We start from the raw sequence: 144179 nt of genomic DNA on the forward strand, positions 1-144179 counted from the left end.
AGAATACTATTCTGGTTTTTTGAATTTTTGGACAGAACACTCTGCTCTTATACATGCCGATGTTCCCAAGACTTCTCTCGCGGCTATTCAAGAAGTCTACAACACATGTAGTCGAGATCAATTTCCCATGAAACTTCGCCCAGAATTTGAAGTTGTCATAGGTGCTTTGCTGAATAGGAACCCCGTTCCTTCTTTAGATACATGTGTTGGAGAACTTATAAGGGGGGAACAACGTCTTATTACTCAACGAGCCATGTCTCATGCAGCTGTTATTTCCGAGCCTATGACGATTGCATGTGCTGCACAAAGTAAAGGTAAAAGTCATGATATGAGACAGGTTCAATGTTTCTCTTGCAAACAATTTGGACATATTATCCGTAGCTGCAATAACAAGTTTTGTAATTATTGCAAGCAGCAGGGACATATTATCTCTGTGTGTCCCGCACGTCCTCCACGACCAACACAACATTTGGTGCAGGCATTCCATGCAAATACAAATTCTACAGTTGGTCCTTCTAATAGTAGTTCATCAAACAGTGGTACTATACATCCTGAATTGATTCAACAAATGGTACTTTCTGCTCTTTCGGCCTTGGGAATTCAAGGTACGTCTTCTAATGTTTCTCAACCATGGTTTCTTGATTCTGGTGCATCGAATCACATGACGGGTTCCTCTGAATACTTGCACAATTTGCATTCTTATAATGGTAATCAGCAAATTCAAATTGCTGATGGTAATAAACTCTCTATCACTGATGTTGGTGACATAAACTCTAACTTTTGTGACGTGCTTGTATCACCCAGACTTGATTCTAATTTATTGTCGGTTGGTCAATTGGTGGATAACAATTGTAATGTTAATTTTTCTCGTGTTGGTTGTCTTGTGCAAGATCAAGTGCCGGGGAAGGTGACCGCAAAGGGGCCTAAAGTAGGAAGATTGTTTTCGCTCCAGTTTACTTCTAGTCATTTATCTTTTGCTTGTAATACTGTTTTGAACTCTTACGAGAATTGGCATAGAAAATTGGGCCATTCAAATTGTGTTGTTTTGTCTCATTTATTTAAAACTGGTTTATTGGGAAATAAACATGTTTGCACTGCGTCTACTTCCTTTTCCGTCAGGTGCTCATCGTGCCTCTACTTGTTTTGAGATGATTCATAGTGATGTGTGGGGAATGTCTCCTGCAGCATCTCATGCTCACTATAAATATTTTGTCACATTTATTTATGAATATAGTCGTTTTACTTGGATATATTTTCTCCGATCTAAGTCTGAAGTGTTTTCTATGTTTCAAAAGTTTTTGACATATGTTGAAATTCAATTTCAAGCAAGTATTAAAAATTCTCGATATGACTCTAGAGGTGAGTATATGTCTCATGAGTTTCATGAGTACATTCAACAAAAAGGGATCTTGTCTCAACGATCTTGTCCCATTACCCCCCAACAAAACGGGATGGCAGAGCGGAAGAATCATCATTTACTTGATGTAACACGCACCTTACTTCTTCAAGCTTTTGTGCCATCCCGATTTTGGGTAAAGGATTTTTCCACAGCCGTGTTCTTGATCAATTGTCTTCCTTCTATGGTTATTGATTTTGATTCTCCCTTCTTTCGTCTTTTTAAAATTCAGCCTAATTATAGTGATTTACATACTTTTGGGTGTGTGTGTTTAGTTCACTTACCTCCGTTCGAACGACATAAGCTTGGAGCATAGTCTATTCAATATGCATTTATGGGGTATAGCAACTTTCATAAGGGTTTTGTGTGTTATGATGTTTCTAATCACCGCTTTTGAGTTTCTCGGAATGTTACATTTTTTGATAATCAATATATGTTTCATTCTCTTTCTCCTGCCATAAATGATATTGTTGTTCTTCCTAACTTTTCTTCTATGCCTCAATCTATAGAACATTACAAACCAGGAATCACATATGTCAGACAACGCATCAAACAGGTTCTTACTGCCCCTCCTGACACAGATCCGCCACCTGATCCTGAACCGGTTGAACCACGACGTTCTGGTCGAATATTTAAAGCACCAGATAGATATTCACCATACAGGTATGATTTCTCACATACTTTTCTGACTGCCTCATTGTCTAGCATATCTATTCATACTTGTTATGCACGGGCTGTTACAGACGTGCGCTGGATAAAAGCAATGAATGAGGAACTTCAGGCTCTTCAAGATAATTTTACATGGGATATTGTATCTTGTCCCCTGATATTAAACCCATAGGCTGCAAATGGGTGTATTCGGTGAAACTGAATTCTGATGGGTCTATTAATCGTTTCAAGGCTCGATTGGTTTCCTTATGGAATAAGCATGAATATGGAATTGATTTTGATGAGACATTTGAACCGGTTGCCAAAATGACATATGTTCGTACGATACTCTCTATAGCCGCTTCTACAAGGTGGTCTCTTCATCAAATGGATGTGAAAAATGTTTTTCTTCATGGTGACCTGACGGAAGATATTTATATGACTCCTCCCCAAGGTTTATTCTTGTCATCTAAGGGTGTGTGCAAGCTCAAACGCTCCTTATAGGGTTTGAAACAAGCTCCTAGAGCATGGAATGAAAAATCCCGCTCCACTCTACTTGGGTTCTCCTTTACTCAGAGTCAGTATGATTCTTCTCTATTTATTCATATAACGTATACTGGTATTGTTCTACGTCTTCTGTATGTTGATGATATGATTATTATTGGTTCTGATCATGCTTCGATTCAAAGACTTAAACAGCAGTTACAAGCATCGTTTCATATGAAATATCTTGGTAATTTGCATTATTTTCTTGGTCTCGAGGTTCATTCTATATCCAAGGGCATGTTCCTCCATCGACACAAGTATTCCACAGATGTAATTTTTATGGCTGGTTTCCAATCGGCTAATCTAGTGGATACTCCTCTTGAGGTTAATATTAAATATCATCGTGGTGATGGTGATCTCTTGCTTGATCCCTTATTGTATCGTCAACTCGTGGGTAGCCTTAATTACTTGACTATTACTCGTCCTGACATATCTTTTGCTGTTCAACAAGTAAGTCAATTCATACACTCTCCTCGCCATCTTCACTTGGCAGCAGTCTGTCGTATAATTCGTTACTTGAAGGGAAGCTCTCATCATGGTTTATTCTTTCCCACTGGAATTGCTCCTAAATTGAGTGCTTATAATGATGTCGATTGGGCAGGGTGTCCTGATACTCAGAGATCTGTCGCTGGTTGGTGCATGTTTCTTGGCTCTTCATTGATCTCATGGAAAAGTAAGAAACAAGCAAGAGTCTCTAAATCTTCTACTGAATCTGCGTATCGTGCCATGTCTGCTGCTTGTTCTGAAATAATTTGGCTTCGTGGTCTTTTGGCTGAACTTGGATTTCCTAAAATAGAGCCAACTTCACTTTATGCTGACAATACCAGTGCCATCCAAATCGTTGTGAATCATGTTTTTCATGAACGCACCAAACATATTGAAGTTGATTGTCACTCAATACGTGACGCGTATGATGACCGAATAATATCACTTCCTCATGTCAATACTCAGTTGCAGCTTGTTGATATTCTTACCAAGACTGTTCCGCGTCCACGTCATCAGCTTCTTGTTAGCAAATTGATGCTCATTGACCAGCATCATCAATTTGAGGGGGGGTGAATAAGAGTTAGTTTGTTCCTAGAATAAGGGTTTGTTCCTTGAATTAGGGAAACAAATTAGAAATTGATTTGTTCTCATTTAATGTAATTATTTTGTGTAATTACCTGTATAGCCCTGTAACCTCTATATATACTAGAAATAACAATGAAAAAGACATCAAGCCAAAATTTATTGACAGAAGCATATCGACTTCTATGTACGTTATCTAAGTGAGATTTGTGTATCCTTCCAAAACTGAAGGATAATCTTTTAGTATAAAGTATAGTTAATTGTCCCTTTTAATTATTTCAATACTATATTAATTTAAAGATTGCAAATGAGCATGTCTGTCTAGAAAAAGTGTTCTTGAAAAAATACATAAGTTAACTTCCTAACACCAACCATACACACCAAAACACTTTATAAGTGAGTCACCTCCATTTTGGCAAAAAAAAAATGGTACGAAATGTTATGTATTTTATGTGTGTCATAACAAAGATTTATGTTAATTTATATTGTTTCATCCCATTTATGCAATTGTTTTTGGTGTGAGATTGGGATAAAAAGGAGAATTCCAAAAATTAACTTCCATAGAAAAATAGAGATTAACCTCAAGCTTCTTTCAACTATAGTTCGGATCTGAAACTTGAATTTAGTTTATTTTTGATGCATTTAGAGATGAGGAGTGTTAGTAACACTCTTTTTTTAACATTATCTCAAACATTCATTTATTTATTTGTTGAAATATGTGTGAGTCTCTTATTTTAAAAATAAATCTTATTTAAAATGATAGGATCTACACATATTTTAGCTAATAAAAAAGTGAATATTTAAGTAAGTGTTAAAAAGTGAGGATTCTTACCATTTCTCTTGAAAGATTAAATTCTAAATTTAAAAAACATTTTTTATTTTTCACAATAACTTATATCTAGTCGAATACCAACTTAACCTACCAATAACATATATCTAGTCTAGCACATCTTATGTCATACATCAAACATCCTATTTCTTTTGAGCATTTAAGTTGTGCTATGGGAAACCTTTATGTAGTTGTAAAATAACATTCTGATCAAATAAGATAAAAATGTTTTGCAATTTAAATAACAAACTTTTTTTAATATTTTCTTCATTAAAAAAAGATAGACACAAGTAATAAACAAGTCTCACTAATTTAATAAAAGGTAGTACTAGTATATCAATAGAACAAAGCCAAGCTTGATTATCTATAAATTTCTACTTTTGAAATTATTTTAAAGTATTAGTGGCATACATTACATAGAATTCACCCTCAATGAGAGTTGAAACTTGAAAATCTATCTGTCATCTGATGAGCAAAATCTGGCTCCAAATCTCAAAGTTCTGTATAGAAGTAATAGAAACACAACACCAGCAGCAGCAACAGCACCCAATGAAAATGGCTTTTACTCGGTAAGCACTTATGTCATACAAGTATCAAGTATGGTAGCTGAAAACAAGCTTTGGTGCAGAAATGAAGATAAGGTTTTGGATTTAGCGAGGTACCTTTAAGCCAATAGTCTCTCACCACCTCTCCAAATCAACATGCAGCTTTTGAAAAAGATATTGAAAGTTAGTAAAAACAAAAAAGAGAGAAAACTTTTGTGCTTCTGTTTCTTCTTCTTAATTGGAAACTCTATCATACTATGCTCTATCCTATGCTATGATGGGACTTGCTCAATGCCATTGTGTTGTGTTGTGCCCACTTCCTTCTTCTCTGTGCCTTTTTTGGACTCTTGTGTTTCATTGTTTACAGGTAGTAGTAGTAATCATGTTATTAAATACTATGTGAACTGAGATTCATACTCAGACCCATCATTTTCTTTACTATAATTTCATGTACTTTCTGGTCCAAACAATAATACATGCTTATCCAATTTGCATAATTACTTACTATACTTTTGCTACTTCTCTTGGCTTTTTCTAACTCTCTACCACCATAAAACCTAGTAATTAATGACATGTCGACATCGATAGTAGTTTAAAAAAATTGTTAATTGATGGTAACATATTGAAAATGACTCGTAATTGTTATTGAGTTTTTGGGCTTGATTTAAATGTTTGTTGTTGGGTGGACTAATTGATGTGGGAGACTTTGCTCATCTGAGTGACAAATAAATATGTCTGTTTAATTTAAATTCTTTTGCAAAAATTCATATAATATAAAGTGGAAGGAACATAGTTGAGGGTGTAGATTTAAAATTTTGACTCGTCTCGTAAAAAATGAGGCCGCTGTTAGACGGGTCCGTGGACACTTTACATTTTAAAATTAAAAAAAGTTATGTTAGTGTATGCGTCTACAAAAACCCAAAAAAAATACGGAACGGGACGGACAAGTTAGAGGTTGTGAGGCTAAAATTTTAATCTTCTCTATAAAAATGTGCGGACACAATAGACATATCCGATGGATCAGATTTGATTTACAACCCTAACTTGTGATAATAGAGTTTAAATGTAATGCTATAAGCATTCGTATATGATTCAACTTTAAGTTTTTTTTTATAATGTGAGATTTTTAATTTACACTTAAATTATTTTTTTTTAATTGTTAGTTCATTCACTTACATATTTCTCTTAAATGGAAGTTTTTTCATCCACATATAATTGTATCGCGGTTGACCCCCTAACCATGTTGAAGGACCTTCAACAAGACATGTCATGAGACCATCACTTTGTCATGAAGATTTTTTATATAAGGAGTCGGTTTGTTAGTTGGACCATGGAATTTGATATCACTGATGAATCATAAGAGAAACATCTATATTGAATCAAGAACAATCACACAAATATAAAAGATATTACATATCCACTAAAATATTAAAACATCTTAGGGTGTGTTTGGATTGGCGGTGGACAAAATTGATTCTGGAAGAATTGAGTTTAGTAGAATTGATTTCAACAGAATTGAGTTTAGAATAATTGATTTATGTTTGGATACAATGATATAGAAGTGATTGTCATCCATTAATGTTGTTTGGATAGTTTTAATAAAAGTGATTTTGAATTAGATAATTACCAAAATAGTAATAAATTCTAATACAAATAAAAAAAAAAAGTAATTGATAAAAATTAAAGAGGGTAAAGAAGGAAAATTTAAAAGAGTTGTAATAAATAATATATAATATATGTAGAATTGATTCTACTAAAGTCAAAAGCTAGGAATTGTAGCTTCTACTAGAATTGCTTTTGGAGTAGGAGAATTGATTTTGAAAAAGTATCCAAACAAGAAAAAAAAATCAATTTTCAAGTTGAAGTGCATTAGAAGTGCTTTTGGAGCTTGTAGAAGTCAATCCAAACATGCACTTAATCAATTCTAGACGTTTAAAATCAATTCTAAATCAATTCTAGATTTATTGATCTTGTTACTTGTATATTGCAAAATCTCTCGTATTCTAAACAATGTACAACTCTAACTCATATTTGTATCCTAACACCATAATGTTGAAAAGTACACACATTTTTACTATGAAGTGATAAGCCACTATCTCAAAAATTTGTCTTTTCTCAAAACTAGTCAGGTCTCAGAAGCCTAAGGCAGTAGTAGTTGGCATTTCATTAAGGAAATTCATATTTAGAAAAAATAAAAAATTTCCATTTATAGGGGCATTGTAAGAAAAGGTAGGGAGATTCCTGATATTATTCTCTTGAACCTCTTACCTCTCTGCTTTTTGATTCCCAATGCCAATGGAAAAGATGTGTATTTTATCTCATTACAAAACCACAGTGTCATTAGGTGGAAAAAGTTTCAGTTCTCTCTATCTATATATGCTCAAATAGGAAAAACACTTTCATCACTCATTACTCTCTTCTGTCTTTTCACAACCACCCTCTTTCATTGCAATGGCAGATAATTGGGTTGGTTTCAAGAACAAAAACACTAGCTCTTGTGTGAGAGAGGATCATGATTTTGATGAACAAGATGTTTGGGGTGAATGTGATTATACCTCAAATATCAATAGGGTCTCTAAGGATAAGGATTCTTCTTCTTCTTCTGCATGGAAAAATATTCCAAAGGGTAATGCACATGCACTAGTTTCTGATGAGTCTTTTGTTAAAGGATCATCATCAGCACCTATGAATATTCCTGATTGGTCTAAAGTTTATGGTAAGAAAAATTGCAAGAATGGTGGTTTGCATGGTTATGATAATGAAGATGATGAAGATGATGAAGAGGGTGATATGGTTCCTCCACATGAATGGATTGCTAGGAAGCTTGCAAGGAGTCAGATTTCATCTTTCTCTGTGTGTGAAGGGATGGGAAGGACACTCAAAGGAAGAGATCTTAGCAAAGTGAGGAATGCTATTTTGTCCAAAACTGGCTTCATTGAGTAGTTGAGTTAAGTTAAGTTAAGTTAAGTGCTTTTTTTTTAAGTTGAGTACTTAGTGGCTTCATTAATATTTATGTTTCAAATTTTGGTGTTACCATTATCATATCATCCATCATTTTGTATGACTTAGATTCCATGCAATGAAGCTATGTAGAACTTTGGATGTTCTTGAATAGATGTATGTGCTTTTGGTTTTAGAATCAATTTTCAATAATCGATTTTTTTTGTAATTTTGTCACGTTTATTATGTATTGTTTTTGTGAATATGGTCTCAAGATTGTGCAAAGTAGAATCACAAAGGTTATTTCTTTTTGAAAAGGAAGAATCTGACATCCTTTTTTATTAGAATCAGGGGCCACCACCCAATATGGTATAGAATATAAAAGTTAAAAAGAGAATAGTGCCAAACAGTCCTTATTTTGGATACACATTTTTGCTTCCCTATAATTGACATTCCAGTAAGTAAATTTCAGCTTTTTTAATCACAGAATTATTAATTTTAGAGAAGCTATTTTTTGGCCTGTTGTGAAGATTGGATCCAGAGAAATGCACTTCTCTTAATTACTCAAATTTAAATTCTGCTGCATAACAATTTCTTGTTGGAAGAGCTTTGTTCTAACTTTAAATGGATTATTTATTAGTGGACGGTGAATCTGATCCATTATAAAGTCAAATATCAAACTTTGAAAATAAGTTTTATTTAACTACATCAACTAATTTCTTAGTTGATGAAAAGTAGGATTATGTGTTGGGTATATGGTTGATTTACTTTTAGAGTAAAATAAGGTATGCAGAGAGAAAAAAAATACCATGTACATTCTTATGTAGATGCCAGAATCATTCTGTTTTATATCACTTTAGGATTTTTTTTGTCCTTAGACAGAAAAGCATAGATAAATTAACAAAAATTGCAGATTAATTATTTAGGCAACGGTTTGTTAGCCGTTAAATAACAAAAATGGTAGATTAATAATCAAGGAACTCTTAGAGGTGGCATAACCGATTACGCATTCGGTATAACTAGTTACACCTTAGTGTATTTTTAGAATATTTGTCAACGGTAACTGGCTACAAATTTTGTGTAACTGGTTATAGGTGTGATTTTTTTGCTTTTTCTTGCTTTTGGATTGTGTGTTTTGTGTCTCAATGACTTTGTAATATTTGTATAAATGTCTTAGGGTCTGTTTGGTTCAAATGAGGGGGAGGGGAGGGGAGGGATTTTAATGGAGGGAGGGGAAGGGGAGGGGAGGGGAGGGATTTTTTTTAATTATATATATGTTTGGTTCAAACGAGGGGAGGGGAGGGAAGGGGGGGATTTTGGTTAAAAATATGTTTGGTTCACGAGAGGAGGGGAGGGATTTTATTAATAATTTACTTTTCTATCCTTATAATTTTATATACATGATATGATATTCAAAGGTGGAGATTTCATAAATGTTTTTTTAAAAATAATATTTGTAATATTAAGTGATTAAAAATTCATAACTTACCACATAACGTTAAAAATTCAGTACACTTGATTCATATTATAATTTTTTACATAAATTAAACTATGTTTGATAACAATTTTTAATTACATAAAATAACTTGTTACTAAAATATTGCAATGATTATAACTTTTATTAAATAAAAATTTAATTTGAAGTTGAAAAATAATTATAATAAATTGATAAAAACAATAGAGAAAAATCACAAAAAAGAAAAGCAGAAACACAAAAGAAAACAATAGTTTTAAAATAATAAAATATAATTGAGGATATTTTAGTAAATATATCAATTTATTAAATATTAAAAGTGACATTCCCTCCCCTCCCCTCCCCTCCGATTCCCCCCAATTCGGGGGAACGCAAAAAGTGTGATTTGGAGGGATTTTGCTCCCCTCCCCTCCCCTCCTCTCCCCTCCTGAAAATTGAACCAAACACATTTTGTTATAAATATCCCCTCCCCTCCCCTCCATCTACCTCCAACCAAACACACCCTTAGAGACATCCTCATCAAAAATATCTCTTATTATCTCTTTCTCCATGTACTCCATTGTTTACCAATTTTATAATTGAATGTTCCAACATTTGTTATCAAGAGTCTGGTTTTGATCCACAAACACCTAATGTGCAACATAAATTTTGTCTCCAATTGTAGAGTCCCTGCGAACCTACCAATCAGTTCTCGCCCAGTAAAAATATGAAGGTCTCTACCAGGAGCCTTTTCAATGTTCACCAAGGTCATTCTTAGTCGTTAAAGGAATATTTGGCTCGTTTCGGCAAAGAAACCATTAAGGTCGTCCATCTAAATCAAGAGATGTTCATATGGGCTTTTCAGAATGGCCTCAAGACAGGACACTTCAATGAATTCTTAGGAAAAAAGTATGAGTCTTTGATGGAATATATCATAGATAGCGATGAATTCTACATCAAATGAGAGAAAAGTAATGCAGAGAAAAGAACGAGGGATGCGAAGGAGCAATGTGATAAGCCGAAGGCAACTAGACATTGAAGAAATCATAAGTAATACAACTACGCGAGAAAACTACTTTCAAACCTACACGAAAATACTTAGAGCGCTTCACTCGACTAAATACACAAGGGAAACGGGTCCTTTAAGATGTCTACCATGTCAAACTCATTCCCAAGCCCCACACCCTAAAGGAAATTCTGGGGAAATGATTCAGATAAATGGTTCAAGTATCACAAGATACGGAGCCATCATACTGACTTCTCTGTCATCATCTAAAACGTGAAATTAAAATGCTAATTCAAAGAGGTCTACTACATAAGTATGTTTAGGGAAATGCTCAAAATTCAGAAAGAATAACCTTGCCACAAAGAGAAGCCAGACGAAGAAATCCCTAACCTTAAAGGGATCGGAGTATTGAGGAGGGTCACGAGCCCGGCCGAATATACCACACTTTGAATACAATTGCTAAAGGCTTACTAGGAGGTGGAGATTCCAGTTCGTCTAGAAAAAAGTATGTCCAACAAGTAATATACACCATCAGTGCACCGCCTTTAGAGAAAGAAATTCTAACACCATAAATTCGTTTCTCCAACATGGACGCATAAGGAATCATTCCCCATGAAGGTTATCCCATGGCAATCAACCTTCGAATTCATTATTGGGATGTCAAAAGAGTCTTGATAGACCCTAGTAGCTCGGCTGACGTCCTCTATTATGATGCTTTTGAAGGTTTGAAGATAAATCTAGAGCTCTTCCAACATTTTAAGGGCTCATTAGTCGATTTTTTGAGGGGGCATATGTAGGTACGAGGATATGTCACCATTCTAACTATTTTTGAAAAATGGGGATATGACATGGTCATTAAGACCTCGAATGAATGACAATATTACAAAGACTTGAAAGAGACTTTGGCGTCCGTGATATACATACAACATGTGTTTTAACCCGAACAAGTGCTCGTTTGGAGTTCAAGTCAGGTAGTTTCTGGGCTTTATGCTAACAAGCTGAGTAATTGAAGCAAACCTAGATAAATGTTACGCGATCATAGACATGAATAGTCCGACTTCAGTAAAGGAAGTTTAGTAATTGACAGAAAGAATTGCAGCAATATCTTGATTCCTATCTTATGCAAACACTAGCTTTCATAAAAGTGTTGAAATGTTTATGTACCTTATCCTAGACCTCATAGGTGTGTTTGCAAGAAATAACACTAGTTAGAATCGATTATGAGCTTGTTGATATGAAATTGTTGATAGCAGCCAAGTGAAAAGTTTTTTTATCTTTCACGATCTAGGATTCATAATTTGTAGATTTTATTTGGTGACACGATCTTCCTCACACTTACATTGGCGGAATTTGAGAGTTCCACACTTGTGAAGCTTGTGAGTTAGAATTACACCTTCATTGATTCCAAAGTAAAAAATTGCTATCTTAGAATTTGTTTGAAAATTTTGGCCCAAAAATTTGACGAATTTGAGAAGTGTGATGCTTAAGTATGCGGCATCCGGTTTCCCGTTTGTAATTCTTGTAGTGATTCAATGAAATCTACCATTTGATACTCTCTTCATTGATGATTGCAAATCAGTGAAATCTGCACTCAACTTGCCTCTTTGAAGCTTGATTGATGATGAATAGATGATGAAAACTTCTCTATAGCTTTGATACTATCAGGGAAAATACTAATAAAGGTGTGAGCTCGGAGCCGGAGGAGATGTGGTTTTGATAGATGTAGGCGAGTGAACATACTAGAATAAAAAGCTTATCTTGTAAAATCTTTTCACTATTAGTAAATAAAAACAAATGTATACAATTGACTCTTAAATATTTAGCTCAAAGTGAAAAGTCAGTTATTAGATTCTAACAAATTATTTATTCCTTTTGTTCTAACTATGAGTTACAACAAACTTGCCAATATAGTTTATAAGTTGGATACAAGTGATATTGTTTTAATACAAAGACTAATCACTAATATGCGAGGTTTTTTCTTATGCATCCATCATTGCTTTTATTCCTAATCAATATGTTAATGAATTAAAATTTTACGTAACAAAATCATTTTCAGGGATCCCATTTCCACAGCTTATTCAGTCGCCACCATTGTACTTGGCCGCAAACAGAAAATATTTGTCAATAATTACTCTTCTTCGTTCAAAATAATGGCCAACAAATATTGAAGAACTAGAACCAAAACTATTTCATTTGGATAACATGTCCCCAATATTTCCTTTATCACCAAATTTATTCGATCTTTTAATTATTACATCGTAACAAATTTAGTTGTTTCATTTGAAAGTTCTTTTTATCATATGTTTGCTTCTCTACTACTCTCATCAAAAGGGGCACATTTTCATCTCAAGCATTACGGGTAATACTTCCCTACCCTATTGAAGAGCACAATACTTCCCAAAACTATGTAATGCTTACCTACATTATTGCTTTGCTTGTTATCTTTTCACTATGTGCACTAATTATGCTTTAGACTAAAGCTGTACAACGGGGATGAATCCTAATTTTCACGGCTTTCTCATCATAAAAATCTCATTCCAACTTACGTGCTGCATGGTAAAGCTCTAAGTAGTCGAGAGCAGGTCGATTCCAAGACCAGTCTTGTTCCATTACCGTCTTGCATAATGTGTTGAACCACTCACGGCCATCATACCACGCAGATATTGCCCTGAAAAAGTCCATAGTGTTAATTTTGCATTTAGAAACATTATAAAATCATAAACACAGATGGCCATGTGTGGCAACAATGTGAGCAAGCAAGAATACAACAGTTGAAAAACAAAAGATGCAAGTATAATGTTTCTTGTTTCCTTTATCTATGCCATAACCACTCCCAACACTTTATTTCACATGAAAGTTCCAATGCAAGAAATTCAACTTATAACAACTGTTTCAATAGATCATGTATTCCAATTTCCGAATTAACAATTTTGCATTTTCTTAATTTTTGGATGTTATTCGCACATTGAGTTTTTCATGAAATAACGGTGGCTCTTTGTGTGGCACATTACTGACCTATTAAGAGCATACTCAACACCACCTACATCAGCTCCATCAAAACTGAATCCATTTGGTTCAAGATCTTGCGCTTGTGCCCTATCCCTATCGTGATCAACATCAAATACTGTATCGTAAAGTCCTGCAAAATAATAGCAAAATGAAAATCAGCTGAACAAAACTAAATGGATGAACAAAAGAAATTGAAAAGTTGCAATATTCCATATTAAAAAGTATGTGGTTAATGATCAACTCAGAGTTCAAGGTCGGAAAGTCAACAAGATCATTTAAATTTAAATTACATCAGTGGCTACATATAAAGTATGTACAAACCTCCAGTTTTTCGAACAATAGGTATTGAACCATATCTCATAGCTGTGAGCTGAGTGAGTCCACATGGCTCAAAGATTGAAGGAACAAGAATGAAATCAGCGCCAGCATATATCTATAATTTAAAAAAAAAAAAAAAAAACAAACTAAATGAGTCAGTAGCGCCCTCATTGAGTTAAGTAGTACTTGCAGATATAATAGACAAAATGTAATTGAAGTTTTTTAAGTTCCATAAGTTACCAAGTGGGAAAGAGGTTCATCATATGCAAGGCAAAGTCTTGCCAGATCATTATGAGAAGAATGCAATTGATTAGCCAAATGCACAAAATCATTTTGGATGCGGTGATCAGGAGCCGAACCAAGTAATACAACCTGCATTCAAATCTTTTTGCAGTCAAGACACCTGCTTCGATGCAACGTTTACCCTTGGCTTATAATGAATATCAATAGCAACTACATGAAGCATAAAATTTCCCTTTGAAAAGTATATAGGGAGGAGGTGAGTTCCGAGTCTAAGATATCATACACATGCATTCTGGCACTATTCAGTTACTATGGCATGGTATGAGATTTGTCACTGTTTACTATTGAGCCCTAATAGGAGTTGCTAGTGCTAATTGATGTAAAATAGAAAAAAGGAAGACCTGTCCACCACGTTCTAGGGTACGCCATATGGCATGTTTGATGAGATGGATCCCTTTTTGATGAGTCAAACGAGAAATAACTCCTACTAAAGGAAGATCAGCTGTTTTTAAACCAAGCTTTTTTTGCAAGGCTTCCTTGGCAGCTCTTTTTCCTTCGACAACATTTTCTGATGTGTACGGTACCTGGAATAATGTGATATGGGAGCTAGTCATAACCAATTTAATAGAAAATAAAAATGACTTGTATATATGAAACTACAGGTACAATTACTGGGGGTAGCGAGTGGTACTACAGTACTACTGACTCGTTGCATTCATTATAGAACTCAACTGCATGCATGAATCTGTTACATTTGTGAATTGGAGAGGTCTTAAGTTTTTTCATGTTAAACTTAGATGGGAAAAATGTGTGCAGTTGTGCCCCATCACAAAGTTACAGAATAAAGGATGCAAGTATCTTCACGCTAATCAGTTGCTTTATCTTAGGAGCATAGATAAGAACTGATAAAGGATGGAGCCAGTCATGATTCATTACTTAGTCTTGTCCAATGGAAGTAAAAAGTGAAGGCAAATTAGTTTTCCCATTTGAGTTGTACAACTTATGTAGGCATGGGATCTCAAGCAGTTACCAGTGTATAACTTATAAATTTGATAATTACGTACATTCCATTGACATTGTAGTTCAAGAGAAGATAATGAAAGATTTGGGCATATACCAACTTACAGGAATGAAGTTATCATTATATGGGTCCCATATATCTGGGTCGATTCCATTAATTATACCATGAAACTTGTAAAGATGAGGAGCAATTGCAGGATTCCCAGCAACCTCCTTTGAATAAGTGGGGGAGACCTGAAAGCATGTATAACCAAAATGCACAAATATTAAATAATAGAAAATCAGAATATGATAAAGATGCAAAAACCACAATTGCTTCTTCTTTCAAATAGCTGTTTAACATCCAAAACTCTTTGATTTTTCATTTTACAACATCATATTCTAAAGAGGAGATATTTGTTTGAAAATAGATTTTAAGCTTGCAGATGACAGAGGAGGGCGGCAAAAACTGCTATAACTTTGAAGTTTGCAAGAACTGCATTTGGGGTAGATTGTTTATGGCATATTGAACTTTAGCACAAAGTAAGTGGCCGTGCACATTGTCCACAATTTAAGCCTCAAGGGGTTCTTATGAGGGGGGGGCTGCCAGAAACGTGAAGTAAAAAACCATCCATATGCTTTAACCAAACAACTCAAGCTTTAGGGATAGTAAAATACTATTTGAAAGTTTTAAGGAAATTGACAAATTTAGGTCATAAGCAGCACTTACAGTTGTAGCCTTGTCTGCAAATGCCATAGCTTTTCCAATTAAAGGGGCTCCGAATTCAAGGTTATGAATTGTGAAGACTGCTCGAGCCTTACTAAGGCCATAATATGTATATTGTTCTTTAAAGAGCCATGCAACTGGAGCACTTGACCAGTCATGGCAGTGAATGATGTCCTGTCCATTGGTAAGAGCAAATTACAACACATTCTTGGAGACAACTGATTATATTCATATGCTTTTTCTTCCAAAAACGTGTGATCGTATGCATTGTTAAACCTAAGGTCACAAGCAAATTTCTATGAATGTTATGTTAATTAAATCTGAATGAGAAATACACCAAGTAAGAGAGCTGAGACTTGGAAAGGTGGTTTCTGATGCTTCCATATTTATAATGATATGCTGAAAGCAGTTTTTTTCTCGGGTAATGTTATGGATAGGATGTTTTGTCACAATTATTAATTATACATATGTGTGCAGTTATGCAATCAACAATGTAAATATGAATAAAATATAATATCAATCTAGTTAATATGTAAAAAATAGGGACATTGAAAAAGAGAATAATAAGTTAGCACTTTAAGTTTCACGCATGTCAGAGAAAGAAAATGTATTGTGAAATAGCTTAAGAAACTGTATCCCTTACAGGATTAAATCCATTTTGGAGAAGAAATTCAAGGGCGGCATGACAAAAAAAACCAAATCTCTCTCCATCATTCGCACGACCATACACACAGCCAACTGAAAAGAACCTGCAAGAAATAATATTAATTTGTAAAACATTGTTTGATTTATGAAGCATTTAAGTTTTTCAAGTCAGCTTAATGGCATTGTTCCTAAAGAGTAAAAATACAGTTACCCCCAAAAATAACAAAGAAAGAAAATAGGGCACACATGATTTAAAAATATAAACTTCAGGATTTGGAAATAACAGTTGAAAATAATTATAAGAAAATATGCTGTTAAAGAGGTTAAAGAGGTATTTTTTTCAAAAGAAAATATGCTGCTCTGATATAAGAGGAGCACTTATTTTTCAGTTTGTAAGAAAAAGATCGAGAACCAAAGCCCGTACCCATTCTGAGGCTCCAAAAAGTAGACAGAGAGGCCTTCGACCTTTCCGTGCCATACTTTTATTTCAGTCCTACCCCACAAATAGCTTTTGTGAAATTGAAAGTCCTTTACCTGCACCAGAAGCCATTTGTTCAAGAGATAAGAATAACATTAACTAAAACGAAAACAAGAAATATGCATTTTTCCAGCAAAATGTTAAGTGTTCAAAAATAGCCATTTTATGAGCCACTGATGCAGGTGCTCACAACAGCCAAACAATGAGAAATATTCTCAATAAGCCATGCATTTCCTGCAGATGCAAGTCAAACAATACTTGGACTTCCCCCAATTTGATTATCAACAAGTTTCATGTTGAAACTCAAACTATATCACTTTTTATAATCACAACATCATGCTGTATTAAATAGAGTTAGAGAGACCAGAAAACTCTGAAGTCTGAATTAATGAACATACATTAAATATCTAATGCAGAGTAGCTGATGTAATATAAGTATGAAAAAAAAAAACTTACATTGCTAAGATTCATGCAATCATACTTTGGAAGAATGATGTCCACATTGTGATTTAAATCTTGAATAGCTCGGGATAGACTAGTAACAACATCACCAAGGCCTCCAACCTTCCAAATATGAACAACATCAGAATCAGAAAAAATAGGTTAAAATAACTGACAAATGTTCTCTGGCTCTGCATTAATAACAAGTATCAACCAGTTTGTGATAACAAATGATGAGAGGAAACAATTATCCTTTAGAAGCAGCCAAGCTATGTGCAGATACAATTAAACAAGTTTAGTTAGTAGGAATCTCCCGCATTGCTTACATTAAGGTGGGTATATAAAAAATTTCCCTATTGGTTTCCTATAAAGATTAAGATTGACCCATTATTTTTTTACTTAATTTTAGGCATGCATAATTGCATACTAAACATATCCAGGAGACGATGCCATAGTTCATGCTTCAAGCAAATTTAATGCTCCAAGCAAATAGATTAGCTTACCTTTGCAATAGGAGCCATCTCAACAGCAATATGAATGATATGCAAAGGAGGTTCCTTTACAATACCACCAAAAACAGGTATGTGGTAATCCATTCCAAATTTGTTATCAAAAATTCCACCGTTTTCACTCTCAGAGAACACGAAGTCCATCATGTATGCATCCAGTGGAACTTTAACTGCACATACATAAAATCATCAAGCTTCTTCCAGATTTCCTTGTTAGAGCAAAGTTATTACACTGTGTCAAGTTGAATAATGCCAAATTTGCAAAAGCATAGTAAAATTGTCCATCATGAAAATCTATTTCTTATAGATAATGAAAATCTATTTCTAATCCATTATACACAATCCATGAACACGAAATCTAAATGCAAAGATAAGTGATAGAGATGATAAATTCTGCAGCTTTCTTCATAAAATTTGAGACAACGAACTCTCAAATCTTAGGCCGGCCTACAGATAGAATACACAAAGGTTGATTGTATATAAACAAAGAACCATACAAACAATTGCAAAAGTTCAACATCAGCTACTATCTATCCATAATAATCATTAACTAGGAAAAATACATATCTACCCATTCTTCTTTTTTGACACGTCATCAAAATATGGGTTATAACTGCAATTATATTTGCTTCAAATTTTAACACATTTTCCTACATACAGTTAAATTTTCTTAATGAAAAGTAAAAAGCAATGTCTATCCACTTTCTTTTTACCCCGTGCAAAAATGATTGGGAATAACTATATATAGACAACATTTGAAAACTCGGTTGATTTACTTCATTAAAAAAGGAAGGTATAAAAGAAAAATGCGCAAAAATTTAAGCTTAGAGCAAATATTTGTCACTGGTCAATTGTTTAAAAGATGACTGCATAAAAATTATTAGTGTATCTCTGGCAGATATTCTAAATAATATATGCAAGAAAGTTATAATATGTGAACTATAATTTACTGAACAAACCATACATGGAAAAAAAAATGTGTCCTTGATAATTAGTAAGAAGAGAAGTGGGGGATCTAAAGATGGCTTGGTGGTTGGAGTGGGGTTGTTATGGAGCGGAATGGGATAAAACTGTAAGAAAAATTATTAATTATAATTTAGTATACAAATCATACACGGAACACATATTTGTCCTTGATCAATTGGTTCAAAAAGAAATGTGTATTTTATTTTTAGTGTATCTCTTGAATATATTAAATTATAAAATTGCGAGGAAAGTTATAATATATTAATTATAATTTACTGTACAAATCTTACACCGAAAAAATATGTGTCACCGGTAATTAGTTAAAAGAGAAATGTATATTAGTGTCTCTCTTAAATATTTTCTACATTAAATGTAAAAAATGTTATCGTATATTAATTACAATTTACTATACAAATCATACTCGGAACAAATATTGTCATTGATCAATTAGTTCAAAAAAGACTTTGTATTTTATTAGTAGTGTACGTCTTGAATATATTTTAATATGTGAGTAAAGCAGTAATATATTAATTAATTACAATTTACACTAAGAATCGTACACAAGAAGAATGTGTTTTATTAGTAGTGTGTCTCTTGAACATCGTCTAGCTAATATTTTGAAGAAAATTATAATACACTATAATTTTACTATATAAACCATACAATAGACAAATGATTTAACAGGTCAATTATTAAAATAAAATAAATAAAAAAGAGGTCATTCACGAATTGATTAGTTAAAAATAAAATATCAGGATTAGTATTTTGTCTCTTAAATATCTTCTTAAATATATTTATAACAAATTTTTAAATATTTTATTTCTATATTGTCTACCTTAACATAATAAATTAATATTTTAATTCAATTTGAGAAAAAATATCCATTGCTATTGCTTTATTTGAGTACTATAACTAAGAAATAATTACTTTGAAATTCAACAAATGACTTTATTATTTTTATAATGTCGACCTTATATAATATCAACCTTATCTATCAACTATCAAGCAAAAATCTGCTCTCCTGGGCGAATACATGGGTATCTTGATTATCTCAAAAACCATGCAGCCTCACATCAAAGTTTATACACACAATTTCAAATGCAATCTGAAGGCTCTAGAGCCTGGACAGATGCTGTCATTTTTTTACTCTTTTAAAACCATTAATCTGATAACCAGATTAGCACACATACATTGTGATAACATCCAAAGTTATAATGTAATATATCTGAAGACAGGTAATATTTTAGAAATAATACCCTCTAACTAAGATCTGAAACTAGAATTAAAAACATTGAACAACCAAAAGGACATTAAAATCCTCGATACTATGGGACAGTCATTATTCAAGTGTAAACAAAGGAAGAGACTAACCAGAGGCTTTGACGTGTGTGCCATTCTCTGCAGGCAACATTCTCTGAGGTGGCAATGGACCATTACGATGAGACCAGCGATTAAATGAGCCCCTAAACCAAACCTCAGGTTTTCCATTCAGATTTGTGTTTGAGGGGTTATAAAACACTGTCACTGTACTCCCTGCTTGAACATCAAGAGGCTCAGTAAAGACGATATGTTTTTGAGATAGCAAAAATCTTTTCAAAGTTTTTTCCTTTGTTTCGACTTTCATTAGTGCGGTTTTTTCAGCCTGAAATATTAACAGAACCAAATAAACAAGATGAGTATTTAATAACTGGAATATCTTTTGATCTTTTTCCTTTGTAATGAAGTGCGGAAAATTTAGCCAAACAGTTAAAGGGATCAATCTAGAACACACTCTCATCAAATGAATTTCAACTATCAACCAAACCAAAGTAAAATAGGCTCTAATATCATGTTAGGTTTTTCTATTGAATCTAATTCATCCTTACAAAATCAGCTTATAAGTAGAGGGATGTCAATATTTTTAGACTTTATTGCTTTACAATGCCGAACTTGGGTTATGCCCTATAAATACTACCACTTGGAAGTAATCACAGGCAATAACATACCTTTGCACGTATAGCTTCCTTCCTCAGTTTTCTCTCCTCCTGAAGTTTTTGGTATATTAGTTGCTCTTCCTCGACCCAATACTGTGCATCCGGTGTAGCCATAGGAACAATGGCATGGAAATCTAGCTTATGGTTGTTATCATACACAACTGCATTTTGAGGTGGACCATCAGCAAAGACCCAATCGAGGACAAGAGCTTGGTCAGGTACAACAACTGCATAAAACAGATCATTGATAAGAAAAAAGTGTTTTATACTTCAAATTAGTACAAAAGAAAAGATCGATTTTTTATCCGCCTTCTTGATTTGTATGCTTTTGCTGACAATCAAACAGACATTGATCTAGAACTGCTTGAAGAGTTGATGAGATGAGTTTAACCCTAGTCTAAAAGTAAACATTTATTGTTTTGCAAAGGAAATTTGTCTCTCCCTCTCTATGAAATGCCAGACAAACAAATGCACACACAGTATAAATCCATGGTAACATGAAATAAGAATTTATTTATGGTTTTGTAACTTTTGAAGTTCAAAATTTCTCCGAGATACTAAATATAATGTGCAAGTTATTTGCATGTTATATCATGGTGCAGATTTTACCTATTTATACACTTACTACATTCATTAAAAGATTAATTTTGAGGAAATGAAATAAAATCAAAGATTAGTAATAGCTTACCGTCAGCATACCACCAATTACCACCTTTCAAGACAGATTTGACAAGCCTTGCAACAATTGATAATCCGTCCTTCCAGTTGTTGTGCCCACCATGAATCCATATTTCCTTAGCATGTTGGAGAGGACCTGAGCTTCCATTGTAATATAATCTGACCAAGTCCTTGCCTTTAAACTCACTAGGTTCAATATACCAAACATTAACATTAGATTTTACAGCATTTTCCATCAACCGCAGCACCGTTTCTTGCCTTCTACCAACCTCCAACCTTGCCTGCAACCTGTCCTCTTCCTTTTCAGCTATGTCGGCTTCTATCCGCCTTTGCTCTTCCGCGATTCTTTCCCTTTCAGCTTGCTCCTTAGCAAGCTTTTCTAATTCTTTCCGTTTCTCCTCAAGCAAAAATTCTTCGAATGCCAATACATCCATTCCACCCTCAACCGGTATACAGAAATCTTTCTGGTCATTATTGTCATAAACACTTTCTCCATTGAAGAACACAAAGTCTAATTTGTAGGCTTCTAGTGGCACATACAATTGGCAACTCCACCAATCATCCTTAAGATCTGCTTTATTCAATCTGATTGTAAAAGACTTCCACTTCCAATCATTAAATGCCCCCAAAATCAAAATATCTTGTTCATCTCTTAGCGTCGAAAGGTTCTTATTAAGAAACACTTCTATCTCCTGATCAGGTTTAACCACAGGAGGATATACAAACATCTGTGTCCCTCGTAAAAAGTTTTCCTCTGCAATCCTCTCTATTTCTTGCCTTCGCAAATTTTCTTCCAACTTCAACTTCAACATCCGAGAAGCTTCCTCATTTACTATACCATCAATAGCAGCACCTGTACCCTTACCATTCCCATCATCTCCAATATAAGAAGTTCCCCCTTCACGTAGTTCATCAACATCATCGACATCCTTACCAACTACATGACCGTTTTCATTTTCCTCGCCTCGATTACTCTCAACAACACCCAACGTCTCATCTATCAACGACAAATCCCCAAACTCTCTATCAATTTCATTAGCTTTATCGACAATCACAACTTCCCCATCTTTATCATTATCAATACTAACATCAAGCGTCTGATCACCTTTCTTCACTCCAGCATTTTTCTTACTACTTGATCCAATAGATGATTTTGGTACAAAACCCTTACCAGACCCCTTCGACTTCGAAATTGAACCCTTCTTTTGTTGTCTTTTCCTAGAAAAATCTACAAAAATATATAAAATAAACTAAAATAACCTAGCTATAGAAAAATTAAATCATAAATTTAAAGAAACAATCATAACATAATTAAATTTATAAAAAATAAAAAATAAAAACCTGAACGAGCATTAACACAAGAAACTCCTCTACTTGCTTTTCCCCATGAAGACTGAAAAATAAATAAATAATTAGGATTAAGAACAAACCATAATTAGGATTAAGAATTAGTTAAAAGCTACTTACGGAAGCTAAACCAGAAAATGGAGCGAGATTCAAATTCAAACAACCGCCTCTATTAGGAAACGCCATTCTACATCTAAAATGCAACGAAATCTCCATCGTAAATTCGTAATTAGTTACTAACTTTGTTACGAGAGCATTTGATTGATGAATATGATAATTAAAACAACACAAGGTTTATGTGAATCCGTCGCGGCGGCGGAAGAAGTGGTGGTGGTGGTGGCGGTGGTGTTAAAGTGAAGAGTGTGAAGTGTGTTTGGGTGATGTGTTTATAAATGTGTCAACAAGTTGTTGGTTGAAGTTGGGTTTAAGCAGCGAGATAAACATGGTTCATTGGTTAGAGGGAAAAGATAGATAAGCGACGAAAATATTGGGAATTAAATCTGTCGCTTGAAAAAGAGTTGATATTTTTTGAGTGGCTAGTGGGAGGATTGAACGTGGTTTTCTGTTTCTCTGTTTTGTCTTCGTCTAGGCTAGTACGTTTAGAAAATAATAATATTGTTAACAGAACAAAATTTTCCAGCTTTATCATACCTATCATCTTAGTAGTATTAAATTCTTTTTATGACGAGATGGAGGAATATATAACATTAAATTTTGATTGCTTGGAATAACACACATATCAAAGTTTTTATTTAAAAAATTCATTGATGTGTAAGAGATAAAATGATGACATCATTATTATTAAAATAATTGATCTTAGGTGACTTTATATGGTAAGAAGTAGGGGTGTTCGCGGTGAGGTTTGGTTCGGTTTTGAGCATAAAAGTCATCTTAACCGCGAGATAAAAATGCATGTGGTTCGGTTTGGTTCGGTTAATTTTTAAAAAGTCATCCAAACCAAACCAATGCGGTTAGAATCGATTCGGTGGGCTGCGGTTTATACCATAAAATAAAAATGTACTGAAATTAAAAAAAAAAAAAAATAATTCATTCTTTCATACATATATTACATATATTACAGTACCATAAAAAAGAAGTTTTTCATACTAATTACACCAAAATAATTCATTCTTCCATACATATATTTTACACCAAAATTACTACCATATAAATGTATCATGTATTTTACAGTACCATACCATGTATTTTACATATACTACATACTAAATTACTAATATAACTTCAATTTTTCATACTACATACTATATACAATTTTTCATACTAATAAACTACATACTACATATACAAGTATCAGATAACTTCAGTTCTAAATATTAATACAACATTACAACTTTAGGACTAAATATTACCAGTACTACATATACACCAAATGCTTCTCTAGAATGAGTGAGAGAGAAATCAGAGAATGAAGTTGAAATGTTGAATAGAAAGAAATAATGAAGGAATAGTGAGTCACGTGACGTGAGTGTACAATATTGCAATTGGATTGGAAATATAATAAATTAATTATAGAAATTCAAAATTTTAGTTAAATATGCGGTTTAGTTCGGTTTGGTTCGGTTTCGTGAAATGAAAACCGTAAACCGAACCGAACCGTGCGGTTCAGCTCAAAAATCATCCAAAACCATCCAAACCAAACGCGGTTTTTGCAATTTTCAGTTTGCAGTTTTCCTTTTGGATTGGTTCGGATACGATCACCCCTAGTAAGAAGTAAGAACCATTTTCAACCCTCTACGAAATTACTATAAAAGAAAGGCACTCAAAAGATGTACTCCCTCCGTTTTTTATTATAAGTCGTTTTGGAGAAAAAAATTGTATTTAAATATAAGTCGTTTTACAATTACAATGAATAATTAATGTTATTTTTCCTATTATATCCTTAAATATTTATTATTCTCTCTCCTTTTAATTATATAAATTTATCTTCCACATGTCATTAATGAAGGATACTTTTGTAAAAACCTTCATCATTTCTCATTTTCATACAATAACTAGTAAGATACCCGTGCTTCCGCACGGGTAAACTTAATTGATATTGTATAAAATTTAATTAAATACGTATAAATTTAAAATGAATGGTTTAATTATAAATGAAAAATGATTATATAAATTCAAAATTAAATAATCATATAAAAAAAGCATATGTAAGATGAAGATAAAAAAAATGAAATTTTAACATTTAAAAATAAAAATTGTGTCTCAATTTATAGGAATTGTTGATTAAAATAAAAAATATATTGTGTTGATAATGACCCGTGAAATAAAAAATTTATTTGATATTATATAAAATATATTTAAATACAAATGTAAAATGAATAATAATCATATATATTTAATTGTATTAAATAATCATAAAAAAATAAATTATTTAATTATACGTCAACAAAGAAAAACCACCTTACACACAAATCAAAACAAAATAAATTATTAAAAAATAAAATAGTATAAGAGATAAAATAATAGAGTTTAAAAAATGGAGAGGAAATTATTTAAAATTCATTAATGTGTAAGATAAAATGATGACATCATTATTATTATAATAATTGATCTTAGGTGACTTTATATGGTAAGAACCATTTTCAAATCTCGACAAAATTACTAAAAAAAAAAAAGCACTCAAAAGAGGTAGTATTTCTTTTCTTTTTCCTTCGTGTATGTGATCAATACTCCTTTTCTATCTTTTTACATATTGGGTTAAGATTTTAATTATTTATTATTTTATTTAATTAATTCTTCTCTTTACAATAAATAATTAAATACTATATAATTATGTTAAGGAATGGCCTCAAAGCACTTTTTAAGCATACTAAATAAAAAAAACTTTTTTTTAATATTTCAATTTCCAATGCATTTTCAATGCATTGATTACACACATTTTTAAAAAAACTTATTATTTTAATTACTTAAAAAGTGCCCAAAAACACTAGTTAGCATTTCTCTTAAATATATAATTGATAAATCTATTTCTAATAGGAGATTGATTTTAAAAATGATAACTAACTATTTTACTTATGTTGCGATGAAATGGTTCCTCGATGCTCTTGACCCATAGTTAGAAGAGACGTGTTTGCAGGAGTTATAGACTATTTGCTCTGATGAAAATTGTTTGGTGATGATGAAAATGAACAAGAATGTGCACCTATTTATAACCAAAGAACACAATAAAAATATATAAATAAGTTTGACAAGACAAGTGCATGCAATGGTTGAACTTCAAACATTGCCGAATATGTCTCTTCTAACTATGATTAATGTATTTTGTACTTTTTTAAATTTTAATGTACTTTTGTATTATTATGATTAATGATTAATGTATTTGGTACTTGTTTTTTATTTATATTATTTTTCTAATAGTAAAAAATAATAGGTAAAAAAATTATATAAAAAAATTGAAGAAAAAAATATAAGGGAGGTGTTGTCGCCAGGGGATGGCGACAACACCCATTTTTTGTACGGCTTCGCCATTGGGCCTGACGACTACGTTGAAAGGTAGGTGTTGTCGCCACCCCCTGGCGACAACGTGTATTTTTAGTTAAAAAACTGGTTATTTGCGTAATTATTTTGAAATGTTGGTTATTTTTGAAAATTTTTTTAAAAAATTGATTATTTAAAAAAAATCATTTTCAACACTACGAAATTACTATTAAAAAAAAAGACAATCAAAAGAGGTATTTCTTTTCTTTTTCCTTTGTGTATGTGATCAATACTCCTTTTCTATCTTTTTACATATTGGGTTAAGATTTTTAATTATTTATTATTTTATTTAATTAATTTTTCTCTTTACAATAAATAATTAAATTTATTATTATAAATTTATTACAAATAGGAGATTGAGTTTAAAAATGATAACTAAAAACTAACAAATATAGTAATCTGACATTAAAAAAGATCAAGAAGTTTAAGTTTTGAAGATAGTTAAGAAATTTATGCAAACAATTGGGTTACAATTTGAGACATAATGTTTTCTAAATATCATATACTAATATTTGTTACACGAAATAGATTGACACATTATTATGTATTTATCTTATAGATTAGACATCATCACTCAAGTTAAAACTCAGAGTCTCGCACTTATATTTTTATTAGTTTGTTTACAAATATAAAAAAAAAAAATTGAAATTGTTTCTTCCATCTTAAGTGGTGGAGAAGCACCTTAACAAAATTTAAAAATGTTTTTGAGAATTCGGAAATATATTTTTGAACGCATGCATTTCACATTAAATACATGTGTAAATGAGTCATACCTCTATTTTTGCTTTAAAATAGTCTGGAGATGCACTTCTGTATTCACCGTATATGCACCTCATGCATTTTCAACTGAGACACACTCATTTTGTCTTAATTGATTCGGAGATACACTTTTGTATCCACTCTAGACAGTAGACATTAACCTTTTATATGAAATATACCAATTTAATATGCAATGTATTATAACTATATTACTATAATATTGTTTTAATAAATTAAACCATAAATTTAATGCACAAGACAAATACTACATAAAATAAATATTACATTATTGCATACGATAGACCTATATGTTCCTTCGATGCCTCTTGTACTACAGTGTCATTCGTGCCTCAGTAAAAAAGGCATCTACAATGTCCCTCCTAAGAGAGCCTAAGGAAATACTCTTCTATCTATACTCGTTTGTGCAAGATCCATAATATGTTGATATTTAGGCAACACATCAACAACATGATTTATCCTACCTTGCTCCTCTTTAATATCTCTTGATAAGCTGACATAGATGGATCTCTCGGAGCACCCGATGTCATATAAGAATGTGACACTCTGAAATGCCATTAAACGTAGTTGAATACATAACTCCAATCGCTAGGAACTATTGTACCTCGTGCTTCAGTCAGTACCAGATGATTATGGAAATCATCATATATGGTATATACATCTCTGGGGACCATGGGAGAAGCCAAATTAGACGGGTCACTTCAAATAAACTACATAGACCTGAATTGGCAAATGACAGGCTCAAGGAGGTGTTGATGCATTAGAGGTAACCCACAAGCTAACCATCTAGAGCAGAATGCTATGTAATCCAAGGGATGAGTCTAATAATGATCTTCATAGGCCTGGAAATGTATATCATCTGCTATTGTATGGTCAAGAAATACTCTAAAGAGCATTGTTACCTAATTCCCTCTGAGCAGGGTGAATGGACCAGCACTGGTCATATCCTCAATGTAGGTCTCAATATATGACCAGTCGGAGAAGCGTGGAAAGTTCTGGAGTATCCATGCCTGAAAATGATACATATGAATTATTAGTAATGGCGTAGCACAAGTGTTAGGAAAATGGTACAAAAACAATAAATGATATAAATATATTACTATCAATAGTATGTAACTATCTTTAATCTGTTTGGTCTTCCACCTTGAATCTTCAACTAACTTGGAGTACGGGTAGACCAACCAAATAGCCCCCCAATTGTACTCATGAATCCTCTCCAAAAATCAGTAAAGTATTTGAGATAAACCATATTCATGTGATTGGCATTCTTGTCCTTAAAAAAGGGCATGCTAACCAAGTATAACATGCATGCTCTCAATATGTATGTTGTTGCATAATCTATTCATCATCACCATCAGTATGCTCTACCATTATCAGCTCTTGTGCATACACCTCTCTAGGAATCGACACCCTTGGATGTCTCTTATCTCTTTTTGGGAAAGCCCTGGGTTAGCTCCCAGATAGGTCGCCATCAGCTTCAGTGCCTCATCTGTGATAATTCTACTATGGTCTAACAGTCTTCCCTTGATCGAAAGATGTGGTAGGCATAACATGTTATCCAGTGTGATGGACATGTCACCATGTGAAAGATGAAAAGATGACGTCTTAAAATATCATCTCTTAACAAATGCATATAACATACCATGGTTAACAGTAGAGTAACTCATATTGCATAAGTCTCGCAGCCCAGATAGTTGCATCACATCCTAAAACCACTACTCATCAAGTTGCGACAGACTTGCAATTTTTCGACCATGGTTAATGCATTTTAAAGCATCACGGTCCTGCTTGAAAATAAATCATCGTCAAAAATATCGAATATTATAACACATGTGTTTCAAAGAATAAGCATTGATAAAGTTTACCTCTTCGTCCCACACATGCCTGGAAGCATGGTCTGGATATAGAGGCAACAACGATATGTCGTATGAGCCTCCTCCAAACCAGGAACTTGGGGTGCTTGGTGTAACACCCCGAATTCGATTAAATTATTTAATTGAATTTTATTTTAATTAATTACTTAAGTGATTTAAATTATTTTAGATAAATTATGTGATTTATGTAATATTTGTTTGGTTTATGCGAAATTGGGGTAGTTTATTTAATTATAATGATAGAATAATAATTAAATAAATATAAAATAAGGGAAATAGTGATATTGAGGCAGAAATTAGAATTAGTGAAAACTAGGGAATAATGAAGTGAGAAATAGAGTAAGTTTGGGTTAATGTGGAATAATTAAGAATAAGAAAATAATGTTAATATTTATAGTTAAGTAAGGGGGGCAAAATATTCTAATACATAGAACTTGTCATCTCCTCATATAGGCTTTCTTCACCATTGTTGTGCTTTATGAGTTTTTGATTACGATTGTGTAAATCTATTCTAATTTCCATGTTTAATAAATAAATTTGTGTTTTGTTATGTGTTGAATATTATACATGATGTATTGGTATGAAATCTGAATATTGTTGTTTCCATGGATAAGTTTTGGTTTCATGAACATAATCTTGAATTCATAATTAATTGGTGAAGAGTTGGAGGTTAATCAATGCCTATATGATGTTTTATTATAGTATAATAGGTATCTATTAGTTTCTGGTCGATTTGGGTGTCTGGGGGTCGGAATCGAAGCTAGGAATGAGCTCTCATGGTTGAAAATACAGTTTCTACTTTTTGCAACAACGTGATGGTCGTCACTAGGGGTGTTCAAAACCGAACCAGCCTAAAAGAAAAATTCTAACAAAACCAAACTGAAACCGCAAAAAAACCACATTTGGTTCAGATGTGTTTGGGTCATTTTTTTAACAAAACCGTGCGGTTCGATTCGGTTTGCGGCATGTATTTTATAAACCGAACTTAACCTAACCAAACTACATTATGTTACAATCCAAACTTCGCTTAACCCACTTCCAACCCAAACTCAAACCTATTATGCCTTAGCCTAATGTTTACGCTCTTAATGCACTTATTTTTCTCTAATCTCTCATCTTTTTTGCTCTTTCTTTTTCATCTTCTCTAATCTTTATTCTCACCTGTTTTTTCTATTTATTATAATGTTTTTGATATTGTTTTATGGTACTTTTTATTTTTTATTTCACTTTTCTCTAATCTTATTTTTGTATATTAAATGAAAAGTTATTGCCCGTTATGATGAATTTTATTGCAATTTGATAACACATAAATGACTAAATGCAAAGTTATGTTGTCATTTATATGTGTATGTATGATTCAATAATTTTTTTGTACAAAATGAACCAACCACATCAACCCAAACCGCATTGACTTGGTTTGATTTGGTTCGGTTTTATTTCTAAAAGTCTACCAAATTAAACGAAACCGCATTGATTTGGTTTGATTTGTGTCAATACCGCTCAAACCGCACCAGGAACACCCCTAGTCGTCACAAGCATGACAAGTTGGTCGTCATATGTTATAATAAGTTTACGGTCGTCAGCATGGTAACAGATAGACCGTCACGGTCTTTAAAGGGTTACGATTTTCATAACGGGTTGGGTGACCGTCGTCACCCTGGCCACGAGCTGATCGTCACGACAGTCAGGGGTTATTTTAGGCCGTTCAGTCTGATTTTTCGTGTTGTTTTTTAGTGTTGTCCACGTTCGGCTGATGTTTGGATATATTTGGTGAAAATAATTGATTAAGGTGAATTATTATATTTATGAAACAATAATTGAATCAATGGAATGGTTGTGAGTTGTAATGTTGTGATTATAATTATATGATGTATATGTAATTTTAATTGTTCGTGTTGAGGTTAGTCGTTCAAAAGTGAGAACTATTGTTAATGCATTATGACATGTTATTTATGGTTAAAATTGGAACCATAATGTTGTTTTTGTTGCATTATTATTGTATGTCATGCATCATACAGGTAGGTGTTGTGAAAGAGGTATGTCGCAGGTTCAAAAGTAGGGACCCGGTGTTCAGAAGTGGAAACCCGATTCGAATAAGGAACTCTTTTTTAGTTTACAAAATAAGTAATAAACCTCTGATGTCTAATTGGTACCACATGCATTGAGTTGAGTTGTGAGTCACATTGCATACATAAAGGCTATGTGAAATTGATTATACTTTTGTGTTGTTGTGTAAATGAATGTGTGTTTTTGATTATGTGATTTAATCTATCCTTAAATTCTTTTACACCGTTAATATATTAAAGTATATTCTCACCCCTTTCTCGTTTATTTTGTGTGGCTTTGTACAATGTTGTATAATACTCATGAGGATTAAGTATTGGTATGTGTTGAAGATGGCTTTGAAGCTCTCTTCGTTTATTTATTGTTCTTCACTATAAGGTGGATTTTACTCTGATTTGTAACATTGGGGAATGGGGAATTTATTTGTTTTGAGTTAACTTGGATCGCGTTGTTTCGAATTAAGTCATATTGGTGAGGGATTCAAAGTTTATGTTAATTATTTGAATTTTGCTGTGAGTTATTAATTTTAATTGAATAAAGTATGTATGTTGTGTGAGTACCATCCTAAAATAATGATTTTATTCCTTTAAATTAAGAGTTGAGGTTTTAGGGTGTTACACTTGGGGTGCATCAACCTGGACCGATGGGGCTTCCAGGACATCAGGAGGTGACACCTGCCTCCTCCAGGAAGATGAAATTAGAGACGCATGAACCCATAAGTTGACGTATTTGTTTCAAATGAACTGTAATCAACCGGTGGTTGGGAGGGCCGAACTGTTTCCTTCTAAACGGATGCATGTTATGACACTCTATCGTGTCTCAATCATTCTTGGTTATCAACCATAATGTCTATAGTTAAACCACATAAGAATTATCTAGATGAAACACAATGAAAATAGATCCAAATAATAAAGACTGTGTAATCTTAGATTCTTTGGATCACCGAACTCTGTCCCACCATGGCCTTTCAAAGGGATATCTTTATTCCGAATTTCATCCTTTTTATTGGTATCTACCAACTCTACGGTTAAATATAGGTCTGTCTCTAAGAGAACCTCATTTCCACAACCTCCCTGACATCCGCTTTAGGTGGCGTCTCTAACATCACTAACGGCGAATGGATGGCCTTTCCTCCCCTATTTTAGAACACTATCACATCAACAATATTAATTGTATATGTAAGAAAAAACAAATATATCAGAAGACAAGAACAAAATAGGTTGACAAAAAGATAGAACAAGAAAGTTAATAATTTGTTTACTCATTACCAAAAATGTTATTACTTTCCTCTTTGGTACCCACCTTAACCAGTAAGTGAGTTTCAATATATCGATATTTCTTTTTATGTGATTTTACACGATTAGGGTCGATCTCCCCATAGTACACGCAAAATTTCTCTAAAACTTTACAACGACCTTCTTCAATCTTTCTTCCTCATCAGATACGATGGCCTCCTTGTAGATGTATGTTCCAAGGCCATGAATAAAATGATCAAAGACGACAAAGATAAAATCTCGATTCGAGTGAAGATCAAAGATCATATTCAATGACTTAGATGAAAGCTCAAGTCTGTAATTGTGCTTAAGTGCACTTGAGCAGGCCTACCCGTGGAGGATTTTTCCGTGCCAACATTTTATCTGCACAAGACTCATTAAATGCATATATTCACAATAACAACTACCCCTCACTCAAAGTCGTAACTAATCTCTCTCTTCATGTGACATATTCTAAGCGGGCATTTATTCTTGGACTAGTCTCACTAATTTCTACACCAAGATTTCTTGCTTTAAAGCTTATATAGCAAGGACTTGGAGGGAAACCGTCCCGAACTAGCCAAAGACGCATTAAGATCGACCCAATTCACAGGCCTGTTGCACCCCAAAATTTACCCTCTTTATTTGAGCTATAAGTTATGGATGGCGATTATTTCGTCGTTCGAAAATGGAAGAAAAATAATAAAGAGTTTTCGTGAAATAATATGGCGTAAAATTCAGTTTATACAGTGAAATGCAAATAAATTTACAAGTCTTGTCCGGAAGGTTCTATGAGCTTGGTTATCGCACTTCAAGGACTGTTTCGACGTTCTCTACAACTTTCGTGTTTGGCTCAGAGACCAATTCTTTGAGGAAGGACGTCGAATTTGGGGTTTACGTGTAGTCAGTGGTGCTGAACCGTTGTTTTCGGGCATTAAAAAATTCATATCTCATGATCTTCTTGATCGAATTACTCAAAATTTTAACTGCAGCTCTGTGCCATTATCCTCGACATTTCATATGTTTGGACCGTCGACCAATTATGCACCGAAAATGCCCAGCATTTTGAAGAGTGTCATGATCTTTCAATGAAAAACGTGTTTTCGGGTATGTCGCGGCTACTTCGAAAATTCATAACTTCTTCGATTTTTATCTTATGAAGCCCATTCTGGTGGCATTCTCTCTGAAATTTCGTTGGCTTCGCTTCTTCGTCACACGCGCTCATTCAGATTTTGATCCGACGGATGAGTTTAATCGCGTTCTTTGAGCGATACTCACAAAATTCTCCACAGTCGCGCCAGATGAATCGACGTTTCTCGTCATTCAAACGCGCGTAATTTCCTCACCGTTTGTCGGATTGAGACGATTCTCGTAGCTATGATCCACAAATTTAGTCATCTTCGCATTGACGATAGTTTCATTTCCGAATATCAGGGCAATTCGCGTTTCCCCAAAAACGAGCAAAAAAGAGGTAAACACGTTTTTGGTATTTCCCACTCACATTATATAAAAAATTTCTTTTCACAAATCAAAGGGGGCTCCCATAATTTCCAATCTCACAAACACACTCTCTCAATTCTCTCAAATCGAAATCACAAATATCATAAAACTTTCATCAATCTTCATGAATATTCATTGATCTTCATCAAATTCAAGAACAACAACCATCGAAGATCAAGATCTCGAGTTCGCATCTCCTTCCCTTGCTAGAGTATCGCGCGTCTCTCCTCCTATCTCCCTCCGAATTTGCAATTTCAACTTTGTTTCGTGTTCGCGTTCGTGTTCGTGTTTGCACTTCGGTTGAATCTTCATTCGGTAAGCATTTGGATCTTGAATTATGTGTTTAATTGTTAACGATCATGTGAATTTGAATATAGATCCATGTTTTGTTGCCGATAATTGATGCTTGATGATGATTGATCGGTAGATCCGCTTTTGTTAATGCTTAATTGTTGATGATCATGTGAATTTGAATGTAGATCCATTGTTTTGTTGTCAATAATCGACGTTGATGATGATTAAATGTTGATTCAATGTCTTAGATCTAGGATTGGTTTATGATCGCATGCATGTTAATGATTAGGTCTAGCATCAATGCGAGTTGTGTGCCTTAAGTGTTTGTGTTAATGCTTGCATGATCTTTTAGCTTGATAACTGATGTTGATAGTATGTAACGCATGAGAGTTGAGGCTTAATTATGGTTGTTTGATGCTCTTAATGCTGTGCAAATAGAGGCAAATTCGTACTTGACTACATATCTTGATGGATGCATGATTGAAGTGCTTTTGGATGTTAATTTTGCTGTTTGTTTGCCTCTGTTGCTGATGTAACCGGTTTCCTGATTGATGTAATTGGTTACATGACTTGTTTTTTACCTTTTAACGTCACTGCCAGTGATGTAACCGGTTACATCATTTCATGTAACCGGTTACATGACCTATTTTTTCCTTGTTTTCATCAGTATCAGTGATGTAACCGGTTACATCATTTCATGTAACCGGTTACATGCCTTTTTTCCCAAATATTTTCTAACTTCATGTTGTCGTATCTCTCGCACCATTTTGAGTTTTCATGCAAATAAATAGTGCTTTTCGAGAATAACAATAACTCTAGAGCCAATGGCGATGCTTAATTTTGGTTTCGATCGATATTTTATCGGTTTTCTTTACCTTTCCTTTATTGTTCATTTATCATTTGTAATAACGCAATTCCGATTGCGATTTGTTGTTATCTCTAACTTGTGTGCTAATATGCAAGGCATTTCAAAGGCAATTTCCGATTGACGCTTATCTCATTTGTGTTCCGCTTTATTTTACTTTACACTTGTTTGTCTGAATTGTTTGTTTTCCTTGCAGGTGTGTTAGTATGATTGTTTGTTTAACTTAAAACTAATTAAACTAATTTAAATTAAAACTAAATTTATTTAGTTTATAATAATTTAATTTAGTTTAGTTTAGTTTATATTTTATAGTTAAAAACACAAGACGTCCCCCTTATCTTGTAGGCCTTAAAAACAGCCCTAATTATTTATAATTGTGGTAGGGGTGTTCGAAGTGCGATTTGAGCGATTTTGACACTAAAAGTCATTGGAATAGCAAGAAAAAAATCTTGTGGTTTGATTTGATTTGATTGACCTTTAAAAATAAAATCAAACTAAACCAATGCAGATTGAATTGGTTCGATTTTTTACAAAATTTTCAGGAGCCATACATACACACAAAAATAACATAATTATGTCTAGTCATTTATATATTACTATAAAATAAATTTATGATCTCATTCATAAATACAAATTGCATCTTACAATATATCTTATGTTTAAAAGACAATATACATAAAATTGTATTCTTAAATAAATTTTAAATATTATATTATGTAGTTATAAGCAATTGATACCATTAAAAAAATTTATCAATACTTTATATATAAGAGATACAAGAGTAAGGTAAATTAAATTTTTTATTTTAATCTTACAACGTTAACAAATTAAAAATAAAAAGGGTTTAATATACTATGCTCCCTGCCACTAGGGCGAGATTCGGTTTTGCCCCCCTGAAGTTTTTTTTTTAATTCGCCCATTATAAAACCAAAACATCAATTTTACCACACCCTATTACCACATATGCTGACTATGTAGTTGACTAAGGCACAGGTGGCATTTTTTTAATGCTGACTGGGTAATAAATAGAGACATGTGGCATATTTTAATTGGAAACAAATTAAAAGATCAGAATAATTTTTTTTGGCTGATTCTCTAGTTGATCTCCAACACATAAAAACCAAATCTTTTTCATTTTTCAAACCTCACACACACCAAAATGAACCTAAGATTCTCTTCGCTGTTCCACTTCTCTCCTTCCATTTCATAGCCTCAAACAATCCATACAAAATATGAGTACGGGGACGTTCTGTCAAATTTAGTAAGCATGTGTCAATAGCAAGTCCAAGCCAACATGAAAGTCATGACAGTGAGTGAAGCCAAAGTTGTTGCCCAATAGCAAGTCCAAGTCCCTATAATCATCATCAGTAATTACAAGTTAGCACTAATTAAAGACCGTTATGTTATTTACTAGCTAAATTGTAAATTACTACTACAATGCATACCCGAGCTGCCCACAATACATAGAAAAATTGTAAGAATACTCAAGAAAAAGGGTTCTACACCGAGAAAAATAGCAAGTCCATCTCCCTATAATCATCATCAGTAATTACAAGTTAACACTAATTAAAGGTCGTTTATGTTATTTACAAGCTGTATTGTAAATTTCTACTAAAATGCATACCTGAATCTGAAAACCTACAGCGAGTCTTGTCCTTCAAACCATCACAGCCACAACATGTTCAAGCTGAATCTGAAAACCTATCTTCGAACCAGATTTGTGAGGAGGAGAAGAGTAAGGTGGAGATGAAGAAATCGGCGAGCAAGAAAGAGTGTTCGATGACGTCTGAATGGGAGGACGAGGCTGAAGAAACGGTGGAGATAAGGAGGCCAGCGACGACAGCGGCGAGAAGTGAAACGACGACGTGTAAAGAAGATGAAGCGGTGGATGCAAAAGCGGATGATTTTATCAACAGGTTTAAGAAGCAGTTGAGGTTGCAGAGGCTTGATTCATTTATCTGTTACAAAAACACCATGTGAGGAATTTGATGGTGACAGATAAGACACAAAATATAGCAGGAGGACAAGACAACGTTGTCCTCATGGGAAATTGTTAGTGTCTTGGCGTAGTAGTTTAGATAATTATTTTTGTTTTTGAATCAAACAGTAATACTGGAAAAATTGTTGCATGTGTGTTTATATGTTTATCTATGTGATGATGAGATCATTTTATCCAGAAACGTTTTGGGTTTGGATGTGAGTATAGTATTGTACTACATTTGTATTAATACTGTTGCAGTTGCCATTATTTTAATATGTTCGGTAAAAGAGGAAGATCCTCTTTCACCTTATCTCTCTTCATAATTTGTGCTAAATTTTTTCTGACCTCTTATGAAGAGCTCAGAACAATGAAAAAGCTACTGTTAAGTAGTGGTTGCCATATGAGTGTTGTAGAGTGTTACTCGAAATGTTTAGGATTGTTTACTCATTTTAAAATCTAAAAAACAAGTTTTTGATTTTTGTAGGATAAGATTTGGATAATGTTAAAAGGCTAAAAGAAAATAAAATTTGTTGTCCAGAACATCCTAAAGAAATGCAATCAGATAGTTCAAAATTTGGATTCAACATGTTATGGTTCCTAAAGCTGTTTTTTTAATTTGTTTCCAATTAAAATATGCCACATGTCTCTATTTATTACCCAGTCAGCATTCAAAAAATGCCACATGTGCCTTAGTCAACTACACAGTCAGCATATGTGGTAATAGGATGTGGTAAAATTGATGTTTTAGTTTTATAAGGGGCGGATTAAAAAAAAAACTTCAGGGGGGCAAAATCGAATCTCGCCCTAATGGCAGGGGGCATAGTATATTTAACCCAAATAAAAATAAAGTTAAATGTATAATCGTACATTTTAAACATTTTTCTTTTTGTTGTTGTGGATATATAATTTAAAAATTGTTATATATAATAAAATAAATACATATAGTACATATTATTTTTTTAAAGAACTAAAATATATAGTGATTTTTAAAATTTTGTAACAAAACTGTTAGAATAATAATGCAAATATGAGTAAGTGGCGAAATAGTCTCACACTGGATAAAATATAGTGACTTGAGCATTTATAAGTGGGAGAACTCATACACCTATTATCTTAAGGTTTTAGGTGGACAAATAGTATGTCTCTCACAAAGATGTCTAGTATTACACTATGTATCAATGCTCTATTGAATTGTACAGTTGTTCGACTTTTGATAAGGTGCAAAGGGTGAAAAGCAATGAATCATTGACTAGAGAGGGAAAAAATCTCGATGCCATCTTAGAGTGTGTTTGGATTGGCGGTGGACAGAATTGATTATGAGAGAATTGAGTTTGGTAGAATTAACAAAATTGAGTTTAGAAGAATTGATTTATGTTTGGATACAATGATATAGAAGTAATTGTTATCAATTAATGTTGTTTGGATAGCTTTAACAAAATTGATTTTGAATTGTATATTTACCAAAATGGTAATAAATTCTAATGCAAATAAAAAAGAAAAGAAGTAATTGATGAAATTAAAGAGGGTAAAGTAGGAAAATTTAAAAGAGTTGTAATAAATAATATATAATAAATGTAAAATTGATTCTATCAAACTCAAAAGCTAGGAATTGTAGCTTCTACTAGAATTGGTTTTGGAGGAGGAGAATTGATTTTGGAAAAGTATCCAAACATGCCAAAAAAAACCAATTTCCAAGTTGAAGTGGATTAGAAATGCTTTTGGAACTTGAAGAAGCCAATCCAAACATGCACTTAGTCACATACAAAATTTGAACTTTAAATTAATAGTCATTCGAATGTGAGGTGAAATCGCCCCCCGTGTTGATTTCGAAGTCTATAAATATAAGTTGATAAAATTAAAGAGTGAAGGACGTGTGTTCCAAAAATATTTTATAATTAATTAATATTGAGTTTGTTTGTTTTAATTTTTTTAAAATAATTTTTTATAGTGTTTTATATTTTTGTTTTAAAATATTATATTTTTTTAATAAACATTCAAATAAAATTTTATTTTAAATTGTTATTTTAAAATATTATCTTAAAAATTTTATCATTTTATTATAATTTTTTTAATATCAAAATTTTTTAAAAAACTTAATTTTGAAACTATTTCATAAAAGTCATTTTTAAGATATAACTTTTTGAAAAAATTACGATTTCGATAATGTTTTGATTTTCAATTATAAATTATCAAAATTAGTCTTTAAATTTAGGCTTAATGCATCTTTTGGTCCCTTAACTTAATTTAATATTTCAATTTAGTCTTTTATCTAAAAAACTAGTCCTTTAAAAATTGTTCGGTTACTCTAATTGGTCCTTTCTATTAAATTTTGTAAAAAAACGTTAACTTTTACCTACATGATAATATAGTTGGATTTATTTTATCTATGTGCTTTTTTTGGAACTATTATCTACGTGGCTTTATTCTTATATCATCACTTACTTTCCCACATGGTGATTATTTTTGTTGTGGAAAAACCAGTAATTTAAGTGTTGTAATCGGTTATTACATTTTAGTAACCGGTTATCGTAATTGATTGTTGTAACTGGTTAGTAGTGTATTGAATTTAGCTTTAGAAACACTTGTAACTGGTTACAGATTTAGTGTAACCGGTTACAACGGTTATTACATTTTAGTAACCGGTTATCGTAATTGATTGTTGTAACCGGTTAGTAGTGTATTGAATTTAGTTTTAGAAACACTTGTAACTGGTTACAGATTTAGTGTAACCGGTTACAAGTACGCAGTTTCAGTTTTTGGGTTCTTTTTTTGTTGTTGCTTGTGTCTCAATCCACTTGTGTGTGTGTGTGTGTCTATATACACACACACACACACACAGACACACCACACCACACCTTGGAGGTATTATGAATGAAAGCTAATGCAAAATCTCACCCTTAATTCTTTCTTTCTCTAATCCTCCCTCTCCATATTCAATTACTGTATTTTCACCTACCTTGTGATTTCAAATTCTAACATTTAGTATCAAGAGCATGCTTAATCCACCAAATCACTGTGGCGAGTGCACTGAAGTAGCTTTGTTAACAGTGAACTAGGATAAAAATATTGTGTCCTTTATTTTTATTCCTTGTTCTTCCTGTGTTTGTCTTGGTTGAGAAAAAAACTTTAAATCTTGAAACCCAATTCACCTTTAATTGGCATCAGAGCTTCGATTATGGTATTGATTGTTATTAAACACTTCATTGTGTCAGATAAAGATCCAAAAATTCCTTGAAACACAATGGCCGCTAATGTCCCCCCGGTAGCATCCATTGTTAATGAAATAGATCACTATAGTGCTAAACCTCCAGTTTTTTATGGAGAAAAGCTTGATTACTGGAAAAATAGAATTGAAAGTTTCTTTCTTGGCAATGATGTAGATCTATGTGATATGGTAGTTGATGTCTACAAACATCATGTTGATGTTAGTGGCAACAAGATAAAAAGACAATTGATGATTGATCAACAAAAGAAAGATACAAAAATCATCACAATGCTAGAACCATTATGTTGAATTATATTTCATACACTGAGTAAGAAAAGATTACTAACAAAGATTTAGCCAAAACTATATTTGATTCATTAAGAATGACTCGTGAAGGCAACACTCAAGTGAAAGAAACCAAGGCTCTTGCCTTGATACAGAAGTATGAAGCCTTCAAAATGGAGGATAATGAAACGGTTGAGAACATGTTCTCAAGGTTTCAAACTCTTGTTGCAGGGCTGAAGGTTTTGAACAAAGGTTAGTTTATTGCAGATCACGTGAAAATTATTAGAAGTCTACCAAATAGATGGAGACCTATGGTAACTGCACTAAAATTGTCTAAGGATCTGAACAACGCCACTCTTGAAGAACTTGTTATTTCTTTGAGAAGTCATGAGATAGAGCTTGAAGAATATGGGCCTCAAAGAAAAGTTAAATCTGTGGCTCTGAAGTCTTTGGGAAAGTCTGAAAAGACTAAAGCCCTTCAAGCTGAAGAAGAAGAATTTAAAGAGGATTCAGAAGAAAAAGATGAGTTGTCACTTCTTTCCCAAAGGTTAAACTAACTCTAGATGAAAAGACAAAATTTTAGAGGTTCAAGAAGGACAGGTGGTTGCTTCGAATCTACTTCCGGATAGAAGAAGTATGGTTCTGGAAAAGACATCACGTTCTTTGAATACAAAGAGCCAGTTCACTACAAGAATGATTATCCCAAGCTTAAAAAGGACAAGCCCAAGAAGAAAGTCTTCATAGGAAAGAAGAAAGGGCTAATGGCTACATGAGATGATTCTGATTCTTCAAAAGATGAATCTGAAGATGAGCAAGCAAATGTGGCGCTAATGGCAAGCATCAAGGCATCTGATGAAAATGTTGCATTAGATTCTGAATCTGAATTCAACTCTGAAGAGGTATTTTCTAACCTTTTTCGTTCTAAATTAGAACTATGTCTGTCTGAATTTCATGAAAAGTATCAGAAGGTTCATAGTAAATACAAGGGTTTGAAACAAATCCATATATTTGAATCCGAAGCACACTGTAAGCTTAAGAAAAAAATTTCAACTTTAAATTAAGAAAAACTTATTTTGAAAAATGAGAATTCTTCCCTAAAAAGCAATAGCTCAAAACTTGAAGAAATACTTTCAAAAGCTTTTGTGAACACTAATAGTGTCATAAAGAAGTATGACAAATATTTTCATAAATTTGTGGCTAGACGCATAGGCAGAAGCATAATGGCTTCTATGATCTATGGAGTTAGTAGAAAGGGACAAAAGGAATTCATTATGATTCTGATGATGAATCTACTTCAGAAAAAGTTGATAAACCAAAAACTCTTTATTCTTATTTTGTTGCTAAGGGATCACAAAATGATTTGGTGCCTAAAGAAAAATCTATTTTAAAACCCAAGGATAAACCAAAAGACCGTTTCCACTATTCTTATAGATATGATTATCTTGCACCTAAACCCAAGTTCGTTAAGAACTACGGGAGTACTAACAAGAAAGGATCCAAAAGAATGAAGTTACCTAAGGAAAATATAACCTCATGTTGTAGGCATCCTTAGTAGCAACTCAGCTAAAACACCATTCATGGTACTTGGACTCTGGCTGCTCACGACACATGATGGGAAGAATGCATATGTTCCAAAGCCGGGAACTTAAGCCTCGTGGCTCCATAGGTTTCAGAGATGATAAAAAAGGGAAGATCATTGGCTCTAGAACAGTTGGTAACGATTCTCTCCCTTCTATTACTAATGTTTTACTTGTTGATGGATTATAACATAATCTATTCTCCATAAGTCAATTAAGTGACAATGGTAATGATATAATCTTTAATCAAAAGTCTTGTAAAATTGTAAGTCAGAAAAATGGCTCCATTTGTTCAATGGAAAGAGAAACAACAACATTTATAAGATCAGACTTTCTGATTTGAAAGAACAAAATATTAAATGTCTGTAAATGAAGAGCAATGAATCTGGCATGGTCGATTGAGTCACATTAGCATGAGAAGAATTTCTCAGCCAAAGAAGCTTGACTTAGTCTGAGGCCTTCTAAATCTGAACTCCTCTTCAGATGCTCTATGTGAAGCATGTCATAAAGGCAAGTTTTCAAAGACTACTTCCAAAGTTAAGAATGTTGTTTCTACCTCTAGACCTTTGGAACTTTTGCACATTGATCTTTTTGGACCAGTGAAAACTGCTTTTATCAATGGCAAGATGTATGGGTAAATATTCTTAAACACGAGGATGAGTCGCATTATTTGTTCTATACCTTCTTCTCACAAGTGCAAAACTTGTTGGATGCTAAGATTGTGAAAGCCAGAAGTGATCATGGTGGAGAGTTTGCAAATAAGCATTTTGGAAAACTCTTTGATGAGAATGGAATTTCCCATGATTTCTCTTTCCCTAAAACTCCATAGCAAAATGGAGTTGTAGAGAGGAAGAATAGAACTCTACTGGAGATGACCAAAACCATGATCAACGAGATTAACATGGCTAAGCACTTCTGGGTTGAGGCAGTAAACACATCATGCTATATTCATAACATGATCTCTATAAGACCTCTTCTGGGTAACACTCCTTATGAATTATAAAAGAACAGAAAACCCAACATTTCATATTTTCATCCTTTTGGATGTGAGTGTTTTATTCTTAATACTAAAGATAATGTGAACAAGTTTGATTATAAAGTACAAAAGTGTTTAATGTTAAGATATTCTTAACGCTCAATAGGCTACAGAGTGTATAACACTGAAACACAAATTGTTAAAGAATCAAATCATGTTAGATTTGATGATAATCTTGACCCTGAAAAGTCAAAGCTAGTTGAGAAATTTGCAGATCTAGAGATCATCTACTCATGTTCTGAAGATAAAGAAGTAGCTACAAAAGATTTTGAGACCAAAGACTTTAAAGTTGTTCAACCAGAAGCTGTTGAAGTACAAACTCCTATGAGAAAGCACAAACAAAGAGCCTCACACTCTGAAGAATTGATTATAGGAGACAAGATTAAACCAGTCAGAACCAGATCCTTATTCAAACCTTTTGAAGAGACGTTTTTGGGTTTGGTGTCCTTGATAGAGCCTACATCTGTTGATGAAGCGCTTCTGGACATTGAGTGGATTCTGGCTATACAAGAGGAACTAAATCAATTCTCCAGAAATGTTGTTTGAGATATGGTGCCTAGACCCAAAGGAAATCATGTTATTTGAACCAAATGGATCTTCAGAAACAAGCTCAATGAAAAAGAAGAAGTGGTAAGTAACAAGGCTCGATTGGTAGCACAAGGTTACAGTCAGCAAGAAGGGGTTGACTATAGAGAAACCTTTGCACCAGTTTCCAGGTTAGAATATATTCGTCTCTTAATTTCATTTGCAGTTAATCATAACATTATCTTGTATAAGATGGATGTTAAGAGTGCATTTCTGAATGGTTACATAACTGAAGAAGTATATGTACATTAACCCCTTGGTTTTGAAAACATAAGTTTCCAGAAAATGTTTTCAAACTTAAAAAAACATTGTATGATCTGAAACTAGCTCCTAAAGCATGGTAAGAAAGATTGAGTAATTTTCTCTTAGAAAATGATTTCACTAGAGGAAATGTTGATACTAACTTGTTCTGTAAAACATTCTTGTAGTACAAATATATGTTTAAGATATCATATTTGGTTTTCCTAATGCTACTCTGTGCAAGGAATTTGCTAAGTCTATGCAGGATGAATTCGAGATGAGTCTGATGGGAGAACTCATGTTCTTTCTGGGAATCCAGATAGATCAAAATCTAGAAGGGACGTTTATTCATTAGAGCAAGTACACCAGAGAACTTTCGAACAAGTTTGACATGTCAAAATACAAGATGGCGAAGACTCCTATGCATCCTACATGTATTTTGGAGAAGGATGGTGAAAGCAAAAAGGTAGATCAGAAAGTATACAAAGTTATGATAGGTTCTCTCTTATACTTGAATGCTTCTAGGCCTGACATATTATTCAGTGTATGCTTATCTGCTTGCTTCCAATTAGATCCTAGAGAATCTCACTTAACAGATGTTAAGAGGATTTTTAGGTATCTGAGAAGTACTACTAACCTTGATTTGTGTTATAGAAAATCCAATGAATACAAGTTAGTAGGTTATTGTGATGCTGACTACGCTGAAGATAGACTTGAGAGAAAAAGTACTTCTGGAGGTTGTCAATTTCTAGGTAATAATCTTATCTCATGGTCCAGTAAGAGATAGTTAACAATAGCACTATCAATAGCAAAAGTTAAGTATATAGCTGCTTCTGGATGTAGTACTTAAACCCTCTAGATGAAGATCCATCTAAAAGACTTCCAAATATATGTGTTTCTTCAAGAATTCACTCTTTCATAACATCGATGCTCTCTTCAATACCTCTAGACGTGACTCAATCTCAGTAAACCTCTCTAATATTTGGTGATATGAACATAGCTGGTTGGACCAATTGATAGGGAGAACATAATTTGCTAAGCATTATCTAGTCTATTTTGAATTCCATCCTAATGTATGTTTTCTCAAATATCAAGCTTCTAATGAGAATCTTCTTAAAGGATTGCTTGACAATAACAACCTCTACAAATTTCTAGCCTACTTAATCACTATAGTTTTGCAGCTTCATCTACCAATAACAACCTCTACAAATTCCATTGTAAATACAGACAAACAACTAATCATATTATAAGTTGTTTTCATAAACTATCACAAACAAAGTCTTACAAGCGTTTATGCCCGTAAATAATTGCAAATAAGCCTTGAATATGAGAGAGGATACTTCCTCAATCAAATTATTTAGATATATAGACAAAAATAAATTATTTAGATATATGTGAAAATATCAATACACATTTACCACATTGCAGTAGAACAATTTGTGGCACATTCATAGAATACCAAACTACAAGCATGCCCATGGTATATATAATACATATTTTTTTATAAAAAACAACTTTTTAACAAATTTACTTAAAAAATATTACATATATTTATAAATAAATGTATAAAATAAACCATCAAGAATTGCAATTACTAGAATTAACTAAAAAAAGAGTGAATTTTGGAGGAGAAGCAGGTTTTGGCGGGCGGCAGGCTTTGGCAGAGCGGGTATGGCGGGCGGCGGATTTTGGCGGGGCGGACTTTGACGAGCGGCGAGCCTAAAATTCCAATCCAACCCGCCATTTTTTGGCGGGTGCGCGGGCGGCCCGCCGGGCCACGACCCGTTTTGCCACCCCTACATATATACATATATACACACACACACACATATATATATATATATATATATATATATATATATATATATATATATATATATATATATATATATATATATATATATATATATATATATATATATATATATATATATATATATATATATATATATATATATATATATATATATAACGTAAGCTAATACTTCCTCCGATTTCAAATATTAGCAACAAAAAAAAATTTATATGGTCTTTAATATAAGCAAAAAAATATCAATATTTATTACATTCAATGTCACTATTCCAAATATACCCCTACAATTTTTTACATTTTAAATGTTTGCAATAATTTCTAAAGCAAAAAATAGGGGTAGAATTAGAAAGAGAGTAAAAATTAAATGCATTGAGACATTTTCCTTAAAGGGTGAATTTTTTTACAAATTTGCTTATATACTCTATTCACAAAACTAACTAAATGGTTCCCGATGAGTACAACGAATGTGGGGGGTGTTAATACCTTTCCCTTGCATAATCGACTCTCCAACCTTAATTTGGTTGAAACGGTCAATTTTTTTTTGTTCTTTAAAGATTTTATCAATGTTTTGCTTTTCTTTTTTAGAATAAATAAATTTCAGTGGCAACTCCTTTATATTTCTAGTACTTATTAGACTGAGTATTTTTGCGCCACGACAGTAAGATGATGTTACAAAACTGTATATTTTGTAGTAGTGTCAGTTCAAATAGATATCTACATACGACTATACTAACATACATATGCATGTGCAAACAAGCAGGCTCACGTACATAACTACATATGCTAGTTCAAAATCCTGATCAACATACATACGTCATGCCAACATATATATGCCATTTTAATTTGGTAGTACCGTATGTACACCCAACGTCAAGGTATGTACGCCCAAATTTGACAATTTAAAGAAAAATGTGATTTTTCATAAGGGTTTGAAATGTTGACAACTAAGGAAAGCACAATAGAGGCATTGAGAAAGCATTATTCAATGAATTTCTAGGTTGAAGCTTCTCAATTATTTTGTGTAATATTTTTTGTTAAATGTTTTCGTTCTTAGAATCACGAGCAGCTAAACTCATTAGTGGTAGGGATGAACTCTTCTTGTATTTGAATAACCTTATTCTGAATAAATTTTGCAATTAAAATTTTATTATTTATGTATGGTTTATTTTTAATTTGTGTTTAATGTGTTTTACTGCTTGATTGCCTATGTATCGTTTTATGATTATTCATTAGAACAGAAGTTCAACATTTAGTGTTTGATACAAATATCTTTGTTGTTTACCACCTAAGACTAGGAATGAACCTGTTAACGTCCGTACGCTCAAATTCGACTATTTAAAGGAAATGTGATTTGTCATAAGGGCTGGGAACTACGACGACTAAGGGGACTTTTGGAGGCTGAAAAATATATTAGAGACTTTGAGAAGGAACTGTTCAGCGAATTTCTGAGTTGAAACTTCACAATTACTTCTTTAAGTGTTACTTTGTCAAATTTCCATTCTTAGACTAATGAGTAGATAAACTCATTAATCTTAGGGAAGAGCTCTTGTATTCTGAATTAATATTTCAATTAGAATTTTATTATTCATATATGATTTATTTTTAATTTGTGTTTAATTCTTTTTAATGCTTGATCACATGTAAAACGTTATATGATTATTCGTTAGAACATATGTTCAACACTTAGTGCTTGATAAAACTATTCTTGTCACATTTATCTCTAGGACTATGGAAGACACCATGAAACTATATTATTCTTGTTAATAAAAAAACTTAATTTTATTTATAATTTACTATAGACCTAAGGAATTAATTTTGAAGTTAGGGTTTATTCACTAAGGAATTAGAAATAGACACGATTTGAAATTAGTAGTCACAACTGATAGTAAATTTCAGTAGCATGGTTAATATTGAGTACTATCGAAAAACAAAGTCAGTCTCATCCCAAACATTTTTAACCTTTTTATTTCATTTTAAGAACAATTAGTTTACTTTCTACTAGACATTCAACCAACCCAATTGAACTTTTTGGTAAATTGTTCAAGTTTTTAGTGGAGCCCGTCATGTGATTAGATACATCAGATTAAAGATCCCATGGATGTAAAATATTAGAAGACTTATCCTGAATTCTTAAAGTTGAAAGAGCGGAAAATACCATTTGTTGAATTATTCCGGGTTGTAGAGTACCACCGTTAGATGCACAAATAACATAAGGACTAGTGGAAGAATTTGTGGTTGCATGAAATGCCTGCACTGAACGATGTGTTGTTCGTGGAGGACGTGTGGAACAATCATAAATAATATGACCTTGTTGCTTGCAATAATTACATAACTTCTTACTGCAACTTCGAGAAATATGTCTAAATTGTTTGCAAGAAACATTGAATTTGACTCATATCATGGTCTTTACCTCTACTTTGAGCAGTTTATGCAACCGTAGCAGGCTCAGAAAGGACAACATCATGAGACAGGGATCCTTGAGTAGCAAGGCGTTGTTCCTCTCTGAGAAGTTCACCAATACATGTATCTAAAGAAAGAACAGGATTTCTATTCCACAAAGCACCTCTGACAACCTCAAATTTTGAATGAAGTTTCATGAGAAATTGATCTCTCCTACTAGTATTGTAGACCTCTTGGACATCCGCGAGAGAACTCTTGGGAACATCAACATGTATAATCGCAGAGTGTCATGTCCAAAAAGTCAAAAAACCATAATAAAATTCTTGAACAGACAAATTACCTTGTTTGTAATTGGCAATCTCGAGCTCCAACTAAAAACGCTTGGCAGTATTGTCTAGGTTATTGTTTACGGTGATTTCCGGTAAACAACCGCTAGTCCTCCAAACTATAAAATATACTTTGGTTACTCGCAGGATCGACTAGATTGATCCTAGGACATAGTCAAACAAATGTCTTTTGAAAGGATTCGATTCATGTTTGCCTGTTCTGACTTCGGGAAAAACTTGTTTTGTGATTCGATCTTATGAATGTTCACTTGAAACAACACTGGTCATACGAGTTAATACAACTTTCAAAGAAACATAAATAAAAGCATGTAAATTGCATAAAAAGTAAAGTGCAGAAATATAACATGCAGTAATGTAAAATGCAGGAATGTAAAGTGCCTCGAAATGAAAGTTTAGACGCAACGAAAGAAATTGTAAGAAGATAAATAACAGGAAGTAAATGGAAGCAGTAATAATGAAAAGATACTTGAATAAAGGAAAACACAAATGTATTTAAATTGATGTTGGTGTCATACGTACATTTCTCAGCGAACCCGTTCTCTAAACACTTGATACTTGAGTGATTTGTGAGTGATTTGTACAAAATGAACACACGGAATCCCAACATTAAGACCCTTATTTATACTAATTTCGACCCTAACGGTCCTATACTAATCTAACGCCACGTTTCCCACAAGAAAACCCTGGGATGCCATTTGTCTTTGTGCGGTTACACAAACTACTTCAAAATTCAAATCATCCCGCCTGAATCTTCTTTCGACACGTGGCAACGCAACCAGAATCGAGAATGCCACGAAGACACGTTCAGCCTCAGTACTTTACGTATTTCGCAAAAACGTTTAAGTCTTTTAAAGATATTCCTCTTCGAATTAGCTCCAAGTCTAACCATCTTTATTCCAACTCAAACCAACATCCTCGAAACATGGCCATCAGTAGCCATTTTTAAACTCAGAAATGGTCATCAGTAACCATCTTCCTTCGATTTGTAACTCTTCCAAGGATATTATTTCCAAACGAAATCCCCAGCCAACAAATTGCCCCGAATAAATGCCTATTTCGAAAAACAAGAGAAATAGGCGTTTCTTGTTATAATGAGATTTCGTTTTACTCACTTCTGAGAGTTCCAAGACAACTGACTAACGTCATAATCATTTATGGCTCTACTTTCAAAACGTCTTGTCATTTTCAAAGATGTCTTCTCAGAACTTACATTCTCACGTTCTGTCATTACCTCATGATCATTACTCCTATATACTAGAAGTAAAGCTAATAATTATTCGACCGCCGTTGGATTAAATCAACATCTGCCGCGTGTCTTTGACTTTTACCCAAAAGATTTGAAAGAGTTTCCATTAAACCTTTAAATACTTGAACTTCTACCCTCGCATAACTTCCACTTCTATTTTCTTTATCCTCAACACAGAAGAGAAAAATCTTCTTTGTCCTCTTTTAACCTATTTCTCAAATCAAATTCACTCATGGCGTCTTCTTCAAATGCTCTTCAACCCATTAAAAAATTCCAACGTCCTACACAGATAAAGAATCAAGAACACCTTCCAGACCCAAATGACGCAGAGGCGCGCGCTATCTAGGCTTCTCAGGTAATCATCCCTTTTGAACTTTCTGGAAAAACTCATGCTTTCATGGGCCCGTTACCAGGAGGAAATAACCCCTCTTTGAGTAAATTCTTCCCTGCCTATTACAAAACTAGGCCCTTAGTTAGCAAGAATAAGATAGATGATGAAGGTCACCCAGTCTCAGCTAACCCTGATAGCCCAAAAGAGACCTCAACTGAAACTCCTTTGGTCTTAGAGAAAATTAGGTTAAACTATGTAACCAATTTTGTGAAAGTCTTTAGGTCAATCCCTTTAGCAAAGGATCCTGAACTGTATTATGCTTGGCTAACGAAGGTAGAAAAGCAAAAAGCGCCTTTCTGGAAACAACTAGGGATTTATGATTTAATCCAATTATCCAAAACAGGTTTATAATATAACCAAACCATGTTAGTGGCGTCAGTTTACTTCTGGGATGCTTCTCACAATACTTTTCACCTCCCATGCGGGATGGTTACCCCTACACTCTTCGATGTAGCTGCCATTACAGGGCTTCGACCAACTGGGGAAACCTTCGACCCTAATTTCATGGATACTGACACCATCAATTTTAATGAAGCAACAGTCACCTATACTGCCTTCATTCAACAATACCACAACGAAACGGACCCAGACGTTTCTGACGAAGAACACATAGCATTTCTAGCACTTTGGCTCTCTAGATGCGTCTTTTGCTCTAGGTCCATACAAGTAGCAAAAAGATATATTTGCATGGCTAACCAGCTAAATGCTGGGATAAAGTTAAACATAGGCCAGTTAATTCTAGGATTTCTTTATGAGAATCTTGGTGAAGCAACGGACCTTGTTAAGAACTACAAAACAGGATCTCTTCTTTTCTTTATGAGGATCCCCCTGCATTGGGATTTGATTGCTACTTGATTCTCCAGTCTCCCTTGGCTTGTATTCCATTTGGGCTTTCTTCATCCTCTGGTGCCTTCTCCATTGGGATCTGGACATAGGATTTTTGCCTTTGTAGTTCTCCAACCTGTACATCTCTCGATTGGAAGTCTGGAATTGCTTCCTATATGCCATTGCAGTTCTTCCTCCTTGGTCCCAACTTCGCCATTTGTTGGTTCTGGCACCAGCTTGCATCCATCTATCCCTGGGTATGTCGGCAGGAACTTTGAATGTGACCCTTCGAGCTCTAGGGTGTGGGCTGTCAGGCCTCCTTGATGGGGTCCTGATATCGAACCCATACAAGTTGGGACGAAGTCCCTGAGTTTCTCGACCCATGTAGAGATACACACTTTCGAATGATCTTGCTAGTAATTCATCATAAACTGCTCCACACCTAGGGCACAATGCAATCTCAGAGTTATCGTTGTGACATCTGACCAAGAAACCCACCAAGCTTTCTTCAGTCCTGGGGTACACCTTCAGCAATAAGTTTCCTCCTCTCCAAGGCTGCTCCATTCTTTCTCGCAGGGCCCTCTCGAAATTGGCTTGAACCCTTCGATTTAGCATAACTGAACATCTTGGGCACATCAGCATTTTTCCACCATTTTTCACATGACAATCCCAGAGATAATCCTTCAGACTGTTCCCTCTTGGTGGGATTTCAATATTTCCTTTCTCCCTTATCAGCCATTTTTCTAGTTCTTCTATTTCAGATAAAGGCCGTCTAACATTGACCATGTTAACAACTGCCGGAGGAGCCTCAGAAATTCGTATCTGCTGAAGCTTCACTTTGAGGTCTTCAGTGGCCTCACTTGTTTTTCCTTTCAGATCTTCAGTCATCTCAGCATCAAAGGATTCTTCAACATCAGTATTGAAGATCGAATTGGCATTTAGGCTTTCAGTAGCCTGCTTTCCACCTGAATTTATCTCCGATTCAGCAGCATCAATTTCAGATACTTCTACCATGTTGACGTCAAGTGGTTCACACAAGTTAGTGTCAGCCACACTCAAAGGATTTGTGTCAACCTTCATATGGTTCTTGGTTTTGTCAGCGAATCTCAGACGTCCATCCTTGATAGCATTCTGAATTAGATCCCTGAAAAGAAAATATTGTGAAGTTTTATGGCCTAAAAAACCGTGATATTTGCAAAAACCTCGCTTCTTCCGTTGTTCTAACGGAGGAATTTTTAAATTGGGAGGTACTATCATCTGGCCATCTTTTACTAATAAATCAAATATTTCGTCACATTTAGTGACATCAAATGTATAAGTTTTCTTAGGAAATCTATCGCTTTTATCATTCTCTACTGGATTTTTTCCATTAGAAGGGGTGAGCAATTTGCAAGAATAAGGTGGCGCCTCTTTTAACTCAGCAAGATCTATTTCGACCTCTTCCATGTTGTATGAATCTTCGAACGGTTCGCCATCAACGTCGTCTGCTTCGACGTATGCTACTCTCTCCTTCTTATAACTTTCACTTGCTCTGGCCTTTTCTGCTTTTAATCGTTCGACTTGTCGAACCCTGTCTGCCAATTGGGCCATATCTCTTAGGTATTGAGTATCCAGTTTCTTTCGAATTGAATAATCTAGACCACCTGCAGCCATTTCAACTAATTCATGCCCTGGGACAGTCGTGAAGCATCTTGATTTCAAAAAACGGAACCTGTTTAAGTAATCATCTATAGACTCCGTGAACTTCCTCTTGATGCTAGCCAATTCTTTCAGACTTATCTTGGTTTGACCCATGTAAAATTGTTCATGGAATAATCTCTCCAAGTGTGCCCATGCATCTATGGAATTTGGGGGCAACGTAGTGAACCAAACAAAAGCATTTTTTGTTAGCGAACTAGGGAAGTATTTAATCCTTAAGTCTTCGTTCCCTGCTAGATCCCCTGCTTCCGTCAGATATCTGGCTATGTGCTCCACGGTAGACTCATTGGTGTCCCCTAAAAATTTAGTAAATTTTGGTACTTTGGTACCCCTTGGCAATTCTGTTTGCATGATATATTCTGCTATTGGGGATGTATAATTTGGGCGTCGAAGCCCGGTATTAAGACCATTGTTAGCCATTATTCTCTCTATCATGGCAGTGAGATTGTTCTCTGTTGCCAAATTGTCTCTCCTAACCCTATGGACCACTTCGTCAGGATGTTCGTTTCTTCTTACTATAACTAGATTAGGCTGTTGCTGGGCAACTGCTTGTTGGCCAACGTTAGTCGTTTGACTTCGAGTTTCTAAGTCTATCACTTGGTTTTGTTCGACTGGTGTTGGTCTAGGTGGCGGTGCAATGGCTCGAACTTGTTCTAGAATGGGTTCCCCTTCCTGATAAGTTGATTGGTTGTTCCTTCGTCTATTTTGTGGAACTCCTAAAAAATCTGCCATTTGATTTATTTGAGATGATATTTTTTGGAAAGTTTCCACATTATCCTGGTTAGTCCTGGCAATGTTTGTTGCTAACGGATTCAAGATGGAGCCCAATTCTTTAGCAAGAGTTCCTAACATATCATGGTTACTTGGATCCATTTCCTGTCGAAATGCTGCTTGACTACTTGTGGTAAAAGGGGGTACTTGGGCAGAGAAGCCAGTATTCTGTGCGCTTCGACCTATCGAACTGACATTCGGCGAAAATGTCGTCGGGTTAGTTTTAGTGTATGTAGGCCCTGATCCTCGTAATTCTGTCATATATGAATATGGCATTCCATATGGATTGTTGGGTCTCCAACCTTCGAAAGTCGATGATGGTCCTGGGGAAAATAACTAACTTGCAGCTTTTGTCGAGAAAGGTGGTATCTCGCTTGCGCTGATGATTGGAGGCGCGGTGGTCGAACTCGAAACGGGTACAGTCTCTGTTGTCCCTGTAGTATTTGCGGGTATCGCCTGGGAACTACCTATGGGTTCAGATCCTGTCGAAACTGGTATAGCCTGCGCCTCTTGAGTAGAAGTCGAAACGTGCGTAGAATTTGTCGCTAATGTTCCTGACCCTTGTGGGGGATCTTGATTTCCCCCTCCACTGGTCACATTGACCATTTTCTTGTTGTACCTTCGTTTAGGAACCGGTTGTGCACTGTTGGTTAATTTACAGTTCCTAAGGTTCATACAAGGTCTTGATATTTTCTAGACAAAACAAAACAATCAATTAATAACAATCTGTTTGACACTGTCCCACTGGGCGTGCCAATTTGTTTACGGTGATTTCCAGTAAATAACCGCTAGTCCTCCAAACTATAAAATATACTTTGGTTACTCGCAGGATCGACTAGATTGATCCTAGGACATAGTCAAACAAATGTCTTTTGAAAGGATTTGATTCATGTTTGCCTGTTCTGACTTCGAGAAAAACTTGTTTTGTGATTCGATCTTATGAATGTTCACTTGAAACAACACTGGTCATACGAGTTAATACAACTTTCAAAGAAACATAAATAGAAGCATGTAAATTGCATAAAAAGTAAAGTGCAGAAATATAACATGCAGTAATGTAAAATGCAGGAATGTAAAGTGCCTCGAAATTAGGGTTGGCAATGGATATCCATGGGCACGGATACTAGTCTTCCGCTACCCATCCGTTTAATAAAAATGATATCCATATCCGCCCCATACCCGTGTGGATATCTGCCGGGTGGGTATCCGTGATATTTTAAATATCCGTGGGTATTTACGGATATCCATGGATACTTTTTTTAATTGAAATTTACTAATTTTTTATATATTAAATAAAAATTTATCTTTTTATTAATGGAAAAGTATGTGTTATACAATTACTATATTAAATTCAAAAGCATCTTATAATGAATATTGATGTTGAAAAGATATTCAAGTATACTAATTTTAAAAGGATATTTAAGTGATTTTAATCACTATTAACGGATATGGATACCCGCGGGTATGGATACCATCAAATCCGTATCCGTACCCGTAAGTAAACGGGTAACTAAATATCCGTTTATAATACCCATGGATATCCTTTAAGCTATCCAACCCGTGCCCGTGACGGATTTTATCCGCGGATATCCGTGGGTATGGGTTTTTTTGCCATCCCTACTCGAAATGAAAGTTTAGACGCAACGAAAGAAATTGTAAGAAGATAAATAACAGGAAGTAAATGGAAGCAGTAATAATGAAAAGATACTTGAATAAAGGAAAACACAAATGTATTTAAATTGATGTTGGTGTCATACGTACATTTCTCAGCGAACTCGTTCTCTAAACACTTGATACTTGAGTGATTTGTACAAAATGAACACACGGAATCCCAACATTAAGACCCTTATTTATACTAATTTCGACCCTAACGGTCCTATACTAATCTAATGCCACGTTGCCCACAAGAAAACCCTGGGATGCCATCTGTCTTTTTGCGGTTACACAAACTACTTCGAAATTCAAATCATCCCGCCTGAATCTTCTTTCGACACGTGGCAACGCAACCAGAATCGAGAATGCCACGAAGACACGTTCAGCCTCAGTACTTTACGTATTTCGCAAACACGTTTAAGTCTTTTAAAGATATTCCTCTTTGAATTAGCTCCAAGTCTAACCATCTTTATTCCAACTCAAACCAACATCCTCGAAACATGGCCATCAGTAGCCATTTTTAAACTCAGAAATGGTCATCAGTAACCATCTTCCTTCGATTTGTAACTCTTCCAAGGATATTCTTTCCAAACGAAATCCCCACCCAACAGTTATAAATACGCTTCAAGTAGTTCCACATTTCTTGAGCAGTAGAAAAATATTACAAATTATTAATCATGTGAGGATCAATAGTACCGAGAATCCCAGTGATAATCTGAGAATCTTCTATTTCCCATGCATCAAAGTTAGTTGTCTCTATCGATGCCAAAGAGACATCGTCCAAGTGACTCCATAATCCTTTTCCTTTGACATACATCTGAAATTGAAATTCCCAAGCAGAATAATTCTTTTTGGTAAAACGAACACAAATACAATTTATTTCATTTTTGGAAGCCATAGAAGAAATATTGGCCATAAAAAGACTTGAACACAAAAAACTGAGGTGCAGCCCCCCACGTACCAATGTTTTTTTTTTTTAAATATTATTTCTTGGTTAATGTGCACTACCAAGAAGTGTAACAAACTACGGCTGCACGTAACAGTTGCTTAAGAATACTAATGAAACAAAACAAACGTGTAAGCCCTAACAAATGCTTGCGGACACCGAATAAGAATACTTGCCGACACCGAGACGAGATCACGACCAAACCGAACACGATTTGCAAACAAGGAGAAACAACGAAATTGCAACTTGTGAGCACTACCAAGAACGAATTCTAGAAACGATTCTAAGTATCAGAGATCACAATCACTAACTTAGAAGAGATTACCGAGAACCGAGATGATTTTCAGAGCAACCCAATGGGGTGCCGCCGAATAAAGCCAAGATTAACCTAAAACTCACATGTTTGATCGAAAACCTACCGATACCATATTAATAATTCTTGGTTTTATGTCATTGTTATTTCTTGTATAAATAGAATTTATAGGGCTATACAGGTAATTACACTAAATAGTTACATGTAATGAGAACAAATCAGAAAATTGATTTATTACAAGGAACAATAGGAACAAACTAATTTCTATTCACACAACTGACTATAAAATTAAAGTTCAATAATATTAGTTTTATTTGAGTTTGACTTTTGGTAGCTTTACCGTTTTCTAAACTTTCAACGATTTAATATACTTGTTAAAATCACAATCAGTCTCCAAGCACTTCACTCTGAATCTCACACCCAAAGCCTCCTCAAAATTAGTCCAAGTTAGTTCCTATGTGGAATCCTTCCATAAATCGATTTAGTATACTTGCTAAAACACAATCATTCTCCAAGCGCTCCACTTTGAATCTCATAGTCAAAGCCTTCATAAAATTAGTCCAAGTTAGTTCCTTTGTGGAATCCTTCCATAAATTGAACTAGTGAATTATGGGGTCTTCCATACTCAATTTGGCTAATTGAACGCCAATGTCCTCAAAACTACATTGCACTTCAAAATATGTTTCTGCACATGTAATCCATGACACTTGATCATCACTCTTAAATGATGGTAATTCCATTTTCTTTGTTGACAAACAAAATTCATCCTAAGACGATGAAGTCCCTAAATTTTCAATTGGGAGATTTTGTTTAAGGAGATTCACACACCTGATGTGTTTCCTCGAGAATTCACTCTTTCATAACGATGCTCTCTTTAACACGCTCTAAACGTGACTCAACCTCAATAAGCCTCTCTCCCATTTTTAGTGGCATGAACAATAGTAGGTCATACCAATTTACTAGAACAGAGAACACAAAGACAAAATTTGATTTATTATAAGATAAAGACAACAACAATCCAAAACATATGCTCCACAAAACCGTTATTTTTAGGAAAAATATCTATTTTAGTCTCTTATGTTAACCTCGGGGTTTATTTTGGTCTCTTAACTTCAAAAAGTGTCATATTGGTCCCTTAATTCTTCAAAAGGTGTCATTTTAGTCCTTTTTGTCATATTAGCGACTGATTTAGCAATCGATTTTTGAGTTTTTCTGTCGCTAATGTGACAAAAAGGACTAAAATGACACCTTTTGAAGAGTTAAGGGACCAATATGACACTTTTTGAAATTAACGGACCAAAATGAACCCGAGGTTAACATAAGAGACCAAAAAAAGTATTTTTCCTTATTTTTAAAATACAACATATGACATAACTCCCTAACACCAACCAAACCTTATCCTATATTAATTCTTATCCTATATTAAGTGGGATCGGCTACGTGAATCAACTTGCTTCATAATGTTCTATTCAGAATCATGTTTCTATCCAAATTGTTAATCCCGAGATCTTTCTTAATAACTTCTCTTATGGTCTTTTTAGCTTTTCCTCTCCCTCTAATTGTTTGACTTCTCTTCATCTGATCTACTCTTCTTACAACATAATCTACATGTCTTCTCTCTACATGCTTAAATCATCTAAGCCTATTTTCTACCATCTTCTCTACTATAGGTGTTACTCCCAACACATTATCTAATATTCTCATTTTTAATCCTATCCTATCTAATCTTACGTCACATCCAACACAACATCCTCATCTCTACTACGCTTACATTATTCTCGTATTAATTCTTAACCATCCAACAACTGCATACTTAAAATAAAAACAACCCTTCATAAAGATAATCTCCTTTTATCTGTTAGTTATATCCATTCTTTTCTTTTTCTTTTTCTCATAAACTCTACACTTTAGGCCTCTCTAGTGTCTCACTTCCACTAACACTTCCTCCTCTTTTGACTCACACTCTTATAATATCCTAACAACATCTAACCTCTAATCCTCACAACATCCATCATTTGTGACCATTGGAAGCCCTAAATTCAATCATTATTGACAATTGTCAAGGTTTGTATATTCTTTCAGCTGGATTTACAAAATTCAATTCTCCAAAATACAAAATTTTAAAATATTATAAAAAATATTCTAAGTGTTACTCAATTTGCTAAGCATAATCAAGTCTATTTTGAATTCCATCCTAATGTATGTTTTCTCAAATATCAAGCTTCCAATGAGAATCTTCTCAAAGGATTGCTTGACAATGACAACCTCTATAAGTTTCTAGCCTACTTAATCACTCTGGTTTTGCAGCTTCATCTACCAATAGGTTTCCTATAAATTCGATTTGTACTAATTCCGTTGTAAATACACACAAACAACTAATCATGTCATAAGTTGTTTTCATAAACTCTCTCAAACAGAGTTTTACTAGCGTTTATGTCCGTAGATAATCTCAAATAAGCCTTCAATATGAGAGGGTTACTTCCTCACTCAAATCGTTTATCTGTCAAAATATCAATGCACATTTACCACATTGCAGTAGAACAATTTGTGGCACATTTATAGAATATCAGACTACAACCATGGCCATAGTATATATAATACAGAACAAATTAACACAGAGAACTCTCTGAATATTATTTATACAAATCTGTTATTACATACATATATGAAATTTAGAAGGAAACAGAAAAACTGAACAAAAAGTGAGTCTTTTTCAGATTAAATTGCAGTTTCCTTAGTGCACAAAGTTTGCACATTAAGAAAAGACAATAAAATTGCAACAATTGCATGCATAGCATAGCAGTCTTATACAAGCATATATAAAATGAGAGGGAAATTTTCATTATAATTACCATATAATACACTCTATGTCAAAGCATCGGCTCCAGCAACAATTTCGAGAATTTCACCAGTGATCTTCGCTTGACGTTGCCTATTGTAAACCATTGACAAATCCTTCTTCAACTCAACCGCATTATCATAAGCACTACTCATAGCAGTCATTCTAGCAGCTAACTCACTGGCAAGTGATTCCTGCAGCGCCCTCAAGATTTGACTGTTGAGATAAAGCGGCAAAAGTGCATCGAGAATCTGAACAGGATCCTGCTCAAACTGCAAAATTGGCGAAAAATCAAGCGTCTTAGAACGAATAGCATCTCTTTCAACGGTTAACTTTCCTTCTTTTGTTGTCAACCTGAAAAGCTCATCCTCGGCAGCATCAACACAGTTTCCATTGATATCACAGATTTCACCTTTTGGTGAGAGTGGAAGCAAAGTGTGAATTATAGGATCAGATTTCACTAGTGACACAAACTTAGTGTACAAAAGTTCAACTTTATCAACTTCTTCACTAACAAAAAGTGAGAAAACATCATCAGCAATGGTCTGTGCTTCTTTAGCAGTAGGAAGTGATCCACCTTCGAGAAACCTATCAACAGGTATATAAGGTCTACGAAGGAAATAAGAGTTACCCTTTTTACCAACACTGATGACAGTGTACTCAAGACCAAGATCTTTCAACTCAGCAATTCTAGCTTCAGCTTTTTTAATTACTGCATTGTTGAATCCACCACAGAGACCTCGATCACCCGTGCAAACGACGAGAGCAACTTTCTTCACCGGTCTAAGCTTAGTTAGAGGGGCTTCGATATCGTCGGTTTGAAGCTGTTCATTGATGCTGTAAAGAACCTCAACAAGTGTCTCTGAGAAAGGTCTGCCATTCACCACAGCTTCTTGAGCTCTTCTGACTTTAGCAGCAGCGACAAGCTTCATTGCCTCGGTGATCTTCTGAGTGTTTTTGACGGAATCGATACGGTTTCGGAGATCTCTGAGACTACACTGGATTGAGGTGGGCCTTGAAGGGGTGCATGAAGATGATGAGTTTTGTGAAGGAAGCTGAAAAGGGTTGAGAGCAGAACGGAAGGAGAGGTTGGAAGCATCAGGTAATGAAGGTTTGGAGGAGACTAACATGGTGACATTGGAGCAAGACATTGTTGCAAGTTCTGCAGAATACAGCAGAGAGAGAAAGAGAGGGTGATGTGTGTGGATCTTTTGGTTTTGTGATGTCTTATCTTGTACTCATGTTAATGTGTTGTGTGTGTTGTTTTTCTGATCTGTATTAGGATCAAACTAAGAGGTGGTGAATGAGTGGAGGGAATGAAAGGAAGTGGATGAGGTTTTGAGATAACGATTTTGAAGTGTTGGTTGGAGATAGTAGTAAGAGTAGATTTTCATTTGTGGGACCAATCTGATGTGGCTGCTGTGTTGTCTGAGGGTATATGCGGCTGTTCGAATGCTGATTCCTTCTGCACTTAGTAACTCTACACAGTAAACACCTTTTTTTGACAGAAAATTATATGGTTACTATAGTTTAAATTTGTTGTTAACTAAATTCGGTGACGATTAATATCATTCGTTGAACACGATTAACTATGATTTTAACCGTCTTACGATATAGATTCAAATATGCATTCATAATCATGATCTATGACAAGAAATAAGGCAAAGACATGTTTAGAATTTTAACACTTTAAACACATGAATGGTTAAAAAGTTACATACAAATAATATCATGGACATTCCGAGTTGATATTTCAGGTACAGTAAATGGTTAATGGGTGAACTATAATTACAGCAAAAGCTATGGCAAATAAGTTCTTGGCAAGTCTTTGGATCTTACTTGTTGGGAGATCAAAATTAGTGAACAAGCTCTATACAATTTAGTAGTTCCAACATGAACTAACTTGTTTTTAAATATTATCCAGTGAACATGACCCAATGAAGATCAATTTTGGCATCATTTCTCAACATATTTACATTTGAACCCTTGCCAGTAACTATACAAATCTAAAGTCCCAATTCTTCAGATTACCTTGAAAATTTGAAGGATCTTCATTAAAGGATAAAGAGAAGGGAAAATTTGTTGTCAATTTCTTAATCCGGTAGCACTTAACCTTTGATTAACTGCTATCCAGCAATTGCAATGATATTAGACGACGATGAACATCAACAGAAAAGCACAGTTAGTTCATAGTTTAGATGGTTGCATGCTGCATCAATCAAAACTCAAAAGTCTTTATCACTTCCACCATATCCTGAATTCCTTAACAACGAATCCAAGTTGCACTTGACTTGCCAGATAATTAAAATAAATCATCTTCACCATTATCATCATGGTTTGTTTTTTTTAATGGTCAATCCTATATTTGCGTTCAATTTGCTACGCCGCTTCCTGAGTTTTCGTGGTGTGTTAACCACACGAGGAACTAGGCTTGACGGTTGTACAGTGTCTACATTATGTCCCTCTTTTGCGACTGCTTTACCAAAAATTTTGAAGTTTCCGGAAGCAGAACCTTCACCAGTTGTTACCCGCTGAAGCACGGCCTTTGATAGTACAGGAGTTTCTGATCTACTTGAGTCTAAACTTAGCCACGACGAACTACTTTTGTCATCCATTCCCATACTACTCAGAGCCGTATTCGGCAAAGCATTATTTGTAGGGGGACTAGAATCAACTTGGATATCAGAATTGGCTCTTGGGACCACCTAACAAAACAAAGTTAAAAAGGAAGGTTATGAGGGAAGAAAATATATATATTTTGAAAAACTACCTAAGAATACAAACTAGCATATAAAGAAAAGTGGGGAATTGAAATGCTGAATGGTTCAAGACTATAACTCTGTAAGCACAGAGAAATGATCAACCAACACATAGCATAAAGTTTAGTCAACAGAATAAGATTGGCACCAGAGAGTAAGGAACAGAAGCAACAAACACAAATTGTTGATAAAATGATGAAAAACATCTATTAGAGGATGAGGCAAAAGTCGAAATTAGAAAATTTTATGAAGGAAGATGAATAACATAGACAATCGTGGAAGACATGTCAAGGGTAGTCTTAAATAACATGATATCACAGATGCCCTATAATTGCAGGCTAAAAAAGTGTACTTATCATGTTAAACAATTCAACTTGGTGAAGTTATGGGTTTTATGATGAAAAGATGAGAGAACTAATAAGAACTTTGAATATTATTGGTAATAATTGGATACTATCTATATGCAAAAGACTAATTTTTATTTATTTTTGGTGAAAACAAAAGACTAAATAGTATCCCTAACTTATAGGGATACAGGTCTCTTCATCCTAACAAATAAATCAAGAAACAAATCACAATAATAACCAATTGATATGGAAACTATGTTCTAAGAGATAGTCTAAGATTTTGAGATAACATACTAATCCCAAGAGATAAATTCAGATATTTTAAGATGATATCAATATATTAAAAGATATTTTATAATATTCTAATACTCCCCCTCATGCTAAGGTTTACTAAGCTTGTTACAGCTTACACGAAAATAATGCACCGCAAAATAAAATAGTAATAGAAAACCAAACAAAAATTGAGCTTCACCGATTACCAAACATACTTTAACATAATATGAAGATGTTATGAGATATAAAAAGATTTTTCATAGTAAGCAGTAAGAACCACAAACCATCATAAAACATATTTAGTTATACAAAAAACGGTGGTTCAACATGAATTGCTGAATGGTACAACACTATATCTATAAAAAACCCACATTGAAAATTAATAATCGGTCGTTCAACATGAATTTCGCTATACAAAAAATATTTAGTTTTGCATTTGGAAGATTGAAGTTGAAGAAAACATTAAAAAATCAATATCTATATAAGAGAAGATTTGTACTACTGCTATCTCTCACCATTGTTGAAATTTGTAAAATATATCTTCCCTGAATATTAAATATATCTATATAACATAATATATAATGTAATGCAATAAAAGCATACACACAGACTATTAAAACAAAACTTTGAAAAAAATAAAGCAAATACCTTATTTTGTACTTCAGAAGTTTGTTCACAGCCTGAACCATCCTCTTCCTCAGAATCAGCCATTTCCTCACACTCAAACTAAAACAAAGATAAATCAAGATTATAAGGGAAGAAAAATATATATTTTTGAATATTAACCAAGAATATATCAATGAGGTGCTGAATGGTACAACACTATAAAGCAAAAAAAAAAAAAACACCAAGCATAAACGTTATTCAACAGAATAAGATTCACGTCGCGTCAGATAATGAACCAAGAAGCTACATAAACAAATAGTTAATAGATAGATGAAAAACATGTGAATTAAAGCTCGGTTAAAAAGTTGAATGGTACAATACTATAAAGCAAAGAGAAATGACCAACCACCACCCAGCATAAAGGTTATTCAACAGAATAAGATTCGCATCAGATGGGAATGAACCAAGAAGCAACAGAAACAATTAGTTAATAGATTAATGAAAAACATTTGAATTAAAGCACAGGTAAAAGTTGAAATTAGAGAATTTGCATAAAGGAAGATGAATTTACATGTATAACAAATACTTCCTCCGTAGCGATTTATAGGCCAAAAAACACACATTTTTCTTTTTTTTTTGACAAACACAAAATATAAGCAAACACACATTTTTGTCAAACACACATTTTTAATAAGAAAAATGTTTGTCAAAGTCAAACACACATTTTTCTTGTTACAAAATATAAGCAAAAAACGTCAACTTTATTTCATTTAAGCATTTCATTCTAAAATTAAATGCTTGCATTTAATTTGCTTTCTCTCTCATTTTTTCAATAAATAGCAACCAATTAGAATTGTATTTACATATTCCTATAAAAACATATTCCAAAAAAGACAAAAATTTAAACTTTTTAATGCTTATAAATCGTTACGGAGGGAGTAAATTATATGTGGGCCTTTTGAGTTTAAACATGGGTCGAAGTAAGGCCGAGAACTTCACAATGATAAAATGAATTTCAAATCTGTCTGCTTAAATAAAGAACTATCATGCTGCCATTGACTGGCTAATTACCTTCCAATGCAAGGGCCGTGCAGGAGAAACAAATAACAGAGTCAAACTTGGAAAGACATGGATAGGCAGTCTCACAATAGTTGTACAAAATAATTTTTGACAGATTATTAAATTCAAGACAAGAAAGTAGATTTTAATGCTAAGCAGTGAGGACCACATGCTGAAAACCAACAAGAAAATTAATAATTACTAATTAGTGGTTCAACATAAAAACTCTTGGAATTTGAGTTGGGCCTAACTCAATTACAAAACCGGTTTATAAAGGGAGGGTTGTCCAAACTTCATAAACACATACCATATCTCTAGGCAATGTGAGACTAAATCAACCCCTTCATACCCAACACAATGAAGGTGTTTGAGGGTGCAATGAAGGAAACTCATAAGCCGCAATTAGGCGGCTAGGGGCAGACCATAATGAAGGTGGAATTTCCAACAAAAAACTAAATAAGAGAAGGTTAAAGTTAAAAAAATAAAATAAAACTGTATAAACGATTTGTGATATTTATCTCCATTATTGACATTTTGTAAAATGCATTTCGCCTCAATATTGAAATTGAAATTTGTAACATAAATTGTACATACAGAGTCTCACACAACTAAATCTAAGCTAAACTAACTGCAACATAAAGCAGCTACCTGATTTTGAACCCCAAGAGCTTGTTCAAATCCCGAGCCATCCTCTCCGTCAGAATCAGCCATCTCCTCACACTCAAACTCGACATGCTCTTCAATATCTTCTTCGGAATCGCTTAACTCTTCTTGCTCCATCACTATCTCAGGATGAGACTGTTCAACAACATCATCTACATCATATCCGGTAATGTTAGCATCAGGAACGACCAAAGGGGGACTTGAAGCAAGTTCGCAATCTCTGGGTGAAGGAATTCTATCACTCTGCTGACAAATTGGAGCATCCGTTGCCGTTGCACAACTAGCTGCGATTTTCTGAGACTCTATAGTATCATGTTCCTTTAGCTGTATACTTTTCATAGATTTCTCACTTTCTGATAGAGAACTTAGATGAATCTCCAAGTCAAGTTCATTGGATTTGTCATTAAGGTCAAAAGATCTATTAGTTTTATCAGGCACACCATTAGTAACAAGTGGCTCAGCCTGAATTGCATCAGAACCAGTTTGTGCTTGTGTATCATTAGATTTCTGCAGAAGTGGATGAAAATCAATGCCTCCCAACCTTAATGAGGAATTCTTTGACTTCGTAGTTGTGTTAGGACGATCGATGCGCCCTTGTTGCTGTGAACTATTGAACAGACTCAGATTTAATTGTGGCTGTCTTCCTGAGAAGAAGCTGAAGGAACTAGAAGGACCAGAACTAAATTTAAATGGATAATAAGGTGTGTTACCCTCTTCAGTGACCTGGAACAAAAGAGGATGCATTTGGAGATCAGCATAAGTGGCTTTCTCTGCCACAATAGACCTGCCTTCGGAAGTTTCAGACCTTTCTAGTTGAGAATGTATCGCACTGTCTTTTGGCATAGGTCTTGCATGTTTTGCACGGTGATCAACCATAACTTTCTCACTATGAGGAACTTGGGACACAGAATTATCTTTTCTCATATCAGTGACTGGGACACCATCTCCACGGGGACAAATCTTAGATGTTCCACCCTGGAAACCTTTAAAAGCAGTTTGCGAAACTACACGAACAGATGCAGGAAGATTTACGGGGGGCAAGTCCGGTGCTAACTTCACCATACGAGCGCCATTTGTTCTCCGAGTCCGATAGGGCCGACAGTAGTATTTGGAGTTAGAGGTCGCACCATAAGCTGGGTTTTTATGAATAGTTTCACTTGGAGCACCTTTCATGCCACTCCTAAAATCAGATGTAGAGTGAAAAGGCAGGGGAGGCTTATGTACAGATGGAAATGCTGGGTAACTACCATTCTGATGTTGAACATTTCCACTTAAACCATTATTGTTAATTCCTCTATAAAGCTGAATATTTTGTGAAATTGAATCATGACCAAGATTTGCTTCTACAGATGCCGGGGAAATGTGTTCTGAATAATTAAGAGTGGACACATCCGGTCTCCAATCTGCCAGAAATGCCTGGTGGACGTAAGGAACATCTGAATAATCCATGCCATCAGCAATGTCAGCCTCAAAATCCTGCATCAAGTTCCAAAGAAAGCTCACAAAAGTAAATCCAAAACCTGATAATTACAATCCCTTAAAAACAAATATAAAAGCCTAGATAATCTATATGCTCATACTAAGCCATAGGCTCATTGTCCACTGCAATGATTGATGAACTAGCCAGTGCAAATGTGAGCATGTGTCATGTATGGAAACCTATTGGTACATTTATAAGCACGCCGGCATTAAACCGTGATGATTTCAAATTTCTTATATATACTTACAGTGCGTGTAAGTATGAGCCAAGATTGCAAAAAAGTAAATAAAAACTGTATATTGTGCATCTGAATGTTATTCGTCCAAAGCCATTCAGGCAGTTAAGAAAAACTACATTTAAGATGACTGTAATGGCATCTCATGGGCAGGAAGGACCTGAGAGATAAATTCATATACAGGTTTCTTAGTTCCAGACAGTAATAAACCTCTTTATCAGATCTAGGTTGCCCACATTCTATTGTAGTAGTAGCTCTCAACTTTCTTCTTTCTGACTCATACAATCTCCGCTTCTCCTTTTTTGATTCATCTGTTTTGTAAGACTTTTGAGTCCCAAGAGCAACTCGCCATTGACGGGGAAGCAAGAATGGATCTCGGTGTGGAACAATATATTGCCATACTGACATCCAATCAGATTTATAAAGCTTAAGTCCCTGTTGGTTTTTTGTACACGTTAGCAACTTATATGCAAATTACCAGAAAATTTTCAAATCCAAAGTGCTGTAGAATAAATTACCTCATGAATGCCTGCTATCTCCTTTGCAGTCAATGGAGAAGTTTTCATTCTTCGAACTGCCTATGGAGAAAAATCAGGTAAATAGTGTAAAGAATCAATTAATTAAATATTATATTAAGTTCTGTAGATAGTTTTACTTATAGGTTCTTTTTAAATAAAAAACCCAGAAGGACAAGCATGTGACTTGAATCTCAAATTAGTTGAGTTCAGGCATATAAATTTTGAGTACATATGATTGCCCTATTGTCTTTAACAGTTTCTAGTTGTCACTTAAAATGATCGTATATGGCTTGCATTTGATTATATATGGATTAAGCATATATGTTTACCTTTATTGGGTTATCTGACGACTTTGAAGAGCAACGATTTTTCTGCCTGACAAAAATCTGTAACCAGACCAATCAGTGCCATATTAGATACGCAACAAAATTTCACCCCCATAATGAAACTGCTGAACTATTATTCAACTAAACATCTTGTTTCAATTCAAAAGCTAGTTAATTAGGGACAGCAAATCATTAGCATGCTGACACTTCAATATCACAGATCAGCTGATCCAGCCCTACTCAAGAACAGAAACGCTGAACCTTGGGTCTCAACATAATAGCACAATATATAGAGTTAAAAAGAAAGTTTATACAAGACACTATTTGCACAACTAAAAATTGATTCCCAACCAATGAGTACTTTAGTATAGTAAACCCATATAGCCTGTAGGACGATTATTAAAACCAACTTTCCAAAGTTATAAGCACAGTTTTACTGTATTTATTTACTAATGAATATCTAAAGCCAAAAAGCTTGTTGTGTACAGTCACATGTTAACTCATTTACTTTGCTCTTTCTTTACCTTTTAACTTTGTGGGGAAGGGTGTGTATACGCAGTTGTAAAATTTAGTCAACAATAATAGTTACCTGATGCGTAGACTTGCTGGGAAGAAACCTTTGTTGAATTGCTTCCCAGTCTGTATTATATTCCAATATCCCTAAGGCTAGTAATCTGCAATAAAATATATATACTTTCAGTAAACCCCACGAGCTTGTCTTAAACAATGAGAATACAATTATAATAAATAAATGCTGAAAATGCAGATACATATTGCTATTATTAAGTGGTCATACGGTGCAATGGTAGAACAAAAGCGGATTTTGCATGAAAGAAAATGTTGGCCACAATATTAATGGCAGCAAGGAGGGCATTTTGGAAATGGCAGTCTGCAATACATTTTCATGGTTCTGAAAATGGTAATACCTCAGTGCATGCGTTTTTGGATGATATTGTCAGTTGGAGAGTCAGGAGTGGAAATAAATGGAAAGATGGAAGTATGGAGATAAACCGTGGAAAAAGATGATGTCAGTCTAAGTAAATGCAAAACATATTAGTATATAGATTGCTAGCCCAGCAATAAACACATTACAGACAGATCCTAAGAAGAAAAAATTGGAACAAATATTTATAAGAGAAGTTTATTAACTAATGGAAGGAACAGTTGAAAAGGAGAACTCATAAGTAAAATCAATCTTGCATCTACTTCACCTGACCCTTGATAGGTGAAAGCGAAAGCTCCAACATTAGAGTCAAGTGTTTAAAAGAGCTCAAAGTCACAAACCACTTCTTACCAGGAAAAAATTAAGCTTTCATACCTCCCTTTTGAGTATGAAAACGTGACTGATAAGATGTTTGGGTATGAAGTGGGCGGGAGTGTTGAGATACTGATATTGATTATAATAAGAGTGGTTAGTATCCTTTAGGATCATGATAGGATTACATTCCTATTTAGATCACATCTCTCATGTATATAAATATTTGTACAAATCTTTTCATTTTTGTGTGAGAAATATAAATACTCTAGTACTAAGTAAACATAATCAAGACGTGTAAATCATTTAACATAGTTGGCTAGCACAAAGAGGAGGAATGCAACTTACTCATCCTCTGAATCAGTGAAAAGCATCCTATTTACAACTGCTGACGGGGGTGGCTTGTGTGGGAATAATGCTGGATTAAAAAAGGCCAAAAACCTTTGAGTTGAGTTTGCAACTTCCTTTGGTACCAAAGCAATTGACTGTTTTTTGGTACTTTCAACAAGCGTGGCAGCAAATGATTTCTTAGGTTGTTCTTTACCAGGTGAAGATGAGACTGTATTATTTGCTCCAGAGATAGTTCTACTTGAAACTTCATTGCTAGCTGCAGCAGCAGATGAAGAAAAAGGAAATAGAGGTTCCTTTTCGATACTTAGATCATAACCAGATTCAATGAATCGCTTTCGAAACTCTTGGGCATCTGTAAAAGGAATTTCTATTAAATGCTTGAACAATTAAAAAGTTCGTTATCATGAACAATATAGAATGGAAAGGCATGAAGAAAACTTAAAATATTTTATATGACCTACCGGAATTAATGTCATCTACATATCCTCTTAGTAAACTAAGAGGAGCAACATCTAAAACAGATTGCACAGGGCCTTTTACAAAAGGAAACCAGAAAGAACTGTCAGTATCTTGAAAACATCTTCTTTGCCCATTCAAACCTACAGAAGGGGTCTGATGGGATTGAGGAAACCACGCATTCATGGCATCTTGGGTAGAAGCAGATTCTGTGTTGCACTGGCCTGGGACAGCGTTGGACTTTCCATTGGACACGGATGTACAGGAAAAATAGGGAGTAAAGCAAACAGCCGGATATGGTGTTCTGGTTGAAGCTAATACTTGATCCCGTTTGTGAAGCATCTCAAAAAGTAAAGTTTTAGCTTGAGAAGCTACTTGTTTGTGTGAAGGCTCAAGAACCGACAGAGAAAATACCTGAATAAGAAGTTGCACATGCTCGTGTATCAAACAGTGCAACTGACCAATCTGCTGGGGAGTAAAGCCATTAACAAGACCATTCCTTGAAGCAGAAGATTGATTGCTGAAAGTAGCATCAGGCATCGAACCATTTCTTGAAGCAAGGTGTCCATTAATCCAACAAGGCAAAATGGGGCGGAGTGGCCTGCTAGCCAGTCCTAATGTTCTTCTCTCACTTTGGGAAGAGGTCTTTCGGCGCTTATTTTGCCTAGTCTCCGGCCGTCGTCCAGCACCATCACACTTCTTTCGGTTTTCTACCGCTGCATTCTCATCCCCGTCACTCTCCAGCAACTCTTCAAGCTCTAACTCAAAGTCTGCATCATTATCCTCGTCATCATCATCATGGTTTTCATTTACATGTGATGAAACACCATCATCACCTTCTCCACCCTGTAATACGGCTGCTAGAAACTTTTTATACTCTTCCTCATCATCAACATTTTGATGATCATCCTCATCATCGGTCTCTTGAAGAAAGGTCTCAAGCTCGTCAAGACTAAAACCTTCAAGCGAATAACGAGCTCTAGTACGCATACAAATAGCATCCTCATTATCTATATCTACTATCGGACCCTGGGATTTTGTTGGAGTGTTACTTATTCCTCCAGTCCCAAAACCATTACTAGCACCACTAATCAACTCATTGTTCTTCTCTTTATCACTCTCCGATTGAGAGATAATACCCGACGGTCTTAAACTAATTTCCTCCTCGCCATGTTCCGAATCTACCGCACTACAAATTACCTCATTGGTCGCAATCTTTTCCATCTCTACACCCATTGATACCCCACTATCTACAACATTACCACCCAAACCATCACCTTCAGAACTCAAACTCGATGAAGCATCAGAAAGTGTTTCCTTTAAGAACAAAGGATTAAAGTCCACATCTTCTTCCTCTTCCTCCTCTTCCTCTTCTCTACCCTGATTCGCGGCAAACCCAATTTCAGCCGACTCAGTATTTGAATCTGTAGACATTTTAAATAAACAATATATACATCATTTTCATATGCTTCTCAAAATAAAAATCAAATTCACTCAAGAAAATCAAGACGCTATCAAGAATCAATTACTATCAGTTATCAATTTCTAAATCCAATCGCATATAAAAAATGAAAGATATAAAATTTGATTTAAAATCAAATGCTGATTTACGACAGAACAAAAACATTACCTAAATTGTAGAAAATTTCAGAAAAACATTTATCTAGGAATTATTGTTATCGTAAGCATAATAATAAAATTAATAACTAGCAAAGGTTCTAAATTTCATCATATACTCACCAATTCTAACTTCCATGGCTGTCGTTTTCAGCACGTGGCAACTTCTGTAAACGCCAAAACGGTACCGTTGTGTCAAAAAAAGGTTTTGTTCAGTATAACGTTAATCTTCAGAAATTAAGAACCCTAGAGGCAAAGGATTGATTTGAAATTGCAATGTATGAATTGAGGGGAATTTGTGTGCGTAGGGTTGGATGGAATTTGGCCTTGGAATTGAGAATGATCAAAGAGTGGGGAAATTGTGCTTTTGGCGAGAATCGAAATGTGCGAAGCAAACAGTGAAGAGATTGTTTGTAGTGTGTTTGGTTTGATAGAAGTTGTGAAGAGAGAATTAGGAGAGAAAGACTTGGTTTCTTTTGTTTGGAATGGAGTGAAGTTTTTTCGATAAGCAATTAAGAGAGGAAAAAAAATCCTATGGGTTGGCCTAATAGTTGAGGCTTGGGTCTTGACTCTTGAGAGTGTGTTTTTTTTTAAGTTTTAGATTCGAATTTCGCTCGATGTAAATAATACATATGAGGTCAGATCATACCAAGTTTTGCTCGGACTTTAAACAAATTTTCTGTAAATAGACGGTAGAATTGATCCCTTAAATTAATCGGTCGTTAGTCAGATACCAAGATTTAAAAATAAAAAGAAAATGGAACAAGAGGTGCTCATATTTTTTAAAATTACATTCTTATCTTTTTTTTTTCTTTCAATAAACCTCCAACGCCACAAAGTACAAGCATTCCAAATAATTGTAGTGTAATATAAGGGTTTTAAAAGTAGCTTGACTTGGGGTGAGCCTCGAGTAAAGTTTATTTAATTAAGCTAAAAGTAAATTTATTTATATAGTTATTAATTTGTAACAACCGAAGTCTCTTTAAATTAAAACTAGCGGGATACTCATGCTTACGCACGAGTACTTATGTGATGTATACAGGTTTTCGTTTTTAAAATATAAATAGGAAAAACAAAATTATTTTACGAAAATAGTTTATTATTTAAAAAAAAAGTCATATTTTTTAAAATAAAAACAAAATTATTTTACAACAATAACATATATTTTAATTTTTTAAATATTATCTTAAAAAATATTGTATCTTAAATTGTAACTAATTCCAAAATAGAAATATTAGTAACTTAAATAATTAAAAAACAATACATATTTTCGTGTTTGGATTCATCTATTATTTTTTTTAAAAAAATTATTTTTTAATTATATAAAAAATGTAATAACTCGTGGGTTCGCACAAATTATGATCCGGACACCCTTCGCATAGTATCACGGGTACTGATACAATACGCGCATATGTTTCTAAAATGTAATAAGAATGAAAAAACAGAAAGACAATTATTTAACCAAAAAAAAATTATTATTATTATTATTATTATTAAAAAAAACATATTTATATTCGGAGCATAAATATAGTGTTTTCATGTATACAAATATTTCGATCGGCCGTATATTTTTTTGTATGTAAATATTAAATTCGTTTTGATATTATTTATAATAATATTTATGCAATAATTTAATTTTTTAAATATCAACTAATAACATAGTACTTGAAAATAATATTTTAATTATATAAATAAATATTAATTAACATAAATAAGTATGTTTTGGATGTTTCGGATCCATACATTATTTAAAATATATTTCCTCTAAATTTCTTTAATCGTACAAAAACACAATAATCCGGTGACAAAACAGGGTGTGTTCCGTCGGGTCGGTTCGCATACCCATAAAAAGTGGTGGTTTGGATTGGGATTTTGGGTCCGCCACCCACCAATACCCGCCCTGTCAAAGTCCGCCGCCTTCCAAAATCCACATAGCCTATTCGTTCAGTTCGTCCCTCCTTATGTCCATCCTTTTTTTAGTTAATTCTAGCAATAACAGCTTTGGATGATTTTATTTTTTACATTTATTTATAAATGTATGCAATATTTTTAAGTAAAATAAAAAGATGCTTTATAGAAAATTGTTCTAAAAAATAAGTGAGAAATATAATTGAAATGTAAAAAAAATTAATTAATCTACTAAAAAAAATGAAGAAAAAAATTGGCAGGCAAACCCGTCACCTTGGCGGGACGGCCTAGATTTCCATGCCTATTTCTATTTGGCGGGCTTGTCTGTCCCGTTCTTTTTTTTTATAGGTATAAGACGGACCGACCGGCTTGTTTTGCCACCCCTAAGTATAGATACATGTGCGCTTGTACGGGCACTGGTCCATTACGCACATATATTTTTAAAATGTAATAAACTATTGCCTATAATTTTTTCAAAAATAAAAAATTATTTGATTCGATTGTATTATTTTTTCCTATATAAATGTTATTTTTGACTTGCCATTATTTATAAAAATAATTGAATAAATAGTAAACTTGTTCCCCTTTTTTTATCATTTTTTTATCAATAAATTCATTTTTTTTCATTGCATAAAATTTTCATATCAAGAGAAAATAAAATTTATTAACATTTTAAATTAATATAATTTTCATATTTGAATCAATAATTATATTAGTTTTATTTTTGTGATCATACAATAATTAAGAATATTTCATATATAAATATTATTTTTGAATCAATAATATTATTTTTTTTCTTATATAAATATTTATTTGGAATTATTTACACAAATAATTGAGTCAATAATGAACTTGTTGCCATTATTATTTAATTATTTTTATCAATAACTTCATTTTTTTTTTTGCTGCATAAAATTTTCATATTAGGAGAGAATAAAATTTATCAAAATTTTAAATAAATATAATTTTCATATTTGAATCAATAATTATATATTAGTTTTATTTTTTGTGATCATAAAATAATTAAGATTAATTCATATTATCATACAATTTTAATACTATTTAAGTCATACATTACTTATGTATTTATTCTACATCACAATACTATACTTTATACTCTTACCAATTTTCATTTATAATACATTATCTTTCATAATCTTTAATTTTTAATGTATTTGACTCGTATTATTTTATACCTCATTCTATTAATATTTATATTAGAGTTCATTTAATTCATTTATATTGTAGGATCATTTTGTACCAAATTTTTTTTTATGATTACTGATTTAATTATATAAATTTCAATTAATAACTTACTATATATTTAATAACATAAATACAATTAAATGAATAAAATATTTTTGTTACATTTTCATTTATCATAAATAAAATTTAATATCATTTATTTTATCTTTAATATGTTATAATATTTATAATTTTAGATGATATATTATATTTTAAAATAGAATAAAAATATCATAGATATTATAATAAATAGTTTTTTTTACTTTTTTAATAACTAAATATAGATAGTAAACGTGAAAATCAGATAATTTTTAAAATATGATATGAAAAAGATAAATTTGATGTGTGTCATACATTTAATTTAGAATATCAATCAATCAATTATATTATATAATTTATTAAGTCACTCACTACATAATAGTATAATTTTCATTTTCATGATATAATAGTATTATTTTTTCCGATATTATCTAAAAAGTTAGAATAGATTGAAATTGTAGGCTTAGATTTTGGATTTGATTTAATTCCACATACAATAGAACTAATATTTTAGAATAATACTGCAACCTCTATGAGTTTTAATTAATGTTTTTAGTTTTTTAAATTTTTTTAATTGGTTTTTCTCTTTTTTTTTTCTGATAAATTTATAAAATGTGTTCTTAAAACAGAGTAACATTTCATTTGTATAAAATATTAAACACGGTTGAGATTTGGCACCAAGAAAAAAAATTAAATTTTAATATCTAGAATTTTGTACTGGAATAATAACATATCTATTTCCATGAACATCGTCAAGGAAAATGCTTTAAAATCACAAAAGTAATTACAAATGAAAGATACTAGTGAAAAAAGTGAATGGAGACCAAGAACAGCGGGCCACACCAAAGCAACTATTCCATCCATATAGCCAAAAAAAACAATTATATATCAGTGGCTGTCTGAACCCTGACAAAAAGAGAAGGAAGAGTGAAAAAAGTTATTTAACATCTTTCTTTGTTATCGAAAGTATAGAAATGTGTACAGATTTATATCTTAAGCCATAGAAAAATTCAAATTCCTAACTAACAAAAAGTTACAGATCACATTTATGTATAATAAGTAATTAGTGTAAATAAGGTCATTAACATCATGATAGCTATATAGCTCTAGAGCAACTCAATCATTTATATGGAAGTGAATATCATTTATATGGAAGTGAATACTAAATAGGCGGATAAGATGGAGGAATAACATGAATTGTCAAAGGGATACAATTTATAGAAAAAAATAAACAACATTGCTTAAAAGGATAACAAAATCGAAAAAATTAATAACAATAACCACACCATTACAGAATAAAAATTAGTTCACCTCTTTATCAAGAAGAATTATTTCAAAATGCTATGGAGATGATTTTTCACTTATGGTGGACTCTAACAACATTCTTACATAGTCTTTTTTGTTGCAAAAATGTCTTTGACGCTTTCAAAGGATATGGCCATTGATAGAATGAAAACCTAAGAAAACATAGAAGTAGAAGAAAGCCATCAAGAATACATTTGAAGTTAAAGGGAACAAAGAAAAAATGTCGAACATGTAATGGAATAGAAAAAACACAGAAAAAGTATTTTGTAAATCAAAAGTTTCAACTATATAACGTGTATAGAGGGAAGGCATAAGAAGAGTATGAAGTTCAAGGAAATAAAGAAAAATGTCCTACACCTTAATGGAATAGAAAAAACTAGGGGTGGCAAAATGGATGGATTGGATGGATTTGGATTGGATTGTTAATGGATGGATCAAAACGATCCATTAATCCATTAACAATCCACTAAATTTTCTTTTGCAAAATCCAATCCATCCACTAAGGGATAAAATCCATCCGATCCATCCATTAAGTATTTCTAATGGATGGATATCCATCCATCTATAAAATTAACTTAAATTCTTTTTTTTTTAATTAATTTTACAAAAGCAATTTTTTATGAAACTTTTTGAAAGAATGTTAATTATAAATATTTGTCTCTATAGTAACTCTAATCAACTAATATCTTGATTAACTTTACTTTTTTTTTTATTAACTTTCTAATTCTAACTAACTAACTTATCGAAAGAAAATTAAAATTCATTGTGTCGCAATTAAACTATTTTAACATGAATGTTAAATTAAATAAATTCAATACGTACCAATTAAGCAATTTTAACGTTAATATTAAATTAATATAAACAAGATATCTAAGTCTGAGCATCATTACTTTTTTTCAAGGAGATACTGTCATGTAGTTTTTTGCTGCTGTCATGTAGTTTTTGCATACGCTCGGTGTAAAATCCGGGAGTTTAAGAAGTCTTCATCTAAGGCGGAGGTTAAGGGTGAGCCAATTGTGAATTGCCGTGAGCACTCGGAGCGGGGTTAGTGTAATCTGTTAAATTGGTGGTGTATTGGGTTTTCTAGTGCACTATATGTTAGTTAGGATGCTGCTGTGGAGTTATTTCTTTCTTGTAGCAGAATTACTGTTTCTGGCGTTAGTGTAATATAGCATGTCTCATGCTAGAGTTCTATTTATTATATATAACACCTTTGCTTTTCAAAAAAAAAAATAATAAACCAGCATCATCAATTTTAACGTTAGTATTAACGTTAATATTCATACTTTTTTACAATATGATACAGGAAAGAAAATTTATGGGTGTGAATATTATGAAAAACAAAAATGTTAAAAAATTGTTTAATTTTAAACTTTTCATGTTTTTAATAAAAAAGTAATTTAATAAGTAATAAATTAAAATCCATTGGATTTATAAAATGAGATGGATGGATTGAATCCATCCATGTAGTTTGATGGATGGATTGGACCAATCCATTAAATTTGTTTTTTGGTTAATGGATGGATTGGATGGATAAATTATTGGATGGATTGGATGGATATTCTCTTAATGGATTTTATTGCCACCCCTAGAAAAAACGTAAAAGAAGTATTTTGTAAAAGAAAACTTTCCAGCTATATAATGTTTAAAGGGAAGGCATAAGAATCCTTGGTAAAGAAAAAGACCATGATTACAAATATTAATTACGTGTACAGAAAAGAAAACGAATGGGTGATTTTCCAAAAGACCAAGCCATGATTTTTCACCAATTAGAAAACGTAGAGTAATTATCAATAAATGAAATTGGGGCAACAATTTTAAGACAGAATTTACCTTCAGAAATTTAAATTTTAAGTGTAAAACAGAAAGAGTCTATATAGAGCAACTCAATCATTTACATGAAAGTGAATCGTAAATCGCGTATAAGATGGAGGAACAACATGAATGAATTTATAGAAAAAAATAAACAACATCACTTAAAAGGTTAACAAAATCGAAAAAATTAATAACAATAACCATACCATTACAAAATAAAAATTATTTCACCTCTTTATCAAGAACTATTATTTTAAAATATTCTGGAGATGATTTTTCACTTATGGTGGACTCTAACAACATTCTTACATAGTTTTTTGTTGCAAATGTCTTTGACACTTTCAAAGGGTATGGCCATCGATAGAATGAAAACATAAGAAAGCGTATAAATAGAAGAAAGCATTAAGCATCAAGAAAAGAAAAAATGTTGAACATGTAATGGAATAGAAAAAACACAGAAGAAGTATTTTGTAAAAGAAAAGTTTCAGCTATATAAAGTGTATAGAGGGAAGGCATAAGAAGAGTATGAAGTTCAAGGAAAGAAAGAAAAATGTCCCACACCTTAATGGAATAGAAAAAACGTAAAAGAAGTATTTTGTAAAAGAAAATGTTACAGCTATATAATGTATAAAGGGAAGGCATAAGAATCCTTCGTAATGAAAAAGACGATGATTACAAATATTAATTACATGTACAGAAAACGAATGGGTGATTTTCCAAAAGACCATGCCATAATTTTCCACCAATCAAAAAAGTAGATTATCAATAAATGAAATTTGGGCAACAATTTTAAGACAAAATTTACCTTCAAAAATTCAAATTTTAAGTGTAAAACAGAAATGGTAGTTTAGAGAATTCCAGAACATATTATTTTCTTATATGGTAGATAAAATAAACATATTAATAATGTAATTTCTTTGATTATAACTAAAACAATTTATTAATTGATATCAAATAAAGATAAAATTGATTTATATAAGTCATTTTTGTATTTAGGAATATATTTATATTTTTAAATAATTAATATTTATCTGTAAAATCTATTATGTGAAAATATTGAATGATCCTTCCAACCCTAAGCATTGGGATATTTATAGGCCTAGTTCGTTAGCTAAATTATTAGGCGAGGAGTTGCTTCCCTCCCAAGTGTTTGACTATAGAGTAAGAAATGCAAGATCGATTCTCCCCATTAGTTGAAATAGGAAGACCAATTCTCCCTATTAGTAGGAAGAAGCGGTTTCTTCCTTGGAAAATGACAAACATTAGCCCTTTCAAGGACACATGGCCAAACACGTAGTAATTTAGCTGTCCCTTAATGGATAATAATTGGATCGGGCGACCCACCGATGGGTGTCATAGGTCCGATCATACGACCCATGACCAGCCGGGTCACGTTTTCCTGATAGTCAAATGGCCCATTGATGATGCTTTTTGGGCTGACTGGGTTAGAGGATGTCTTTTTCTATGGCCCAATTAAAGTTATCTCAATCCACAGTCCCTCAAGCACGAGGAATGACAAGGGAAAAGTGATTTAAGCCTGGTACACGATGATCTCATTCTAAAGAAATAAGTCCCTCGAGCGTAAGAGATGGCGAGTCCCCCAGGCCTAGCTGAGAGGGTGAGTCTCAAGCGTAGCTAAGATGGAGAGTCTCTCGAGTATAACTTGGGGTGAGTCCCTCAAGTGAAGCTTAAGAGGCGAGCCCCTTAAACGTTACTCGTGGGAACCACAATGGGCATTTAATGCTTTAATATATAAGGAGTTATGTGTTGGAAAGGTGTAATCATTATGGACCATTGATTAATATGAATATGTCTAATATGGTCGTAGATGTATTACCACCTACTGGTAGGCGTAACTCTACGGCTTGGCACTAATGCCCACTTAGCCTAGGCTTTTGGCCTTATAAATAGATCAAGAATAGTAATCATTTTCCTCACTCTTGAAAACACATTCTACATCCTTTTTGGTTAAATTTTTTCTCCAATTCTTTCTCTCCAAGTTTGATTCTACAACTCACCATCATCATCATACTCTATTCAGATATTAAAGACCACACTTTTTTTGCTAAACAATTAAGAAAGAAACGAAAGGGTTCATATTTTTTCAAATTTCATTTTTATCCTTTTTTTTAATAAACCTTTACACTATGCAAAGAAGAAGCATTCATGTTATTCTCTCAAATGTGATATTGAAATTCACATATTTTTTATTATTTTAAATTTTAATATATTTTGTTTGGATATTTTTATTTTCAGAAATATAATTGTTTATAAATTTTTTAATTTTTATTCTTATGTCAAATATTTAACTCTTACATTCACATAGGAATATAAAATAACCAATTATAACTTTCCACTTTCATATTATTTTAACACGATTATTTTTTAATTTTTAATTTTTAAATTTTGTATTAAAATAAGAACTAAAACTATTTATGGGAACTTTATTCATTTATCAAACGATGATAATAAAGTTTTTAACAATAATATTCCTAAAAATGATATTTCCAAAATTATAATTTTAATCCACCAAATAGACACACTCATAAAGGTTATTAAAATATAAGGTAGACGAGTTTAAAATAAGATAAAATTATTTTGTTAAATATCATTTTTCGTCCCTTATCTTGTACTTGGGGTCTGGTTTGATCTCTTAACTTTTTAAAAATTACTTTGATCCCTTAATTTTTTAAAACTTATTATGCTAGTCATTTTTCGTTCAGGGGGTGCAAAAAACCAGGATCGTATTTAAGGGTGTGCCAAGTGGGATACCATACAAGGCTCAAACTTTTTTACAATTAAATTATGGATAAATAAGACCTCAAAAATATATTGTCATGGTTAAATAGTGATTTAATATGACATTTATTTATTTTGTTATGGTTAAACTGCAACTAACTTACACATATTCTCCAAAAATTTGAGACAACTTTGCAAACAATTTTAAATAATTATTAATTATTAATTATTATTGTGTAGAGAATAAAATGAAGAGTGATCTCCCTCATTCTGGGTAGGTGGGGCGTTGTCAAACTTAAGCGCTTCGACCCTCCACGCATCGCGCTTAGGGAACTATGTACAGTTGGAAAATATAACTCACATCTGACCAAGATTTAATTGCCCAAATTCGTATCGGTTTAAGGGTACAAGCGAGGTCGCCCAACCGATCTGCCTAAAATATCTGGGCCGCCCAACCTAGTTATATGTCAGCCCGTTAGGGCTCGAACGACCAAACATCGCCCTTAATGGCCATTACAACCACATCAAAGACATTAAATATCCTTTATGGCTCGTCAGGAGACAAGGGAACACGCCTTTAATGAGCCATCAGGACACTTTATGGCCTTTATAATGCTCATTGATCTCTAAAAATGCTATAAAAGAACATTCCAGATCAATGGAAAAGGATCCTTGATTGGACAGAAAAACACATAAATGCTCAACATAAAAGGCCCCCCTTAACCCTCCTCAAAGGGGCGAAGAGTGCGGTCTCTCCCGACCCACATCAGGGTGGTTATCAATATTGTTCTGTAGGAACAATTATCAATATCATTTTTTTCCATTTCTTTAGAAACAATAAAGATCGGTGGCGGCTCTATTCATTTGTGAGTAAAGTTAATTAATAGTTTAATCTCAATTTTCCCACTATGACCCTTTGGTTTGCCAAATATTATGTTTATCAATTCTCTCTTGATACCATATCAAGACATTACAATATCAACATTCAATCATAGAATCCCCCAAAATCAAAAAATTATGCATCAAAAGATACATTTTAGAAATTGAACTTATCCATAAAGTGTAAAGAAAACACATGCTTATTAGATGAATTGATACCATCAACAATTCTGGTTGTTTGTCTTGAAATTGAGAAGCTACACACTTGATTATCACCCTCAAATACTTGAATCATCCCCATATTCATTTCCTATGTAAACATAACTTTTATATTTTAGAGAACTAATACATACATTTAAGCGCATAATGTAGTTATTGTTATTAAAATAAACTTAATAAAGTTTGGAAAATGTATTACAAACCTAATAATGGATCTTTTTCTAAATTGTCTTCATATTTAATATCTAAGTCTAAGTTAATTGTGGAATTAAAGATAGCATGATGATCATTCATATTGGGGTCTTCATTATTTTTAATGGGAACATTGTCTTCTGTTTTTTGTTTCTTCACTGTCTTTAATAGGAACACTGTCTTTAAGTCTTTGAACCTCAGTTATGCGCTACATCCATTTAGGATACTACAAAGTATAATGAAAAAGTCATATTCCAAATAGAAATAATATATGTATTTATCCACTAATTTTTAAGTTTGAATTATTTACATTACTTAAGAGAAGTGTTTTAAAACTCAACTCGATAGTCGGATCGGTCAGACGTGAATCGGAGGGTAGGTCGGGCTGAAAAGGTCAAAAGACCGAATACACAATTGACTAGCTGGAAATCGGCGTGACCCGACCAATTTACCGATCAAACCAGTAAACTAGTAGGTTTAACCATGCCAAACAAGCACATAGACAACGCTTTTTTTTTGCCTTTAGCAGTGCTTTAAAGTGCTGCCTAAACCAGCGCTACTATAAGTAAAGGCAGTGCTTTGAATTAATTCAAAAGCGCTGCTATATGTCCCCTTTAGACAATATTTTGACTTTAAAAGTGCTTTTATATGTCCACTTTAGACAGCGCTTTTGCATTAGACAGCGCTTTTGGTCAGTACCCTTTTAGCAGCGCTTTTGCATTAGACAACACTTTTGGTCATCTTTTAGGCATCACTTTAGACAGGGCTTTCTTAAAAGCGTTGTCTATTCCCCCCTTTAGGAAGCGCTTTCCCACTTTAGGCAGCGCTTTTCCCATTTTAGGCAATGCTTTTCCCCACTTCAGACAACATTTTTCTCTTTAAGCGCTGTTTAATGTGCACAATTTTTTAAAAATATAATACTTATTTTCACTTATAGAAAGCGCTGCCAATCTATACAATAAATTTTCACCATATTTTGCACCAGGTTTTCACCGCATTTTGCACCAGATTTGATAGCTTTAATATATATAACAACAACTTGAAAAAGGCATTATATACCATTATATACCGTTATATACAAAACATATACACCATTATAATTCAATTCACATGTTTGCAACAAAATCATAATCAGTCCTAACAATAACTAAATCAACCCTAACAATAACTAAATCACCCCTAACAAAATCAGCTCGAGATCGCCAAAACCCGATGAGCGGATGGTCCTGGTCCTGCAAGGTGTGAACAAGACAACAAGGTCAATTAAGCTAACTTGGCTCAAACACAATTAAACATAAATTTTCATAACACTTTTCAACTTCCAATACCTTATATGATTTTTTTCTCAATAAAGTATTCACACAATTCCTCCTTGATTTCTTCCAATTGATTTTTCGTGTAATGAGCACACTTGTATTCATCAAAGTACTACATAAAAAAAACATAATATGCATGAATTAGTTAAAAGTAATAAATTATATGAAATATCCGATAAATATTAAAATAAATCCTAAGTTATAAATCCATATCGTGATTCGAATCTCTATTCGATTCAAATGGAGGATTTCTTTCACAAACCTCATAACAAAGTATCTGCAATCTATTCGTTACGCTTACGAGCACACTACATAGAAAAACAAATAAGAATGAATAGTCGTCTTGTTTTATCAAGTAGCATCACTATTATAAGCAAAATTATGAAAATTAATGTACCTCCACTTTGATCCATGTAATGTTGCTTGATCTAAATCGTGATACTCGAGCTTCTCTTTGAGAGCGAAATACTTGTATTGATCTAACAAAATAAAAACATATATTTAGAACAATCTCACAGAAATAATTAAATATACAAATACACACGAATATTTAGAATAATCTCACGTATCAATCATTAACTTCATATCTGGATAATTTGTCCAATCACCATCTACCGAATTCAGATAATAAACCACTTCTTTGAAAGGATTAATAGCAACCAACAACCAGTGACGTCTATAAATTAAAACAAAAGTTTAGATGGAAATTTTCAACACAAAAGATACAAATATTAGAATGAACTTAGAATGAAGTACTAACCCTACAGGAATAATATTATACGGTAAAAGATGCAATTTTTGTACTGTTGACCATGAATCTCTCAACTAAGTAATATCTTACTGAATCTGGATCCTTAATAATTGACGCTCCGTTGACACGGGAGGAAGACACGAAATGGAATCTGTTTGACAATTGATTCCCGCGCATCAATTTTTCATACAAGAACCTTAAATAAAAACATGATAAACATTAGACTATTTTCATTGAAATGTGTAAATAAATTATTCAGCTAATTAAATAATAGATTGATCGCATTACCGAATGTATGAGTGTACAACACTGATGCCTAATTCTGTATGCTGAAAAATTTGTTCCATCTCCTCTTTTGCATTTGTTTCGAAGCAAGAAAAACCAAAGATACCTTCCTCCATATCCATTTGATGAATAACACCATTCATCAAATTTGATGTTCCCACAAGTGTTTCAAGACACATCCGGAATCGAGGTACAAAAGCTTTTCTTGCCCCGGTTCTTGGAAGATCCCTTTTCTTGTTGGGTACACTACTAATTTTCTGGCTCACTTGTTGTGACTCTTGAGGAGGTACCTAAAAATCATATAACTTAGGTAAATTATAAAATCATGCAGTTTTTAAATTCGGATCATATAATTAACACTTTAAATGTACCTCTTTTTATGATGCAATAGACTCGTTGTGCCGCAAAATCCCTTTATCCTTAGATGCGGGTTTTGTAGGAGTCTAAAATTAACATGTAATAAAAATGTATGTAATGGTTCAGAATTGAAATTTGAATACCCAAAGGTTCATAATGGTTTTAAGCATACCTCATCATCTACGCGAATGAGGCTTGACGGCCATGCAACATACGCACCTATTGCCTCTCCCACCAATGTTGCATCAGAAACATCTTCTAGTATTGGTAATAACGCACCTCCCTCTAAAACAATATCAATTGATACTTTCAAATGTCCATCAGGGAGCGGTTGGTGGTGAAGTACTTCTCCCAAAGTATTATGCATTTTTCCCTTGGCAGCCATCTGATAAGTCGGTGACGATAAATATAGTTGGAAAGGTGAAATTCCCTAAAACCAATAATAAATATGACATTTTAAATGTGTGTGTGTGTGTGTGTGTGTGTGTGTGTGTGTGTGTGTGTGTATATATATATATATATAGGGCATATCATATGAGAATGACTTTTTTATATGAGAATGTGAGAATGAATCTGAACCATTGAATTTTAAAATAAATGGTGGAGATTATGATTGAATCTTTTTTTTCTCTCTCCTACTTCATTTATTTTAATAATGGGGGGAGAGAAAAAAAGATTCACTTATAATCTCCACCATTTATTTTAAAATTCAATGGTTCAGATTCATTCTCACATTCTCATATAAAAAAGTCATTCTCATATGATATGCCCTATATATATATATATATATATATATATATATATATATATATATATATATATATATATATATATATATATATATATATATATATATATATGTCAATTAAATAAATTGCATTAATTTAATTTCATAATAATATATATAATTACCTCGAGAATATTTGGTTGAACATTATAATTGATACTAGCTTTGTCACTAGTATCTTTAAAACCTGGAGCTCCCCTTTCTGATTGATCTCTTTCTTTTTCCTTTCTCAATTCACAAACTTCAGCTTCTAATGCTTGCAATTTTGCCTGCAGTTCTTTATTGCTAGGAGATTTTGTCTTTGGATTTTTCTTTTGAAGGATGTTGGAGTGACCCCATGTCCCATACCCTTCACCCGATCGGAATACTCACGAACATCTAGTGCTCGACTAAGTATGCTCCTGCAATCATTGCCTTCATCTGGAGATATAGACTTAGACAGATTCTCCTGAAATTCATATGAATATCGAAAAAGCATGAATATTATATGTTAATAAACTTTTGATTTAAATAAAAAATTAATGTTATTGTTACACATTTCTCAAAAATTTGTTGAACATCTTCTTTCACAACCCCATCCTTACCCACACACGCGGCCTTCCACAAAACATGTTCCGGAGAGATGTTTCAGAACTATTCTTCTCTTTTAACTACATATTGAGATAAAAAATAAGATCAATTATAACTCATGATGGACAAGTATATTATTGCAATGTATATATACTTACTATCTTTTGTTGTAAGCGTACATATCCCATACGCCCTTTTTTGTATGGATACGCAGGACTTGATGCCCGTTGGCGATTTACGTCACTTACACTCTTAAAATCCTGATCATTTCGTTTGGATTTAAAAGTTTCCCATTCTTTAGGTGAAATCAAACTTGCATACATCTCTGGTCGCGGTACATCAACAAAATTGTTATCGACATCTCTAAGAAACCTCCTTGTTAAATAAGTTAGAAACCCTCGAAGTCTTTTTCCGGCCAATTGAAGACAATAATCTCTTTTGGTATCATCAATGTTGAAAGACCTCTACAAAAAACATACACAGAGTGTGTTAGTATAAGTAATTTATGTTATTTATATCTAAATTAAGCATATTTGAAATGGAATTAATGAAACAAGTTAAGGGGTACCTTTATCTCACTCCAGATTTGGTTTTTAGCGTCTTTCAACTCCTTCTTTTTCCAATTATCACAAGTAATCGGAACTTGGCTCCTTACAACTGCACCAATGTAACTTGTCAATCGAGAACTGTTAGGCTCGATTAATTGGTTATACTCATTCCAATGTACATCATATTTAACTCCTCTATCTAGATTTGAGAGTTTGAGAGAAACAACGTTTTGAGAGAGATAAGAAATTAGAGAGTTAAGCGTTTCTGGAAGCAAAATTAGTTTTAGGGTTTTTAGAAATTAGAAATAAATGACCTTAGGCAACGCTTATAAAAAGCGCTTTCTAAACATGACCTTAGACAGCGCTTTCTCCTTTAGCAGCGCTTATAAGAAACGCTTTCTAAACACATCCTTTAGCAGTGCTTTAGTATATAATTTTAAATTCTTTTTTTAAACTTATAGCAGCGCTTTTTAAATATCCTATAGCAGCACTTTTATGAAGCGTTGTCTAAAGTATTTTAAGAACTTATAGCAGCGCCTTTGGAAAAAAACGTTTTCTATGAACGCTGTTTAAACTTAATATTGGTGTAGTGTTTGTTTGAACATGAGGGTTGCAGTTTTTAGTATTAGCATATTTGTAAGGAGTAAAAAAAGTTCAAAATTGAAACAACATCTCCTCCCTCATGTCTCAACTCAATATATAAAATTTTTATAACCTTAAGAATTTACCTCATCTATTAATCTACCTCAAACTCAAACTCTCATAATCAATCTCCTTCTTTATTGTTGGACTAGTTATTGTTATTTAATTTAGTTATTAGTGTTGAATTTGTTAATTTTGTTTGCATTATTGTTATCGTTATATAACTTTAATGTTACATATTTGTTTTGCATTTAACATTTGTCATTTGATATGAGTGATTTCGCTACAGATTTAAGATTCATTATTTTGTTTTTTTTTTGTTATGACTTGTACTTAAGATGATTTTGGATATGATGACTATATATTTATAATTTTATGTTATCGTCTATTAAAAAAGAATTTATCTTTACTTTATATGAATTTAGTTATTAGATGTCTTGAGATCTTCAGTTTGATTCTGGCATGTTTATTTTTTTAAATCGATTTTATAGAAATTTGTAAAAATATTATATATTCATAATTTTATGTCAATTAAGATTTTTTATTTATTTTTATATATTTGATCAACAGCCATGCGGTCCGATCAGTGAGCTACTGGTTTGACCGGTAACCTAATAACTAAGTACCTTGACCGGACTGATTAGTGGTTTGGCTTTTTAAACATTGCTTAGGAGTGTTTGGCAATGTTTGCGAACATCTATCTTATAGCCTCAAATTAGTGCATTCATGAAGTTGAATTTGGTGTGAAATTTAATGCTAAATCTGATACAACAAGTAGGCTTTTTAAAAATGGTCCGTGACCACAAAAATGGCCGCGATAAAACGGTTTTGGAAGATGTCGATACCGATATTGTTATCACCACTTTCTATATTAAAGAATGAATTATGTTCAATTTACACCGCAAAGAACGTAGCCAGTGTCGTGACACCTGTAACGAACAAAATCACAAAAGCCTTTATGCGACCGCGACCATTTTTTAAAACCCTAACACCAAGTCCTTTTTTAGAGCCCTCGCTTAGGTGTTACGGCTGATGGTGTTGAGATGGATGTTCCATAAATGGCATTCCTGATATGGTAGTACATTATTTGCAAACTTACATATTTGTATTTGTAGAATTACCAAATATATCAACATTATTCCTTTTTATATTTTATTTGGGGTGGCATCAAAGTTTCTTTTGTGTTTCAACTACTACATTGTCGCCTCGTAGTGTGTTTTCATCTAGAGAAGTAGCAACATCAATAGAGAACTTAGACAATAGGTCAAATCTCATATCTTAAATATTAAACACCTTTCTTAATCTAAAATAATCATGTACATTTAGGATAAGATATGTTATGTCTAAAATAACATTTTAAGAGCAACCTGGTAGATGTTAGAATTTATGGTTCAATTATGTATAGCAAGACAACAGCAGAACCATGACAAAATTCTCTTACGTTGTTGCCCGCCAAGTGTTTGTTAAAATTACTCAACTAGACATCTTTTGTATTGAGTAGGGGAGGAGCACAATTTTTCCACTGTCCAATGATTTCTACTCAAATATGAGGTTTGCATTGTCCATTTCAAGGGTTCCATTGTTGTTTTGATGGTAAGGATGAGGGTAAGGATACTTCTCGCATGGTTTCTCATCTTAAGATGTTACACTTATGTAGTGACGAACATAAAAGTGTCATACGGAATGCGATTGAGAGTGAACATGATTTATTTATGGCTTTTGAGGATTCTTTGAGGTTGGTTGAGTAATGGTTGTGTGGAACGTGTATAAGCATGCATGCCTTGAGTCAGGCATGTCATCATCCTGATGGCCTGGTTTGTGTCACTCATGGGACAGGGGAAGTTGGGAGTCACATTGTAGGCATTGTTAATCCATCTACAACAGACTCGGGTAACCTCGAAAAATTGAGGAGCTTATTTTGGATGCAAGATTGTTAGAGAGAGTCCTTGTAGCACCTATCATCATCGTGAAGACTATACCTCTTAGTTGTCTCTGAGACATTGAAAGATGCTCTTTATAAGGTGGTTGTGGATATGTGGTCATTTCGTGCTTAGGTTTGATTTTTATCTCTTCTTCATTGTACTTTACAGGTAGTCAAGCCCTAGAATAGATAGCATCGCATGTCGAGAAATCGGAAGTCCTTGCAACAACACCATATTTTGGAATGTTTGGCTACTTGGAGAGATGCAGATGGTCTTGCCAAGTTAGTTGATATGGTGTTAGGAAACTCTGGGCAAGATAACTTGAGTTGTGAGGGATTTCATACTGAAGAGAAAGATAAAAAATATGAGTTATAATGTCAAGCAATGCCTCGACAAGGCTGTATGTGGCTATTTCACAGCGGTAGTAAAAATGTTGGGATCTTTTGAAGTAGCCCCGTATAATGGACATACAATGAAGGCTTTGGAAGCTAAACGCCCATATAAACCACCTCCCTCAATGTCAACCACCTTGTTCTCCAAAGCTCCTCTAGTGGATGATGTTGATACTATCTTCAAGTGCATTAAATTATTTCCTAAGACATCATGTGGTATAGATGGTTTGTGTGCTTAATTAGACGCACTGTGTGGAGAAGGTTATGCTATGGCACGAGATCTTTTATATGCACACACTTTAGTTGTTAACTTATGCTTGGGAGGAAGATGTCCCATGAGTTTGGCAGAATTTGTTGCCTCTGCACCCTTAAATATCATTATTAAAGCCTGATGGTGGGATACGACCAATTGTCGTGGGTTTATTTGGAGGCGGTTGGTATCCAAGGTTGCTATGAAAGGGATTAGTAAATATGTGGCTCGGTATCTCAATAAATTTCAGCTTGGGGCCATTTTGCATAGTGCCAAACTGGGTGTTATGCAAGGGACACGAAGACGGTTCTTAGGCTATGCTCAGGTAGATTTCTCAAATGGTTTCAACATGGTGGATACATCAGCACTATTGCATGAGATGAGGGTGAGATACCGATCTATTTCCTTGTGGGTTGAGTTTCTTTATGGCCAAGCAGTAAGGTTTATCTTGGGGATGAACATATTATGTCAGCCACTAGAGTACAACAAGGTGACCTGTTAGGGTCGCTCTTTTTTCCTCTTGTGTTACACCTACTTGTAGCGGTAAAAATGTGACTCGAGCGTAATCGCGCGCTCGAAGTACAACAAAGTCGCCACCGAACTTTATTTATTCCAAGAAGGAAAGGGAAAATATCGATAAAACCCACAGATAAAGAAGAAAGGATAAGATGGTCATCGCAACCAAATTTAGGTTCGGGAGTCGGTTAAGCAAGGGGAAGGTATTAGCACCCCTCACCTCCATCGTACTCGATGGGACCCATTTAGTTATTCTTGTGATTGATTGTTAGCTTATTATCTACTTAATTTATTTATTAGGTTGGAAAGAAGAAAGGGACAAAAAAAGTTTTTTATTATTGTGCTCGCCAAGACATTTGTATCTTGTGCCTACATATTCCCTAGTGCAATGGGAAAGTCAGAGCAATCGTAGTTCGGGGTAAAGAACCACGAAAAGTTTGTTGGTTTATTTTAGCGAGAGGTACTCGATCGCATTCAAATGGATGACTAAATCAAGGATACAACAAGATTTAGGCCATCATCGCATTCGAGTGGAAGATATTCGATCTTCACATGTGGAAGTATGTTCGCATTTGAATTTTGACTAAGTGTCTCATTTATAAAAAAGGGTTTTAAAATTAAAGGTGTGAATAAATTGAAGCTTATTTGTTAAGAGAAATCAAACATTTAAACAAAGGCTTAACGGCCATCGCCTAAATGCTTGAAAGAGAAAATTGTACAAGTACGTACAACCCCCTCGTAGGTGATAAAAAGGATTTGCACTAGGGCGAGAGAAAGATGTTTAATTGCATCCAAGTATTTAAATAAAAGCTTAACGGCCATCGCTTAAAATACTTGAAAGAGAACTCGTTAAATCAAGTTTTATAAAGTCTTTTAATGGAGTCTACGCGCTCAAACAATGGCTTAACGGCCATCGCCTAAACGCTTGAAGGACAACTTGTACAAGTACGTACAAACGCTTCTTTGTTATCCATTATAGACTCAAATGATTTGATTAAAAGAAAGTGTTTTGTAAAAAAAGAAAGGTGAATTCAATCGAGTTTTATGGAGCCTTTAATAGAATCCAAGTATTAGAATAAAAGCTTAACGGCCATCACCCAAATACTTTTAGGACAACTCGTACAAGTACGTACGAACCCTCCTTGATTCATCCATTATCAACTAAATTTGATTTGATTATTAAAAGAAAGCGTTTAGTAAAAAAAAGGTGAGCTAAATCGAGTTTTAGAAGTCTTTAACGAGAGTCTAAACATTCGAACAATGGCTTAACGGTCATCGGCTAAATGCTTAAAGAACAACTTGTACAAGTACGTACAAACCATTCTTCACCCATTAAAACTCAAAACTCGATTCAATTAAAAAAGCTACTTTTCGTATCAATATCATTTATTTTTAAGATATTTCTAAAATAAGAGGAAAGTTACTCTAAAATATTTTCTTTTGACTTTTTTTCTAAGAGGTTAATAAAAAGAAAAAATATCTTTGATTATCATAAGAAAACTAATCTCTTTTTTTAATAAATAAAGAAAATTCTAACTACATTTTAAAAAAAAAAAATAATTAACAACAAATTTAGAGAAAACAAAAAATAGAACAAGCTATTAGGCCAGATTGGGTATTAAACCCAGCAGAAAGTGAGGCCCAGGAACTTAACAAAAAAAGAGAAATAAAATGCCATAAAAAAAGCACTGGGCCGGAGGTTGGACCGGTTAGAACCCGACCCGCAAAGCCCTTCATCAACGTAAACTGGGTTCACAAAATAGAACCCTAAGGGCATGTTTGGATTGATGGAAGAGAGTGGAATGGAATGGAGCGGAATGGTATTAACTTATGTTCCATTGTTTGGATTGATTAAAAACGGATGGAATAAAGCGGAACCCGATGGAATGCATTCCATCCCATTCCATCACTTTCCATCATTTTTTATACCCTCCGATTTGGACGGAATGACAAAATATTTATATTCCGTCATGAAATACCCAAACAATGGAACGCCATCTTTATTTCATTCCGCTCCGCTCCGTTCCGCTCCATTCCGCTCCACTCCATTCCGCTCCATTCATTTTAGTCTATCCAAACATAGCCTAAATTCTCTTGTAACCGAAATACGCTCTCTTCCTTTCAATTCTCTCTTTCAAAACCGAAAACAAGGAAGATGTTGAGGGCTTCCAACCTTCATCAAAAACGATCTGTGAACAACAACAAGCACACAACAAAACTCGATTCTCTCTTCTCTCTCGATTCGCTCTCGATGGTTCTCACGGTTTCCGCTCAACAACAACAAAAGCAAAACGCAACCGATGCTCTCCTTCTCTGCTTCTATCTCGATTACGTTTAATAACAACAAAACTCAAACAATCGAAACATAAAATCCCAATCCCCAGCAAGAACCCTAAAGCCCCAAATCATTAAGCTTCGGTGATTACAAGACTATGTGTATGTTTGATTTCCCTTTTAGAAGGGAAAAAGCACTTCTATAGATGTAGAATTGATTTTGAGTGATTTAAAAATGTTTGTTTAGGCAAAAGTAGAATTGATTCTGTATCCAGAATTGATTCTACTTGAAGCTAGAATTTGTAGCTTCTGCCTCCAGAATTGATTCTGATGTTTTTTACACTGAAATTTATTATTCAACTCACTTTTACATAAATGTATCCAAACATAAATCTCAATTCTGCTAAACTCAATTATGATAGAATCAATTCTACTAAACTCAATTCTACTAGAATCAATTCTGTCCATAGCCAATCCAAACACACCTTATATGACCAATTTTAAAGCAGAAATTCAAAGAAAATCAAGGGAGAAAAAGAAGCAAACTCAGGTACGTTCTTCTCTTCTCTTTGCCGCGTGTGTTTTGTGCTGTTGTCTGCGATTTATCTTTTATTCTCCTTCGTCTTCTGAGTGATCCTTATCTGTGCTATTTCCGTTATTGTTGTCGCGACGTACTTCTCTTATTGCTGTGCGATTGTCGTGACTGAGTGAGTATAGAGGTCGCAGGGCTGCGGTTTTGACTGTGTTTCAGGGAGTATTGAAGGTTACGGTTTTGGTGGATTTACGTGAGAGGATAGTGAGCTGAGGGTGAGTGTATTTTTCTGTGTATATGGTGGACGCAGGGAGGTTTCGGTTGAGAGGTGAGAAATTGAATAGAGGTTTTAAGATCAGATTTGAAGTTCAGTGAGGATATGTTATGAAGATGAGTTTATCAGTGGTTATTTTGGCAGAAGTAGTTTGATGGGATGATTGTTTATTTGAGGGATATATTTGAGCATAGGTTTTGAGAGTAAGGGTTGGTTTTTCGTGGCTGGTTTTCCTCCCTTTTGCTGTTGTGATGAGTACATGTTTATATAGGCTGAGATTAGGGTTTTAGATGTAGAATTGGGGGGAAAATGGTATGAAGATTTGAACAATTGAAGTAACTGTTTTTGTTGCTTTTTTTTACAGGTTATGTTTGACTATTTTGGTGAAATTTGTGGCTTATGAAGCAGGCTTTGGAGCAGGAAGTTTGGACATTTATGCAGAATTTTTGGACTGATCTTGCAGGCTGGCGTGGGAGAGAGGAGAAACAAATGCAGCATTCTTTTGTCTTTTTTTTGTGTGTATTGTTTACTAAAATGTACATGGCCTTATGGAGGGAACAAATTGGGCCTAAATAACATAAAAGACTAAACTTCTATTATATTTTTTTTATTCATTCTTTAATTAATAACTCTAAACTTAACTAAATAAAAAAATAAAATAATAATAACAATAACAATAAAAAAATAAAACTTATAATAATATTAAAATAAAACTAATGACTAAAATATTTTTTGATATATTTTCCTAATTGAAATGATGCAAAAAATGCCTAAATCTAAATGGAATAAATGATGGACTTTAATCGACAATTTTTTTATTTATTTTTTAGTAGAAATCGAAAGGATGAATGAACTCGAGGAATGTGCAAGAAATGCGACGATTAAAATGCAAATGAAATGCGAATGTGACATGACCAAATGAATAAAATCGGTAGGGCAAAAATTGGGGTGTGACACTATTCATTCATCAGGTTAGAGACAATTGTAAGCTTCTTCTTCATGCCTGATATCTTGACAATGGAACTATCATAGGGGATTCGCAGGAGGTGGCTGAAGCCTTGGACATCATTTGGAAGACAGGTCCAAGATTAAGTCTCGAATTGAATATTGGTAAGTCTGAGATCTTTAGGCCTTCATGTGATGGTAGTAAATTTTGTGAGGATTTTTTCGCGTCAGACATTGGGAGGTCGATGTTGGGAATAAAGTTGCTTTAAGGGGGAAGTTAGTTGAGATGACAACTTTATCAAAGAGTTATCCGTGAAGAGAGCTTCCAGGGTTATTGAGCTAATGCATCTTCTACCACAACTAAGGAATCCCCAGAGTGAGCTTATTCTACTTCGATCCTGCATGGGTATTTCCAGTTTGTTTTTAGCCTAAGAACGTGTCAACCAAATCATATGGAGGAAGCAGGTATTTGGTTTAATAAAGAGTTGCGAAAGGTTTTTGAAGACATCGTGGTTGGTGGAGGTCATTTCTTCGGGGACCTTCAATGGAGGATGGCTTTTTTACCCTTTAGATTTGAGGGATTGAGTTTGTACTCGACAGTACAGGCTGCCTCATACGCTTTTGTGGCTTCTAGGGTCCAATCTTGGGTGTTATAGGATCATATGTTTAGAGATAGTGTGGTATATGGTATGGACTCAAATTTCAACATAGCTTTGGATGGTCTTAGGGTTGCAATTCCAGATTTTGACCTTAGTAGTTTAACTATCAGGGACATCGTCCCTCCTAAAGCGCAACATGTTTTGGCGAGTGCACTTTATAGTAGAATTGTTAAGGAAATAAATGTAAATTTTGCCATGACAACTAGACTAAAAGTAGCTTTTGGTTGTTTGTAAGTCGCGCATGCTTAAGACTTTCTCCTTGCTATTTCTTTTGATGGGCTAGGCCAACATATGTCACCGGTGGAGTATCGTACTATCCTATGATATTGCCTTATGATTCCTTTATTTCCTATTGATGAGGTTTGTCCTATTTCTCGTAAGACGTGTTTGAATACATTTAGGGTGTGTTTGGTTTAAAAGATAAGTTGTGAAGAGAGAAATAGATAAGTGAGAGTGTAAGAAGAGAGAAAAATGTGAGAAATAAAGTAAATTTTAGATATTGATTGGTTTAAGAGAAAGGGGTAAGAAATAGAGAAGAGAGAAGTGTTGTATATTTTTAAAGTACTATAATATCCTTATGATAGATAAGATTTTCAATCTAATTAATTAATCATTTTAATTTAAATTTAATTAATTAATCAATTGTAATTCTTTATAAAAAATATTAATAATTCTTTTAAGTAAAGGGATAAAAATATCAAAATATTAATTAAATTAAGAAATATAAAAAAGTATTAAAGTAAGAGTATAAAAGAAATTTAAGAAGTTACATACATTCTCCTTCATTTCCTCGCTAGTGAAGAGAGAAAAGATTTTTGATGGGACCTACATGTTTTTTACTCTCTCTTCCCTATTTTTCTTGTGTACCAATCAAGGTAACTCGACTATTTCTCCCGATAGTCTCTCTTCTCTAGTTCTCTCTTATACCAAACACACTCTTAGGGAACACGCGGTCAATTGTAGGGAGTTTCCAGGCTTCAAATACGACATGACCTTATTAGGAATGTCTTGTTTGACATATTTCGGCAGGCCGGAGTATCTATGAAGAAAGAGACACCTGTAAATTTTTTTACTGATCCACATGAGACGCGATTGACACTTACGCCATCAGATGTTCTAGTGTATGGCTGGGTGGGAGGGAAACATGCTTAAGTGACTTCACTGGAATTTCTCCACTGGTGGGAGTGATAACTAGAGGTTTTACTGTTGGACAAGCAGCTCTCAAAAGCGCTTCAAGTAAAATGGTCAAACATGAGAAAGCGTGTTTCGACAATCAACACGCATTCATACCACTTGCTTTTGATACTTTTGATTTTCTATCACAAAAAACAGTTGATCTTTTACAGAGAGTCCAACTCAATCACTATAGTTTGATTCGAATTCTGATTTGGTACGAATTTATCCGAACCAATGACCACCCTAATTCTTGCCTAACATATCAAATTTTTTATAACAAGATTTACAGTGCAAAAATATAAAATGTTATCCATGTAATTTTAACTATGTTGTCATTCAATGAGCAACATATATCATCCAGTGAAATTTTAGATAAAAAGAAGAGAAAATAACATATAAAAAATTGAAAACTATTAATAATGACTTGGTAGTAACATCATACAAAAGACTTAATATAAACCTTATTTATAAAGATAAATAAACTCAAATCATAAATTAAGAGCAAATAATAAGAAGAAATACTATAAGATATTCTAAAATTATAGTCATCATAAAAAATAAAAATGAGCTTAAAATACTCAAATATAATATTAACACATCCCAAACAATCAAACTTGGTAAATCAATGATTTTTCCTCTTCATCTTTAATGGTGTTAATCATAAGAGCCACTTGGTTCATACTTGGCCTAGCCTCTAATGAACTATTAACACATCTTATAGCCACTTGAAGCATATTAACCATCCTCTCTTCACTTGCATACTCTGCCAACAAACTCCTATCAAACACTTCACCTGTCCATTCTTCTCTCACTACTGACTGAACCCAATCAGTCAAGTCAATACCATTACTCTTCACCAATTTTCCAGTTAGAAGTTCAAGAAGAATAACACCAAAACCATAAACATCTTCCTTAAATGCAAGAGTTGAACTTTGTTGATCATCCTTAGGCATAGTGCCATATTCACTTATACAAGGCTCCATGTTTTTGTTTATCAAAATGTTTGAGGATTTCATGTTTCCATGGATGATACCTTGCTGGCCAAGCTCTTGATGCATGAAAGCTAATGCTTCTGCTATTGTTGATGCAATTCCTAGTCGGCTGCTCCAATCAAAGGTTTTTTTTGAAGTACCTGAAAAGCATATCTTGCACTTTAGCTAGCTCATAATGTACCAAAAAAGAAAATATAACATATGTAAAAACAAAAAATATTTAGATTTAATCCCCAATGCTTGGCCTTTTGGTGAAAACTTGAGTTTTCAATTGTGTTTGTGTGTTCCTCTCAAGGTTTCAAGTTTGAATCTTGCTAAGTACCAACATTCCTTATGTTTGATCAATTTATACAATTTTGTTTGGTTTTAAATGGGTTCCTGCTAGTGGATGATGGGATTAGTCTCTCTGGATTGGCTTGTTGGTAAAGGTTTGAGTCTCGAGAATGTGCTCCTCACAAAACTTCAGGTTTGAATCCTGATAAGACCTAACAATTCTTATATTGGGTCAGTTCATACAGAGTTTTTTTCCTGGTTTTAACTGGCCTCTGCTAGTACACAGTGGGATTGATCGTCTTGAATTGGCTTGTTGGTGAAAATTTAGGTCCCGGGAGTGTGTTCCTCTCAAAATTTCAGATTTGAATCATGATAGGTGCTAACAATCTTTATGTTGGACCAGTCTATACAGAGTTTTGTTCTGATTCTAAAAGAGTCCCCCACTAGTGGACGGGGTAATTTGTCCCCAGAATGAGTAGGTCTCGAGGCCGGATATCCAATTTTCAGAAATAAATAAATAAATAAATAAGATTTTAGTATATAAAATTTACCATGTAAAAGCTTGAACAAACTTCCATTATGCTGATATTCATAGACCAAAAGCTTCTCTTGTTTGTTACAATAGAAAGCAAGAGGTGGCAGAACATGAGAATGCTTTGCTTGATTCAACAGTTGCATTCTTTGCTTGAATTCATCACTAGAAATACTCCAATCCTTGATCCTTTTTACAACCACTACTATCCCATTTGTTAGCATCACTTTATAAAGACTTCCATTAGTTCCTCTCCCAATCATTTCAGCAGGTGCTCTCAACAACTCCTCCAGTTTCAATTCACTCACCACTGGTTTTGAAAGAACAATAAGTGATTGTTGTGAGACCATTCCACATTCAGAGGAAATTGAAAATCCTGATTTGCTTACATCTTCTGATTTGGATTCACTCGAAACATAGCTCGGTTTTTCGATATCGTCTTTCGATGATGCTTCAACCTTCTTTCCACTCTTCTTGCTTCTTCTACACATCTTCAAGAGTACAAAAAGGATTATGATAACACCTAATGCAGCATAGCCTGAATATATCAAAATCTGTTCTTTGGAAGGACCTTTTGATTCTTCTTCTGATGTCTTATTAACAGTACTACTCAGAATCTGACCAGTACAGTTTTTTTGTAGTGGATATCCACATAGTTCTGGATTACCAAGAAAACTGTCTGCAAAGAAATGACCTTGTACATCTGGAATTTGGCCACTGAAATTGTTAAAAGAGACATTGAAATGATCGAAATTAGGGAAATAAAAAGTCGGGATATTTTCGTTGAGGTTGTTGTTTTGTGCTAGGAACATATTGAGGCCTGAGATTCTAGCCAGGTTTGGCAACGGCCCTGAAAACTTGTTATTAGAAAGGTCTAGTCTTTTCAAATTGTTTAACATTGCAAGTGAAGTAGGAAGGTTTCCGGCGAGCAGGTTTCCACTTACGTGAAGACGAGTGAGTTGTTTGCAGTTTCCAATCTCGGATGTTATTCCGCCCCTAATGTTGTTGTCGTCGAGACTGAGAAAGGTGAGCGATGCGGCCAGAGGCTGCGCGTTACAAAGCAAGGCGACATCGAGAGTTCCAGACAAATTGAACCTGTAAAGATTCAACCTCTTTATAGACATTTGAGCATCACAGTATACACCATTCCATTGATCCTTGCAGGGATCAGTGTCTGGTTTCCAATTCAAAGTAGAATTGTTATTCTGCTGGCCTTTGAGCTGTGACAGGAACTGTATTAATGTTGTCTTCACCACATCGTTTTCACAACTAATCATGTTTAGGAGAAAAATGGGTATCACCAAGAAGACCAATAAGATATTGGAGGTGATTTTCATTTTAGCAGAATAAGGGTTTGATGCAATTTGTGTTTTTTTGACAGAAATAGAACTGGTCCAATTGGCTGATATTACAATGACAACTTGATTTATAATCATAAAGCCGTCCTGCTAAAACTAATATTTGACAAATATATGCCGGCAAATGGAATTAGTAATGTCATCACCTTCTCAGTTTCATTCATTTGGCCAGCATGCTGACATCATGATTTACTAATGCTGAGTGAAACATTAAAATCTCCCATTTTTTAGACAATAGTTGGAAGACTTTTTAAAGCGCAATTTTTTGTTGAAAAATAATCTGATTTTGTTTGTTTGATAATAACACCAAAGGTTGGATGAGTCTATTCTCTTTTGAAAGCAAGGGCTGCAAAAATTCTGATTCATTTAGACAAACAAAAAATCCGTTCTCTTAATAAATTCTTCAACTCAACACGTTGGTTCCAACTTCCACAATATATTATATTAATACAACATTCATAGTAATATTAATACAAAATAACAAGTAGGTCTGTGAAAAGCTAAGCAATACATCTATGAACATTGCACCAAAACTATAATTATGTAAAACTTCGTCCTTTCACAAACAAGGGCTCGATGAATGGGGGTATCCATTCATGAGATCTTTGCCATTTGGCTTCAACTAAAAGGTGAAGAGTTAGCAATAATGCAGCTTAGATTAAAACAGGGACGATAACCCTGCATTTCACATTAGTTTTCTTGCCTATCAAAGCCCACCATCCTCTGTGCAACAAATTTTTCCTCAGTTTCTCTTAAGGCATTCTACTTAATATGTAAGGGACTCCCATAGCCGAAAGGATATTCTGGCCTTTGGAAATGAAAACCGGTCAGCTTTGTAAATTCACATAGTTGACACTTGCAAAATCAAGTAAGGGATTTTCCAGCCCATTCTCGTTCCCGTCTCTTTTGTTTTGCTTGCATCTTATTGAACTTCTCTTTCCCCTTTTCCAAAAGAGGATCAAGCACAACATAATCATTTGGATCCTCAGTGCGAGCCATGCGGTCCTGCATATATGCAGGAAAAGTTCAAGACAGTAGAAAAGGAGTAGAAAAGGAATAATCATGTTTGATCTGTAAAGACAACTCCAAGCAAAAGGGACTCGGTGTTGCTTTGCTATTGTAGAAAAGAACTAAAATGGTGATTAGAGTTCGGAAACAAATTATTTCAAAAATATGAAATTAATGTCTCTACACATGAACTGGCAGATTTCAACAATATTCTGCATTTAAAACTCAAAAGATAGGTAATCTGAATGGATATTGATGGAAAATGAAATCATTTCATATCATGGAATGGAAAGAGGAAACTAACCTTGCCAGCTGCAGAGGAAAATTTTAAGCTAACACTTCTCCAGTCAGATAATTCCTCACCACTAGCATGTTTAGATTCAACAGTTGTGGGTGTCTCCTTTGCTGATTTAGTGGATTTAAATTTTTCAAGTTTTGCCAGAACCTGAGTTATACAAAAAGAATAACGTTACGAAAGAATAATGACTGAAAGTATCCATATATGTCCAAAAAAAGGCCCACAGATGACTATAAATTATAGAAACTTCAAACAAAGCATAAGCATCACATCATAAGAACGATTTCAGGTTTATACTCATTACTACTACTCCCACCCTACTGGTCTCCTTTGACAAAAGAAAATTTAAAAAGACACCACTTCCAAATAGTTAGCTGATTGTAATAATTAGTAATTATTCTTTCTGTTGTAATTCTTTCTTCTTATATTTTGACCGGACTTTCATAGTTACTAAATGATAGCCTAGGCTGATTGGTTAGAACCTAAATTTTTGGGATCACGGTGTTGTTCTCTTATATATACGTTTGTAAAATTCTTTGTAGATAATGCAAGAAATATTCAGATTGCATTTGAGTCGATATTTCCTGAGTGCCCGCCGACAAAACGAAGCTCCAAAGATTGCTCCTGTTATTTATTTTCATGTTTCAGGTCTCACTTAAATTCCTTTTTCCACTACAGTCCACCAGAAATTTCAGCTAACCTACCTATTTAACTCTAATCTATAAAGGTAAACATTGAAATTCCTAATCCTCGTGCCATTTACAGTTTTCTAGTGTTACCTTTGATTATCTTCTTCCCATTGTGTCCATGTTTTATCATATGCTACCATTTGTAATAATGTTTAGAAAGCAGTAACCCATCCAGAAAATAACTGTTGAGATGATCAACATGGAATCCAATAATAAATGGACCATTGTTCCAACTCCTCTTAGGATTAAAGTAGATCGATCAAAGATTAGTTTCAATATTTTTCAAAAAAAGTACGTCCTTGATATTTTGGAAGAGACAGGGATCTTTTTCATATTCCTGTGGGCCCAAGTGTAAAGCTTCTACCTTATCATATGGAGCCTTATCATAACCCAAGCTGATATAGAAGATTAGTTTGGAAATTAAATTATCTCAACATAACTAGACTAAGTTGGGCAGCAAATATAGAAGAATGGCCTAATAGATTAGTATTCATTCTTTCTTCCTGTTACTGTTTCCTCTTATTTCTTGATAAACTTTCAAATTTATCATCAATAGTCTATTGGCTGATTGATTTGATCCCAAAATTTAGGAATGTAGATATCTTTTCTCTTGCACATATACTTAACCATTCTTTGTAAACAAGACAAGAAATGTTCAGATTCAATTCGTGTCAGTAAAACACAACAATTATGTCGCTGACACGCAGTACATTAATATGCCCTCTCAAAAATGGGAAATGTCATGGAACATTGATTTGGCATATCAACAAAAGTTCCACTAACTCTGTCATTTCTTTTTTTTTAATCAATAATTTTAAAGCCAGCTGCTCTTCCATATCATTTATGTTGGACTTTCCACCTTAATTGCGGTCTGTCCCTAGTCGCCTTAATTGTGGCACTTTGGCTTGCCTCATTGCAGCCCCCAACACCTTCATTGTGTTGGCTTTGAAGGGGTGAATTCAGTCCCACATTGCGATATGGCATGTATAGTGTTTATAAGTGGGGGCAATCCTCACCCTACAAGCCGGTTTTGTAGGGATGAGTTAGTCCCAACCATATTTCTTAATATGGTATCAGAGCTTAGTTTAAGATCCGGTGGGCCACCTACTATCAGGTATACGCTATTGGGCCACCCACCATTTATTTCCACGCTCCAATTGTCCAATCCATGGCGTGAGGGGTGTGTTAAGAGTACCACATCGGACAATATATGGCCTGAATATGTTTATATGAGGGGGCAATCCTCACCCTACAAGCCTAGTTACTATATGCGCTGTTGATCATATGTCTAGATAGTCAAGAACATTCTAGCACTTCAGATGGCAGAAAGGAAACAATGGGAATGAAAAAACAGAGAGCAAAAAGTATAAACAAATAAAAATCACAACATACTTCATCTTCACGCCCTTGAAGTCTGCGTTTCTTCTGCTTCTGCAAATGTCTTCCTCTCTCAGCTTCATTCAAAAGCTGCACATCTGTATCTGCATTAGCCATTCGTTCAGCTCTTGCTTCGGATCCTATTCCCTTTTTCTTCATGGACAATTTTTCCACTCTTGGTTGATCCTCCTCATCCGCACTTACAGAATTGGACCTGGAAAGAAGTTATTCAACCATTTGCCAAATCAATCAGAAACCAGTAAATAGTAAGACTCCTAAACAAGTTCACATATGTACGACATCAAATAGATATTATAAACTCCATATTTGGAAATTTTTGTATAACTATTATATCTATATTCTATAAGCAAACTTCATAGGTTAGATAAGTCAAACTAGAAGCCGTTTTAATATGTTCAATTGGCAGATAATGTTTTTCTAAATAAATGCTAGATGGTGGCAACTCCCAAGTGCCAGACTAGAATAAGGACCACCAGACTGAAGTGGATTTCTAAGGTTATACACCAAGAAATTGAAATCCCCAACAATTTTTAAGGAGAAATATCAACTGGCAGTGATTTTATATGCAAAAAAATCCGACCTTTATTAAAAAATCTTTACTAATTCTGTAAATTTTGGAGAATGAACTACAAGACCATTTTAATCTTTAGGACTTATTAACCTTGTAGAAGATTAAGCACATGCAAAGTTCCCTGTTTGAACTTGATGTGACATTCATCCAAGTAAAGCCATTTAAAAGTTGCTTCAACCTTGTGTCCTACATGGCCACAAGTTCAACTAGTTATGTTCCCCACAATGTCCATAGGGAAACAAAGATCTAATCATACAATTTAAAAGCCCTAAATTTGTTTAATGCTGTTAAGAAATGTGGTTGGGCCTAACTCAACCTTACAAAACCGGCTTGTAGGGTGAGGATTGCCCCCACTTATAAGGACATGTTCAGACCATATATTGTCCGATGTGGGACACTTAACACACCCCGTCACGCTCAAGACTAGACAACTGGAGCGTGAAAATAAATGGTGGATGGCCCGATAGCGGAAACCATAGAAGGTGGCCCACCGGATCTTAAACGAGGCTCTGATACCATGTTAAGAAATGTGGTTGGGCCTAACTCAACCCTACAAAACCGGCTTGTAGGGTGCGGATTGCCCCCACTTATAAGGACATGTTCAGGCCATATATTGTCCGATGTGGGACTCTTAACAAATGCCATAAGTTAAACCATCACCATTCAAATGTTAGTACATTGACACTTTTGTGGCAACAGCTAAAAGATATTCAAGTTCTAAATGTTGAAAATATTACCTAGCTCCTGAAACAGTATGTTTGTCTGCACTGGACCTCGACCTTCCTGCATATGAAAATGATAAGATGCTGAGCTTCATGTTACAACAATATTTTTCAATAAGAAAAACATAAAAAAGGAATGAGATATTATTATCTGTTCAACGAAATTAGTTAGAATGCTGGAAGCTTGATGATTACAGCATTCACAATATTTACATTTCACATTCCACATCAACTAGAAATAAGGTAAAAATAGTCCTTTCAAAGCTTACACAAGCTGCACCTCTCGAGCTACCTATTGGGTTTGAATTAGACTTGGTCCAAGTTTACTGTCAAACAACCACTCAGTAAATCAGTTTCTATCTCAAACTCCTCTGTAAATATTGTTAATTTTGTTCCTACTTCTTTCTTTACATATGTACAGAATTTACATTTGCATATAAATAACAATACACATAGTTCCACTTTATTGTCTATGGGAATAGACATGGAAACCCCAACACTACTGTACTTTTTGATTGTACTGATGTGAAGCAATATATTCTCAATTTCCAATATGAAAGAAGTGGATTTTGGGCAAAATGTTGTAGGTGAAAGCCCCATTGACTCAAAACCACTTGAAATTATTGCTCTGTGTGTGAACTATGGGGATTAGTCTAATAATGGCCCAAAGGACCTAAGCTGTGGCCTTTGGGGATACCCTAGGGTGCCTACTGGAGGCTAAAGGCCCTAACTACGGTTGATTAGCAAAAAAATAAATAAACTACTAGTGTTTAATCTTATCGTATCAAATCACAACCATCAATCATATCAAAATAAATTGGAAGGAGAGGAAGCGAAGGTAGCAGTTAGAAGGGGGTATAACAGAAAGACAAGTGCCAACTGATAAGTGGAGTGAGGGATGGAAAAGATTTATATATAATAGAGAGGTGGGGACCGATAGTTGTGGGAAGGAACTGGGCTGAGTAGAGACCTGTTCTCTCTTAGATAGAGAAGGAATGAGTCATTCTATTTGGATCATCTTGCAAGGATTTTATCTTCATTCCATAGTTCCCGATTCACTTTCTTTTGTTGGATCATGTCTTTCCATATTGTAAGAAAGACATTCATCCCTTGATTTCAGTGAATTGCAACATTTACTTTTATATTCTTTGTGTACTTGGTTCTACACTTCTACCAGATTTATAAATTAATCTCATTAGTAGTAAGCATTAATTCATTACCACTATGATAATTATATTTAAAGCAACATGTTTTATGTGACACTTTCATTTGCTTTTGCAACTTCAAAATGAAGTGAACATTCTCCTAGAGTGTTGATAAACCAAAAAGGAATTTTATAGTTCATAGTAAGCAAAGATATTATATGGCATAAAAAATTTCAATCAATTGTTCATGTAGTAAATTGACATTTTTTAACTGTTTTCTCATTTGTTAAGACTACCGCTTTGTGTAGTTGAAATATAAATATTCCCTTCGACAGGTGCCAAATGTCATTATTACGACTTGATTTTACTTAACATTATGCTTTGACAATTTCCTAATTCTATTTTCTGAATGTTCACCATTACTATAAGCTGGTGAGACAAACATTATCAAAAGAGGTAGAAGTTTGATTCCATAAAGTTGACATTTTGAAAGTAATGGGTTGAAGAATAGAGAGATAAGATGAATTACTACTGTATTGACTAAAATTGGTAATGGAAAAACAGAGAAAATCTGGAAGAATATATTAAGCAACCCTAGCCAAATGACTCCCTTACCAGAGAATATTATCAGTGATCCATCTCTCTCCTTTAACAGAACCCACTCATCATAACTCTCTCATACCACCCCTTATTATCTCTCTCATGTGGCAGAATTCATCATACCTCCCCTTATTCCTAATAATAATATAACCAACTCTCACACTACTCTCATTTCCCTCCTTTCCCTGCCAGCTCAGCCTCCTCATTCTTCTTAAGATGCTTCCTATACAGTAAACTTGCCATACGGTGGGCCTGGCCACATTACTTGGTGGCAGCTGGCCCAACTCCCGGTTCCTATCACAAAGCACCTTAATTTATTTAAAATTTACACCTATTACATAGGAAGTGACCTAAACAATTGGCAATATATTAATCTTCTATTGAGATGTCAAGTAAATAAACATGGAAATCTGAAAGCTACTCTAACAACACAGTGTAAAAGTTACATGCTCATGAAAATTCCACGGTAGAACCAAACACTTTCTAAACCAGAGGTAGAGATTTTATAACTAAAATGTACAATATGGAAGGTAAGTGAGGTACCATTTTGCATCTTTGGTTTGGGCGGGAGATCATCCAGTTCCTTCCGCTTTTTGAGTATTTGCATGCGCATTCTTGAATCAAAATCTGCTTCATCGTCATCACCGGAATCAACATGAGACAATTTATCAGCTCCAGAATCTTTCCGAGGCTCTTCTTTTTTTGAAATAAGTGCATCCCTTACAGATAACTGCAGATCCCTTTTTAGTTTACTGTCAGATGAACTCTGCAAAATCAATTAAAGAAAGCTTATATGTGTGGCCATTTGATGTAACATTTGTGCTATTAGGTTTTTATTTAAACATGAACTTTCAGAGGGGAATTATACAATATCTGCATAATCTGGGAGCTGTAAGCCAAAAACAGCTTATATCCCTAAATTATAAATAGATGGAATAATAAAAAAAATCATAATTATCAGCTACAAGGTGTCAAGCATGAATGCGGTACAAGAATCGAAAGGAAAAACTAGATGAAAGGCTTTTTACCAATTCATTATTGGCATTTTCATCCTTTAAAAGACGAGGATCGTTCAAGACATCATGACTGCTCACAATCTTTTTCTTCACCAATGTCAATTCTTTTTCCTCTTCTTCAGTTTCTTCTCCAAATGAAAGCAAGTTCAAATTTCTGAAATTTAAATTTGCAACAAAAAAATAATAAAAATAAGCAACCTATTGCATTCCATTGAGTTCTAAGAAGACAGTTATCATAGAGAGAATGAATGTCTCACTTTACACCTTTCTTCTTTGCATCTTTACCATCTGTATCACGTGTAGCTTTAGTCTCAGGTTTCTGAAGTGTTCTTGGAACAATGTCTTCAAATGGGTTCCACAACACCTAAACAACCAAGGGGTTTAAGAAAACACTAAGAAGGTTAGAATCTCCCTTCAAAATGATTCCTCAATACCTAGAACAACCTCTTCAATTAATTTTCATGCATTGATAATCAAAATCACAAATCCACAACATACCTCAACCGATAATATCTTTGGGGCTGGATCTAAAGGCCGGTCACTCTTATCCGTCTCAACTTCACCAAGTCTCAACAGATTATACATTGTATCTCCAGTCACCTAAAAACAAATAACAATTAGAACAATCAATCCACTGTGCGTGTCCCTAAAATCACAAACACAACACACTACCATCGTTTTAAATAAAGGTCCGCAACAACAATCTGAGCCACAACATAGTAGCAGTTTTTTATGTTGTCAAAACCAAGATACAACTGGAATTGAAGCAGCATCAGCCACATATGACCATAATATCGAGGACCGCAACCTCTACTTAAACCCTAAACATACTACCACTACTATTTCTCCTCCTCATTAACTATAATAATAATGAGAATAATTTCGCTACATAAGCATTGCAATTGCATCATTTACCTTTCCGAAAATGGTATGCTTTCGATCAAGCCAATCACACCGGTCAAGAGTAATGAAAAACTGACTTCCATTAGAATTAGGTGTCCCAGAATTAGCCATTGCAACCAAACCTCTATGCTTGAATTTAATACGCGAATGAAACTCATCAGCAAAAACATCTCCATAAATACTCTCACCTCCTACAACAATCAAACAATTCAATTTCATTTCATTCCCCATATCAAATATCAAAAAATAAAACCCTAAAAACCAATCAGAAGAAAAATTGAGAAACAAAACAACGGATACTGTTACTGAATTTCAATTAAGTACCGGTGCCGGTTCCGGTGGGGTCACCACACTGAACGAGGAAGTCTTTGATGACACGGTGGAAGATGGTGTTGTCGTAGTAATTTTCGAGGCAGAGTTGAACGAAGTTTCTTACGGCTTTGGGAGCTTCTTTAGGCCAGAGCTCGATGTCGATAGGGCCGCGCGTGGTATTCACGACCACTTTTCCTTTTGTCGGCGGTTCCAAGACGTACACCGTCGACATCTTCTTCTTCTATTGCGATCGCTCCGCCGGAATAAGCAGTGATTTTGATTCTGGGGTTTGTATATGTCGATTATTTAAATTTTGCGGACCAAAAAATAATCAATTTTACATTAAAAAAACATAATCAATTTTTGCCGTAAAAAACAATATTTTTTTCGATATGGAATAACAAGGGAATGTGCTATTGAATTATTATTATTAATAAAAAAAATTTAAACAAAATTTGGAAGTGTATGTTCACACTAAATGTTTGATTTGTTTTTGCTTTGACTAATTTATTCAAATTCGATACGGTTATGGTGCGAAAAATATTCGAGCGTACTAATGTTTGAAATCATTATACGGTCGTCACTGAAGTTTTATTTTTAAAAAGAAAACATAGATAAAACCCTTGAAAAATATAAACATGATTATCGCAATCATTTTCAGATTTTGGATTATGCGAGGGGAAGATTTTAACATCTTTCACATCTGTTGTACTCAGCGGGAACATTTTAATTAGTTTTATGAGTGTTTATATTGAAAAAATCGGAGTTTTCTGTTTATTAAAAGACGTTTACAAAAGAATGGGAAATTTTAGTTTTTTATTGTATGTGTTTGACAATATGTTGAATCTTACTCCTACGTATTCTCGTGTGCAATGGGAAACTGAAAGCTTCGTAGTTTGTGGGTAGAGAATGTTTATTTGTTAGTTGATTTTAATTAATGATGTTTAGGTCGCATTCTAGTCGTTAAACGTTGCTTGTATACTCGCGCGCGAGAGGCTTAAGCATTTGTTTGTATTACGTTAGAATGGATAAAAATCGTGTGTTTATGAAGAAGTTTGACATTTGATTGCATAGAGACAAAAAAACAATTTAATGAGTTAAAGTTATTTTTAGATGTGGAGGATGAATAACTGATTCGAAAAAAGCGTACCCTAAGCCTTCGATTATTCGAGAAACAAATGAATGTACATTCATCCATTCCTCTTTTAACCTAAGTTTATTGTCAAAATTGTTTGTGGAAGACGAGTAATCGTCTAGACAAAGTGTATACTAAATCCTTGATAAACAAACGAATGTACATCCACCCATTGCTTCCAAGTTATTTAGATGTATTTTAAATGAGCTACGTACAATTGATCGAGAAAAGTGTATGCTAAGCATTCACTATTCAAGAAACAAGTAACTGTACATTTACTGGTTTCTTTTTAATCCGTATTTATTGAGAAAAGGAAAATGATTTTAAAAAAAATAAATTATTATTTTTGCTTTTCGAAACCTTATTTTGTTTTTTAGTATCTTAATATTTGCCTTTTATTTTATTTAATAATTAAAATAAATAAAATAAAATGAATTAAATAAATTAATGAAATAAATTAAATCCAAAGGGGGTGCAAACAAGATAAAGTGGGGTTTAAAAGAAAAAATATGCAAATAGGCCTTGAGCCCAATAAAAAATAAATTAACCAAATGAGAAGGTACAAACCCTAAATAGAAGTGAATTAGCAATCTGAATGGATCTAAGCCCAATTTACCTTAACCATAATTATTTACATATTATTAGTTAATAATAATAATAATAATAATAATAATAATAAAAGAAATTAAATCAAAAATAAAGAAAACATATACTGCACATGGGAGGGGGCGTCTCCTTTGTCTCCCATTCTCGTCTAAAAAATAAATAAGAAATAAGAAAAGTCGATTTTAAAAAATTTAAAAACCAACCAATATAATGTGAAGGAGAGAAAAATACACAAGAAGGGGGGTTGAATTGTGTATTGTGAATTCTTTTTATTTTTGAATAAACCAACTTTAGAATCTGAACTCAGAGTTGTTAGCAGCGGAAAGAAATAATACATAAGCAAGAAGTAAAATAACAAACAGAGTTATCTCGGTTCCTCCCACAAACTGAGAGTGGTCTAGTCCCCTTGTCTAACAAGATATTTTTCACTATAATCAATCATATTACACTTTTCTCAAACAAACTAGCAAGAGACTTCAACTACTCAATCACACTAGAAAGAGACTTCTACTCAAGCTCACAAGCAAGAGGCTTCCACTGCTCAAGTAAACTAACAATAAACTTCTTATACTTTAAACAAATAGTTTAGAAGAAAAGCTAACCATTATAATTGATGTAATATCAGAGATATAGAAGAGATACAATACACACACAAAAATTCTTTACACACTTAAGATCTCTAAGAAATGCAAGGATAAGAAATCTCAAGATCTTGTGCAGCAAATTCTTCAACTCATTTTATAGAGGTGGAAAAAGAGACGTCGGAATGTAACTTGCACAAGTGATCTTTATAGAGAAGCGATTCCAAGAGACATATTGGAAGATGATCTGTTAAGATTTTTATCCTCTGTGTAATAGCTTTAACTAGGGTGTCTTTCTCGTACTAAATATCTACCAATATGTCGGAGCAAACTTAATATGTCTTGTCAACTTTCCTTGAGCCTTCCACTAAGAAACTCTAGTTGACCTTCTCCAAAATTTGGCTTTGACAAGATGGTTCTACTTTAAAGACAGAGTACGGACTAGATGCTCGATACCTTTAACTCAGGTCTTCGGAGTCTGAACTATCACCAAAAGGTGAAATACCAAGTGTTGAGTCATCAGATTCTGATCCTTCAGAATTTGAGACCTTTAGCTTCTCTTCATAAGCTTTTCACCAGGGTCAGAACCAGGTTGATTTTTAAGCTTATGATCCTGTACACTTAAACAAATGCTAGTATACTCAATTATTATTTAATTAATTTGTTATCATCAAAACCACAGGGTTATGAACAATTTTGTTCCAGCAATCTTCCTCTTTTTGATGATGACAAACAAAAGTGTTTAAGAACAATGGTTGGTCAATTTAACTAACTTGACAACATCTGAGTCAGAGACTTGTAAGCTCTCCCTAAGTCTAATAGAGCATACCATTTATTTCATAACAAATTTCAAATTGTTCATTTTCGAATTCTCTACCGAGATCAATTCAAATTTTCAAAATATTTGTCCTTTTTTCATTTTGGATTTGTTTGTAGAATACAACAAATACAAATTAATGTAAATAAAATTTAGGGGTCTAGATGAAGACACAATGTTTTTTATTTTGAAAAGAGAGTTTTACCATTCTCATTTTGGCTAGCTTTGCAAAGAGATTATGATTTGTATTTTAAATCAGGAAGTCTTCTCATAAGTTCTATGTCATATCCAATTCTCTTTATTCTTAAACAAAAGGAATTTAACATTATCTTTGTTGATTTTATAAACCTTGTTTTTCCTTCCCCCATGAAACAAGACTGAACCATCTTGTTGACTAATAATTTTACAAAACTTTTGATTAAAGACAATATAATAGCCCTTGTCGCTTAATGGACTTATGCCTAATATGTTATGATTTACTCCTTGAACTAAAAGGACATTATTATTAATAAAAGGGAAATATGAGTTACTAATTGTACCATATCCAATGATCTTCTCTTTTTAGCTCCCACCAAATCCCACATTTCCTTTATGTTTCAATGCAGGCTCTAAAACATATGCTTTTCTCCCAAGATGTGTCTAGAGTATTCATTATTCAAATACTAAGTTTAGTGCTTTAAACCTTCCATGCAACATATTTGTAACATAAAATTTGACTATCAGGTATCCATATCTTTTTGGATCCTTCGTGGTTAGTCCTAGAGAGTTTTTTTTTTTTGATTTTTTTAGCCTTACTATTTTTTAACAATGAACAAGATGATTGTTTATTCACTCTTTTTAAGTAATTTAAATAAGCCATAGAAATTAAAAATTCTGAAGTATGAACTTGATTGATATGTTCATCCTTCGTACATATAATTTTTCTTTTGTCGTTTTTGCTTATTTGATAGATCATAGAAGCAATTTGGCTTCTCCTCATTTTATTAGCTAGAAACTCTTGAAGGGCGTTTTAATATCCACTAGAGTATGAGTTGATAAGTACAGATGATTGAGATTTTAAATAACTATTTTTAGTGTTTAAATCTTCCATCTAATGATTCAAAACCATTTCTTTTCAAGCAAAATAGGGTAAATGATCATTTCATTTCTTATGGGGGCAGATGATCATTCTTAGTTTGAATATAGATGAGCATTTCTTTCGCATATTATCATATCTATATCCTTAGATGATTGCAAATATGCTACACAAGGAAACAAAACATACTAAGTATCAACTATTATTAACTATTGTTATCATTAAAATCCTTCAAATAAAGTTAGTTATTTCTCTAAACCATTTTTCGAACATGATTAATTATATAAGCATCACTCAAAACTACTTCACCCCAATATAATTTTGGGACAATCATTTGTAGGAGAAGAGTTCGAGTGACTTGAAGTAAATGAAGATATTTTCTTTCTTAACACTAATATATCGTGGGGCTTTAAACACATATAAATTCGTGGATGATGCCTTATTTACTAGTGAAGATGGGAAAGGTATGATTAACATATTCTTTACTATTTTTCAGAATGTATTCTTTTAATGTTTTTCCAAATTGTGTTTGTACCACACTGTAAATTGACTGCACAATTGAGGTACAACTATAAAGGGAAAAATTCAAGTTACTTATGTTGGGGGAGTCTGGGAGTCGGGAGCACCAACAGTACCAATGGTCTAAGACCACAAGAGAGAGTGACGCCACATCTCAACCTAAAACCTTAAGGTGTTAGGTTAATGGGTCATCTCTTATAAATCCAACATTTCACAAGTGTGAGTCTCCCGCATCATATAACAAGATCCTACATCGGATCCAGCTCCCGCTCCCCCTCCAAGCCAAACCATGGCTCTGATACCATTGTTTAGGAGTCCGGGAGAGTCGAAAGCACCAACGGGACCAATGCTCCAGGAACACAAGAAAGAGTGACGCCACATATGAACCCAATGTTGGGAAAAGTAACAAACATAGAGAAAAAGAGGAACACAATCACAACACAAGAATATAAAGTGGAAACTCCAAAATCGGAGAAAAAACTACGGTCGTTGTCAATAGACAATCAGAGAATAACACTATATGAAAATTGTTATAACACATGATATACCCTCAACTAACCCAGACCCTTAGTATACCCACACCCTCCAAAACAAATGTTTAACTACATCTCACAATACTCTAATACAAGATCATAAGACAACAAAGAAAGTCAAATACAAGCTTAAAGTGCTTTTGTCTGGTACATCTTGTAAAGAAAAACTTGAATCCTATATATAACCTTGGACTCCCTCTTCCTTCAAAAAAATAAGAGATGTGGGACTTCTTCAACATATACATTTTCAACCAAACCCAACAATCTCCACTTTGATTAAAATAATATATTAACTTTCATTTTCTTCACCGACAATCATACTCCACCATAAAGAGTATAGTCACTTGAAGCTACATCACTCCAAGAATTTTCATATAGTCTTTCCTAACAAACGTAGCTTTAAAAACTATCATACTCCACTTAAAGAAGATTATACTTCACTTGAAATTAAACCACTTCAAGAATTTTCATATGCCGAAAACCAGGTTGAAACTTTATGGTGCAACTTCCATGTTGGTAGGAAGCTCTTCAATCATCGACATAATATTCCATCTTGTGTAATCTTGATTGTATCAACACATCTTTGACTTGAACTTTCCACAAGTCAAAAACAATTATGCCATCAATTTTCTCTAGCCCAAACCGCACAGTGGAACTTGTGACTGCAGCTCAACAACTCCTTCACAACATCACCCTTCTTTTTTGACGTGGAAGTTCAGACAAAGACTACAACTACGGAGAATACTAAGAACTCATATCCCTGGATCGAACCAAAAGCTCTAATACCAGTTATTTGGGAAAAACAAGCATAGAGAAAAATAGAAACATAATCACAACACAAGAATATAATGTGGAAACTCTAAAACTGGAGAAAAAACCACAGTCGTTGTCAATAGACAACAAGATAATAACACTATGTGAAAATTGCTACAACACATAATATACCTTGAACTAACCCAGGCCCCCGATATAACCACACCCTCCAAAATAAATATTTAACTACATCTCACAATACTCTATACAAGAGCATAAGAGAACAAAGAAAGTTAAATACAAGCTTAAAGTGCTTTTGACTGGTACATATTTCAATGAAAAATCGAATCATATATATAGCCTTGGACTCCCTTTAAATTCACAAAAATAAGCAATGTGAGACTTCTTCAACATATATATTTTCAACCAAACCCAACAATCTCCACTTTGATTAAAATAATACGTTAAATTTCATTGTCTTCACTGACAATCATACTCCACTATAAAGAGTATAGTCACTTGAAGCTACACCACTCCAAGAATATTCACATTGTCTTCACTGACAATCTTAGTTTTAAAAACTATCATACTCTACCTAAAGAAGAGTATATTTCCCTTGAAATTAAACCACTTCAAGCATTTTCACATGTCGAAAATCAGGTTGAAACTTTATGGTGCAACTTCCATGTTGGTAGGAAGCCCTTCAACCATCGACACAATCTTCCATTTTGTGTAATCTTTATTGTATCAACACATCTTTAACTTGAACTTTCCACAAGTCAAAACAATTACTCCATCAATTTTCTCGAGCCCAAACTGCCTAACGAAACTTGTGACTGCAGCTCAACAACTCTTTCACAACACCACTCTTCTTTTCTGATGTGGAAGATCAGACAAAGACTGCAACTACAGAGCATACTAAAAACTCTTATCCCCGAATCGAACCAAAAGATCTAATACCATTGTTGGGGAGTCTGGGAGAGTCGGGAGCATCAACGGGACAAATGCTCTAGGACCACAAGAGAGAGTGACGCCACATCTCAATCCAAAATCTTAAGGTGTGTTAGGTAAATGAGTCATTTCTCTTATAAATCCAACATTTCACCCATTCATAGACAATGTGGTGCTTTACTCACTCACACTTGCACTCAACAACTTGATAGCAATCATCAATAAAAGAAACAAATCATCTCACACCAAAAATATTAGAAATAGGGACATGTTCTCAAATATTATAATGAAATAAAATTTAATTGTTCAACATTTTTAATAAGACTTTAAAAAAGAGTAATGTTCCCAAATATTATAATGAAATAAGATTTAATTATTCAACATTTTTAATAAGACTTTAAAAAAAAGTAATTTGATAGTGTCTAGATAACTTGCAAATTCTAAATTTGAAAGGTACAACATATCTACAATATAAGAAAATATTATGTTCTGCTAAATACCAAAATACCCCTATTGCTCCTCAATGTACCACGTGGATACCTTCTGCATTTAGAATTCAAATTCTTGCTTACTTGGCACTATCTTATTTCTATTTGCTTCCAAAACTATTGATTGCTTTTTCAAATCAGAGTTCTTCGTTCTCTCTCATATCTTTCTCTCTATTCAGCTTCAAAACTCAACCCTAATTTATCTTCAACCCTAAACCATCTTCCATCTTCAAAGCTCAACCATCTTCATCGCCTTCCTCCGAGCTTTTTACATGGCAAGACCGTTGGAGAAAATTTTATTTTTCCTCTTCCTCTTTGTCTCCAGTAAAACACATCCATCTCAAATTTTTGTTGGTGAGTTATAAGTTATGTCGCTTCGTATGGGGTTGTCGGTTTGATTCCACCGTTCGTATTTCACCACCAACGTTGCTATTTGCCTCAAGGTATGTTCAATATTGAAGATTAAGGGTTTTAGGATTTATATGTTTTGTTGATTTGGGGTTTTCTTACGGTGTTGGTTTTTTGAACTGGGTTGTTTTAGGCTGAAGATGATAAATATAATTATATTACAAGGATTGTTGAGTTCTTTGAATATGAAGACAAAGTTCTGTAAGGATACATCGTTCTGATTTTGGTATGGTTTATTGCTCTTTCAGTTTATAGATATTAAATTGATAAACCCTAATCCTTAATCTTTTTTCGTTGTTTCCAATTTCTCCGCTTCGTTTCTGATTTACGTGTTGTTTCCACGTGGATCTTTCTGATGCCACCGATCATATTGGATTCAAGTCTAATGAATTGTTGTAGTTGAGAAAAGGATTATGTTGTTGATATATTTTTTTGTTCCAGGTTTTGATGTTAGCTGATTTTGGAATGTCGAAAGAAATTGAGGAATCCGAGAGATCTAACTCTGTGTGGGACTACATAATATATGGCTCCGGAAGGTAATGAAATGATAACCTGGAAGTAATGAATTGTCGCAATTTATAAATGGGAGGAGAAGCTGAATTGTAACATGTTTTGTGCAGGTTTGTTATAATTGATTACCGACTGAACGCAATGATATGGAGTCATTGGATGCATAGATTATAAGGGTTAATAACAGTTGGGGCAAATGAAGGTTAGTTAGAGTTTATTTTTAAAATGGTTAATGTTAGTTTAATTTACTTTTTGAAGTGTTTTGGCGGTGTATGCGGGCTGTCTTAAATTTAAATGCAGTATGGTGATTTGTCTTTGAATTGTCAACTATTATGAGAGTTCGGTCTATTTTCTGGCTTGATTGAACTGTTTTGTTCCTGTGTATTATTAGGATGCAATGTAGAGAGTCTGAGGGACAACAACACTTTATGCTTCTTACAGCTCTCATCGTCCAAATTACGTTGAAATTGTTGTTGTGCGTCACGGTGAAACAACTTGAAATGCTGTCAGTAAAATCCAGGTACTTTTCTCTTTCCTTTTTATTTTTTCACCTTCTGCTCAGAATCTTGAATTGCATCAATTGAATGTCGCATTTATTTTTATATTTGTTGTTCCTTTTGAAATTTCCGGCCCTGATCTGATTATGTTCATACTCCACTAATACATGTAAACAGGTACAACTGGATGTTGAATTAAATGAAACTGGAAGGCAGCAACTAGCTGCAGTAAGTTGTGTTTTTTTGTTTTCTAATTTCTATTTATTTTGTTGACTTATGTTTTCATGGTTCTGATTAGTGTTAAATTTACAATTGAGGTGGGTGATAGACTCTCCAGGGAATCTAAGCTCTCAATTGTATATTCTTCGGACCTCGAAAGAGCTTTTGAAACAGCGCATATAATTGCATCCAAATGTGGAGGGGTGGAGGTTAGCAACTAGAGTCATTTTTCTACATGTTGCCTATTAGACTATTACCTATTCTTCTTTTTCTGAATAATATTTTCCTACAACTGAAACTTTAGGTTATTAAGGATGCTGACCTACGGGAAAGATATAAGATAATCATCCATTTTTCATTGAGAATGACATGTCAGTCAACTCTACCAAATCTCATGTAGGCAGAGATGAGATTGCGAAGCTGTTTCCGAACCTGTTCAGGCAATCGTCGCCGATGCTGGTTTGATAACAATCCATGAATTTCAGTTCTAATACTTGAATTTCATTTGGAAGACTTTTTTAAAGTCCTCATTTTCATCCAACTGTGGTAGTGGCCGATGAAAAAGAAGTGGAGCTTGATATAGATTTTCTACTGAAATTCCTCTTCTCTTTTTCCTTTTGAATTTGTAGTTTTATTATAATATGAACTTTTACCTCAAAAATATATTTTATTTTGATCCAAATGACATTTAAATAGACAATTTTAGTGTCTACTGGAAGTGATTTTGTAGATCCCTATTTAAGAAGAGGCCATTTAAGAATAATGTCTGATCTATATATGATTTGCAGCAACAGTTTAAGGGCCACCCTAAGAACACATCACTGGCCAATTGGTCTATGTCGTTGTCTTGATGACCTCGGAATCTGTTAGAATCATGTAGTAGCTTGCTAGATTCATTCAGCTTTATTTAAAATTGTACCATAAAAAACTGTGGTTAGTTATATATTTCTTTTTCTATTAAAAAGGTTTGGTCACTTCCTGGTGCCCTTCTGTTACTTTTGGATTGATATCAGAGATAGTAGATAATGGCAATCCAAGTAAATAATATTTATATAAAATTTAAACAAATTAGTTACTATTATATATCTAGATTAATTATTTCTCATTGTTACTTATTTGGTATTTTTTTATATATGCAGATTGCACTTTAGTGTTTGTCCTCATTTATGCGCCCTACAATTTTGCTTTTATGCAGTGTTATGCATCTTGGTATGGATCATGTCCTGTTGTAAGTTATGCTAATTGATTAGTAATTTTAAATGAGTTGCTTTAAAACTAATCTAATAAAACAAACAATTCTATAAAAAATTGTAGATTAGTTTGATATATATGAAGGTGGCAATTGAATATGTCAGTATGCTTGCTAATAACTTAAATACCTTACTGAATCTAATGCTTTAAAGCTTTGACATAAACATCACTATTTTGAAAGAGTAGAAGTGATTTAATGAAATTGTATGGTATGATATCAGTGTAGTGTCCAACACTAAGACATGCATTTAAATTAGTGCTACATAATTCTAATGTACTACTATAATTTGCTTTTTTATTGAAATCTTTCAATTATTCCTTTAGTATGGGTATCCAGAGAATGGTGCCACAAACTGATAGAATATCATCTGGCCTATATAAATTTGTGACGAATTATTAACTTTTTAATATATTTTATAGCTTCCACTGTGTATTTTTACAACTTTCATTCATGTCAAGCTGACTTAAAAGGTTTGTTAACGTTGGTGATATTCTTACACCTTTTATTATATATAGTCGTTACAATTCATTTTATATAAAACTATTTTGCAGTTATATATTAAACGCTGTAATATATAAATAAATTTAATTTTTGTTTAGATTTGAATTACTTTTCCTGGATGAAGAAATATAGCAACAATTTTCTCCTTATTGAATTTTTGTGTGTGTGTTTGTATGCATATCATGAATGAGTAACAATTTCTTTATATATTATATAATTATTATCATGAAGAGAATATGAAATAATAATTTGTTTACCTATAATTACATATATTTAAAAATGATAATTTTGATGTTGAAAATAGTATTTCACTAAGATGATAATTTTAATTTTTTATAACACCAAATTAAAATAATTATAACGGGGGAACGTGAAGTGACAGTTCAAAATATTGAATATTAACGGGACTGTCAAATTACTGATCAAAATATTGAACATTAATGGAACATGAAGTTATTGATTAAAATATTTTTTTTCACGGGTACCAGATATTTTTCTATACATTCAATTATTATTTTTCACGGGTACCAGACATTTTTCTATACATTTAATTATTATTTTTTCACGGGATACCAAATTAAAATAATTATAACGGGAACGTGAAGTGACTGTTCAAAATATTGATTATTAACGGGACTGTCAAATTACTTATCAAAATATTGAACATTAACGGGAAAATGAAGTTATTGATTAAAATATTTAATTTTTTTTCACGGGTACCAGATATTTTTCTATACATTCAATTATTATTTTTTCACGGGTACCAGACATTTTTCTATACATTTAATTATTATTTTTTTTACAGGTAACAGACATTTTTCTATATATTTAATTATTATTTTTTCACGGGTACCAGACATTTTTCTATTAAAAAATATACATCTGAAACAAATACGCGTCCCGTACGAGAACCCGTGCATTCGCACGGGTTTGTTACTAGTTGTTTTAAGAATAATGATGGAAACATACACTGAATTAGGAAAATAAGATGACTAAGATGTTTGTACCGAAGTCATAATGCAAAATAATGGAATTTAGATTCTCTCATATCATTTCTCTCATACTCTAATCTCAACTATTGATCCATTTTTTTCCTCCCTCTCATTTATACTATTATTTTTTTGTGTGACAACCAACCTTTTAGATTAGGAAAAATAATGAGGGTTGAACCAAAAGAGCACGAAAGGATCAAAATCTCTAAATGTGATTTTGATAGAGACTTAAAGTGAATAAAACAACACTTTTTATCGGTTCTTCTAGTATTAACTTATATGTTTCTTAACAATTCACAAGGTCTTTCCCGTCGGAAGATCATAACAAGTATAATGAAAATTAAATAAGTTACTACATATTTTAATTCCAAGTAAGTTTACTAATAGAAATTAAGTTAAGAGAGAACGTGAAATCATGAAACACATCATATAATTTAATTTAAAATAAGGTAGTTATTGACAATAACAATATAATGATGGTGAGAAGAGGAGGTATAAAGAAAATATTCATAATTAAAATATCTTATGATCGATGACTCTAAGAAAAAAAAAATCCAATCACTTTTAGGAATACTACCAAAAACACTAAGGCTTTGTTTGCGAGTTTGAAGAGAAGGAGAGGAGAAGACTTTCGAAAACGAAATTTTGAAAAAATATAAAAAAATATTTAACATTTTTTGAAAAAATAATTTTGTTTAAAATGATAAAAGAGTCATTATCACTACTAAATTGTTAATTTTCAAAATAGTATAACAACCTAAATGATATTTGAAAACTTTATGTAAGCCCTCCAAAACTCTCGTTCAATACAATTTTTGAGTTCCCATATTTTATGGAATTTTTAGTGTTATGAATAAAATCAAATTCTCCAAAATCCTCTTACCCAAAATCTTTTTATTCTTTTCACCCAATTCTTTCTATTTTTTAAAGTCCTCCCCTCTTTTCTCTCCCAAAATCTTTTTATTTCTTGCAGATGAACAGAATTTTTAAAATACTTTAAAGAAATTTTATATTAAGAAACAAACTAAAACTATAAAAGGGTTATATAATTAAAAAAGAGAACGTACAACATATAAAAACCTAAATATAAATATTCAAATAATAATAACAATTAAAGAATTTTTTATTAAAATATATAAGAAGTTTTTTTTAATAACCAATTTTTTAAAAAAATAAAAAACTAATTCATATTTCAAAAAAATTACTCTAATAATTATGTTTTGGGGTGTTTTACACGTAAGCGCCATTCCACATGGCGCCTTCTTTTTTTTTTTTTTTAATTTTCTCAATTATCTACGGATTTATCTTCAAATTTAATGGTAACAGCAAAAAATTTTAATGTTTGGTCTGGTGGTAAATCCACAAATTAATTTGTAGGTAAATCCGCATATAACAGCAAATCCGTAGGTAAATCCACAAATTTTTAATTAATCATTTATTAATTAATAATAAATATAATAATTATTAATTTCATTATTATTTAAAACTTCCCAATGCCATCATGTTTTAAATTATTATTAAATTGTAAATTAAAAAAAAAAATAGTAACCACGTATCATTTTAATAGATCTCACATAAATATGACACCCAATGAGAACTTTATTGCATTTTTTTTCCAATTTTCTTTTACAAATTAATAATTAAATAAATTTTCTACCAAAACCTTTTTCTTGAATTATTTAATTAATTAATTAATAATATAATAATTATTAATTCCATTGTTTAAAACTCCCCCTAACTCAAACTTCTATCTCCAACTTCTCTTCCCATTTGATCACATCTCTAACTTCTCTCTCCACTTTCTTTCTATTTAGTTAAAATTTCTCCACTAACTCACTTTTATAAATTCTCCACTATCGGAGACCCGTTTAAAGTCAAAGCAAAGTTTTGTATAGACTAACACAAGAATTATTAACACCTAGTAGGATTTGAACTCAAGATCTTGAGAAGAGCACTAGCAGATGTCTCATTTAAAGCCAGAACAAAATTTTATGTCTGGACTAACCCAACACAAAAATTGTTAACATCTAATATCAATTCAGGATCTTGAGAGGAGTATTCTCATCTAAGTCTCCACCGCTAGACAACTCTTAAGAGCTTATTTGTGGGGTTATTAACCGCCACTAAAGTGTAAAAAAAACGGAAAATAAAAACAAACAGCCGCTTACATGAAAGACCCATTAAAATTTCTCACCGTAGCCTGAACCAAGATTTTGTTTAAAAACTAAGTTAATTTGAAGAAAAAAAGTTGAAAATTGGATATTTTGATAAAATATTTCAAAATTAAAACTTAAAATCGCAGCCTCAGATGCATTAGATTAGGACTGACCCTGAGAATATTTGGTCAGAGAAGATATTGATCGTCTAATTGATTCTATAGTACTACTATGTATGAAGCATATGGCAGGACAGAGAAAGTTTTGTCATAGAAGGAGATAGAGAATGCATGAAGATTAGATGCATATGTTAAGCCAATCACATTAATACATTCTGTCAGTTTTGTACAGCTGGTGCACGAGCTTATGGATGATATTAATATCCTATACTTTAATCAATATCAGTATTATAACTAAACTTTATTTATTATATTTATCTACTTCTACTATCTACCCAATACTAAAATGTTGCCCAAACTTACTATCTTACCCTTCCATCCAAATTTTCTTACACTGCAAAAAGGCTATCTAAGTAATTGACAAAATATATATTGATCTATGCCAATTGTATGCTTCTCATTGGTCTATTCTAAAAAGTGATGTACTACCCTTTGGCTTCTTTTTCTATCTCTCTCCGTTGTCTCTCTCTTTTTGTTCTCCAACCCTAATATTCACTCCCTCTCTTTCTTTCTCTCATATTTGATTTCTTTTTCCTTCAAACCCTAACGCCTCCTCACAAACCCTTCAAATAACCCACCAGCACTACTCCTCGATGCACCACGAACCGTCCCCATACTACTGCTACCCGAAATCGAACACTGAAAAAATGAATCTGATGAGTGATGTTCCCTATCCCTCTTTCAAGATCCACCTAACTTAATCTGATGAACTACCAAGCTCCTTCAATTCATCTTTATCAAAAGTCGACGCCAATGGAACATGCTTCACCGCCACCGTAGATGAAAACAAACACGACAATCCATCAATCACAGGCCTTGCCGACGTTGATTTTGTGGTCGTCGATGCCGGAGACGAAGATCTAGATCCAAAATCGAAACCATAGGATGCGTGAGGACTTATCTGATGTGGTGCGCCGGTTTAATCTTTTTTCATAGAACTGTTAATTCTGATTTTTTGTTTTTCCAATTTAAGCCATTACACGGTTATGCTATTATCCTTTGGTTTTTCCTCCACCTTTTGAAAAGTTTGAAAACTGATACATTTCTTCAGCTTTGATAGTACTTTCTCTATTCATTTCTTCTAAACCCATTTGCTTTTGCTTTTCGTTCTCTCTGCATTCATAGCTCTCCCTCTTCCTTTCAGCTTCCTCGTCCGCCTTTCCTTCTCAACCCCATCTTCTTCGTCCGCCTTTCTTCCTCCCTGTGACTGGGTAAGACACCATTTGTTCCGCTTTTCCTTATATTTCATTTATCCTTTGCATTTTCGCTTCTCCAAGATTCAGATTTTATGTTCATAGAGATTCTCTAAAATGTCCTCATACTATTCCCTTTGTTTTTCTTTACAACAGATACAGGTTTCAAATTTTTTCATTTTATATTTTATTTTGCCATAAAAATCATATTTTTATTCATATTTTTGTTTGTTAGGTTTTCAACTAAACAGGTTTTCGTTCAGCTTTCGGTTTATCTGGTAGGTTATCCAACTTTTTGGGGATTTTATGTTCACAGAAATTCTCCAACTTTCCTCATACTATTTGTTGTGTTTTTCTTTACAATAGCAACAAGTTTCAATTTTTTTCGGTTTATATTATATTGTACCATAAAGGTTATATTTTTGTTTGTTAGGTTTTCAAACTTGGGGTGTTTTGTCACTTTATAGGTTGTCAAACTGTGCTTTCTATTTTCCTGTACTTACCTATCGGTTTCGTTTTTATGTACAACAACAAAATCTTGTACTTTTATTCTTTCAGGGTTGTAGTTACCATTTAAGTTTGGATTTTTTTGGTAGGTTATCCAACGTTCACGATTAAGGTTATCTTTTTGTTGTTCATGATCTTCAACTGCAACTTCAGCTTGAAATAGAAAAGTTCATGTCTTGATGTCAAGCTTGTGTTATAACTGTCACTTTCTTGGCAAGTTTTTATCCGAGATCCAATATCTTCACTTTTCATTCGAGATCCATTTGTTCATAATGAATTTTGTGTCTTTATGATTTCAGTTCAGCGGAAAATCATGTGAAGAAGGAGATGGATAAATGTTTATGATTTCATTCTAAGTTTTTGTGAGTTGCTGCCATTCCAGTAAGCAATATTTGAAATTTATCTGGCAGAGTTTTCTATAGCATCCCTTGCAAATAAAATATCATGTTAGCATACATAGGCACTACTCTGAGATGAATTGAAATTTTCTATTATGCAGCCAATTAGTTGATTTAAGTGTATAGTAAATTGTAATTTTGTGCATTCTCATCTGGCATATTGTTTGGGTTATTCTTTATGGAGTATAGTGAATTGTAAGTTTGTTTAAGTGTATAGTGCATTCTCATCTGTGTAACTTGGTTTAACTGTATAGTGAATTGTAATGTTCATTAATTTTGTTGCAAAAGGAGCACTTAGTTTAACTGAATCAGAACTTGCAGAGCTAGAAGAGGAATGCTCATTATGGAAGACAACAAGCTCAAGGACATTGTTGCAAAGGAGCACGAAGAATGTAAGAACCATGGTGGATATTTTCTTCAAAATGAGTTATCATTTTTGGATCTTAGATTAGTGTCCTTATAATTTCCAATTTTATTTTTGCAAACACAATTCTATCTTTGATTTTTTTATGGTGTTTGTTTAGCCAGTGGGAAGGCATGAGAGAAATTGTATGTTGTTTGTAGGCTTCTCATCTCACCCACGTGTCCAGTGCTTGATACTTTAGGGAATAAACTCTCTTTCGAGATAGCAGTTGGCTTAAACGAACGTGTTTGGGTATGAACCTTCAAGTTTCAGTTTTTTTTTTTTTGTAAATTTCTTGTCTCATTTGAAAGCATTGACCGATAATTATGAGTTAGGAGTTGGGAGATTTCTGTTGTATTAAATTAAGTTTTATGTTTGAAAATTCTTCATCTAGGTCAATGCCTCATCTCCATCTACAACCATCATTGAGTAGTGTACAACAACTTAGCTTTGAAAAAACATTTGTTTATGTCTGGCAATTTTTTCACACTCTTCTTATATTTTCCGCATTTACTACTGTTATGACAATATTAATTTGTTGGTAATATTGTTGCAGAGGGTTGCAATGAGCTCACAACTATGGGAAATATTATAGCTACTGCTGGTGCTGGGGATTTCAATCCAACTATGGGAAGAGGGTTGCAATGGCATGTACTCTTGCAGCTTCATAATCCTAAAGAAGTCACCAAAGATGGCTTTTTGAAACATTGAATTTTTACATTACATTTGAATATTAATGAGCTTATATGCAAGAAATTGGAAGTTAGATTATATTTATGTTCTCATACTGCATGATTGTGTTTATAATTGCATTAACAACTTTCTCCTTGTGATTATTTGTTTCTTAATGATTTTTAAGAGGGTCATTATTAGGTCGATTTTAGCGGGTAATTGAAATATGAATTATGTCATTGAAATATGAAGTCTACCATACATGGTAAAAAGGATGTCAAGCATCAAGTCAATTAATTCATTTTCGATGCAACATATTAAGTTTGTCAATTTTCTTATGTTTTAATTCATTTTTGTTTACTATCTATGTATCTAATTTTCTTATGTTAAAATACTGAGAACTCACAATATAAGTTAATATGTTGTACAAGGCCACAAAATAAAGTACATAGAATAGGTTTAAAATTTGTTTGTTATATCACAACAGCCTTGGTACGGTTTTTGCTTTTATGTGTTTTTCTGCATATTATCATGTTATCTGTGCTTTTCTGCTGTGCAGTTTTTGCTTTATTCCAACCTGGCTGCAGTGTGCATTGCTTGATGAACCTTCAAATTCATGTTGGGACCTTTGCTGGCCATTGCTGGAAGTTATGGGAAGTGGAGGAAAGGAGGAGTCTACTAGAGGTTTAGAGCCATGTCCTAAGGCCTGACAGTATCTTGAAGTTGATTCAGAACCTGCAGTAGCTAATGATTCAAATGGATTAATGATGGTTTATAAATGCTTAGTTGCAATGGAAAGTTTTAGCATTCTTAATTTTTGATCCCTACAATAGATACATGACATTTTTAAGTGTTTTAGGATAGTATGAGATACAAAATTTTACAGAACCTTTTTAATCCCCCCCTAATGTCTCTCATTCACAATAATTTATATATTGGTTTAGTATTGAAAAGCAATGAAATGCACTACGAACAACTATATTTGGTTTACTTTATCATATTTATAGTCATAGCCTTATCATGTGAGAAAGATTGTGTAGTACATAGCTTTATCGAATTTATATTTGGGTTTACTTTATCATATTTATATTCACTACTGTATTTTGGGGGTCTCATTGTAATGGGGTAGGTTGTTTGGTTGTAATTTCATTGTTCGTGTCTTGGTAAAATTGTAATAGGGTAGGTGGTTTCACTTGGTAAAATTGTGTGATGCTAATAGTTAAACATAAAAAATTATAGTTTATATAATTAAATTAGTAAAAGTATTTGTTTTATGACCAAAATATATTTTTTAATTTAATTAATTCAATAAATTAAAATTAGTGCATGTTTTTAAGATGTAACCCAACGTGTTTTTAACAACTCCAACTTTTTAATTTGCAATTCAAATAGAATGTTATTTTTTTAATTATTTTTTTTACATCAGTATTTTTCAAATAGAAAAATATTTAAAATGATGTTACATATTTTGAAATGGTGAATTATTTATGATAGTTTAATATACAATTCATTTGATATGATTATTGTACATTATACAACTAAATTTATCATTTTATATTTACAAGTGTTTATTTAAATTATGTACCAATAAAAGTTAATGGAGTTTAGAATTGAAAGTATGTGAGTGAAATAACCCCCTTTATTGAAGAAAATCAGTGTTGGCATTGTGGTGATTTGGTTTAATTGGTTTTAATTTTTTTTAAGTAATAAACCACATTATATTGTAATTGGCCTAATAGTCTAATAATCATTTCCTTTCCATTTCTAATGTAATACAATAATATTTTATCTTTTCATCTCACTTAGGATACAAACCATTACGGGTCACTATCATCATAATACCTTTTTTCGGACATTAATTAGATTTTATTTGGACATTCACTATTTTTATGGGTCACTACCATCATAATACCTTTCTTATGTAAATTTTATCACTGAAACCCACTATTTTCACGGGTCGCTATCACCCTAATACTTTTTATTTTAAGCAATAACACTTCTAAATATTAACCATGAAATCATAAAGATATATTTTCCCATTCACACTATATTCATATTTGTTTATCCCAATAAATAGACATTGTTGCCTACAATTTTAACTCTTTGAATAATCCACAATATTTAACCTTGTTTTAAATTTAATCAACAAAATATTATAAATTTTTATAATTATCATAAACTCACTATTTTCACGGGACACTATCACCGCAATATATTTTTTATTTAAATAACAAAATATTATAAATATTTATAATCATCAATGATATTTGTAAATATTTATAGTTATTAGTCATATTTGTAAATATTTATAGTTATTAGATATATTAAATTCATCATGTTGGTTATTTGATAAATATTTCTTTTTAAATATTTTCAGTTATTAGTAATTTTATAAGACAACAATCTAATCTAATCGAATTATCTAAGACACATCTGACTATTGCATCTCCATGTTTTTTTACACAGCTGCTATATATAGATTCATTTCATCTATATTATGTTTTGTTAATCTTAAATTAACATTTTTTATTTGAATTTTTAAACTTCTTTTTTTGCGTTTGTAATACATTATTCATTTTAAGATTTGATTTACCCGTGCGGATGCACGGGTCTTCTACTAGTTGAATAACTATATAGTTCATCTATATATCAAATACCTCAGTAAATTTAAAAAATACATTTCTACTTATTATATTGATTGAGATGAATATATTTTGAATCTCGCTTACTTTTATCCTAAGAGAACAAGTTAAGGATACTAGTATATTACAATTAAAAAAAAATTGAGTTGAATAAAATATTGTTTAAAATTTTTAAAAACTGAATGCACACGTTGTACTCTTGGGAAAATTTTAAAATTTTAAGAAAATATTTTTACCGATAACTCATTAATTTGGACTCTTGGGTCACATGTTGTTAGCATTAACCATAGATTGTTTGGGTTATATTTTGTTTTGGGCCAATTAGGAGACCCAACAGTTGTAACCTAAAAAATGTAATAATTTACCAAATCACTCACGATGTATGGGTATTATCCTGGGTTAGAGCGCAAGCTACTCAAACTTGGAGATCAGTAAGTTGTTATAATCGATCTACTATATAAAGATGATGTTTGTCATTTTCTAGGTACAATTCAAATTCAAACTTCATTTACTGAAATACGTACTGACTTAATCGTTGGAGTGCTAATCTTGTAGATAATCCCCTATTTCACCGTACCGGAAGCTCAAGTCCACTATTGCATCTCACAACCTCCAATCTCCAATCAATCTTGGTTTCCTAGAAGAACAATGGCGCCGTATGTGGAAATTGACATTTGATTCTCGAGTTTTCCACAATTGAATACTCACCTCTCGATTATCAGAATCGAGGCTTTTCAACATAACAATTCATATTTCTTAAAATGCAACTACATATTTTTTGTTCTTGGTCTACTCCGATCACATATAAATTTTTGATTCTCAGCTTTTCGAATCGTTGAACTACATATCTTCCAATAATGGTAGATCCTAGAGCCACTCGCTCCACTACTTTATATGAGGCAACCTCTGCTACTTAAGCCGCAAGAGATCCACAGTCTCCTCCTCAAGGCAGTGTTGATCTAGCCGCTTTGAACACCAACCTTCCCCGTTCTTAGGATATGCCCCACAATTCCAGCAAGACCAACTATCGTTCAAGCCTGTAACACTGTCGATAATACTGAAACCATATATGTTGCCTAGATTCTAGTTACTACAAGCTAACCTCGACATGTGAGGATCAAAAAAATTATTGAATAACGTGTATAACATGGTTCAACTACAAAATTCACAAGCAGTGGAAGAAAAGTTGCTTAGATTGAAGATATTACTTGGGATGTGCCCCATACAAATGTCCTATAAAAGGGGATAATGAAGAGGAAGATCGAGGAATCGATATTCATCCATAAGAAAGAAAGAAGCACCTCGGTCAAGACCCCAAATACACCAGTGCTCGGATTATGGGATATTGAGAAAGTTAGGGGAATCCCAAATTATATAATCCCTCTGGTTATAACTTCTACAGTCAAACATTTTAACATATTTTGTATAATGATTAATGACGGGAACTCTCGCGACATAATGTATTCAGAGCTATTAAAAAACATAGGCCTCGAGAAAGAAAAATTGTGGCCATATAAAGGATCAAAATTGCAAACGTTCAACGACACCACAACCTATCCTCGGGGATATATTGAACTAATGATATATGTGGTATAAGGAAAAGAAGTTAGGAATGTGGACTCGTAGTTCCTGGTGGTTCCATGCAAGAGCGTCTACAATTTCATACTCGATAAACCTTTCATGGCAGCTTTATATGTTAAGGCTTCCCCATTTCACCTTAAGGTAAAATTCCACAATCTTCACGATGAGCCAGACACAATAAATGCTGACATTGGAGGAGACAAAAGAGTATACCAAGAATCAAAACAAGATCAAAAGGAAAGAGAGTGTAAGGCCATGTTGATCAACGTAACTTCCCTCGCCGACCAACCAAGGAGCATGGACATTCAGTATCACATCAACCAAGTAAGCAAGAGTGACTGATTCAACAAGCTACAAAGACAGTGAAGGTTCTCTGATTGTTGGCACGTATTTTTCTAAAACATACTAAGGAATATCATGTTGGAAGGGGTGCTAGATGACTTAGCATTCAAACTTCAACATGTTGAACAAGATGTCATGACACCCTGTCTGCAGAAGCTGATATGGCAAGTGGATCAGGCGGTTTTATTTGCTACAAGAATCTTTGTTTCAGCTCATAATGTTCAAAGAAATCAATTAGCTGATATTTTTACCACGATGGATTCAATCAGAATATTTCCACGTTATCTATTATTGGAGACATTATAGGAAAGATTGGATTGAAGACCTAATCTCTTGGAGAACAAGTAGCAGATTTTTGGCAGCCTCACTGCTGGGATTTGAAGCCCAACCCAGACAAAGACATATCTATAAATAGAAGGGTTGTAACCTAGTTTTAGGTGGAACTGATATTATTTGTTTTAGGGTTTTAGGAATTCTTATTTTTCTGTGTGTTCCGTGTGTGTACATTCACAAACCTTTAGGCGCTGAATGTTGTTTGATCTCCGAAACTTTTAAGCAAGGAGAGTATTTGCATCCTCATAAGCTTTTAAGCATCGAGGAGTAGTTTGTCTTGGAAGAGTATCTTCCGGTTGTTTTTCTTTGTTCTTATTTTTGTCACAGGGATTGTGATTGAAGGGATTTAAGTAGGGCCTCATACCTAGGTGAGTCTTAGGTAGAAGTCATAGGAAGGATAGTGATTAAGTGAGAAGGGTAAACTGGGACCTTTTAACTTTGAATTGATACTATCGGATATTGATTTCATCCTGGCTCGGTAGCTTCCAAAGTAGGAAGGATTGTTCCAAACTGGGTAAACATATCACTGTGTTATTTACTTTTTGCATTATTCTTATTGCTTCTATCATACGTGTTCATAACTTAGATATTGTGTCGTGACATCTCATTCGACATCACATATCTGATACCAGAATTTCAGACAGGAAAAATAAGTGGTGGCATGCCTACCTCATTATGTTCACAACCTCATTATTTTACTTTTTCTTTGTATAATTGATTACCTCACCATAATATACTTTGATATTTTCATTTTTAATGAACCAAACATCCTTCTGAAATATATATTTTCTTTGTAACCATGAAAGGCAATAACAATTCTGAGGTATGATTAAAGAGATCGAGGCCATATCACAAAGACTCAGAGGTGCTTTCATAAACACCACATGCATATGACCAAAGGAATTAAAACCCCACGATGCAAAATGTAACACCCTTCTAAAACCCAGTGGTAAATACAATAATAATCAGAGTAAACACACAACAAGGATGTTACAATTAATAAAGATAAAGAAAACTCCAAGTCGTTCGTCATGCTTTATTAGGAATAATCCACAAAATATCAAAACACATATTCAGCATAGCGGAATCTCATTCAACAGTGTTATAAAACATCACCAACATAAATTAACGATACATAATCCAAAAACAGAAGAATAGTGTATCATAAGTAACTCTAAGACTATCGTTCCCAGTGTTACAAATCAGAGCATGACTCGACACGAACTACGGACTAGCCTACGAGCTATACTCACCAATCAAGACCACTACTCCTTAATATGAAAATGTCAACATGTAAGGGTGAGTTTCATTCGAAATTAATAAGTATTATACAGTCATAAGTAATAAAATATCATAGCATTATCATTCACCCAACCATACATGTATTCAGATTTACAACAACTGAGCAAGGCACTAATTCACACGTATCACCAATTATATTATACAATCATTTAGTTATATCATGTTATCATGCACATGAATGAACTGACACTATGCATGTGATACCATACATGGACTAAACCCATCCAACTGATCTTTTCATCATTAAGATACAGTCCAACCGGCACAAATTCCTCACAATGGGAATTATGCCCACCATTTTGATCCACAACGTCACCAGGATCCATCACCAAAATGTATGTGAATGAATGCAACGTATAACATGCTTACAACATCACCGATCCGATGTATTACATCGTCTCATTAGCAATCACCAATTCATCACCAATAAGCATGCACATGTCTCAGCACCCATTCAAATATATTACACATATTCATGTTAAACACCACCCAATAAATAATCGAAGCAAAATATTAACTCGGACCCCCATCCATTTCACCCATTCGTCATGTAAGGCTATTAATCAGCCTCGCAACGCCCCAAACGGCACATAAATCAGACACTCATATAAAATGTTATGGATTTTTAAAATAAAAATAATTTTTCAAAAACACACAATGGAACTCGGTTCCTCCCTATGTGGAACCCGGTTCCTGGCTTTGTCTCAAAACTCTCCCCGGGTTTTTACTATGGGAACCCGAGTTGTCACTAACTGGGAACCGGTTCACAGCACCCAGAATTCCCACGCCTCTGCTTTTTATAAGGGAAACCCGGTTCCTCCCACACAGAAACCGATTCCCATGTACCCACAGTAGCAATTTCATGGTTTTGGACAGCAAAAAACTTTTCCAAATTCAACCAATCTCGTTCTCAAACGAATATCACATACAAACAGCACTAAATTGCACATTATAACACATCTCAAACAAGTTTTGAACATCAATTAACATACATCATTATTATCACCCAAATTCGCCAAATCATACAAATCATGAGTATTCATCAAAACCTAACAAATTCCCCAAAACCCAACACATTCGATTGAATCAAATAACAATCCTAATCAATTCTACTACCCTTAATTGCAAAATATCTACTAACCCGAAGAATCCCCCTTACCTCAGAGTCGAATCTTCGAAGGTCCTCTTCCTCTTTGGTTCTTCTTCTTTCAGGTATCTTTTCTGTTTCTCAGACTTTTGCTCTATTGCTTCTAACTTCCTTCTTTTCCAATTTCCCTTATTTTATGAAAAAAATAGAAAATGTCTCAATAGGCTTACATAGTTAACACCTCCCTTTTGCTAACCACTACACTAAGCCCAATTGTTTATTTCTACAATATTCCTCACTAATGTACCAAAGATGCCAATTAATCCAATTAAATAATTTAAAAATCTAATTAAATTAAATAATGGAAAATATGAGGTGTTACAACTCTCCCCCACTAAAAGAGTTTTCGTCCTCGAAAACATACCTCAAACGAAGAGTTCGGGATAAGAGTCCTTCATCCGACTCTCAAGTTCCCAAGTAACATTCCCATCTGCTGCTCCTCCCCAAGCCACTCGGACCAAAGTTATTTCCTTACCACGCAGTTGCTTTAACTTTCGATCCTCAATCCTCATAGGCAAGGCTTCAACTGTCAAATTATCTCTCACTTGCACATCGTCCACTTGGATTACATGAGACGGATCTGCAATGTATTTCCTCAATTGAGACACATGGAATACGTTGTTAGAACAAGATTTGTTCTGATCAATTATCTTAGTTTTGATGATAACAATAATATGAATTTTGCTTAAGATAATATGGTACTCTAATCCAATGCAATTTCCTTTTCAGGAAATATATAAAGAGTATGCATAATTCAGCGCTCAGAAGCTTTGTCTCAAAGGGTTCAGCATGCAACATCAGAACATGGTCTGGCAAGACATCAGAAGATGGTCGAAGCAGAATCAGAACATGGGTCTATGGAAGCATCAGAAGAACATGAGATCAGAAGCACTGAAGTCCTGATGGTATCACGCACAGAAGCACTTCAAGGTCAGAAGATCAGAAGATGCTTTGCACCAAGCTGTTTGACTCTGATGATATTCAAACGTTGTATTCACAAACATCAGATCAGAAGGAAGTACAAGTGGCAAGCTACGCTGACTGACAAAAGGAACGTTAAAAGCTATTAAAGGCAACGTCAGTAGACACAGCGTGAACAAGGCTCGAGGTAGTTGACAAAAGCGTATAACATTAAATGCGATGCTGTACGGAACACGCAAAGCATTAAATGCACTCAACGGTCATCTTCTCCAACGCCTATAAATATGAAGTTCTGATGAGAAGCAAGGTTAACGATTCTGAACAAAACAACTCATATTAACTTGCTGAAACTCTGTTCTATTCAAAGCTCAGAATCTTCATCTTCATCAAAGCTCACTACATTGCTGTTGTAATATATTAGTGAGATTAAGCTTAAACGTTAAGAGAAATATCACAGTTTGTGATTATAGCTTTTAAGAAGCAATTGTAATACTCTTAGAATTGATTACATTAAGTTGTAAGGAACTAGAGTGATCGTGTGGATCAGAATACTCTAGGAAGTCTTAGAGGGTATCTAAGCAGGTTGTAACTAGAGTGATCGTGTGGATCAGAATACTCTAGAAAGTCTTAGAGGGTATCTAAGCAGTTGTTCCTGGAGTGATCAGTGTGTGATCAGAAGACTCTGGAAGACTTAGTTGCTGACTAAGTGGAGAACCATTGTAATCTGTGCGATTAGTGGATTAAATCCTCAGTTGAGGTAAATCATCTCTGCGGGGGTGGACTGGAGTAGTTTAGTTAACAACGAACCAGGATAAAAATAACTGTGCAATTTATTTTTATCTGTCAAGTTTTTAAAGCTACACTTATTCAACCCCCCCCCTTTCTAAGTGTTTTTCTATCCTTCAATTGGCATCAGAGCGCCGGTTCTATGGTGCAAGCACTTAACCGTGTTTAGAAAAGATTCAGGAAGAGAAAAACGCTTCAGTAAAAGATGGCTGATGAAACTGCAAAGTCTACATCTACATCTGGCTCTGCTGAGCAACACAACGGTAACAATGGTTATACTAGACCGCTGGTATTTGATGGTGAAAACTTTGAATACTGGAAAGATAAACTGGAAAGTTACTTTCTTGGTCTAGATGGTGATCTATGGGATCTTCTGATGGATGGTTACAAACATCCAGTAAATGCCAGTGGCGTAAAGCTGACAAGGCAAGAAATGAGTGATGATCAGAAGAAGCTTTTCAGGAATCATCATAAATGCATAACTGTTTTGCTGAATGCTATCTCTCATGCTGAGTATGAGAAGATATCTAACAGGGAAACGGCCTATGACATATATGAGTCCTTGAAAATGACTCATGAAGGAAATGCTCAAGTCAAGGAGACTAAAGCTCTCGCTTTAATCCAGAAGTATGAAGCCTTCAAGATGGAGGATGATGAAGACATTGAAAAGATGTTTTCAAGATTTCAAACTCTTACTGCTGGATTGAGAGTTCTTGACAAGGGATACACCAAGGCTGATCACGTAAAGAAGATCATCAGAAGCTTACCCAGAAGATGGGGTCCTATGGTAACTGCATTTAAGATTGCGAAGAATCTAAATGAAGTCTCTTTGGAAGAGCTGATCAGTGCCCTGAGGAGTCATGAAATTGAACTGGATGCAAACGAGCCTCAAAAGAAAGGTAAGTCTATTGCATTAAAATCCAATATCATAAAATGCACTAACGCTTTTCAGGCTAGAGAAGAAGATCCTGAAGAATCAGAATCTGAAGAAGAAGATGAACTGTCCTTGATCTCCAGAAGGCTAAATCAACTCTGGAAGAACAAGCAAAGGAAGTTCAGAGGCGTCAGAAGTTCAAAGAAATTTGAACGTGGAGAATCTTCTGATGACAGAAGATTTGACAAGAAGAAGGTCATGTGCTATGAATGCAATGAGCCTGGACACTTCAAGAATGAATGTCCAAAACTTCAGAAGGAAAATCCCAAGAAGAAGTTTCATAAGAAGAAAGGTCTTATGGCAACCTGGGATGAGTCAGAAGATGATTCAGACTCTGAAGATGAGCAGGCTAACTGTGCGCTGATGGCGACAGAAGATGACGGATCAGAATCTACATCAGAATCAGATTCTGAAGAGGTATTCTCTGAACTTACTAGAGATGAGTTAGTTTCCGGTCTAACAGAACTTCTGGAATTCAAGTCTCAGATTAGTCTCAAATACAAAAAGCTGAAAAAGCTATTTGAATTTGAAACAAAGAAGCTTGAGTTGGAGAATTCTGAATTAAAAGAAAAACTTTTAAAATTATCCAATAATGTTGGATCTCCTTCTGATTCAGAAAAATCCACTCCTAGTCTAAACCATATTCTGAAAGAATATGATTTAAGTTTCAGGAAGTTCTTATCTAGAAGTATTGGCAGAAGTCAGCTAGCTTCTATGATATATGCTGTGTCTGGAAACAAAAGAGTCGGCATTGGTTTTGAGGGTGAAACCCCATACAAACTTGAACCTGTTGATGAAATGAAATTCACATACAAGCCATTGTATGATCAGTTCAAGTATGGCCACTCCCATGATATTAGGCACACTTCACATGCTCAAAGTTTTCACATAACACACACCAAAAAGCATGTGACACAACCTAGGAAATATCATGAAACTCACATTAAAAATTATCATGCTGTTCCTCCTATTGCTTACAATGTTAAACCCAAGTTCAATCAGAACTTGAGAAAATCTAACAAGAAAGGACCCAAGAAGATGTGGGTACCAAAGAAAAAGACTATTTCTTTTGCAGATTCTCTTGGCGACAAAGAAGATAAAAGTCAACATGACATGTCACCTGGACTCAAGTTGGTCTCAACACTTGAAGGGAAGAAGGACTGTCTTCCAAGTTCTGGTACTTAAATCTGTTGAAGAAACTATGTTCGTAGGAGATCAGAAAAGAAAGTTTATTAGTCTTGGAACCATCTGTTTTGTTTGTTTCTAAAGCAATGATGTTTCGTTCTTGATTATTCTGAATGCTCTAAATGCTACAGAATATACAATATTGAAACATTGATTGTGGACGAATCAATAAATATCTGGTTTGATGATAAACTTGTTTCTGATGAAACAAAGCAGCTTAAGAATTTCTACAGATACAGTTTTGTCTTATCAGAAGCTGCAGAACAAAGAAGTGAATCTCCAGAAGCTGTGTATATCAGAAGTAATGGATCAGAAGATCATTCAGATTTATATCAGCACACTTCAGAAGGAGTGTTTCCAGAAGAGAAACTTGATCAATTCAGAAGCAGTGATCGGAATCAGAAGGCGTAAAGCCTATTGAATATTTCACACCTGTCATCCATTATCTGATGATGAACATGTGTCTCTACGGTCAGTACGAAGCGTGCAGTTGAAAAGACGCCGACCTAGGTAACTGTATTAAATCATTTCATTTACCATGCTATCTCTCCTAATGTCATTTCTCATTTAATGCAAAATGATTTAAATTATTTTCAAATCTTTTAAATAGCCCGCTTCAACTTCATTCTTTTCTCCGTCTCTCTATTTTGTTGTACATTTTTTTTTCGCTGCATCTGTTTTTCTTTTTCAAACCCTAGTCTTTGTTATAATCTTACGACATAATCATCATGAACTCTTCCTCTTGTTCATCTTCCTCAAAAGAAAGACTTACTTCTTCACAAATCCTTCTACGAAATTATGAATATGCTCCTTTGAAAACTTGCTTGATACCCACGAAGGACTTGGAGGTTTTATGTGAAACTGCTGTGGACTTAAACAATCTTAAAGCGAATGGCTTTAAGTGTGATGCAAGAATCCTTGAGCAAGGATGGTCCAAGTACCTTAATAGATTGGTTGGTCCAATTTATCCTGATCTTGTGAAGGATTTCTGGGTACATGCAACGGTTACCCCAAAGGCCATCATTTCATTCGTGCTAGGGCATGAAGTGGTTATCTCTGAAAAACTGATCAGGAAGCTATACAATCTGAATGATGAAGAAGGTTGGTCTGGTTTTCGACATGCATCTGTTGATTGGTCGATAGTTGAAAAACAAATCTCTCAGTCTTCTGGGATTGACTCGAATAACACAGGCACCTTGAGGCCATTTTATAGAGTATGGGCTGAGATTATTCTGGGTTCTCTTCACCACAGAAAAAGGATGCTCTCCTCTTCTTACATCAGTCCAGATCACAAGCACACTCTTTTCTGCATTGGCAAAAAGACTGAGATCAACATTTCTCACATTCTGTTTGAGAATCTGAAGACTTCAATCCTTGAGTCAAGAGAAGAGGAAAGGGCGAAGTACCCTCATCTTTCAAGAACGACTATTCCGTTTGGAAGAATGATTTCAGACATTCTTACTGAAAGCAAAGTGCTGGACTCCATCAGAAAACTCAATGCATCCCATTTGCTTGGAGTAGTTCAAGGTCCCATTTTTAATGGTGTGGATTTGTTCAGATTAGAACTCATTCAAAATGTACCTTCTGTGTGCCCAAGCTTTCCTGACATTCTCTCAAGAAGAGTTGCTGTTGAAGGTTTTGCCTCCTTGTTTCAAGAAGAACTGCATCAGGTTGTCAAGTCTTACCTGGAAGATTGTGTTAGGAAGCAATCAGATATTGATCCTGCTTGGATCCGTGGCAGAGTACTTCCGTCCAAGGCTGACCTTTTGAAGAAGGATCAGAAGGAACAAAAGGCTAGGATTAAAAGAAAAGCCCGAGAAGATGAGGCTAAGAAAGCCAAGAAGTTGAGAGTCACCTTTGATCCTGACAAGGTGGACTCTGAAGAACGAAGGGAGAAAAGGATTAGAGATTCCTTTCGCAGAACCAGATCTTCTTCTTCTGTGCAAATCTCCAGGCAGGTTTTTACTCCACCTCCCTCTGTCCCTAAACCATCCTTCCAATCACCTCCATCTGAACCAAAAATAAACTTCACCTTACCAAATCTTTCTCCATCAACCTCCTCCTCTCCCATTCTAAATCCCACTCCTCTAAATATTCTTCCCCCAACTCCTTCTGATAAGACTTTCTCACCAATTCCCTTTACAAATAATCCATCCTCATCAATCATTCTCTCAGCTATTCCCTCCTCCTCATCCACCGCACCTCCACCTTCTGTATCCAATCCCTTACCTACCAGAAAATCAAAACCTTTTTGTCCTCTCTACCCGAACTACAAATTCATCCTCAATCCGCCTGAACCTGAACTCTCTACCTACCTGGAACTTTTCAGATATGAAGTAATCAATGGCTTAGACCTTCTGAAGGAAGCCTTCCTAAATGGTCTGAATGATGTTTCTACAAGAAATATCTGGAAAAGATTTCGCAAGGTGTTTCAAGAAGAAGCAATGGGAGTACAGAAAAGACTTGTGGCTGCTGCCCCACGACCTCGTGGAATTCTAAGGAATTATGAAGACTTCTGGTTTGCTAGTCTCAAAGGAAGACATCTGTTGGAAGAGAAGCCCTTCTTGGATGAGATGGAACAATTAAGACTGGCTGCTGAAATGGAAGCAAATCCATGCAGGGATATTGTTATCTTTATTCCTGATTATCCTGTTCTGCTCGGAGACTTCAAGACTCTCTTTGACTATCTGAGGGAAAACCCTTCTGAGAAAGACCCAAGCTTGGTCATTCCAGAAGTTGTTAACCCACCAGAAAGTGAAGGTCCTTCTGCTCCCAGGAATCTAGCTGCCATTCTTCAGGCACTTGAGAATGGAGACTCGGAAATTCCTGCTGCAGAATATGGAGATGCTTCTATGCAAGAAGCAGATGCTGAAGATCATGTTGCTGAATCAGATCCTGTTGAGGAAATCCCTGCAAATGATCTATCCATGGAAGCTACAGATCAAGTTGCTATTCCTGTGGTTGAAAGCGGTGAAGCTTCTTCTGATGAATCTTCTCGTCTTGCAAGGACTCTGGAAGAAATTCAGAAGAGACAGGATGAGCAAAGCTCACTCAATGCTGAGTTTAGAACTTTCATGGTGAGGAAAGATGGACACAACAATGAGGTTCAAGAGATGCTGGCCAAGATCTTGTCAAGGCTAGGGCCATCTTAGATTGAGTCTGTGTTGTTTCTTTCTTTTCGTTGCATCTGTTTTTTTTGTGCATCTGATCTTACTTATCCTCATGTACTTCTGTACCTGATGTTTGAACTTCAATAAAATCATCTTCCTCCTCTGTGTGTTTCTTTTTGTTTGTCTCTGAATCTTTTCTGTTTTTTGATGATATGACAAAAAGGGGGAGAAGATAAATGATAAATGATTTGATTAATCTATCAGTTGCTGGGTAAAGCTTCCACACATTTACTAACAAGAACTGCAAGTTCTATATGGTTTAAGTGTTTTGCAGGTATAAAGAAGTGAAGAGAATCTTCAAAGCAAACACAAGAAGCAAAACCATAAGAAGTGTTATTCTGTAAAAAGAATAAGCTCATGGAAACTGAAGCAAGCTAAGTGCTGTCAAGCTTCAGAAATCAGAAGCAAGAAAGAAGAATAAATCAGAAGCACTGATAATAGAATTTGATCCATATTTGTCTATTTGCTCTGACAAAATTCTATTTGTTCTGATACATTATTTTAGCCTATATGGCTCTGATACATATCATGTGTTCTAATATACATTTTATGTTCTGACTCGTTCATGCTGACTTTTGTCGTTTAGTTTTTGTTCTGTAACATTTCAGGATGTAGAGATGCTCTGATGATGCTCTGGTACATTCAACAATGTTCTGATACAAATCTAGCATGAAGTGATGTTGATAGAAATTCAAAGCTCTAAAGCTATCCGAGGGAAGCAGAAACCAGAAGCTGTGAATGTTCTAAAGATCCAGAAAACTCAAGTTCTGAAGCTGTCCTAAATGGAAGCAGAAATCAGAAGCTGTGAATGTTCTGAAGATCAAAGAAATTCAAGTTCTGAAGCTGTCCTAAATGGAAGCAGAAATCAGAAGCTGTGAATGTTCTGAAGATCAAAGAAATTCAAGTTCTGAAGCTGTCCTAGATGGAAGCAGGAATCAGAAGCTGTGAGTGTTCTAGGGATCTAAAGAAATTCTAGTTCTGAAGCTGTCCAATGGAAGCAGAAGTCAGAAGCTATGAATTCTCTGAAGACAGAAGCTTATGTGATCGTCTCTACCGAAATAATCAGGGAAGTCTTTTATTAAAGTTCTTCGAGTATTTATTTCAGGGGGAGATTATTTATCTCAGGGGGAGATTGTTAATCTCAGGGGGAGACATATTCATATGCTTATGCTATAGCTGTGTAATTTGTCTTTTGCCGTCTGCTCTTTCTGATCGCAAATTCATATCATTTATATATGTTTTTGTCATCATCAAAAAGGGGGAGATTGTTAGAACAAGATTTGTTCTGATCAATTATCTTAGTTTTGATGATAACAATAATATGAATTTTGCTTAAGATAATATGGTACTCTAATCCAATGCAATTTCCTTTTCAGGAAATATATAAAGAGTATGCATAATTCAGCGCTCAGAAGCTTTGTCTCAAAGGGTTCAGCATGCAACATCAGAACATGGTCTGGCAAGACATCAGAAGATGGTCGAAGCAGAATCAGAACATGGGTCTATGGAAGCATCAGAAGAACATGAGATCAGAAGCACTGAAGTTCTGATGGTATCACGCACAGAAGCACTTCAAGGTCAGAAGATCAGAAGATGCTTTGCACCAAGCTGTTTGACTCTGATGATATTCAAACGTTGTATTCACAAACATCAGATCAGAAGGAAGTACAAGTGGCAAGCTACGCTGACTGACAAAAGGAACGTTAAAAGCTATTAAAGGCAACGTCAGTAGACACAGCGTGAACAAGGCTCGAGGTAGTTGACAAAAGCGTATAACATTAAATGCGATGCTGTACGGAACACGCAAAGCATTAAATGCACTCAACGGTCATCTTCTCCAACGCCTATAAATATGAAGTTCTGATGAGAAGCAAGGTTAACGATTCTGAACAAAACAACTCATATTAACTTGCTGAAACTCTGTTCTATTCAAAGCTCAGAATCTTCATCTTCATCAAAGCTCACTACATTGCTGTTGTAATATATTAGTGAGATTAAGCTTAAACGTTAAGAGAAATATCACAGTTTGTGATTATAGCTTTTAAGAAGCAATTGTAATACTCTTAGAATTGATTACATTAAGTTGTAAGGAACTAGAGTGATCGTGTGGATCAGAATACTCTAGGAAGTCTTAGAGGGTATCTAAGCAGGTTGTAACTAGAGTGATCGTGTGGATCAGAATACTCTAGAAAGTCTTAGAGGGTATCTAAGCAGTTGTTCCTGGAGTGATCAGTGTGTGATCAGAAGACTCTGGAAGACTTAGTTGCTGACTAAGTGGAGAACCATTGTAATCCGTGCGATTAGTGGATTAAATCCTCAGTTGAGGTAAATCATCTCTGCGGGGGTGGACTGGAGTAGTTTAGTTAACAACGAACCAGGATAAAAATAACTGTGCAATTTATTTTTATCTGTCAAGTTTTTAAAGCTACACTTATTCAAACCCCCCCTTTCTAAGTGTTTTTCTATCCTTCATACGTCGTGTAGGTTTGCAAGTGTCGGTGGTAAAGCAATACGATAGGCCACCTTTCCTACTCTTTCCGTAATATGAAACGGGCCAATAAAACGCGGCGTCAACTTCCTTGACTTTAGTGCTCGACCAACACCGGTCGTAGGAGTCACCCTCAGAAACACATGATCTCCCTCTTGAAATTCAAGTGTCCTCCGCCTCTTATCATGATAGTTTTTCTGACGACTCTGAGAAGCTTTCATCTTTTCCTCAATCATCCTAATCTTTTCTGTCGTCTCTCGAACAATCTCTGGTCCAATCACCACACTTTCACCCGATTCATACCAACACAATGGTGTCCTACACCTCCTACCATACAAAGCTTCAAATGGAGCCATACCAATACTCGAATGGTATCTATTGTTGTATGTAAATTCAATCAACGGCAAATAACTATCTCATGCACCACTTTTTTCCAATACACAGGCACACAACAGATCTTCCAATGATTGAATCGTCCTTTCAGTTTGACCATCAGTCTGCGGATGATAAGCAGAACTCAACCTCAACTTAGTACCCAAGGCCGTTTGCAAACCTTCCCAGAATCTAGATGTAAACCTTGGATCTCTATCTGACACGATACTCGAAGGAATACCATGTAGACTTACTATTTTCTCAATATACAACTGAGCCAACCTTTCTATAGGATAATCCAGTCTCATCGGTACGAAGTGAGCAGACTTCGTCAGTCTATCTACAATAACCCAAATGACTTCATAGTTCTTAGCTGTTCTCGGCAAACCAGAAACAAAGTCCATATATATACTATCCCACTTCCATTCAGGAATAAACAAAGGTTGCATAGCTCCATACGGCTTCTGATGTTCGATCTTTGACTTTTGGCAAGTTAAACAAGAATAAACAAATTCAGCTATTTCCTTTTTCATTCCAGGCCACCAGAATAACTTCTTCAAGTCATGATACATCTTGGTAGCACCGGGATGAATACTCAATCCGCTACGATGTCCTTCTTCCAAAATACTCTTCCTTAGTTCGACAACATCAGGAACATAAACGCGGTCGCCAAATCTCATTATTCCATTCTCGTCAATCCTGAATTCACTCCTTTTCCTTGGTTAATCAAAGTCAATCTGTCAACCAGCTCAACATCAGTCTTCTGTCCTTCTTTGATCTCATCAAGAATCCCACTTGTCAGCTTTAGCATACCCAACTTAATGCTATTTGAAGTGCCTTCACATACCAAACTTAAATCTCGAAATTGTTCAATCAAATCTAGTTCTCGCACCATCAGCATAGACATATGCAAGGACTTCCTACTCAAAGCGTCGGCAACAACATTCGCCTTACCCGGATGGTAATTCAGCCCAAAATCATAGTCTTTAAGGAACTCTAACCACCTCCTATGCCTCATATTAAGTTCTTTCTGATCAAAGAGGTATTTTGGACTTTTATGATCACTAAACACTTCGAACCTTGAACCATAAAGGTAATGCCTCCATAGTTTCAACACAAACACCACTGCTGCCAACTCTAAGTCGTGAGTCGGGTAATTCTTCTCATGCACTTTGAGTTGTCTCGACGCATAAGCCACTACTTGCCGGTTCTGCATTAGTACACCTCCCAGTCCCATCAATGAAGCATCACAATAAACAACAAAAGATTCCGTTGGATTCAGCAAAATCAGAATGGGAGCACTAGTCAACCTCTTTTTCAACTCTTGAAATCCTTCTTCGCACTTCGAGTCCCAAATAAACGCTTGCCCTTTTCTGGTCAACTTCGTCAACGGTAAAGCTAACTTCGAAAATCCTTCTATAAACTTTCGATAGTAACCTGCAAGACCTAGAAAGCTACGAATTTCGGAAGCAGACTTCAGAGCTTTTCACTGAGACACAACTTCTACCTTCGCCGGATCTACGGCAATACCATCCTTGGAAATTACGTGGCCAAGAAAACTTACTTCGCTTAACCAGAATTCACACTTCGACAATTTGGCATAAAGCTTCTTTTCTTTTAACAACTCCAATACAATTCTGAGATGCTCGACATGTTCTCCTTCGCTTTTAGAATATATCAGAATGTCGTCAATGAACACCACGACGAACTTATCAAGATAAGGATGAAAAATCCTATTCATATATTCCATAAAAACACCAGGCGCGTTAGTAACTCCAAACGGCATCACAGTATATTCGTAATGACCATACCTTATTCTGAATGCAGTCTTCTGAATATCGTCCGTCTTCACTCGAATCTGATGATACCCAGATCTTAAATCAATTTTACTAAACACACTTGCCCCGACCAGCTAATCCATCAAATCATCAATCCTCGGCAATGGGTACCGATTCTTGATAGTAACTTTATTCAGTTGTCTGTAGTCTACATACAACCTCATAGATCCTTCCTTCTTCTTCACCAACAATACCGGTGCACCCCACGGTGATACACTCGGACGAATAAATTCTTTCTCTAGCAATTCTTCTAATTGAATCTTCAATTCAGTCAATTCAGATGCCGACATTCTATAAGGTGCCATCGACACAGGACTAGTTCCAGGAACCAACTCAATAGCAAATTCCACCTCTCTCTCAGGTGGTAGCTCTCTAACATCTTCTGGAAAAACCTTTGGAAAGTCACATACCACTGGCAATTCACTACTCACTGCTCTTCTTTTCATTTCCATCGACG

The 144179-nt window shown here is 34.0% G+C and overlaps 7 protein-coding genes across 8 annotated transcripts; 2 read left to right on the forward strand and 5 right to left on the reverse strand.

Moving 5' to 3' along the window:
• The first annotated feature begins 7287 nt into the window (after nt 1-7287).
• LOC131599908 (protein S40-7-like) lies at nt 7288-8151 on the forward strand. Its single transcript, XM_058872146.1, has one exon. It carries the CDS (start codon nt 7484-7486, stop codon nt 7973-7975), a length of 492 nt encoding a protein of 163 aa, XP_058728129.1. The 5' UTR covers nt 7288-7483; the 3' UTR covers nt 7976-8151.
• A 4444-nt stretch (nt 8152-12595) lies between these two features.
• LOC131595442 (soluble starch synthase 3, chloroplastic/amyloplastic) lies at nt 12596-23446 on the reverse strand. Of its 2 annotated transcripts, XM_058867788.1 has the most exons (16): nt 22885-23443; nt 22759-22810; nt 21428-22645; nt 20752-20966; nt 20138-20408; nt 17795-17970; nt 17307-17414; nt 16797-16906; nt 16371-16476; nt 15731-15901; nt 15127-15255; nt 14403-14585; nt 13999-14130; nt 13762-13873; nt 13447-13570; nt 12596-13099 (listed from the first exon to the last, which is right to left on the reverse strand). In XM_058867788.1, the coding sequence occupies exons 1-16, from the start codon at nt 22978-22980 to the stop codon at nt 12964-12966; spliced, it is 3339 nt and encodes a 1112-aa protein (XP_058723771.1). In that variant the 5' UTR covers nt 22981-23443; the 3' UTR covers nt 12596-12963. The 2 variants fall into 2 exon arrangements, 1 of the variants encoding a protein (XP_058723771.1); XR_009281875.1 differs by lacking the exons at nt 12596-13099; nt 13447-13570; nt 13762-13873 and having other exon boundaries at nt 15119-15255; nt 22885-23446.
• A 20755-nt stretch (nt 23447-44201) lies between these two features.
• LOC131598044 (uncharacterized mitochondrial protein AtMg00810-like) lies at nt 44202-44582 on the forward strand. Its single transcript, XM_058870691.1, has one exon. It carries the CDS (start codon nt 44202-44204, stop codon nt 44580-44582), a length of 381 nt encoding a protein of 126 aa, XP_058726674.1.
• A 14308-nt stretch (nt 44583-58890) lies between these two features.
• Nucleotides 58891-60348, reverse strand: LOC131595444 (ATP synthase gamma chain, chloroplastic). The gene has a single exon (XM_058867790.1). It carries the CDS (start codon nt 60186-60188, stop codon nt 59064-59066), a length of 1125 nt encoding a protein of 374 aa, XP_058723773.1. The 5' UTR covers nt 60189-60348; the 3' UTR covers nt 58891-59063.
• A 545-nt stretch (nt 60349-60893) lies between these two features.
• Nucleotides 60894-71452, reverse strand: LOC131595443 (uncharacterized). The gene is made up of 10 exons (XM_058867789.1): nt 71106-71452; nt 69371-70789; nt 68907-69261; nt 67893-67977; nt 67307-67363; nt 66978-67037; nt 66670-66894; nt 64730-66220; nt 63065-63142; nt 60894-61742 (listed from the first exon to the last, which is right to left on the reverse strand). Exons 1-10 carry the CDS (start codon nt 71119-71121, stop codon nt 61368-61370), a joined length of 4161 nt encoding a protein of 1386 aa, XP_058723772.1. The 5' UTR covers nt 71122-71452; the 3' UTR covers nt 60894-61367.
• Nucleotides 71453-96075: 24623 nt separating this feature from the next.
• On the reverse strand, nt 96076-98917 carry LOC131595445 (probable inactive receptor kinase At2g26730). Its single transcript, XM_058867791.1, has 2 exons — nt 97336-98917; nt 96076-96651 (listed from the first exon to the last, which is right to left on the reverse strand). Exons 1-2 carry the CDS (start codon nt 98750-98752, stop codon nt 96128-96130), a joined length of 1941 nt encoding a protein of 646 aa, XP_058723774.1. The 5' UTR covers nt 98753-98917; the 3' UTR covers nt 96076-96127.
• A 156-nt stretch (nt 98918-99073) lies between these two features.
• LOC131595446 (peptidyl-prolyl cis-trans isomerase CYP57) lies at nt 99074-107648 on the reverse strand. The gene is made up of 10 exons (XM_058867792.1): nt 107349-107648; nt 107037-107215; nt 106620-106721; nt 106379-106485; nt 106134-106275; nt 105649-105871; nt 103376-103421; nt 102062-102260; nt 99987-100127; nt 99074-99679 (listed from the first exon to the last, which is right to left on the reverse strand). The coding sequence occupies exons 1-10, from the start codon at nt 107566-107568 to the stop codon at nt 99539-99541; spliced, it is 1500 nt and encodes a 499-aa protein (XP_058723775.1). The 5' UTR covers nt 107569-107648; the 3' UTR covers nt 99074-99538.
• Nucleotides 107649-144179: the final 36531 nt, after the last annotated feature.

The sequence above is a fragment of the Vicia villosa genome, linkage group LG4 (genome assembly GCF_029867415.1).
Source record: "Vicia villosa cultivar HV-30 ecotype Madison, WI linkage group LG4, Vvil1.0, whole genome shotgun sequence".
Lineage (NCBI taxonomy): Eukaryota > Viridiplantae > Streptophyta > Magnoliopsida > Fabales > Fabaceae > Vicia > Vicia villosa.

Coding starts and splice junctions, on each gene's coding strand:
- LOC131595445 (XM_058867791.1), bottom strand. CDS start 98,752: ATGATTATAAATCAAGTTGTCATTGTAATATCAGCCAATTGGACCAGT. Junction 96,652..97,335: donor TTTGTTCAAGCTTTTACATG/GTAAATTTTATA, acceptor TATGCTTTTCAG/GTACTTCAAAAAAAACCTTT.
- LOC131595444 (XM_058867790.1), bottom strand. CDS start 60,188: ATGTCTTGCTCCAATGTCACCATGTTAGTCTCCTCCAAACCTTCATTA.
- LOC131595443 (XM_058867789.1), bottom strand. Junction 67,364..67,892: donor CCAGCAAGTCTACGCATCAG/GTAACTATTATT, acceptor GTCTGGTTACAG/ATTTTTGTCAGGCAGAAAAA. Junction 61,743..63,064: donor CTTCTGAAGTACAAAATAAG/GTATTTGCTTTA, acceptor TTGTTTTGTTAG/GTGGTCCCAAGAGCCAATTC.
- LOC131595446 (XM_058867792.1), bottom strand. CDS start 107,568: ATGTCGACGGTGTACGTCTTGGAACCGCCGACAAAAGGAAAAGTGGTC. Junction 102,261..103,375: donor CATACTGTTTCAGGAGCTAG/GTAATATTTTCA, acceptor ACTTCTTTCCAG/GTCCAATTCTGTAAGTGCGG. Junction 100,128..102,061: donor TTCAAGGGCGTGAAGATGAA/GTATGTTGTGAT, acceptor TGTATAACTCAG/GTTCTGGCAAAACTTGAAAA.
- LOC131598044 (XM_058870691.1), top strand. CDS start 44,202: ATGGCGAAGACTCCTATGCATCCTACATGTATTTTGGAGAAGGATGGT.
- LOC131599908 (XM_058872146.1), top strand. CDS start 7,484: ATGGCAGATAATTGGGTTGGTTTCAAGAACAAAAACACTAGCTCTTGT.
- LOC131595442 (XM_058867788.1), bottom strand. CDS start 22,980: ATGGAGATTTCGTTGCATTTTAGATGTAGAATGGCGTTTCCTAATAGA. Junction 15,902..16,370: donor TCCAAAATGGATTTAATCCT/GTAAGGGATACA, acceptor ACCAATGGACAG/GACATCATTCACTGCCATGA. Junction 15,256..15,730: donor TTGCAGACAAGGCTACAACT/GTAAGTGCTGCT, acceptor ACATGCTTTCAG/GTCTCCCCCACTTATTCAAA.